This window comes from Mesoplodon bidens (genome assembly GCF_964165515.1).
Source record: "Mesoplodon bidens genome assembly, chromosome: 10".
Lineage (NCBI taxonomy): Eukaryota > Metazoa > Chordata > Mammalia > Artiodactyla > Ziphiidae > Mesoplodon > Mesoplodon bidens.
Genome location: NC_138172.1, coordinates 1,935,768 through 2,076,959, shown reverse-complemented (window position 1 = coordinate 2,076,959; position 141,192 = coordinate 1,935,768). Strand labels below are relative to the sequence as shown.

Genomic DNA, 141,192 nt, shown 5'->3' with positions numbered 1-141,192 from the left:
GGATGGGATGGGATGGATGGACGGATGGACGGACAGATGGATGAGGTGAGATGGACCGGGTAAGTCAAAATTGCATGTAGTAGTTTTCACTTTGGAATAATATTTGAATCTTATTGAAGTATCCTGAATTTGAAATATTTCATAATTCTTTTCCAGGTCTAGTTATACTATAAATTTCCAAAGTCCCATCCTAACTTACTTTGAAATTTTTGCTTTTCCAACAAGTTTGTTAAGCTGTTAAATGACGGCCTCTCAATTAACTTCTCCATCTCTGTCGTGGTTGCCCCTCCCAAAGAAATACCTGGTCTTGAAGTACCACATCTAGAAAATTCACAAAGAGAAAAATAAATGAAAGTGAGAAAAATCAGGGACCAGATCTAAGAATCTATTTATTGGACTGCATGTAAGCAGATTTTTAAAAATTCCTCTGACCCAGTGCTTCTCAAATTTCAACATGCATATGAATCACTGAATAAAATGCACATTGTGTTTCAGCAAGCCTGGGGTGGCCCTGAGATGCCCATTTCTAACAAGCTTGCAGTCATGCTGAGGCTGCCAGTCTGCAGACAAACTTGCATTATCATTATTGATGGAAAAATAATATATTTTATAAAAAGCAACTGAAACTCTAAAATATTCAGGAATTCTTTTACAGGAATTATCCACAAAAACTACAGGAACAAAAAAATCAACCCTACTAAAAGTCATAAAGGAGGGCTTCCCTGGTGGCTCAGTGGTTGAGAGTCCGCCTGCCGATGCAGGGGACATGGGTTCGTGCCCCAGCCCGGGAAGATCCCACATGCCGCGGAGCGGCTGGGCCTGTGAGCCATGGCCACTGAGCCTGCGCGTCCGGAGCCTGTGCTCCTCAACAGGAGAAGCCACAACAGTGAGAGGCCCGCGTACCACAAAAAAAAAAAAGTCATAAAGGAGGAGCTGAACTAGGTGAAAAGATACACCATGATCATGGATGGGAGAACTTCGAAATGTAAAAATGTCAATTCACTACCCTGAGAAAACCATAATTCAAAAAGAGTCATGTACCAGTCCCTCCGATCAGGAAACTTGCACAAGCCTCTTAGATAGCCTGATCCACCACAGGGCTGACAGCAGAAGCAAGAAGAACTACAATCCTGCAGACTGTGAAACAAAAACCACATTCACAGAAAGACAGACAAGATGAAAAGGCAGAGGGCTATGTACCACATGAAGGAACAAGATAAAACCCCCAAAAAACAACTAAATGAAGTGTGGAGATAGGCAACCTTTCAGAAAAAGAATTCAGAATCATGATACTGAAGATGATCCAGGACATCAGAAAAAGAATGGAGGCAAAGATCGAGAAGATGCGAGAAATGTTTAACAAAGACCTAGAAGCATTAAAGAACAAACAGAGATGAACATACAATAACTGAAATGAAAACTACACTTGAAGGACTCAATAGCAGAATAACTGAGGCAGAAGAACGGAGAAGTGACCTGGAAGACAGAATGGTGGAATTCACTGCTGCAAAACAGAATAAACAAAAAAGAATGAAAAGAAATGGAGACAGCCTAGGAAACCTCTGGGACAACATTAAACGCAACAACATTCGCATTATAAGGGTCCCAGAAGGAGGAGAGAGAGAGAAAGGACCAGAGAAAATATTTGAAGAGATTATAGTCAAAAACTTCCCTAACATGGGAAAGGAAATAGTCACCCAAGTACAGGAAGCACAGAGGGTCCCATACAGGATAAACCCAAGGAGAAACATGCTGAGACACAGAGTAATCAAACTGGCAAAAATTAAAGACAAAGAAAAATTACTGAAAGAAGAAAGGGAAAAACAACAAATAACATACAAGGGAACTCCCACAAGGTTAACAACTGATTTCTCAGCAGAAACTCTACAAGCCAGAAGGGAGTGGCATGATATACTTAAAGTGATGAAAGGGAAGAACCGACAACCAAGATTACTCTACCCGGCAAGGATCTCATTCAGATTCGAGGGAGAAATCAAAAGCTTTACAGACAAGCAAAAACTCAGAGAAGTCAGCACCACCAAACCAGCTCTACAACAAATGCTAAAGGAACTTCTCTAAGTAGGAAACACAAGAGAAGAAAAGTACCTACAAAAACAAACCCAAAACAATTAAGAAAATGGTCATAGGAACATACATATCGATAATTACCTTAAACCTGAATGGATTAAATGCTCCAACCAAAAGAAACAGGCTTGCTGACTGGATACAAAAACAAGAGCCATATATATGCTGTCTACAAGAGACTCACTTCAGACCTAGGGACACATACAGACTGAAAGTGAGGGGATGGAAAAAGATATTCCATGCAAATGGACATCAAAAGAAAGTATACTCATATCAGATAAAATAGACTTTAAAATAAAGAATGTTACAAGAGAAAAGGAAGGATACTACATAATGATCAAGGAATCAATCCAAGAAGAAGATATAACAGTTATAAACATATATGCACTCAACATAGGAGCACCTCAATACATAAGGCAACTGCTAACAGCTATAAAAGAGGAAATCGACACTTACACAATAATAGTGGGGGACTTTAACATCTCACTTACACCACTGGACAGACCATCCAAAATGAAAATAAATAAGGAAACAAGCTTTAAATGTCACAATAGACCAGACAGAATTAATTGATATTTATAGGACGTTCCATCCAGAAACAGCAGGTTACACTTTCTTCTCAAGTGCGCATGGAACATTCTCCAGGATAGATCACATCTTGGGTCACAAATCCAGCCTCAGGAAATTTAAGAAAACTGAAATCATATCAAGCATCTTTCCTGACCACAACGCTATGAGATTAGAAATGAGTTACAGGGAAAAGTACGTAAAAAACACAAACACGTGGAGGCTAAACAATACGTTACTAAGTAACCAAGAGATCACTGAGGAAATCAAAGATGAAATAAAAAAATACCTAGAGACAAGTGACAATGAAAACACGACGATCCAAAACCTATGGGATGCAGCAAAAGCAGTTCCAAGAGGGAAGTTTATATCTATACAACTCTACCTCAAGAAACAAGAAAAATCTCAAATAAACAATCTAACCTTATACCTAAAGAACCTAGAGAAAGAAGAACAAACAAAACCCAAAATTAGCAGAAGGAAAGAAATCATAAAGATCAGAGCAGAAATAAATGAAATAGACACAAAGAAAACAATTGCAAAGATCAATAAAACTAAAAGCTGGTTCTTTGAGAAGATAAACAAAATTGATAAACCATTAGCCAGACTCATCAAGAGGGAGAGGACTCAAATCATTACAATTAGAAATGAAAAAGAAGTTACAACAGACACCGCAGAAATACAAAGCATCCTAAGAGACTACTACAAGCAACTCTATGCCAATAAAATGGACAACCTGGAAGAAATGGACAAATTCTTAGAAAGGGATAACCTTCCAAGACTGAACCAGGAAGAAATAGGAAATATGAACAGACCAATCACAAGTAATGAAACTGAAACTGTGATTAAAAATCTTCCAACATGGGCTTCCCTGGTGGCACAGTGGTTGAGATTCTGCCTGCTAATGCAGGGGACACGGGTTCAAGCCTTGGTTTGGGAGGGTCCCACATGCTGTGGAGCAACTAGGCCCCTGAGCCACAACTACTGAGCCTGCTCATCTGCAGCCTGTGCTCCACAACAAGAGAGGCCGTGATAGTGAGAGGCCCGTGCTCCGCGATGAAGAGTGGCCCCCAGAGTGGCCCCCGCTTGCCACAACTAGAAAAAGCCCTCGCACAGAAACGAAGACCCAACACAGCAAAAATTAATTAATTAATTAATAAACTCCTACCCCCAACATCTTAAAAAAAAATCTTCCAACAACACATTAAAAGGATCATACACCATGATCAAGTGGGATTTATCCCAGGGATGCAAGGATTCTTTAATATATGCAAATCAATCAATGTGATACACCATATTAACAAATTGAAGAATAAAAACCAAATGATCATCTCAATAGATGCAGAAAAACTTTTGACAAAATTCAACACCCATTTATGATAAAAAAAACTCTCCAGAAAGTGGGCATAGAAGGAACCTACATCAACATAATAAAGGCCGTATATGACAAACCCACAGCAAACATCATTCTCAATGGTGAAAAACTGAAAGCATTTCCTCTAAGATCAGGAAAAAGACAAGGATGTCCACTCTCACCACTATTATTCAACATAGTTTTGGAAGTCCTAGCCACGGCAATCAGAGAAGAAAAAGAAATAAAAGGAATACAAATTGGAAAAGAAAAACTGTCACTGTTTGCAGATGACATGATACTATACATAGAGAATCCTAAAAATGCCACCAGAAGACTACTAGAGCTAATCAATGAATTTGGTAAAGTTGTAGGATACAAAATTAATGCACAGAAATCTCTTGCATTCCTATACACTAATGATGAAAAATCTGAAATAGAAATTATGGAAACAGTCCCATTTACCATTTCAACTAAAAGAATAAAATACCTAGGAATAAACCTACCTAGGGAGACAAAAGACCTGTATGCAGAAAAGTATAAGACACTGATGAAAGAAATTAAAGATGATACCAACAGATGGAGAGATATACCATGTTCTTGGATTGGAAGAATCACTATTGTGAAAATGACTATACTACCCAAAGCAATCTACAGATTCAATGCAATCCCTATCAAATTACCAATGGCATTTTTATGGAACTAGAACAAATCATCTTAAAATTTGTATGGAGACACAAAAGACCCCGAAGAGCCAAAGCAGTCTTGAGGGAAAAAAACGGAGCTGCAGGAATCAGACTCCCTGACTTCAGACTATATTACAAAGCAACAGTAATCAAGACAATATGGTACTGGCACAAAAACAGAAACATAGATCAATGGAACAAGATAGAAAGCCCAGAGAAAAACCCACGCCACCTATAGTCAACTAATCTATGACAAAGGAGGCAAGGATATGCAATGGAGAAAAGACAGTCTCTTCAATAAGTGGTGCTGGGAAAACTGGACAGCTACATGTAAAAGAATGAAATTAGAACACTCCCTAACACCAAACACAAAAATAAACTGACAATGGATTCGAGACCTAAATGTAAGACCAGACATTATAAAACTCTTAGAGGAAAACATAGGAAGAACACTCTTTGACATAAATCGCAGCAAGATCTTTTTTGATCCACCTCCTAGAGTAATGGAAATAAAAACAAAAATAAACAAATGGGACCTAATGAAACTTCAAAGCTTTTGCACAGCAAAGGAAACTACAAACAAAACGAAAAGACAACCCTCAGAATGGGAAAAAATATTTGCAAACAAATCAATGGACAAAGGATTAATCTCCAAAATATATAAACAGCTCATTCAGCTCAATATTAAAGAAACAAACAACCCAATCCAGAAATGGGCAGAAGACCTAAACAGACATTTCTCCAAAGGAGACATACAGATGGCCGAGAAGCACATGAAAAGCTGCTCAACATCACTAATTATTAGAGAAATGCAAATCAAAACTACAATGAGGTATCAACTCACACCAGTTAGAATGGGCATCATCAGAAAATGTACAAACAACAAATGCTGGAGAGGGTGTGGAGAAAAGGGAACCCTCTTGCACTGTTGGTGGGAATGTAAATTGATACAGCCACTATGGAGACCAGTATGGAGGTTTCTTAAAAAACTAAAAATAGAATTACCATATGATCCAGCAATCCCACTACTGGGCAGATACCCATAGAAAACCATAATTGAAAAAGACCCATGCACCCCAGTGTTCACTGCAGCACTGTTTACAACAGCCAGGTCATGGAAGCAACCTAAATGCCCATTGACAGATGAATGGATAAAGAAGATGTGGTACATATATACAATGGAATATTACTCAGCCATAAAAAGGAACGAAATTGAGTCATTTGTTGAGATGTGGATGGATCTAAAGACTGTCATACAGAATGAACTAAGTCTGAAAGCGAAAAACAAATATCGTATGTTAACGCACATATGTGGAACCTAGAAAAATGGTACAGATGAACCGGTTTGCAGGGCAGAAGTTGAGACACAGATGTAGAGAACAAACGTATGGACACTAAGGGCGGGAAACCGCGGTGGGGTGGGGATGGTGGTGTGCTGAATTGGGCGATTGGGATTGACATGTATACACTGATGTGTATAAAATTAATGACTAATAAGAACCTGCAGTATAAAAAAACAAACAAACAAAAAAAGCAACTAATACTAAACTTTCTTTGGGTTATTTGTATGGAAATATGTTAATATAAATGTTTCAGACATAACATGAAATTTCTAAAAATCTTATATGTTCTGGTATAATGTTATAAGTCATAATTCTAGTTATTACTTTAAAGTGTATATCTCAGAAATAACTAAATTTCCTTGTCAATTGCATTATTATGAACTTTCATCAAATCTTTAACCGTGGTCATTTTTAAGTCTTTTGTCATTTACAGACAGTTCTGGGTGTACTCTGATGCTTTTGCAAAAATGTTCCTATAAAGAGGTTTCATCTTCAAGGAATTCATGGAAAAGACTCTGACAAGTACAGGTTTCTGGTAACTGACTATACTGCTGAACTGAACGAATAAGCATTTTCAGAACTCTAATGGAAAACTGATGAATTCATCAAAGTGCTAACAAAAGATCAAGATAAAAAAATTAATTATATGGGACTGAGTGAACTGATGATGATTATAATTTTTGTGACTTTCTGTTTGATAAAAAAAATCCCCCCAAAAAAATAAAAAAGACACATGCACCCCAATGTTCACTGCAGCACTATGTACAATAGCCAGGTCATGGAAGCAACCTAAATGCCCACAGACAGACGAATGGATAAAGAAGATGTGGGACATACATACAATGGAATATTACTCAACCATAAAAAGGAACGAAATTGGGTCATTTTTTGAGACGTGGATGGATCTAGAGATTGTCATACAGAGTGAAGTAAGTCAGAAAGAGAAAAACAAATATCGTATATTAACGCGTATATGTGGAACCTAGAAAAATGGTACAGATGAACCGGTTTGCAGGGCAGAAATTGAGACACAGATGTAGAGAACAAACGTATGGACACCAATGGAGGAAAGCGGCGGGGGGTGGGGGGTGGTGTGATGAACTGGACGATTGGGATTGACATGTATACACTGATGTGTATAAAGCTGATGACTAATAAGAACCTGCTTAATAAAAAAATAAAATAGGGCTTCCCTGGTGGCGCAGTGGTTGAGAGTCCACCTGCCGATGCAGGGGACACGGGTTCGTGTCCCGATCCGGGAGGATCCCACATGCCGCGGAGCGGCTGGGCCCATGAGCCATGGCCGCTAAGCCTGTGCGTCCAGAGCCTGTGCTCCACAACGGGAGAGGCCACAACAGTAAGAGGCCCACGTACTGCAAAATAAATAAATTAATTAATTAAATAAAATAAAATGCAAAAATTTTAAAATATCTGTTGTTGATGATAATAATACTGTTGGATTATCATCACTGTCCACACAGACATAAAAAAAAACAAAAACACAAAAAGAGTCACGTACCACAATGTTCACCACAGCACTATTTACAATAGCCAGGACATGGAAGCAACCTAGGTGTCCATCGACAGATGAATGAATGAAGAGGATGTGGCACACATATACAATGGAATATTACTCAGCCATAAAAAGAAACGAAATTGAGTTATTTGTAATGAGGTGGATGGACCTGGAGTCTGTCATACAGAGTGAAGCGAGTCGGAAAGAGAAAAACAAATACCGTATGCTAACACATATATATGGAATCTAAAAAAAAATGTTTATGAAGAACCCAGGGGCAGGACGGGAATAAAGACACAGACCTACTAGAGAATGGACTTGAGGACACGGGGAGGGGGAAGGGTAAGCTGTGACAAAGCAAGAGAGTGGCATGGACATATATACACTACCAAACGTAAAATAGATAGCTAGTGGGAAGCAGCCACATTGCACAGGGAGATCAGCTCAGTGCTTTGTGACCACCTAGAGGGGTGGGATAGGGAGGGTGGGAGGCAGGGAGACGCAAGAGGGAAGAGATATGGGGATACATGTATATGTATAGCTGATTCACTTTGTTATAAAGCAGAAACTAACACACCATTGTAAAGCAATTATATTCCAATAAAGATGTTAAATATATATATATATATATATATATATATATTCTTGGGGGGAAAAAAGTCCATTCTCCCCAAATTAATCTGTAAACTCCTGCAAAAAAAATTTTAATCGACACTTTAAAACATGTTCTGAGTCACGTTGCTGTACAGAAGAAATTAACACAACATTGTAAATCAACTATAATTCAATAAAATTTTCGAAAAAAATGACATGTTCTCTGGTTCTTCCCATCCTATCCCGTCAAGCCACCAGCTGGGCCTGCATTCTCCCTGACTCCCCACGGCATCTGAGAAGCCTCCTTCGCTGGACCCTCATTAGGCTACAGGAGGCTCCAAGAGCAACCGCACTCTCAACAGGAAAGGCTGTGGACTCAGTCATCTGAAGGTGTGGGCTGGGATCCTGGCGTTACCAACACTCTCAAGATGACCAAGAATTCTACTTTTATAACTTTGTAAAAATCACGTAACCTCTCAGTCACTTTATGGAGAACATGGAGATGGTAATACCACCCCACAGAGTGATAATGCTGATGATTAAATGCGATACAGTAACGCACACAAAAGCATGGTGCCCGATGCACAACACACACTCAAAGGCACAGCATGCCTCTCTCTCCGTTCCGTTCATCTCAGCTGGACTGCGTGAGATCGAACATAACTGAAGTTACCAAAAATCGACATGACGCTGGGTGAGAATCTGTGGGGCAAGTACAAGAGGGGGTTCCACTCCCACACCGCAAAATAACACAGGGCCATCCTTACTGTACTGTGTCAAGATCTTCCATCCTGAGCAGCTCTTCATCGTCCTCGGTGGTCTTGGGAAGAGTTGCCTTTTCTGCTGGGTGTAAAGCCAGTAATATTAGCCAGCGTCGCGAAACTTCCTGTTCTATACGATTTCACTAAGGCACATGCAATGCCAGCCCCATGGGGAACAGTCCTCAAGCATTCAGTAAAAAGGTCTGTCAATAATACGTGAGTAATGAATGAATACACAGAATAACTATGGTTACTTTGGACAAATGGAGGCAAGAGAAGGCCTCTAGGTCCTTATCTAACCCCCCAGAGAACAAAAAAGAAGAAAAGTCTATCATCTGTTCAACTGTCCACTTCAGCACCGTAGAGAATACTGAACACCCCCCCCCAAGATTCCTAAGTTCCCACCAACAGGGAATAGTTAAGCACATTACAGTGCCGCCAGCAGAGGAAATATTACAAAGTCACCACAGATGAAGTTTACGGAAAGTTCTGAAGGAAACAGGACAGTGCATGTGATGGAGTAATCTCAGAACAGAAGATTATGTGTCCAGAATAACTTCATCCATGTAAAAAAAAAATCTTAGCACAAAAACAAAAGAGTTGCCATAATATGAAAACGAAACTATCACGTTCGTTCCTGGTCACAGCACGATAGACGGTTTTATAACATGTTACGGAAAAACCCGAGCGAACTTTTTGGCCAACCCAGCATATTCACTGAATATTCTAAAAAACAAACAAAAAAAGATGTACCTAACTTCTACGGCTAGGAAAGGGTTGTTTTTGTTTTTGTTTTTGTTTTGGTAAGTCACAAAAATGAAAGAGCAAGAATCCACGATGAAAGAGTCGCACAGGGAGAGCCGCGCCCGCTTCGGAGGGTGAAGAGGCGCAGTGCAGCCACGGCACACGCGGGGCGGACTCCAGTGCACATGCGCCACTCCAGCTACGCCAACCAACCACCTTCCCTGCCGGGGTCTCCACTCACCATGTCCAGACCTTAAGCATTTTCTTGCTTTTTCTGGCTTCCCTGGTGTGTGGTCCTGACGCAGCTTCTCTTTGACGTGAATGCCCTGTTCAGATGATCTTCTCTGACTTAAAACCAAATGTTTCACCTCCTCTAGAATGCAGGAGAAGAAAGCAACATGGACTCAATCAGAAATACACACTGATAGCCACGCTGTGACAATCACTCTCCTGGTGCTGGACGAATAAGGGAGGCAAGGCCGCTGCCCTCCTGGAGCTGCTGCCTGGGGAGCTGCTTCAAAACACCAGGAAATGCAAACCTCAACTGGCAATGGCTTCTCCCAAACTAGGTCACTAAGCACTCGGTATCTGTTGTTGCATTTGATGTTCACGCTGCACTCTAAGAAAGGCATCACCACCTTCCCATTTTATTGACGATTAAGTCACTCTCCTGTGGTCAGAGAGCTGATCCTTTACCAAAGTGAGGACAATCCCCAGCAAGGGTGACACCCCTCCGTGTCTTCCACGTCCATCAGTGTGGGGCTTTGCACGCACACAGCAGCAGCCAACAAAGAGAATGACAAATGCCGTATGATATCACTCGTATGTGGAATCTAAAATATGACACAAATGAACCTGTCTATGAAACAGAAACAGACTCACAGACACAGAGAACAGACTGGTGGTTGCCAAGGGGCAGACGGTTGGGGGAGGGAAGGATTGAGAGTTTAGGGTTAACAGATGTAAACTATTATATATAGAATGGATAGCAACAAGGCCCTACTGTAGAGCACAGGGAACTACAGTCAATATCCTATGATAAACCATAATGGAAAAGAATATTTTTAAAATGAAAAATGTATACACAAATAACTGAATCACTTTAGTGTACAGCAGTGAACATTATAAATCAACTATACTTCAATTAAAAAAATATTGATTAAAGAAAGCTCCTCCAGGGCTTCCCTGGTGGCGCAGTGGTTGAGAGTCCGCCTGCCGATGCAGGGGACACGGGTTCATGCCCTAGTCCAGGAGGATCCCACATGCCGCGAAGCGGCTGGGCCCATGAGCCACGGCCGCTGAGCCTGCGGGTCTGGAGCCTGTGCTCCGCAACGGGAGAGGCCACAACAGTGAGAAGCCCACATACCGCAAAAAAAAAAAAAAAAAAGCTCCTCCAAAATAATAAAAAAAAGAAGATAACTTCTTAAGTGGAAAAAGGCAGGACTTAAGACAGTATGTACACTGGATCCGTCTTTGTTAAAATTTTGTACCCAGTTGTAAAATGCACAGGAAAATGTTAGCAATGGCTGTCTCTGCTCAGACATCATATGATTTTAATTTTTTCTCCTTTTGGCTAATCTACGTCTAAATTGTTTTGCAAAGTGAATACACACTTATATTTTTAACGGAAAAAAATTAGTTAACTTAAGAGGCAGTGATGCCAGGCGTGGGACAGGGTTCAAGGAGGAGCAGTGACCCCAATGACGCTCACAGCAAAAGGCCCATGGGCCCTCACTGAAGGACCCGTGACACCCGTCCTCCTCCCTTTTCCGGCCAGCTGATTCCATTTACCCTTCCAAACTTGTCTCCATGGCCCCTTCTCCAGGAAGTCCTCCTGGTACACCCACCCTGGCACCTCTGCTCCAGGGTAAGCCCCCTGCCAGGCAGATGTTTACCAGAAGTTTGGGCTCGGCAGCTCTGGGGCAGGCCCTGGAATCTGCATTGAGGCTGCACTCCAAGTGCATCCAATGAAGGTGGTTTAGAGCCCACGCTCTGAGAACACGGGTCTTTCCTTTGGTCCAAGTGAGAAAAGAGAACTTGAATCCCATTTTCTCACCCAGGACTAGTAGTTTAGAGGCAAATCAGTGATTTTCAGCCAGGGGCAATTTTGCACCTGCGGACAATGTCTGAAGAAATTTCTAGTTGTCACAGCTGGGAGGCTAGTCCTGGCGTCTAGTGGGTAGAGGTCAGGGATGCTGCTAACAGTCCTCCAGTGCCCAGGACGGCCCCTGCAACAAGGAACAATCCGACCCAAGATGCCAACACTGCCGAGGGTAAGAAACCCGGGATAGCAATGAAAGATTAAAACTCGGAAGCCCCAAGCCCCCAGGGTCAGGAAGGCTCTTTGAGGAGGGCAGGCTGGAAACCGGAGAAGAAACTTTCCAGTCACGCAAAACTGGGTTCTGATTCTGGCGCTGCCTCTCGCTACAAGCAAGTCCAGGCCTACTTTGCTCATGGAAAGTGGGGAGGGTTGTACTTGTCTGGAAGCCGCGATCAGCAGCCGTAACAGCACCTCATTCCACCCATTCTCTGAAGCACGTCGACTTTACCTTCTAATATCTCTGAAAACTGGGATGTATCTTACAAGAATGCCACTCCATATTTTAAGTGGCAGCATTTTATTATAGTTTTAAAATTCCCTCTACAGGGGCTTCCCTGGTGGCACAGTGGTTGAGAATCTGCCTGCTAATGCAGGGGACACGGGTTCGAGCCCTGGTATGGGAGGATCCCACATGCCGCGGAGTAACTGGGCCCGTGAGCCACAACTACTGAGCCTGCGCGTCTGCAGCCTATGCTCCCCCACAAGAAAGGCCGCGATAGTGAGAGGCCCGTGCACCGCGATGAAGAGTGGCCCCCCCTTGCCACAACTAGAGAAAGCCCTCGCACAGAAACGAAGACCCAACACAGCAAAAATAAATTAATAAACTCCTACCCCCAACATCTTCTAAAAAAAAAATTCCCTCTACACAATGCAATCCCCCTTATTGCAGGGGGAGGGGGCGCACTCCCACCACCCTGCCCTCAGGCATCTGGCCAGATGAAGTAGGTGCCCAAGGTCACCATTAGCTCAGGATGGAGACAGGGTTCAATTCAGCTGCGTGACTTCAACCTAGGCCTCTGTCCTGAGTGGAGTTTGAAAGGAGACTTTCTGGCACTGATACAATCTTTACACGAGGAAGAGTCTGAAGGGCCTAATGGAAACAGGGCTGTGGGACTTCTGAGTTTTCTCTTTCGTTTCTTAATAGCTGCTAATTTTTTTGTTTAGGAAGCACACCAGACTCATCCTGGGACACAGGCCGGTGGTGAGTGCCCGCTTCAGCACTGCCCGGAGTGGTGGCTGACGGGCGGCACACAGACTTGGGGCGCCCTTCCCATCGCCGCACGTGTCCTGGAGGGAGGGGGTGTCACTGCACCGACAGAAACCAGTGTGGACCCCAGGGAAACCAGATGCACCAAACGAGGAGATGCTGGCTGGCTTTTCTGCTGTTACCGGTGAGAAGCCACATGCCTCCGGACACATTTCAAATCAAACATTAATGCCTGACTGGGGCTTTCTTGGTGGCGCAGCGGTTGAGAGTCTGCCTGCCGATGCAGGGGACACGTGTTCATGCCCTGGTCCAGGAAGATCCCACACGCCGTGGAGAGGCTGGGCCCGTGAGCCATGGCCACTGGGCCTGCACGTGCGGAGCCTGTGCTCCGCAACGGGAGAGGCCACAACAGTGAGAGGCCCGCGTACCACAAAAAAAAACATTAATGACTGACTTACCAAAAGATCCTGCATCTTCCAGAAACCCAGAAGGTTTTAATCGATAATGCTTGGCTTTTTTCGAAACCTTGTCCTTGGTGTCCCAGAGCCTCAAGGTGATTTTGTGAAAATTTATTTTCTTTAGTAACTCCTTTGTCATGTTGATGTTAAAACTTTGGGTCCACGACACCCAGACCTTGTCCCCTTCTTGCCATGGCCTGATGGTCTGTGTAAAAGGACAAGAGACTCTCAGTGTTGAAAGCTCAGAGGCCAAGATCTGACCGCTGCCACGATGTGGCAGGCCCTGCCTTCCGCTTGTCTGTCTGTGCATCCCACTCCCTCCTGGCTCCCAACTCACATAGGGAATCAGGAAATGGGTGCCACAGACAGGGGCCTGCACGCCTCTGGGTTGCTCGGAAAAATAAAGTAAAAGCAATTCCCTGCAAAGAGTGTCCCTCCCAGGGACTCCCCATCCTGACCCAGAGCCCTGCCCCAGGCGGGAGTGTGCGTGTGTGTGCAGGTGGCGGGTGTGCACACACACACATACTCACGTGTACACAGAGAAAGAAATAACAAGAGCTGCCAAAACTTTTGAAACACCAAAGAAATTATTAGGTAAAAATACCTTCATAGAAAATCATAGAGCTGCTATCAATATTATTAGGTCTGTGCAGATTCCCATTCAGTAGGCCTAGAGTGGCGACAAAGATCCTACATTTCTAGCAAGTTCCAGGGGAAGTGAGCATCCTTTGTGGCTCTTGCTATTTCTTGTGGGTATCAGACTATATGCAAGGCCACACACACACACACACACACACACACACACACACACACACACACACACACACTCTCTCTCTCTCTCTCTCTCTCTCTCTCTCTCTCTCTCTCTCACCTTTATTCCTGAATCCAGGAACACTTTGGCCAAGGCTGGAAACACCACCACATCGACCTTTTTAGGCTCCCCATCATCAGGCAGGAGGAAGTATTCTATGTGGTAGTAATGGCGAACCTTTGCAATAGGTTTGTCCATTTGAGGCTGTCTCCTGTATTTTTCAACCAAACTTGAACATTTTCCTTTGTGACCTAGAAGACACAGATGTAATGAGACTTGCTCTAACCTCACGTGGGAAAGCAGACCCGTCTCCACGATTCCCCGGAACCAAGAAGAGCCCAAGGCTGGAGGAGGTGCCGTGTGCAGACTCCCCACTGCCGCCCACTTGGAGTTAAGATGAATGTCCGGTCCTCCCAGCCACCAGAGGAGCAGCCCCAGGGCTGGAAGCCAGTGTGTGGAATTATAGCGCGTGACTCTGAGGTGAGCATCTCCTTAAATTTTTTTTACTGTAGGCACTTACCTGCCTGCCCCTAATCTCGACAGTAAGAGGAAGGTTTAAAAAAACCCAAAAAACCCCATCAATACAGGGTAGGATAAATTAGACACATACGATGGAATACTATATAGGTGTTTAAAACAAATGACAACAAAGTAAAACCAGGTCTGCTCATATCCTGTAAGATATCTAAGAGGTGCCATCAAATTTTTAAAGAGCAAGTTGTAGAACAGGATACATAGGAACTCATTTCTCTTAAGTAAACAACTTACATAAACATTCATAAATAAATTCATAACTATTTATGTATTGAATGAAAAAACATTGAAGCTAGAATTTTATATCCAGCCAAAGATAGATCCTTCGAAGGTACTGGCATCACAAAAATACTCTCAGGCAAGGTCTCATAAGTTGAGCTGCACAGCAATCTATTTTGTAAACGCCTTTGGAATAAGTGCCAAACTAAGAAAAACAAATCTAGGAGATGCTGCAAGAGATGTGAGGATTAAAGGTAATCAAATAAGCACCAGTTTTCTTTTGGGTGGTATTTGCAGATGTCTTTTCCCAGACTCTTTTGCTTGATATCAACCGACCAAAGATAAAAAGCACCATTATGGATAGAGGAGGTCACACACAATGACCAAAAATTCAATTCGCCTGGAAGATAGGTCAATTCTAAAACATGGTATACACCCAACCAAATAGCCTCCAAAATATCTGAAGCAACCATCAACAGAACTAAAAGGAAAAGTTGAAATTAATCATCATGGGGAGATATTTCAGGCAGAACAACAAAAAAAGACATATCAAAAAACGGAGTACTGGGCTTCCCTGGTGGCGCAGTGGTTGAGAGTCCGCCTGCCGATGCAGGGGACACGGGTTCGTGCCCCGGTCTGGGAAGATCCCACATGCCGCAGAGCGGCTAGGCCCATGAGCCATGGCCGCTGAGCCTGTGCGTCCGGAGCCTGCGCTCCGCAAGGGGAGAGGCCACAACAGTGAGAGGCCCGCATAACGCAAAAAAAAAAAAAAAAAAAAAAAAAAAAAAAAAAACGGAGTACTTCTTGATATATCTAGGAATACACCTACCTAAGGAGGCAAAAGACCTGTACTCCAAAAACTATAAGACACTGATGAAAGAAATCAAAGACGTCACAAACAGATGGAAAGATATACCACATGTTCTTGGATTGGAAGAGTCAATATTGTTAAAATGACCATAATATCTAAGGCAATCCACAGATTCAACACAATCCCTATCAAACTGTCAATGGCATTTTTCACAGAACTAGAACAAAAAATTTTTTAATTTGTATGGAAACACAAAAGACCCTGAAATCTTGAGAAAGAATGGAGCTGGAGGAATCATGCTCCCTGACTTCAGACTATACAACAAAGCTACAGTGATCAAAACAGTATGGTACTGGCACAAAAACAGACACAGAGATTAACGGAACAGGATAGAAAGCCCAGAAACAAACCCATGCATTTATGGTCAATTAATCTATGACAAAGGAGGCAAGAATATACATTGGAGATAAGACAGTCTCTTCAATAAGTGGTAAGTGGTGCTGGAAAAACTGGACAGCTACGTGTAAAAGAATGAACTTAGAACATTCTCTAACACAAAAACAAACTCAAAGTTGATTAAAGAGCTACACGTAAGACAGGATACTATAAAACTCCTAGAGGAAAACAGAGGCAGAACACTCTTTGACATAAATCGCAGCAATATTTTTTTGGATCCGTCTTCTAGAGTGATGGAAATAAAAACAAAAATAAACAAATGGGACCTAATTCAGCTTAAAAGCCTTTACACAGCAAATGAAACCATAAACAAAATGAAAAGAAAACCTAAGGTCTGGGAGCAAATATTTGCAAATGATGATACCAACAAGGGATTAATTTCCAAAATTTACAAACAACTCATGCAGCTCAATATCAAAAAAACAAACAACGCAATGAAAAAATGGGCAGAAGACATAAGTAGACATTTCTCCAAGAAGACATATAGTTGGCCAGCAAGCACAGGAAAAGATGCTCAATGTCACTCATTATTCGAGAAATGAAAAATTGAAACTACAATGAGGCATCACCTCACACCAGTCAGAATGGCCATCATTAAAAATCCACAAACAGGGGCTTCCCTGGTGGCGCAGTGGTTGAGAGTCCGCCTGCCGATGCAGGGGACGTGGGTTCGTGCCTCGGACCGGGAAGATCCCACATGCCGTGGAGCGGCTGGGCCTGTGAGCCATGGCCACTGAGCCTGCGTGTCCAGAGGCTGTGCTCCCGCAACGGGAGAGGCCACAACAGTAAGAGGCCCGTGTACCGCAAAAAAAAAAAAAAAAAAAAAAATCCACAAACAGGGGCTTCCCTGGTGGTGCAGTGGTTGAGAGTCCGCCTGCCGATGCAGGGGACATGGGTTCGTGCCCCAGTCCAGGAAGATCCCACATGTCATGGAGAGGCTGGGCCCGTGAGCCATGGCCACTTAGCCTGTGTGTCCGGAGCCTGTGCTCCACAACGGGAGAGGCCACAACAGTGAGAGGCCCACGTACCGCAAAAAAAAAAAAGAAAAAAAGAAAATCCACAAACAGGGCTTCCCTGGTGGCACAGTGGTTGAGAGTCCACCTGCCGATGCAGGGGACACAGGTTCGTGCCCCAGTCCGGGAAGATCCCACATGCCACGGAGCGGCTGGGCCCGTGAGCCATGGCCACTGAGCCTGCGTGTCCAGAGCCTGTGCTCCACAATGGGAGAGGCCACAATAGTGAGAGGTCCGCATACAGCAAAAAAAAAAAAAAAAAAAAAATCCACCAACAGTAAATGCTGGAGAAGGTGTGGAGAAAAGGGAACCCTCCTACACTGTTGGTGGGAATGTAAATTGGTGCAGCCACTGTGGAGAACAGTATGGAGGTTCATTAAAAAACTAAAAATAGAGTTACCATATGATCCTGCAATCCCATTCCTGGGCATAGATCTGGAGAAAACTCTAATTCAAAAAGATACATGCACCTCAGTGTTCATAGCAGCACTGTAGACAATAGCCAAGACATGGAAGCAACCTAAATGTCCATTGACAGAAGAATGGATAAAGAAGATGTGGTATATATATACAATGGAATATTACTCAGCCATGAAAAGAATGAAATAATGTCATTTGCAGAAACATGGATGGACCTAGAGATGATCACATTAAGTGAAATAACTCAGACAAAGACAAATATTATATGATATCACTTAGATGCAGAACCTAAAAAAATGAAACAAATGAACTTATTTACAAAACAGAATTAGACTCACAGACATAGAAAACAAACTTATGGTTACCAAAAGGGATAGTAGGGGAGGGGAGATAAATTAGGAGGTTGGAATTAACATATACACACCACTATATATAAAATTGATAAACAACAAAGACCTACTGTATAGCACAGGGAACTATACTCCATATCTTGTAATAACCTACAATGGAAAAAAATCTGAAAAAGAACATATATGACTGAATCACTTTGCTGTACACTTGAAACTAAGACAACATTGTAAATTAACTATATTTCATTTAAAAAGCTGATATTAAAAAAAAGATAGTCTACCTTAAAAAAAGTGGAGCACTTTTCTCTGCCCTTAATCTTGGGGTTCAACCATGTGCCTTGCTTTGGCCAATAAAATGTCTGCAGGTGGGAGGTGTCCAAAGACCTGAAGAGTGCTGGGGTGACTGGGCTTGCCCTCTTTTGTGCCCTGCCTTTCCAAGACAGGAATGCGTCTGGGTTGCCCACACATCCGAGAGGAGGATGAGAGAGACGGAAGCAAGGCAGAGCTACTGCAGGAAGCCCAGCCTAGATCAGCTGGCCCGCTCACCCAGGCATTTCTGTTTGAAGCCAATGAAACGGGGAGTTGTTTGCATTTGTTACACAGCGTTTTTTGGCAGTAGCTGATTACCTCTGCACTCAGAGGTTGTGATCCAATAATCTGAGAGTCTGTATTTAAACAAGGAATTCGATGATGCACAACCAGCTTATGGGGGAAAAAAATGCCTTCACCTCTCCGTCATTTCTTTATCTGCAAAAAGCAGAAATAACATCACCTGCTTCTTGGGGTTTTGAGAGGACTGAGTCTGTGAAGCCCATACAACTGTTCCTTGCCTGGACCACAGTGGGCCCTAAAGTGGCAGTTTCTTTCCTGACCTCTGCTCCTGTCACTGGCCACCCTACTTAGGGAGCCAGCAGAGGGAGCACAGGTGCCCTACACTTCTGGGAGAGGGTCCCTGGTCCACTCCCTCTCTGCTGTCACACTTACCCGCAGTCACTGGGAAGGCCAGAGAGATGATGAACTTGCAGGGGACGATGTGGGGCACGTCCGAGTCGAAGGTGCTGGAAGGCGCTTCTGAGGACTCGCCGCTGCACTGGTGGCCGGTGGCCGACTCCTGGGCCCAGGCCCTAACCTTCAGGTTCTCCTCCACTTCACACTCGCTCCCGGACTGGTCAAAGCTGCCCATGGAGGACACGGCCCCCATGCGTGCCTGGTCCTCATCCTCCCACCCACAGGCGCGCGGCCACATGCTGCAGGGCGGCCCACGCGGCCGGCACTCCCGGCTGCAAGGAAATAAAGGCACTGCCGTCACCACCATTGCTACCAGGAGGGAAGGCCTGCCTGCCCCCTCCTCCCCCCGTGCCTCGCCCTGTTCCGGGCTGACCAGCCAAGGCCTCAGACACTGCCTGGCACACAGCGGGCACTCAACAAAGATTAGATGAACCTCAGAGAATGATGCCGTCAGTAATCGTGATAATCAGCAAAGCCAGCGTCTCCAAATTGAGTCCCGTCCTCCCGGCCCCAGCTGTTCCTCCTTTCACGATCAGAGTTAATCATTCAGCACGTCTGGAATGCCGGCTCCAGGTGAGTGCAATTCCCCAAGAACCACAAGGGAGGGGGTGGGGGTGAGGGCCTCGGGTTAGCTGTGCCAAAGCACAATATGACCTTGGTTTGGGGACAGCACGCGCAAGAGCCTGGTGAGGCCAAGGAGGGCGAGGACCCCGAGGCAAGACCCGACCGAGCACTGAGTACTGGGCTCAGAGCACAAGCGCCCTCCATGGACGCCGCACGCCAGCAAACGCTAAGAAGGGGCTGCGCAGCTGGAGCGGGGGCCGGGGCGGATGGGGGGGTACCTGCGGCACCTATGAGCGGACGCGCTGGGAAGCCGCGTGGGCTCAGACGACGGCGTCGGTCAGCTCGCACAGCAGCGGCACAGCCTCCTCACCGAGGAGGCTCAGAGGACCTGGTCTGTCCATCCGGGTAGGGAAGTCCGCAGGAGCCGCCTCGCCGCTATATTTGGCTGTGGTTGCTAGGAGACGCGCGTGGCCACAGCCCCGGGGCGGGGCTCCTCTCCTGGGGGCGGGGCTTCCCACCTCAGCCGCGGGGCTTCCCGCCTCAGCCGCTGGTCCCAGGCCAGGTGCCCAGACAAGGTCCGGCAGAGAGGTGTATACAAATGCAGAACCAGCTGCCTTCATGCCTTCAGTTATTCGCTTATCCACTCAGTCTTTTTTTTTTTTTTTTTTTTAGATGTGGACCTTTTTTTTTCTTTTTTTTGCGGTACGCGGGCCTCTCACTGTTGTGGCCTCTCCCGTCGCGGAGCACAGGCTCCGGACGCGCAGGCTCAGCGGCCATGGCTCACGGGCCCAGCCGCTCCGCGGCATGTGGGACCCTCCCGGACCGGGGCACGAACCCATGTCCCCTGCATCAGCAGGCGGACTCTCAACCACTGCGCCACCAGGAAAGCCCATGGATGTGGACCATTTTTTAAGTCTTTATTGAGTGTTTTACAATACTGCTTTTTATGTTTTGGTTTTGTGGGTTTTTTGTGGGTTTTTTGGCCGTGAGGCATGTGCCATCTTAGCTCCCCGACCAGGGATCGAACCCGCACCCCCTGCATTGGAAGGCGAAGTCTTAACCACTGGACCGCCAGGGAAGCCCCCATTCAGTCTTTAAGGAATTCCTGCTCTGAACGTGAGCACCTATTATGCGCCTGAGCCTTACCTGCAGTACAGGGGAGAGGCATTGCCAGCTCCCCACTACAGCTCCACCAGCGGCCCCCTCCTGTTCTTTGATGAAGGCAAAGGAAGCACTGGGCTCTGCAAACTCAGATGACCCGACCCCACCCCACCCCCCATCCCTCTCTGGCATAGACTCTCTGCTTCTGTCACTGACGTCCTTCAAATATCATGAGAATTCTTTGTAGTCATCGTGAGCCCCAAAGTCAGCGATGAGGAAAACGAGGCTTAGAGAGGTGAAGCGATTTGCCTGAGGTCACACAGGTATATATATGGCAGCACTGGATCGAAAGCCAGACTATCTGACGGGCACCCTGCCCCCCACCCCTAGGGGTCTAAGAGACCCCTAGCTGCTGCTCCCGATGTAGAAAACCACAGACCACCAAAGGGGCTGCAGCGGAGGGACACATCGCAGAAGCGACTGCCCAGAGGGGTTGGGGCAGGCTTCACAGAAGAGGTGACAAAAGCCAAACTGTGGGGTCTGCCAAGCGAGGAAAGCAAGAGAAGGCATTCCAGGCAGAGGACACAGCATATGCAAAGGCCAAGCGGAGTGAAAACACGTGGCAAGTTCAGGGAAGGGATGATGAGGCTGGAGTGGCGCGCGGGGTCCCCGGTACCAAGCCCCTGGGCAGTAGTTTGTTCAAGCGAATGGGCGCGGAATCTCCACACACACTTCTCTGTTGCAGAAACTGAGGCTCTGACCTGAGACACAACCTACCCGTGGCCAAAGAGCAAAACTGTGGACGCAAGCCCCCTGCCTCCCAGTGCCCACCTCCCTAGGCCGTCCCCAGGGGCTGGGGACAGTAGTCCAGTATTCCAGAATACTGCCCACTGACGGGGGCCCTCGGACATTCCTCAGGTTCGATCAGTCTAAAAAACAACCTTAAGAACAGCTGTGAGGGGAAGTCTCCAAATGGCAGTGAGGTCCCCTGGGGAGAAGGACTCAAGTTTCACCACTGAGTGCCATGACACCCTGTCCAGCAGCCTGCAGACTACCGTCCATAAGCAAGGAAGTACTAAAAAGACACACCCAGGGTTGCAAGGGGAAAAGGTTACTAGGATACACCAGCTCCCAAAAGACCCCATTAACAAGAGCCGGTCAGTGACACCACCCTCCCTGGGACAAGACAGCAGGCCTTCTGCCCGTCAGGTGCCACCTGCTGCCTGAGGCTGGTTTTGCTCCAAAGGGTCCTCGATCACCTTGTTACCAAGTGCAACAGCCAATCTCCCCAGCATCTCCTATGGGGCAGCCCTGAACTCAGGCTTGAGAGGTCTTAGACCAAAGAGCCTTGGTCCTGGATGTGCATGAGAATCACCCAGGATCATGTCAAATCTTCAGTCCTGAGGCTTCACTCCAGACCTGTGGAATTGATTCTCCAGAGGTGGGGCTTAGGAACCGGTGATAGATTGTATTTTCCAAACACCTCAATAGATTCCCTCCCACCCTCTCTTCTTACAGTGTGATGTCAACACTCTGCACATCCCATGGTGGGTCTAGTCCCCTCCCCCTTGAACCCAGACAGAACTTTTGGACCACCTCAGCCAACAGAGTAGGGTGGAAGTGACACTAGGTGACATCTGAAGCCAGGTCATACAAATTCCATGTGCTTCTGCCTTGTTCTTTGGGGCGCTCACTCTAGGAACCCAGCACCATGTTGTGAGGAGGCCCAAGTAGCCTCATGGAAAGGCCACGTGTAAACTCTCTGGCCAACAGCTGGCAGGGTTCCCGGCCAACTGCCAGCCTCACTGCCCAAAATGTAAGAGCCAGACCTCAGGTGATTCCAGCCCCCAGCCTTTGAGTCACCTAGCTGGCACCATGTGTAGCAGAAACCAGCTGTCCCCATCAAGCCCTCTGCAAATTGCACATTTATCAGCAAAGTAAGTTACTGTTGTCCTAACCCACTAAATTTGGGGATTATTTGTTGTGCAATAATAAATAACTGGAACAGAATGCTTGTTTGTTAAAGTCACCTCCACCAAGATCCCATTGCACAGCCAAGATCTGGAACCACTTCCGTGAGGGAGGTAGTGTCCAGGTCAAGAGCTGGGGCATCATGGGATGGAATGAGGGCAAAGGTGTGCCACCTGAGACTCAGGCAGGAGGGGTGGGTCTACAACCTCCCCTCAGCAAAGACGGCTTCAGGGCTGGCAAAGTCAAAGGAAAGGAAAGGGATTATTTGTTTCAATTGTCTATTGCTGCATAACAAACCACCCCAAAAACTTAGTGGATAAGACAACAGCCACTAGCTATTTCTCACAGTTCTATGGGTCAGCTGGGCGGTTCTTCACCGGTGGACCCCGGGCTCACTCACTGGGTTATACTCATGTGGAGGGTCGACAGGGCTGGAAGGTCCAAGCTGGCCTGGCCCACATGTCTGGAGGTTGGTGCCATTGCCTAGGGCACCTCACTTCCTCTCCACGTGGCCGCTCATCCTCCACCAGGCGGCAGTGGCTTCCTCAGACGGGATTCTCAGGGCAGGGTTCCAAGAGGGCCAAGGTAGAAGCTGCAAGGCCTCTTGAGACCTAAGCTTAGAACTAGCATGGCGTCACTTCCGCCATAGTCCATTGACCAGAGCAAGTCACAAGGGCCAGCCCAGACTCAAGGGGGTGAGGAATAGGACAGGAGGAAGGGCAAAGTCACATTGCAAAGGGGCACCCCGTGGAGTGCAGCAATCTGAGGGCAATCTGTCCCTGCTTCCTTCTTCCTCCAGGGCAGTGGAGCCAAAGCTCCCACGGCACCCAGAGAGCTTTCTGAAGTTATCACAAGACTCTGGCAGCTGGAAGCATACACCCAGCTTCTTCTTGCCATCCCTCTCCTAAGCGAAGCACCCCCCCCACCTCGTAACAACTTTACTGAGGTGTATTTTATATCATATGGTGCACCCATTTCAAGTGTGTAATTCAATGATTTTTAGTAACTTCACCAAGTGGTGAAATCATCACCGTAAATAAGTTTTAGAACATTTTCATCTCCCTAATAAGATCCTTCGTGCACAAGTTTCACCCAAAAGTACTATAATTAATTAAAATTAATCTCTGTTCCCACCCCAAGCTCTAGACAACCATTAATCTACTTTCTGTCTCTAAAAACGTGCCTTTTTCTGAACATTTCCTATAAATGGAGCCATAAATCCATTTTGTCTATCCAGCCATCAGTTCATGGACATTAAGGTTGGACATTTAGACATTTATGAAGAATGCTGCTGAGGACATCCACATGAGGGTCTCTGTGTGGACAGATGCTTTCGTTTCTCTTGAGTAGAGGCATCTAGCAGTAGGAGAGCTGGGTCACGTAGTACACTACACGTATGGATCAGGCTTTATGCTTATCTTTTACTGCCAAACTGTTCTCCAACATGGCTGCACCATTTCACATTCCCACCAGCAACGTGTGAGGGTTCCTATTTCTCTACATCCTCGAAAGCATTTATTGTCCGTCAGTTATTATCGCCGTTCTCGTGAGGGTGAAATAGTCTCTCATTGAGGTTCTGCTATGTATTTCCCTAACGCCTAACGGTACTGGGATCTTTTCTTGTGCTTACTGGCCATCCATATATATTCTTTTGGGAAATGTCTGTCCCTGTCTTTCACCCATTTTTCGATTGGATTGTTTTCTTCTTATTGAGCTGTTGGAGTTCTTTGTCAATTCTGAATACAAGGCCCGTACTGGGCATGTGTTTTGTCAAGATTTTCTCCCAGTCGCCTGCTTGTCCCATCATTTCTTAATGCCGTCTTTACCACTGCGCTTTGAGGCGCAAAAGTTCTGAATTTTCATGAGATCCAATGTATTGACTTTTTTTCTTTTTTTGGACCATGTGTTTGGTGTTGTATCTAAGAAATCTTTGCCTAACCCAGGCCCATTTTTAACAGAGAGAAGTCAAACTTGGCGTCTGAACACTAAGCAAATCCACTAACCAAGACTCCTAAACACGGAAAAGCTTTGACACTAAAAATGATGGCTCTCGGAGAACCCCAGACACTCCAGGGGACGGTACAGAATGACACAGACTTTCTGAAAAACAGTCTGACAACATCAAGAGCTTATAAAATGTCCGCACTGCTTGGCCCTGCAGCAAAGCACCCAGGAAATAGAGCCAACCATTCACAGTGTTGTTTGAATGCAGAAAAACTGCAAACCACCTCTATGTGCACCTACTGGGATGACAAAGCACCTCCCGGGTCAGTCTTAAGAGGGAGTGCGGACCAGCCTTTGAGAACAACGTTACCCGGGAATGGTAACGAAGGTGGAGCCATTTAGGAAGATGGTTGATGTGCAAAGAAAGATCCCAACAGCAGCATTTCAACTCGTTTCTTTATGTCACATTGAAGGAGGTACAACGGACATCTTGTAAAAGTCACCCTTTTAAGTGCTTTGACAGGTGTATACAGTCATGAAACTACCACCCCAATGAAGATATAGAATGTTTTCACCACCCCCAAAAGTTCTTTCACGCTTAAATGCATGGAAAACATCTGAAAACAAACACATCAAAAGAACTCTGTGTTCTTCTCTTGTTGGCACAAGGGGGGATGGGTTTTTTGCTTTTTAGCATCTCGCTGGGCTGTTTCTAGACGCTGTGAACAATATACTTTTTGGAATGGCTCAAACAATACTGAGCTGACTTCAGAAAAATCACTTCTCCCGGCTCCCCCGACGCAGACACACACCCATCCCCCAGCTCACACAAAAGCGCAGGAGACCTCTGAGTTTACTCACTTCGAGCCTTAAACAAAAACCTTGTGGGTCCAACCGGGATGATTTCAGAGGCGCCTGGTAACACTGCCTGCAGACAGACAGGCCTGACAGCGCCCCATTATCAACCCGGACTCCCCTGCCCCCAAGGAGCTGCGGGGGGCAGAGGCCAGGCGATGGCTCCACGGCAAGATATTTAAAGTCTTTCTTTTCAATACTGACTGGCCCAGAAAGGGATTCAAAGGATTCCTTCCGCAAAAGCCGTCGCCAGCTGCAGCAATGGGGGTAGTCTCCCCTGGGCCACCAGCTCTCAGCATTAACATGAAATTGAATCAGGTTCATCTGCAGAGACGCAACTCAAAAGTCTAGAGCCACAAGAGGAGGGGGATATGGGGGTATACGTATATATAACGCTGCTTCACTTTGCTGTACAGCAGAAACTAACACAACATTGTAAAGCATTTATACTCCTATAAAGATGTGGGGAAAAAAAAAAGTCCAGAGTCAAGTTCCAGCATCCCGTTCTTTTTTTTTTTTTTTTCTTTTAATTTGGCTGCACTGGGTCTTAGTTGCGGCACGCGGGATCTTCGTTGGTGCATGTGGGATCTTCAGTTGCAGCACGTGGGATCTTTAGTTGCAGCATGCAGGCTCTAGTTCCCCGACCAGGGGTCGGACCTGGGACCCCTGCACTGGGAGTGCAGAGTCTTAGCCACTGGACCACCAGGGAAGTCCCCAGAGTCCTGTTCTAAGTGCAGACAGCAACGCCCCCGGTGGTGGGACTCCCGGCCTAGAAGTTTCTACGGTCCAGCTGGGAGTCCAATCAACCTAACATCTGGACTCTCGCTGACTCCAGCATCTCTGGGCCCAAGGATGCTTGAATCCCAGGGATGCCAGCTACATGTAGTTTTCCTTCTGATGCAGTGTGTCCACATCACAAAATGACATAATTAGTGCCTACTTAATGCCAGGCCCTGTGCTGGGCATGGGGGTACCAGGTCTCTGGCCTTGTGAAGCTCAGCCCTCGTGGCAGGCCTGCAAATAAGTGGCAATGTGGTACAATGCTGTTTCTTAAAATACAAGTTAAAAAGTACGTCTCACCTGTAGGCAAAGAAAGCGCATGGAGAGCCTCATGCCACACTGTGCCTGGCAGCAGCTGCGGGCAGGCAGCTCAGAAGGGGGCTGGAGCTCTTCTCTCAGTGTGCCCGACACCAAGCCCGGCGGACAGACAGGCAAGCGTCCCTCCCCTCACGGCTGATAATGCGTTACAGGGAGACAGACAGACGCACCAGGCAAGAGAGTCTGTTAGGGCCACAAAGGGCTTGCAATGTCACCGAAGGCCTCACTGAGGGGCTGATGCTGGAGCAAGGGACTTGGAGGTGAGGGGGCGGGCTGTAAACATCTGGGGAAGCAGATGCAAAGGCCCTGAGGTGAGTTAGACGAACGGCAAGGAGGTCAGTGAGGGAGGCATTGAGGGAGGCTACGGGGGACATGGGCGCCCACTGCACTGGGCCTTTAGTCCCTGAGAGAGGGAGATAACAGTGGGTGCTGAGCGAAGGAGGGCATCCTCTGGCTGTGGAGGACAGACGTAGGAATTCAAGGGCACTTCTTGTGAAGAGGCTGTTGCAATGATACAGGTGAGAGATGCTGGGGGTTTGGTCCAGGGTAGCAGTGGTGCAGGAAGAGGGGGTCAGATTGGGGGTGAGCTCTGAAGGTGCACGGCCTGACAGACCGGATGTGGGCGTGAAAGTGACAGAAGAACCCAAGATGGTAGGGATTTGCCGAGGGAGGCTGGAGGCCCCGTGAACTGAGATGGAGGTGGTGGAGCGGATGAGGGGAAGGAGTCCAGGACTGAGAACACCTGTATTCCTTTACCCATTAAGAAACACATGAATTACACTGCTGGTAGGAATGAAAATAGTGCAACCACTTTGGGAAATGGCCTGGCAGGCCCTCAAAAGTTAAACATAAAACTACCACACAACCCAGCAATCTCACCCCTAGGTATACACCCAAGAAAAGTGAAAATATACGAACACACAAAAACTTCTACATGAATGTTTACAGCAGCATTATTCATAACAGCCAAAAAGCGGAAACAATCCAAGCGTCCATCGACAGATGCACGGATAAACAAAAGGTGGTCCAACCATACAATGGAATATTACTCAACAGTAAAAAGGAATGAAACGCATGCCAGCTACAACCTGGATGAAGCTGGAAAACATGATCGTTAATGTTATCAAAAAGGAGCCAGTCACAAAAGGTTACATATTGTAGAATTCTGTTTTATACACAATGTCCAGAAACATTGTCAAATCCATAGAAACAGAAAATAGTGGTTTCCTAGGGCTGGGGGTTGGGAGTGGAGGGTAGGAAATTGGAGCAGTGGGTGGGCTACCTAGTACAAGGGTTTTTTTTTGGGGGGGGCGTGAGTGATGAGAATGTTCTAAAAATGAAATTGTGATGCTGGTTATATGCTCTATAAATATACCAGAAACCACTTATTAATATACCTTAAATGGGTGAACTTTGTGGTCTGTAAATGGCAAATAAAGTATGTCTTCCCCGCCCCCGAAAAGAAAAAGAGAAAAGAAACAAAAAAAAACATCTCCTTTGTCAAAAAGAGAGATGTTACACTGAAAGCCAAACTCCTCCGACCCCTGGAAATAACCACTGAATCCGTTTGTGAATCGCTCCATCTTTTTCTATGTGCTTACATACATATGTCCTCACAGAAAATATTTTATTGGGTTTATTGTTATTGTCGCTTTTTTCACTCATCCTTTTGTGGTGATTCATCCCAGCTGCTGTACCAATGGGCAAAATGTTGTCTCCAGTTTCTCACTATTACAAACAATGATGCAATGAACATCCTGTACACATGTGTTTTTTCTAAGGCAGAAGCCAAGAACTGGAGCTGATGTAAAACTTTTTGTCAAATTGTTACCACTTTAATAATTTTTTTAAAATGCACATCCAAAATGGTTGGGGAGAAGCATCTAACTCCTTCCTGGCAGAGGTGTGTGGTGGGCAAAGTCTTCAAGAATGAGTAGAAATTTGCCAAATGGACAAAGTGCTTATTCTGGGGTACTGCAGCAGAGGAGATAGAATTTTAGTGCTTTTTCAAATTCCAGGATTTAACATTTAAATTCCTAGAGCTGTCCACAGGCCAGATTCTGCCCATCGTATAGCCAAGGGCAGTTGAAGAAATCTGCCTCTTGCTCCTGCGAGGCTGGATGAGGGTTCCCAGTGCAAGTATCAGGTTAGGACATCTCTACACCTCTCTTGTCAAAAAAAAAAAAAAAAAAAAAAAAAAAAGGAAAATCAGCCTTACATTCACCTGAGAGGCTGATTTTTTTTTCATCTTCCAGAATGGTGTTCTAAGGCACCAGAGGAAATGTTGGCCAAACAGCTCACTGGTAGACTAACCCCAGCTCAGAGATGGAATTCCGGTCACAGGGCCAATCCACTCCCCAGGCACAAACGGGTGAGAAGACGGAAGGCCACGGCTTTCCTACACCACCCGCCTCCGGCTTCAACACACACAGAGCTTACAGAGCAAGGGTCCGGCTCAGATCAGTTTCTATCCAGCGGGATGGCCCTAACGCATCCCCTCACTTCTCGGAGCTGGGTTTTCCTCTGCTCTAGTTACCACGTGAGCCCCTTTGCACCAGCCCTGGTGGAGCGAGAAGCGGGTTTAGGAACCCAGTCGCTGAATTTAAGAGGAGGGGGGCTTCTCCGTACTTACGGGAGTAGAGTTCGGCCCCAGCTAGCTTGCGGCGCTACCCTGGAAAGGTTTTCTGGCGAGAAGGGGTGGAGTGATGCGTGGGCGCGGACCAGACCGGGGGGCCACCCTCCAGCCCCTCCCCAGCTTCCTATCCCGAGCCCACCCCTTGTCCCCGTCTCGGGGCACACTCTCTGCACAACGCAGCTGGGTGGAGAGGGGGGGAGTTGAAAGCAGACAGACCCGGGAATGGGAGGAAAAGAGGGGATGCCAGGGGCGCCCCGGGAGTGACAAGGGGAGAAGAGTGCAGGGGTCACCGAGAGAAGAGAGATCAGGAGGGAGAGCAGGCAGGGGTGGCCCCGCGGGGGTCTCGGGGCTCCTGGGTCCCCTAACCAAGCCCCCTCCAAGCCAACCCGGATAAACACAGACGCCCTGCCAGGCCAGCGCAGCTGCTGGACACGGCCCTCGGCACTGCTCCAAGCAGACCGCCACCGCTAAGCCCCTCCTTTCAAGAAACTCTGGGGCCGCCCCTGGAAGTGGCGGGGCGGAGGGACCCGAGGAGCGGCGCTTGGCGGCGATGGAGCCCAGCGGCCCGGGCACGGGGACCGGCGTGGAAGGCGCGGCGGGCGACCCGTACCAGCGACCAGCGCGGCGCACGCAGTGGCTGCTGAGCGCCCTGGCGCACCACTACGGGCTGGACCGAGGCGTGGAGAACGAGATCGTGGTGCTGGCCACGGGCCTGGACCAGTACCTGCAGGAGGTCTTCCACCACCTGGACTGCCGAGGCGCCGGCCGCCTGCCCCGCGCCGACTTCCGCGCGCTCTGCGCGGTGCTGGGGCTGCGCGCCGAGGAGGCTGCCGCCACCTGGGAGGCCGCCGGGGATACAGCCGCGGGAGACACGAACTCCGGGGATGTGATCACTGGGTTGGCCACCGATGGGGAGGCGGATGCGGAGGAGGAAGCGCGCCTGGCACTGCGCGCCGAGCCGCCTGAGCTCACCTTCCGCCAGTTCCACGCGCGCCTCTGCGGCTACTTCGGCACCCGCGCCGGGCCCCGTCTGCCCCGCGGCGCTCTCAGCGAGCACATCGAGACGCAGATCCGCCTGCGCCGTCCGCGCCGCCGCCGCCGAGCGCCCCGTACGCCCGGCCCCGACGGCGGCCCGGACAGCGAACGCCTGGCGCGCTTGGAGGAAGAAAACAGCAGCCTGCGCGAGCTGGTGGAGGACCTGCGGGCCGCGCTGCAGAGCAGTGACGCGCGCTGCCTAGCACTGCAGGTGCACCTGGCCCTGGGGCGGAGGGTGATGACGGAATGGGGCGGGAGGCGGGGGTGGGGGGGGGGGCATTTGACAGCGGGCTGGCTGCAGAGCCCCTGCTGGGCAGAGGAAGAGGACGGGGAGAAAGGGCAGCCCTCCCCACTTCAGCCTACTTGCATCCTGTCCCTAGCCACCCCATTCCACTCCAACACACTCTAGTCCCCTCCCCTACTCACATCACACATTCCAGCCCCCCAAAACTCCAGTCCCTCCGAGAAAACCATTCCGCCACCAGACACACACAGCCCATCTCATCCTGCCTCTCTGACCCAGCCGTGGACCCTCGCAGGAAACCTGGGCAGTCTCACACACATACGCCTCCGGAGCTCTCCACGGTGCCAGGATTCCAGGAGGCCTAGGAGATAAGGTGTGAGAAAGGCCTGTCCCCACCCTTAAGGAGCTAATGAGGTACACAGGCAGCTCGGCGCAGTCACTCAACAAACATTGGAGGGCCTCCCTCAGGGCCAGGCCTGGTGTCCCGATGCTAGATAGTGTCACTGTCGACCAGGCAGGTCTGGCCACTCAGCGCTGCGGGGGCCAGGCACTGAGAGAGGCATGGACCCAGCCCAGGCATCTGCAATTCAGTCAACAAGCACTTGAGCGCTGTGCCCAGCCGTGTGTCAAAGGCCATGTGGGGGTGGGGGTCAGACGAGGACCAGACGGCCCCTGACCCAAGGGACCACAGGCCAGGAGGGAGCTGACGTTCTAGTAGCCCTGCCCGCTCCCCGCACAGCCCGGGGTCACAGCCCTGAGGGGTAGAGACAGGCCAGGGAGTGCGCAGGAGTGCAAGGCGTGGATTTCAGGGGCCACGGCCAGCGGGCATCAGAGAAGCCAAGGCCGGGGCGGGAAAGTACTGCCATTATGTGGAATAAGATCGTCCAGGATCATTAGTTCTCCAAGTATTTGCTGAGCACCTACTGTGTGCCAGGCCTGTTTTAGGCGCCGGACGCCCAGCAGTGAACACGACAGAAGAAAACCGCACCCTCAATGAGGCGGCTGCCTAGCAGCAGACAGCGGGGAGGGGCGGGAACGCCCATAGAGGGCTCCCCAGTCTCGGGGGCGGAGGAGCACGGGGGAGCGGGGTGCCCCGAGGGCAGGAGGTGGGCAGAGAAGAGCGCAGGCGTTTGGGACTCACTGGAACTGTGCAAACAACAGAATGGGCTTTGTGCCTCAGTGGCCCGCATCCATTAAAACGGAGCGACATGAGCTCCCGCCTCGGTAGAGTTAGGGCGAGGGTTAAACGAGTTCAGATGGGCCCAGGGCTGCGAGCACGAGCGCGAGAAACGTGCCGGGTTGCTTTGCTCACGCGCCCTGGGCCGGGTGGGGTCTGGCGCGAGGCGCTCACCGCCTGCCCTGCTGCCCTGTTTCTGCAGGTCGGCCTCTGGAAGAGCCAGGCGGGCGCCCAGGAGGCGGCGCACGGCGGGCCCGAGATGGCGGCGGCGCGGGAGCTGCGGCAGGCGCGGGGCGCGCTGGCGGCAGCCGAGGCCCGCGCGGGGCGCCTGCGCCGGGGCCAGGCCGAGGTGCGGCGGCGCGCGGAGGAGGCCCGGCAGGCAGTGCTGCGCAGCCTGGCGCGCGTGCGCGAGCTCGAGGCGCTGGCGCGGCAGGTGCCCGGCCTGCAACGCTGGGTGCGGCGGCTGGAGGGCGAGCTGCGGCGCTGCAGGTGAGCCGGCGGCCCGGGTGCCCCAGATCAGCTCCTGTTGTCCTGAACCTCAGGTGTGTTTTCCTCCCCTCAACTCGTCCCCGCGTTGTTCACGTCTTCAGGTATCCACCCACCCATCCATCCGTGGGCCTGTTCACCCATAAAGCCCCTCCATTTGCCTATTCGCTGGGGGCAATAGGATATATTTGTTCTTATTTGTTCTTTGATCAGTGCAGTAACAACGATGACAACAGCTAACACTTACCGAGCACCTAAGGTGTGCCAGGCTGTGAGCTAAGCACTTAACCTCACTGAGTCCTCACAGCCACCGGACCTGTGAGGTAGGTACCGTTATGTCCCCATTCTCCAGGTGAGGAAACAGAGGCGCAGTGATCCCTTGTGCTAGCTCCATCAGGGTAGGAAGCTGGGCACGGGACCAAGGTTCAAATCCTGGCAGGGCCTCTGACAGATGTGTGACCTTGGGCAAGTCACGGTCCCCCGCGGAGTCCCTGTTTCCTCTTGGATGGAACAGAGCTTGGGGCCCCTGCCTGCCAGGGAGGCTGTGAAGAGGCAGTGAGGCCCTGCCTGACTCACTTAGGTGCTCGGTAAACAGAGCTCACTCCCTTTCAAATCACAAGGCACCCGGCCTGCCTGCCTTCCACATTTACTGAGCACCAGCTCTGCACAGGGACTATGCCAGCCACAGGGGGTGTCATTCTGAACAAGACATTCCGAAATCCTCACCCTGAGCAGCACTCGTGAGCGTGTGAGGTCCCCACGTGAGCAGATGTGTGGCAACAGCTGGCTGCCTGCTGTCAGGGAGAGTAGGGCCCTCGTCATGCCTGCTGCAGGCTCAGCCAGCGCCTGCAGACCTGACCCGGGAGTGGAGTGCTGAGGGTGGGACGTTACCTGGCGAGATGGGCCAGGGAGGGGGACGGGGGAGAGCGTGCTAGAAAACGGGAACAGTGTGGGCCAAGCGCAGAGGCAGGAGGGACCTTGGCCCAGTCCAGCAGCTAAAACAGCAGCTGGAGGGGTAAAGCTGGAGAGGCAGGCCGAGGCCAGGCCAACCCCAATGGTTGTGGCGAGGTCTTCAGCCTTTCCCTCGAGAGAGCATGAAACCATGGGAAAGTTCTAGCAAGGGGGCGACAGGAACAGACTTGCACTGCAAAAAAAATCACCCTGGCTACAGTTGTGACAAAGAGATGGAAGGAGAGGGGAACGGCAGAAGACACTGGGAGCCGGACAAGAGGCTGCAGTCTGACTTCAGCCCGAAAGGCAGGTGGGCAGGGCAGCCAGAAGGGGTGGCTTTGAACCTGGTTCCTCACTGGGGGGACCATGTCCTTGACTTTTGAGGTGCTCCCAGTGGGGAGACGAGGAGGCACCATGGTGGAGAGAGGAGGCTGGCTCTGGGCTAGCCTTCTGCAGCTCCAAATGTTTGGATAGTCACTTCCTGTTTGCATAGCTCATCGGCCAAAGAGCAGGGCCCTCTGGCTCGAGGCCCGTATCCCGCCTTGGAACTTTCTCCAAGAGGAGAAGTAAAGGGTCTCTTCTTTCTTTTGCTCTAAAGTAGCTGTCACAGCATGATTGTAAAAGTAACTCCAAACATTGGGACAGCTCTTAACAGGAGAAAAAGTGGATCCGTAGTCAACGCAGTATTTAATCCTCACAAGGACTGTTCAAGGGAGAGGTTTTATCCCCATCTTACAGGCTGTGGGAAGTGAGGCTCTGAGAAGTTAAGTGACGTACCCAAGGCCACACAGCCAGAAAGTGGAAAAGGAAGGTCTGTCTGCCCCCACAGCCTGTGTTCTTTCTGTCTTTCCACTTTACCTTTTTTGTTGCTGACTCATGGTTACAAGACAGCTGCTGCACCTCCAGGCCTCATGTCTGCTGTCCAGGCATAAGAAGGACCAGTGATATCGGGGGTGGGAAGGATTTTCGTCTAGTGAGCTTTGCCTTTGTATTCAGGGAGAGGCTCCCCCACTTTCTGCCGCCAGAACTTGTACCTCCATCAACTTGGCCAGAACTGTGTCACGTGGCTGCCCCTACCTGCAAGAAAGTCTGGTGATATTGATGCCCCAAACCAACCTGAGGCTCTCTTAGGAAGGAAAAAGGGAACAGATATTGCAGAGGCTCCAAAGGAGATGCCCAGTGAATGAGGAAACCAAGGACCAGAGAGTGACCTTCACACGGTGATTAGGTGATGGTTGTCACTTGCTTCCCTGTCCCTAAACCTCACCCAGCCCCAGAAGCAAACCTCCTCTCCCCGTTTTCTGTAGTCAGAGCTTGCAGGTTTGTGGGCTGACTTGCCCCCAAAGCTCTCCCTCTTTGGAGAAAGGAAAGGGGAGGGGATAGAACAGTTGAGAACACTAGTCACGTAGCCAAGCTTAATGGATCCAGAACTCAGCTGAGCTTCCCAACTCCAAATCAAACCTCCTTCCCCTTCTCTGCCACCTCCTCAAGGGCAGTCTCAGCAAGTCTCTTCCTCATTGCTCAGACTTCTAGTTAGTTCTTTCTCAAACCTGCACCTTCTCTTCCCTCCCACTCAGTCCTCTGCTGTGGGTTCTACCCAGTCCTTTCCCTGTTTCTCAGGTAAACCTCCTTCTGTCGCGTCTCTTTGGGGTTGCTGTAACCCCGAGCTTGCCCAGCTCTTCCCGTCGTGATGATGAGTTCCCAGTGTGCTCTGTGGTTGCGGCCCAGGAGCCTAGCTTTAGCAGAAGCCAGGATCCTGGAGGGTCCCCCTGGTCTCCAGGGTCATGCAGCTCGCCCTCTGCCCCAACCAGGGCCTGATTCTGGGCTGGTTTCTAAATGCGTTTCCTAGCTCAGAGTTTCTCACTACACAGGTGGGGAGAAGTTGAGCTCCACACCTTAGGGTAACATCCCAAGGTCAGTCAGCAGGGTTTTTCTCGCCTCTGTGGATGAGACGGCCCTGGATGGCCCTGGGCTTCATGCAGGGGCCTCACTGTCTTCACTCAGCACGAGGGTCTCCTGCCCCTTCCCCGCTTGGGCCTCAGAACCCAAGTCCTGACCCCTCAGGGGCAATTCAGCTCCATCTCCTGCTCCCACACAAGCTGCGCGTCTTACCTTTTCGTTTTTGACTGTGACTCTGGATTATCTTAAATGCTTATATTCTATCCAGCACTTCTGTGTGTTTGTACATAGAAAGAGAGCTTCCCATAGCACCTCAATCCGCCATCCTGACCAGGAACCTAAGAGAACAGACAGTAAATATTTAAGCCATTGGAAACACTCATGTATTCGTACCACGTTTTCTAAGCACCTTCTATGGACAAAGCCCTGTGCGGATACCTGGGTACACAGAACTGGTCCAGGCATGCCCACTGCCCTCTGAGGCTCTCCTGGGCCCGAGTGGAACAGGCCATGAACACCCATGTTGGGACACAAACATGCTTTGTGCAGAGGGGCCCCAAGAGAGCAACTGCTGCTTTCAGAACCATGGGAGTCCTGCATCAGATGCAAGTATTCCACGTGTCAACGTGGCCCGCAGCCTCCTGGAGCTGGGCAAAGAGCCTGGGCTCGCCCAGCCAGCCCAGTCTGCGGAGGATTACCCGGCCCACCACAACCCCATCAGCTTCTGCTTCCCACGGCTGGTCTCCGCGGTCCACCTCGTCCCAGATGGGGGACTCAGCTCCTCCAAATCGCACAAGACAGTCCCTCCCCCCACCACATCTGTGAGCATAGTAACCCTGACAGATGATCCAGAGGGGAAGACGCGGATTACGTTGCAATGATGCAAATATTTTCATATGGAATATTTGACATCACGATTTATACAGTGTCATTTAACCTCTGCCCCCATCCATCTAGAGTGTTTCCCTGTCACTTCTCCCAAACTACACCCAAACCCTCTCCACCTTTCTCTCCTCTGTTTTCTCTTTCTTCCTATCAGCCAGGTCTCTTGGATGAGTGCCAGAAAGCCTGACTCAAACTGACTTGCTTAAAAAAGCTGGCTCTCAGTACAGTTTAAGCATGTCCAGCTTCAGGCATGGCTGGATCCAGGTACTCAAACAATGTCACCAGGATATGGAAGCTCTGCTTCACTCTCAGGCAAGTTCTCTCCCCTGGTAGCCTCTGGGGCACTTACATCTCGAAAGGTCATCTCTTGTCGGAGCTATCCCACTGGAGTGCCAGGCTGAGCCTCAATGGACAAACCTGGAAACATGTTCATCCCAGAACCCATCAGGGGGCCAGGATGATTGGATGCTCTGATTGACCAAACTTTAGTCACTTACCCACCAAACATATACAAACCCACAGCCAACCCTGTCGAACTCTAAGACTGAGATCCTCCCAGAAGAATCACGGAAGCACGTATCCCAAACATGCTAAACAACACACAGCCCTGCCTTTGCTCCTCTTGGGAACTCACAGCCCAAATCCCCTTTCTTGTCTCGGGAACAGCCCCCCTGTGGCAACTGGAGAGTTTCTGAGTGGAGGCCCCGGAAGGAAGCCTGCTTAAACGCAGGACAGGCTTGTCTCAAAGTCAGCTCTCCCAGGCTGCTGAACGCTTTGGGGTAGTGGGGGGCACCCTGCACCGTCACCAACCTTGCCTGCCTCAGTGCTTCAGAACCTGCTGGAAGGATAGGCCAAAAGGACCCTTATTACTGGCCTCCTGGTCCAGCCCGTGAGCCCTCCTAGGGAAGCACGATGCCTTGACGTTGTTGGGCCCAGCACCAAGCCCAGGGCTCCCAGTAAGATGGTGAATGAACAAGTGAACAGACCAACAAGCGTATGGATGGATGCAGCCTCAAAACCGTCTTGGCAGAAAGGGCGTGGGCGTGCAGGAGTCCAGCACCAGGCGAGCCCCGAGTGCTCCAATGGCCTGATCCTGCTTCGGGGGGAACCATCCTCCACCCGGTGACTAGGTTCTCTTGAAGCCCCGGGTCTCAGCCAGTTCTCTGCTCTGCTGCCCCATGCTCTGCGCCATGGAGGAGAAGCTGGGCCTTTAAGACACCTGGGCAGCTGCCTGGGGCCAGCACTGCTGGGCAGGGCCTGGGCTCCAACGCCCAGAAGACAGAAAAGCTCGCTCAGCTGGAGCCGGAGGAGGGGCCGCCTCTGTGGCTTTGTGTCCTTGTCTGGGAAGGATGAAAAGGCTGGGCTGGATGGGGGGCGGGAGGCGTAGGGCAGCCCACTGGGCCGGCCACCATGCTGAGGACACAAAGATGAGGCCTGGGAAGGCCACCTCCTCTCTTCCGCCCCAGTGCAGCAGCCCGGCCTGATGGGGGGTGGGCGCAGAGTCAGTGGGTCAGGAGGGAAACAGACGGGCGGGGGGCGCCATCTGGAGCTGGGGGGCGGCTGGCTGCGGACTCCATTATCCTTACAAGTGAGCGTGTGGGTGGCCGCTAGTGGGAATTGAGGCCTTTGTCCAGGGGACAATACCCCGGGCTCACAAAGGGACACTGCTGGCCCAGCACCTGCTGCAGGCCCACCCGGGGCCATTGAGATGCAGAGGGGGGCTCGGTGGGTGGAGGGCCAAGCTCAGGAGGCCCAGCCCAACCTGGGCTTGAATCCCAGCTTTTCCAGATCTTTACGGTGGGACCTTGAGCTGGCCCCTCCCCCTGTGCCTCACTTACCTCATCTGTGAAGTGGGGTGGGGCCCTGTTGCCTTGGACGTGTGTGTTCAGTGATGTGGGGGCAGGGAGGTGCAGGCTGAGCGGGCAGCTCTGGACTCTGACCTGCCTCAGTCATTTTTTTAAAAAATAAATTTATTTATTTATTTATTGTTTCTGGCTGCGTTGGGTCTTCGTTGCTGCGTGCGGGCTTTCTCTAGTTGCGGCGAGCAGGGGCTACTCTTCGTTGTGGTGCGTGGGCTTCTCATTGCAGTGGTTTTTCTTGTTGCCAAGCACAGGCTGTAGGCATGCGGGCTTCAGTAGTTGTGGCACATGGGCTCAGTAGTTGTGGCTTGTGGGCTCTAGAGCACAGGCTCAGTAGTTGTGGCGCACGGGCTTAGCTGCTCCGCTGCATGTGGGATCTTCCCGGACCAGGGCTCGAACCCGTGTCCCCTGCGTTGGCAGGTGGATTCTTAACCACTGCGCCACCAGGGAAGCCCATGTCTCAGTCATTCTTGCTTCTGTGAGCCTCCTTTTCCTCATCTGTAAAATGAGGGTGACAAGAATAATAACGGTTATTATATTCACCTCATAGGGAATTTGAAGATAAAGTGCTAATATGTACAAAGCACCTAGAATAACGCTTAGCCTTGAGAAAACTCTCGACGAATGCTGGAGATTATTATTTTATTTATCCCTTATCACAGTACCCACCATAAATAGTAATGGTAGTGGTGGTTGGTGGTGTTGATATGAACAGAGCCCGGCCCCAGAGAACCCTGTGTGTGTGGAGACCGCCACAAGGAGTGGGCAGTGTAAGCTGAGTGTCAGGGTCCTTCCAGAATTGCAGAGTGCGGGCAAGCACAGGACCCTGACCGCAGCGTGAGTGACGCTGGCTAGGGCACCTCTTGGGGGAATGCCGTCATCTGAGCTGGGTGTTGAAGGAGTTTTCTGAGGTATCCCAGATTCAGGTTGCCGTGAGTGCAAAGGCTTGGAGGTGTGAAGGCCTTGGTGCCTCTTGGGAACAAGGAGACGTATTGTGGCTGGCGGGTTTGAGGTGGAAAGTGGCAGGAAAGGAAGCTGGAAGGGCAGGCGAGGATGGCGAAGGGCCCTGAGCACCAGGCTGAGGCACGAGGCCTTCACCCCAGAGAACGAGGGAGACAGAGAAGGGCTTGAAACAGAAGTGAAGTGATCACTTTGAGCTTCAGAGAGACCCTTCAGGCTGCCTGTGAAGGGCAAATGGGCAGGAGGGGAGGTGAGAGGCAAGGAGGCTGGTGAGGAGACCATATCTGGGTCCAGTGCCTGAGAAGGGATGGACCACCAGCCCCACACCTGGAGGCCTTACCTGGAGCTGGGCAGAGCCTCAACCTGCCATTCTCCGTTCTGGGTCAGAGCCTTCCTCCAGGACAGCACCTTAGGATTTGCAGGGTGAAACAGGCATGAGAGCCACAGGCAGCAGCCAGGTTGACGATGGGGACCTACCTCTGGGTGGAGGAGCCAGCAAGGGGTCACCCGGAGCCAGCCTTGGTGTCCTCACCTCGTGCTGGGTCGGGGAGAGCCAACACGAGTGGCTTTCACCCTAGTGTTAACAGAGCGCTCCGATGTGTCGCGGGCACGTCATGCGCTGCGGGCTGGATGGTGAGCCAGGACCTCAGGTGTCAGTGGGAGTGAGCACCGTGCCTCGAGAACCTTCCCTGGTCACGTTCACAGTCACGGACCCCCAGGAGCCCAGTTCAGCAAAGGATCCCACTGCGTACAGGCTGAGGAGGGGGGTGTCAGGTGACTGTGGCTCCTCCTGGGTCCTCAGGGTCCGGCCGGGACACAGGAAGCCTTCGATGGGGGATTACCGGACCTTTTATCCCCCTGCTACATCTCCCCGAGATTGCAGCCAGAGTTTGCTAAGAAGCCACAGTGCCTGGACCTAAGCTCAAGTCCCACCTACAATGTCTCGCTGCATCCCCGACACCTCTAGCTCCACTGGCCACAGGTTACCCACTACGGCCAGTATGGCACGTGGGTGGTCACACCACACCTGCGTAAAGATGACCTTCCAGGGGCAGCTGGGAAGACATCTCTAGCGGCGGGTTCATCAGTTAGGGATGCGCTTCAGCCGAAAGTTACAGGAACTCACCTAACAGTGCCTGGAACACACTGGGGTTTGGGTTTCACTGTCTGCTCCTGACCAGAAGCCCGGGGCGGGCTCTGTGATGAGTCTTTGCGATGTGCCTAAGACACGTGGCCTCCCCAACGCTATTAAAGGCAGAAAGCACGGGACATCTGTTCGTTTCTATTCAGAAAAGCAAGGCCTGCCCAGAAACCACAAGTGCACGTCCGTGTGAGCCCAACAGCCGGAGCGGGGCCCCAGAGGGCAGCGGAGCCGGGGACCACCTGTTGAGTTGTTCGATGGATACAGTCCCTCTCTGAGGTGATCTGGCCAAGGTCACCCAGGCCGTCAGGGCATAGCCCAGGCTGGACTCAGTCCTCAAGGGCCCAAGAGTCCGGGGCTCTCGTGCTGCTTCCCTCGGGGCTTGGGAACAGGCCTCGTCTCTGTGCTCTCGAGGTTAGTTGGGGATGCTCTGAGACCCTACGTTCGCGAGCCCTGCTTTCCCAGTTCCAAGCCAGGTGGGTGGCCTCAGGCACACAGGTGACAAGAGGACCACGATATCGGTTTCCCAGGTCAGGGGCAGCCGCACAGGACCCAGGGTGGCCTGAAGTGCCAGACCAGTCAGTCGCCTTTGGCCACTGCCTGCTTTGTCCATCTTCTTTGGTGCCTTGACACTTCTTGAGAGGCTCTGACTCTACCTGTTTTTGCCTCCGTTTGCTCATCTGGAAAATGAGGTTAATTTTAGTGCCTACATCATAGGCAAGACTTAAATGAGATAACGTGTAAAAAGCACTTCGACTTGTGCCCGGCACATAGTAAGGAGTCCACCCATTTCATTGTCATCAATTGGCGCTTACCTGCAGGGAGCAGACTTTAAATCGCGTGCCACCAGCACTGTCCATCTGTCCCGAATCTCTGCTTGTCCCTGGTTTCACGCACTCCAGCTCCACACGGGAGGGGACAGGCTGCAGTGACCCCAGATCCGTAACTTTCCAACTTCAGTGACCGGCATACTGCTTCCCAGCACCTACAGATAAAGTCTCAGGGAAGAACGCTGCCCAGCCCACCCTGGGTGACAGGCCACATCTAGGCCATCACTGCGGCCAGGGCGCTAGGATACGCCAGCCGGCTGGGACTAGGACGCACACTCAACCCTGTGGTCTGGGAGAGGTGGATGCTAGGTAGGGGGCGGGACAGTTCCTGAAAGCAAAGTGGATGCTGTTATCAGGAGACAAGAGAAGGATGCCATGAGACAAAACTAACCAACTCCACCTCGTGACCTTCCTCTTAAAAGTGAGAATCCAAGATGAGCGAAGGCTGCAGTGTGGCACCAAGCAAAGGGAAGATGAAAAAGTGGATGTCTGGGCCTCTGAGCCCAGGATTAGCACCAATCCTTCTACTGGGGTAACCCAATAGAATGAGCATTTCTTTCCCAGCAGTTCCAAGAAAATCCTTAGATTAACTCTTGATTATCCTGACATGGGTCACGCCCATCCCTGAACCAATCAGTGGTACCAGGGATGTTAGAAGATGCTGACTGGCTAAGTTGGCGGGGTGTCATGTGACTACTCTGGACCAATCACTGCCACTCTGGTTCACCGGACCTGGGTCTCACGGATGGGCTGAAGGGGAGGTGGCTTCTGCAAAGAACAGCAGTCCCTCTCGACTGGGAGCTCTTGTGGGCAGCAATGGTGCCCAATGCCCCTCCTTTCTGCCCCTGCGGCCACTGCTGAGCAGAGGGCCTGGCCCAGAAAAGCAGGTGTTTCCTCCTGACCAGGCAGGTGCACGGACCATGGGAAATGCCTGAGGCTCCCACCACCTACCCTGAATCCTCCTGAGAGGACAGAGGTGACTTAGAGAAGGCTGGAGCCACTGACATCAGAGACCCTGAAGCGGGGAGGGGACAGAGATTCTCCGTGGGGTCTCTTCACGATTTTCTGTCAGAATTAACCACTGACTGTTCCTTATCCAACCACATTTTGTCACATGCCCAGAGTGCTGTGCTGCCCTGGGTCCAAGGGAAACAGCCATGAACGAGGCAAAGTCCCTGCCCTCATGGGGCTGACGTCCTGGGGGGAGACCGCTGACCAATAGGTGACAGTACACGGGATGAATAAGGAGAGGGCACGGTGGACGTGGCTGCTTTGCTACAGTGTGTCAGTGGCAGTGTATTAGTCAGCTAGGGCTGCGTGACAAATACCATGGTCTGGGCGGCATCAACCACAGATGTGCACCGTCTTGCAGTTCTGGTGGCCGGAAGTCCAAGATCAAGGTGTGGGCAGCACTGGTTTCCCCTAAGGCCTCTCTCCTTGGCCTGGAGACGGCCGTCTCTTCCCTGCGTCCTCACACAGTCATTCCTCCGTGCATGTCTGTGTCCTAACCTCCTGTTGTTACAAGGAGACCAGTCACGTTGGACGAGGGCCACCCTAGGACCTCATTTTTACTTAATCACCTCTTTAAAGGCCCCGTCTCCAGATACAGTAATACAGTCATGTCTTGAGACACCTGGACTGAGGGCCTCCTTGCCACGACCGTGGCCCTGAGGGATGGGGCCCCCACTCTGGCCCCAGCTTCCTCCACTCTGCCCGCTGCGCACCCCTCCAGCCATGTTGACCTCTCTGCTCCTTGAACCCCAAACCCCTCCCTGGTCCACTGCAGGCACAGGGTTCCCCGACTGCTCCCAGCCAGCTCCTGACTAATTTGCATCCACCCAGCTGTCTTGGCTACATCCCACAACATCTTCAGAGGCCCCGGCCCAGCCAGCCTGCTCCCCTGTCATCTCGCACAGCCCCTGGCCTTTCCATCCTCCATTTACTTTTGTTGTGACTTCACCGGGGTCCATGTCGCCCAGGGGAAGGGAGGCTCCAGGAGGTCGGGCCGTTCTGGTAAGTACAGTGTCCCCAGCACACAATTCATCTGTGGGATGAACTGCAGAGCCAAATTAGCAGCTCGGACTGTGGGGGGCCTGCTGAGACACCCCCTTGCACCCACCCTCCAGTAGAGGCGGTGCCCCGCATTCAGGTAGGGACCAGAAACAAGGAACAGTCAAAAAGGCTTCCCAGGCCCCGAGGCCTGTCTGCACACTCCCCTCTTCACGACTTATTTTCGGCTCTTCCTCCAAGGCCCCCCCTCAAGCTCTTCTTCCTACTGTTGTTCTTTTGTTTTCACACACCCGTCTCTGTTTCCTGCGAGCCTTCACTCAGGAAACGCCACACAGCAAAGGCAGCCGGTGTGCGAGCCTCCAGGACCTCTGGCGGCCTGGCGACCCCACTCCTGGCCAGCCCTGGCCAGGCCCTGCATGTCCTGTCTGCCCTGCAGCTTCCCAAAGCTCGGGGGCTACTGGGTGTCAGAGGGGTGAATGCAGAGAGGGAAGCAAATGAGAGTAATGTTTTCTATCCATTTCAGAAAAAGCTGAATGCAGGGGTGTGATGGCCTCTGGCTGGGTCACCTTGCTGAGTTACTTGGTTCCAGCCCAAGTCGTTCAAGCACTAACCTACGGTTGCCTTGAGGCATTTTACATATGAATTAAAGTCTTTAACCAGTTGACTCTGAGTAAGGGAGATGATCCTGGTTAATCTGGGTGAGCCCCATTTAATCACCTGATAGCCCTTAAAGCAAGGCTGAGGGCTTCCCTGAAACCAAGAGGTTCTGCCTGTGGACACAATTTCTGCTGTGCCCAAGGGTCTAGCCCACCTGTGTGCTCCCCTGCCTCTGGATTTCAGACTCACTGAGCTGGCCCCCCAAGCACAGAGGCCACTTCCTGGTTACAAAGCTCTTGAGACAGCACTGTAGCTATAGACGTGGATGTAGATGGGCATCCCCTACTGGCCCCACTTCTCTGGTTGAACCCTGACTCAACCAGGGCTTGAGGCAGGAGGGAACAGAGGCCAGCGTTTCTGTGCACCTGTGGTTATGATGCACTGCACTAACGACTTCACATACACAACCTCATTTAACCCCCAAGCAGTGCTGTGAAGTGTTCATCAGTGACAGTGCTTTAGGTTCCAAGTAACAGAAAACTCAACTCACAATGGATTAAACCACAGGGACATTGATAATCCTGCATGAGAAGTCCAGGGGACAGCAGCTCAGTGATGTCTGCAAGGACCCAATTCTCCATCTTTCGACTCTTAGCCTGTCATCTTGGCCTATCAGCAAAGGGCCCTCATGGTCACAAGATAGCTGCCATGGCCCAGGCATCACTGCCACATCCAGAGATAGAAAAATAACTTCCTTTTTCAACTTCTCTGATCCCAGAGACCCTCCTTGAAGACCTCCCCTCATCTCTCATTGGCCAGGATCACATCACATGCCTGTTCCTAAACCAATCCTTGGCAAAAGGAAGGAACAATCATGGTCAGCTTAAACCAATCAGATCTCCTGTCTGGAAGCACTTGGCCACTCAGTGCCTGACGGAATAACTGAGATTGTGCCAACAAGACAGATGGGGTGTGATTGTTTGGGTTGTTGTATTTGGTTCCTAGCAACCATAACAAATTACCACAAATGTAGGCACTCAAAACAACATCCACTTATGATCTCACATTCCGCAGGCCAGAAGTCCAGGCAGGCTCGCCCGGGTTCTCTGCCTAGGCTCCCACAAGGCTGAAATTAAGGTGCTGTTGACCTTGGGCTGAGGGGAAGAATCTGTTTCCAAGCTCACCCAGGGGTTGACAGAATTCAGATCCTTGTGGCTGCAGGACTGAGATCCCCATCCCTTGCTGACTGTCAGCAGGCGTTGCTCTCTACATGCCATGTCCTGTGTCCCTGTTCACCCTCCAACCAGCAACGACCCAAGTCCTCACACTTCACATCTCCCTAACTTCCTCTTCTGCACCAGCCAAGAAAGTTCTCTGCTTTTAAAGGGACACGTGTGACGAGGTGACACAGCTTAAGGTCAGCTGTCCCATATAACATAACACCATCCCAGGAGTGATACCTCACCACATTCACAGGCTGCAGGAATTAGGGTGTGGGATCTTGGGGGTCATTCCTAGAAATTCTGCTCCTGCACCAGCTGGGTCTGCCCTCCCTTACTTTCTGCCCAAGCCTGGTCCTCCAAGCTGCCGATCGACTCTGTTAGCTCCTGGGTGTCCTGTCCACCAATTCCTTTCCTGTTGCAACCATGAACCACTGGCTTGGGTACAGCCCCGAACAACTCCCTTCTCCTTTCTCTCCAATGAAGTGTCTGTCCTGCTATGGCAGCACCATGGCCACTGTGCGGGTGGGCAGACTTTCTAGGAATGACCCCGGAGATCCCACACCCTAATCCCTGCAGCCTGTGAATGTGGTGAGGACAAGGTGTCTCCATGGGAGCAATATCTCCCCCAGAGACATGCTGGAAATCTGTGGGGAGGGACTGTTTGCTTCAGTGACTAGGAGGATGGTGCTGCCAGCACTTGGGGGTGGATTCCAGGGATAGAGGCCTCCAGGTAGGCCCCGTACAACCCACCAGGATTGCCTTGTACCGCACCTGACTTCCAAATACCCTGCTGTGTGTTCGTTCTGTGAAAAACTTGCTTTCACTGCAATTAGCTGAGCCTAGGTCCTAAGTCTGCTTTCCATACAAACAGTTTTTTTTGCACAGGTTTAATATACAAAGAATTTTGCAAGAATGCAATGCTGTGTGAGTTGAGGGAAGGTTATACTTTGGTTTGTTTGGAATTTTCCAAGGGTGGCTCATCATTGCATAACCACATGACAGATGATAGCAACATCTGTGAAGCTTTACCAGCTGGTGAGGAGTTCCTGTGTCCACTAGCATTCATTACTCTGCGTCCCAGGGAGTCTGCATATCTGTCTATCTGTCTGTCCATCTGTCCCTCCATCCATCTATCTGGATACCTTTTCCTAGTCCTTATTTCAAAATGTCAACTATAGGGAAAGAGCGTCAACAACATTCCACTGAACATGACCTTACCTCTCTCACATTCAAACTTGGCCATTATAAATAGTTTTAAGCACCTGAAATTTTCTTTATATCTGAGCATTTGCTTACTGAAATGTATGTTATAAAATTCCTTTCTCCTTTAAATCACAAGGCATCACATTAATTTTTTCAAAGTATGTGTAATGACAGGGTCTATTAGCTCATTTAGGGACAGCACAGGAATGTTCCAAAATATCCATTATCAAAAGAGGGTGTCAGTATGTTAGCGGCGGGGTCCTCTGCTGTGGGGGGGATAGAACGAGTGGCTGAGGGACAGGGCAAGAGCTTGGCTCCGCCAGTGCCCACAGCTTATGATGTGCTGCTGTCCAAGCGTTTGCCCCATGTCAGACACCCTCCTAGGGGCTGGGTCATCTCTCACCGTACCTGCAGAGCACCTGTGCTGCTATCCTTTAGTTACTATTTTGCCTTACGTCATCTCACTCTTTTTACTTAATTTAAAAGGAAGTTTTATCACTGTCATAAACATGAAACTAAAATGGTTCATTAACTGTCTTTAGTACACATTATACTAAATACTTAACTGTTTAAAACACACACACACACACACACACACACACACACCTGTTTATCCGAGTGCCAAACAGAGGCAGGAGCTCCCCATGTTTAAAAGTACCATTATTTCGGGGCCTCCCTGGTGGCGCAGTGGTTGAGAGTCCGCCTGCCGATGCAGGGGACACGGGTTCGTGCCCCGGTCTGGGAGGATCCCATATGCCGCGGAGCGGCTGGGCCCGTGAGCCATGGCCGCTGGGCCTGCGCATCCGGAGCCTGTGCTCCGCAACGGGAGAGGCCATGACAGTGAGAGGCCCGCATACCACAAAAAAAAAAAAAAAAAAAAAAGTACCATTATTTCTTTTCATCTGCATGGCACCCCAGGGCCCATCAGTGTTTTCTGCTCAATGAACAGAGGATTGAGATGGAGGCCGGGGGGCGGGGGCAGTTGCGGAGCGTCACACCGCGAAGCCACGGTCCTGCGGGGGGGAACCCAGATCAGGCAGCTCCCGAGAACCCCCTTTTGCATTGCAGAACCAAGGGAGGCTCTGTCCGTCGGTGGCCCGGGGCTGGGCGTGAGCTGCCAGGGCTGGAAGGAGTAGGGGGAACATCTGGCCCTTGTCAGATCGTGTTGGCCGCCGGGCTCCAGCAGGAAGAAGGCGTCAGAGGGAGGCTCGCTCGGGGCTCAGGGCGGCATGCAGAGGTGCGCAACTGGAGGGGACGCCCTGCTGACACGAGGACGTGGTCTGTCCGGGCATGAGGGGAGAGTGGGCAGCCGAGGGCCCGCCTCTCCCCAGGAAGGCCTGGAGCTGAGAGGGAGGTGCTCCGCTGTGCCTGTGGGGTGACAGGAGTCTCTGCAGGTCCCAGAAGTTCCCCCAGCCCCTCCATGCCCCCAGAGGAGAGTGGCCCGAGGTGGGCACGGGGTGGACGTGGGGTCACAGGCCAGCGAGGGCCTCTGCCGGTCTTTGCAGTCCTGGTTGTCTCAGGTCCTGGACTGACCTGGTGAATCTCTAACTCCCCTTAGCCAACCTCTCTTTTTAACAAAGAAAGAACAGCCTGAAAACAGGATCTAGCTAGAACTGGCTGTTTTGTTGTCTTTGTTTTTCTGGTTACCTTCTATTTATGGCAAGAGACAGTGGCTTTTTACTCTTGGTGATAATGTTTCCTATGAAAGGAAATCTGTATTAGTCAACAATAGGGCCAGTGACCCAAAATGCCTGCAGTTTGGGAAGGTCTTCCTCACCCTCTCACCTGGAGGGTCCACCCCTCTGACAGCCCCCATCCATGGGACTCAGCAGTGATGGGGCTGGGACTCGCCCCCGTCCGTGGCTCCAAAGCTAGCGCTCTCCTGTCTTTCTGGAACAATCCAAGAGCAGAGGGACGGGAGGAGCTGGAATCCCCCGCCCCCGCTAGTCACGTGAACTACTGCCAATGGTGTCATTCATCCGTTCCTGCATTCATCTTTCAACAAACCTTGATGGGCCACTCTGTCCTGTGCTGGCTGCCCTCCAGGAAATGCCGTCTGTTGGGGGAAACACAGCACAACAGCCGCTGGAGACCGTGGGAGCTCAGGGCATCCAGGTAGGGAGGCAAGCTCTGAAAGGAAGCGACGTTTGTGTCGGGGACCCGGCAGGTGCATGGCTGAAGGACCAGCAGGGGTTTCCAGGCAGAACTAGCTCGGGATGGGTACACCCTGCAGCTCGAAGGAGCTGCGTGCTCTCAGCAAGTTTCCCCAGCTCTGGACGTCAGTTTTCTCATCTGTGAAATGGCAGGAATGAGAATAAGTTTTTCTTAGGGCTGCTGGGAGGAATAGATGAGTTTTTTCATTAAAACACTCAGAGCGTACATACTATCTATAAAATAAATAGGTAAGCAACAAGGACCTACTGTAGAGCACAGGGAACTCTACTCAGTATCTTGTAATAACCTACGCAGGAAAAGAACCTGAAAAAGAATTATGTGTGTGTATGTATATACATACACATACACACAAGTATAACTGAATCACTTTGCGGTACACTTGAAACTAACATAACGTAAATTAACTATACTTCAATTTTTAAAAATTAAATCTGTATATATACGGGAAAAAAAACACTCAGAGCAGCGTCTGGCACACAGTAAGGTGCTGGCCGTGGTCATCACATGCAAGGACCTAGAGGGCAACGCGCCGGGGGGTCCGTGGGTTGGGCTCTGCCATGCCCAGGGGGCATCAGCAGCCATAAGCTGGAGGGCTGGGCCGGGTCAGACCGTGAAGGACCCTCGAGGTTGTGTTAAGGACACTGGCGTTCTTTCTCTTGGCCACAGAGAGCCACTGAAGCATTTTGCAGGGAAGATGGACGGGGTCAGAGCTGACCTCTGCTCCCTTTGGCAGCCAGAGTAGAGTGGGGACTGGAGGGCAGAAGTGGAGGTGGGCAGGGGGACTTCTCGCCACCTGTGGGACCCTCTTGAACAAAATACATCCTTTCCTCCTCCGGATCTTAGGTTCGTCACTTGCGGAAACTAGCTTGGGGAGCGGCTGGAATATGGGGGGATCTGGACTTCTCTGGTCAGCCGTGGGAAGACACAGAAGGCTTTAGAGCAGGGTCAGGGCTGTTTTCCAGATAATGGCCATGACAGCAAGTGCTGATGGCCTGGGGGTGGGTGGAAAGAGACACATACTTATCAGGTTACAGGGTCCTCTCTGTGACTTTGGGGCTGGAGCATTCAAAGAAGCTGGAGCTGCAAGTCAGGGGGGCCATAGCACTCAGTCCACCCAGGGTGGGGGGCACAGGTGACCTCCACCTGCCCCCAGGTCACTCCATCTCCTCCCCAGAGCCAACCCCAGGGATCTCGTTCTTATGGGAAACCCTCATTAAACCACTGGGCCCTGTGGTCCAGCCCCAGGGCCAAGAGCTGTCAGATTTCTAAGGCCGGACTATTCCAACAAAGCCTTTCACAAACTACTGCAGTGAGGGTTTGCAGTCAGTCAATCAAGAAATATTACACAGGGCTTCCATGCTGGCGCAGTGGTAGAGAGTCTGCCTGCCGGTGCAGGGGACACGGGTTTGTGCCCAGGTCTGGGAAGATCCCACAGGCCGTGGAGCAGCTGGGCCCATGAGCCGTGGCCGCTGAACCTGCGCGTCCGGAGCCTGTGCTCCGCAACGGGAGAGGCCACAACAGTGAGAGGCCCGCGTACCACAAGAAAAAAAAAAAGAAATAGTACACAGACGTGTCCTCTTAGCCTGAACCCCTCTCAAGTGGCCTTTTGCAGGTCAAAAGCAGGAAAAGTCAGCAATTCCATCTGGGTCAGCCTAACACAGCTTCCACCACCTGTAGTATGAAGCTCAGTGGGGCCTGTGAAGCAGGGAGTGGGCCGTGGGGAGGTCGGGCTGGGCAGGGCGTGGACCCGGGTCCGGATCACCGTCCTGCCCGCAACACCTCTGTGACATAATCTTTTCATCCTCTGAGGAACAGCAACCTCAGAGCCCAGGGATGAGAGTTGCCCAGAATAGCACACCAAGGCCCAGCCCAGAGCAGGGTGCCAGGTGAGGGCCAGCTCACCCGTTCTCCGGTCCGCTCTGCGAGCCCGCCACCCTGGCCCTGCTGCCCCGGTCTGTCCCCAAACACCTGCCACCTTACTTCCTCTGCCCAGGCCTCTTTCACGCTGCTCAAGCCCAGGTCCTGCCTCCTTCAGGCCGCCCGCCCCGCTCTGCAGACCCAGCGGCCTCCTTGTCTGGGGGAGGTCCAGCCCTGCGTCCAGCGGGCACGGCCCTGAAGAGTGAGGGCTGTCTGTGTCCTCCCTGCCTGATGGTCCCGTGTCTCCACCCAGAGGACCACTGAGAGCAGGGACTGCGCCCCTCTCCCCGCCCACCGCCGCCTGCACGGACCCAAGCATTGTAGGTGCCACAGAATAGCATGTATACTGCAGCCCTCTGCCCAGCACCATTGCTGCGGCCCCCCTGGACTAGGCCCTGCGTATGACCTCCAGGTGGCCAAACCCAATGGACACTCTTTGGGTGGCCAAGTGGGTGACGGCACTTTACACGGGGACGGGGGGAGCAGGAGAGGCAGCTGGAGGAAGGAGGCGGGGTGGAGATGCCTGTGGGACATCCAGGTGGAGATGCCAAGGCAGCAGCTGCGCTGGGGAGCTCACTGGGAAACCAGATCTGAGAAGCCAGAGCTAGAGGCAGATTTGGAAGCCACTGGTGCTTGAAGCCACAGCACCGGCTGAGACCTTACAGAGGGAGTGCACACGAAGAAGAGAGGAGGCCCTCGGGTGGTGCCGAGGGCCGCGGGGGTTAGGGGCCAGGAGGAAGTAGCAGAGCAGACAAGAAAGGGTGCAGCGGAGGTTGAGCGTCTCCCGGAGCCGAGAGAAGGAGGCGTCCAGTGAGGGAGCGGTGTGGGGCCGCCCTGCCTCTGGAGGCCCGGCCGTGGGGCGGTGCCGGCCGACAAGACGGGCGCAAAGCAGGCAGAGACGCGGGTGGAGGAGCCGTGCGGCGGGAGGGTGGCTGCGTCTGTGTCAAGGCGGAGATATTACAGCTCGTCTGTGTGACACGCGAACGACCCTGCAGACTGACCCAGCAGAGAGGGGGGCAGCGATACAGGCCGTTAGAGACCAGCTGCTGGACGAGCGTAACACCCCACTCTGTTTCTCCGCAGCCCCGCTGCACTTGGAAAACTCCAAAGTGTGTCCTCATCCGTCCCACCCTCCGAACTCCGTCCTCGCTGGCTTCCTCTTCCCCCTTTCGTTGCATGTGACCTGTGGTCACCTAACGAGGACAGCAGCTGGGCTGGGCCATTCCAAGCTTGCCTTGCAAGCTTCCCCTGCACCTGGCGGGGCCACTGAGACGCGGGCCTGGAGCCAGGGGCCAGGGTGTAAACCCAGCTCCTCCACTTCCGAGCTGTGCGGCTTGAGCCAGTTACTCTGGCAAAATGGAGGGCATGATGGTACCTACCTCGCGGGGTTGTTGTGAGGAAATGTTCAAAGCCCTAGAACAGTGCCTGGCACCTAGCGAGCATGCTGAGAGATTTACTGTTGTGTTGACGCAGGAAGTCGCTCTTGGACACGGCTTCTGAGACGCCAGTGGCTGAGGGGATGCAGGCAGGGGAGGCCCAGCTTCTGCTAGGAAACTCTGAATAAGGGCTGTCCCCCCATCTCATTTTGCTTGTTGAAGCCCTTAAATAATTTAGGGGAAATATTAATTCCTCACAGTGGGAAGACTTAGACATTGCCTAGTCTGACTCTATCCAAAATTCCACCCATTGAAGTCCCTTATCTGCTTACATACCTCCTCTGCTGGGAAGCTCACCACCGCCGAACGCAGCCCATTCCATTCTTGGTCAGCAGTCCTTGTGAGAAAGCTTTTCCTCAAAGGGAGCTAAACCTGCCTTCTTCTGACGCTCTCTCGTCTTTGCTCCCCCTCCCCTTCATCCTGGTCAAGCACTCCCCTCTGGGGCCACATAAAGGCTACTTGCCTCCTCCCCTGCGTCTTGGAGACAGGGACCCTATACCCCTGTGTCTTCTCTTCTTTTGGCTGTGGTCTGAGCCTCTGGAATTGAGAGGGACTGTCACCTGCCCAGTTAGACCTCAAATGATATGACCTAAGCTCTAATCACACGGTTTCTCTTTGAACCAAGAATCCCCATCCAGGGGGGTCTCACACTGATCACTGCCAAGCACCTTCCCATTCTCGGCTCGCACTGGAGGAGCCTGAAAGCAGGACTTTATCAGTCAGAGTTACTGGCTCATAAAACACAAAAGGTTAGGCTTAGCTCCAGCTTCAGGCAGAACCCGATCCAGCAACTCTAATAATGTTACCAAGGATCCCTTCCTATTGCCGTCATTGTTAGGCTCTATCCGTAGCCCCCAGCGTCTCCAAGTGGCCCCCTAAGAGTCACAGGTGGCTGTGTCACATCTCCCCACGGCACACCTACTCGGTTGGGGAGAGGCTGCCTCTGTTTCGGGGAAATTCCCTGAGCCTACAGCTCCTTGCATCTCATTGGCTACCTGTGCAGCCCTTAGCCAATCATGGTGGCTGGGGGTGGGATTACGCTGATTTGTGTGCTACGCCCTCCTCTGAGCAGGTGAGCAGCCTGTGGCTGGGGGTGGGGACAATCAGGGAGCTGTCACCCCTGGGGAGGGGGTGCTGGATGGCCCCGAGCAGCGGATGGCTCACCCTGGGCCTCATGTGCAACCTTGCAGACCACCCCCACTTGTTTGGCTCAGCAGATGGTCCTCTGGGTGGTGAGTTCACCTGACCAACCCTGGGCGCCCACACCTGCTCGGGTTCTCTGTAGCGCCTTCTCCCCGTGTCCCAGTTACTCCGGGACAGCTGCCGTGGTACCCCTGACCGGCACGCGGCCAGAGGAGCTCCTGGCCAAGCCAATGGCTTCCGGGTCCCTGCCCTCTCACACAGGCCCGACCTCAAGAACCCAATCAGAGCTGAGAGGACCTCAGAGGCATCGGCTCCAGTGACCCACCTGCAAAATGGAGCCCAAGTCCCACTGCCCGTTCCTACTGGCAGCGCTGGGGTTGGAATCAAGGACCCCTGCCCGGCCCTCCTGGATGCAGACGCTCCTCAGAAGATTTTGACTTTAGTCTCGTTGGCTAAAATTCAGTTACAAGCCTACGATTTAGCTGCAAGGGAGGCTGAGTGAATATCCACCATGGAAGGCTGACTCAGCCATACTGGCCACTGGGTAGGGCGTCAATGGGGTCAGCCACAGAGACCACACAGGGGCTTCTGCAGGCACGTCACAGACAGCTTAGCTGTGCAGAGCGAGGAGTGGGGAAGGACGGGCCCATACCCCACGCTCTCCCGCAGGAAACTGGCTGCGCCCCCTCCCTCCCAACACCTGTGTCTTCCCACACCCACAGGTCGGAGGACAGGCGCCTCCCAACCTCCCCACGAGCCAGCCCAGAGCCACAAGCCGAGGGTGGTGCACCTGCGGGTGGTAGGACCGGAGGCCCAGACCTCCCTCCAGAGGGAGCCTGGGGCTCCGGCAGCAGAGACCCCCGCACGAAGGTCCGTCTCGCGCACCCAGGCGTGCTGCCAGCTCACGGCTGACCAGGCTGCGCCCCAGCCCTGCTCCCAGGGTCCCTTCTGAGCTGATGCTACAATCTGGCTTCCAGACAGAACCCCATCCCCTACCTGCTGAGGCTGGGCATCCCCAGCCCCCAGCCCCCCCACACCCGGGCCTGAGAGCAGACACCCAGCGGGGGAGGGTGGGATCCAGGGAGGCAGGTTCTGGCTCAGCATGGGAGAATGTGTCTCCTGTCAATCCCGTGTAGGCGTGGGTCGGGCCAGGGAGCTGGGGTGGAGTGAGCTCCCCATCATAAGAGGTGTGTAAGTAGGGCTGGACGGTCACCCCTCAAGAAGAGCGCAGAGACGCCCACCATCTTAAGAACCTGGGTCTGGTGGCTGTGGAGCATCAGGAGGAAAGGAGAGAAAAGCTGTCTGAGCCAGTGCCCCAGGGTTCTCAGGGCTCTACCAGCTCAGCTGCAGGCAGGAGTGGAAGGGCTGCTGGGTGCCATCCCTCCCACCCGACATCAGAGCCCCTACTGCCCCTGCCTCGGGCATTGGGACGACTGTGACGATAATGACACACCACACACACACACACACACACACACACACACATCATCATCATCATCATCATCAGGAAACTCCCACAATGAAAAACAAATCGTCAATATTGGAAATACACATAATCAAAAAGTCATGGACCAGTCCCCTCAAACCTGTTCTCTTGGGTCTGAGACACTTTTTATTGAGACAAAACAGAACGGCCCTGAGCCCACCCAGCTGGGTGTCCAAAATCAGGACACCTGAGCCAGTGGTTCCCAAACCTGCCAGCCGGCCAGGATCACCCAGGAGCCTCATGAAATGCAGGTGCCCAGGGACTTCCCTGGTGGCACAGTGGTTAAGAATCCGCCTGCCAACGCAGGGGACACGGGTTTGAGCCCTAGTCCGGGAAGATCCCACATGCCGCAGAGCAACGAAGCCCGTGCACCACAACTACTGAAGCCTGTGCGCCTAGAGCCCGTGCTCCACAACAAGAGAAGCCACCGCAATGAGAAGCCCGTGCACAGCAATGAAGAGTAGCCCCTGCTCACCGCAACTAGAGAAAGCCTGCGTGCAGCAACAAAGACCCAACGTAGCCAAAAATTAAAAATAAATAAATAATTTGTTTAAAAAAAAAGAAAGAAATACAGGTGTCGGAGCCCACCCCCAAGCTGCTGCGTGTGATCCTCTGGGGGCGGGGAGGTGGAGGATTCCACGGCCGTGCCCGTCAGGACACTGTCCGGGAGTGTCAGGCCTTTCGGTCCGAACCGGCTCTAGTTAAAGGGAACTTGCTGCTTCACATAATTCACTTAAAAGCCCAAGAGGGTCAGCAGACGCCATCCCTCCCAGCCTCACCTGCCGTCCTGTGCATGGGCTCCCCTCACGCTGACAAGGGGGCCCTCAGCAGCTCAGACCCACGCCCTCCAGACCCCAGGCTGGAAGAACAGTGGTGTCACCCTTCTCTGGAAGTTTAAGTCAAGTTTTGGCCCGACTCTCCCTGGCTACACTGGATCCCTGGCCCTGCCTGCACCAGTCATGTGGCTGGGTGGTCTGTGCTCTGACCGGCCAGGCTGGACTCACATGTCCCCCAAGCCAGGGTGGAGTGGAGGTGCCCCTGGAGACGGGGCCTGACGCCGGGCAGCCGGACCCCAGTTGGGCATGACATAACCCAGGGTTTCTGACGCTCATTCCACCTGGAGCGCACCAAGAGGCATGGCCACGTCAGGGATCACATTGAGTCACACATGTGACACCCCTCCCTGCACATCCCTGGGCGTTGGAGGCATGCAGTCCCTGAGAGTTGAAGATCGGTTCACTGGGTGCCCGTGCCCTGCAGAGCCCCGGCCCAGCCCGAGAGAGGGTCTTGGCCCCCTTGGCTGAGATCACCGTGTCCTCAGTGGGAAGTAACACGCCCATTGAGGGCACAGATGGGCCCTGGCTTCTCAGCAGAGAGGAGAGGAAGGCTTGTCGCTCCCACTGTCCCCCTGTGAAACCCAGGGAGGGGGTCCCGGGCCAGGCACACGGGAGGGAGCCGCACGGCACAGGCCAAGGGGGTGGGAGAGCCACTGTCTGGCGGAGGGGGTGAGGGACCGGCAGGGGAGATGGCACCAGGGCCTCTCTCCCCTCCCCCCCGCCCCCCCCCCCGGAGAGCTGCCTGCTTCCCCCATCTCTGTCCCTTACCTGCAGCCCATGCTTCTCCAGCAGCGGACGAGCAGCTGTTCCGCTCGGTCGAGGGCCAGGCCGCCTCTGACGAGGAGGACGACCATGAGAAGTGGCAGGAGGACAAGGGGCCACCGGCTGAGGTCAAGGCCCTGCTGGCCGGCCTCTCCAGCTGCGGGAGTGGGTGCGTGTGCCGGTGAGGACGCCCGGGACCGGGCACCAGGGCGCCGGGCTCTCACAGTCGTCCCGGAAGTGCAGGGCGGCCCCTCCGTGCAGTGACAGACCTTGAACGTGGGAGGCTGACCCCCGATTCACGTCCAGGCTCGGTCACCTCCCTGCCCTCTGACGCTCTGTGCCCTCATCTGTTGGGGGAGGGGAGAAGACGGCCCCCGGCATGGGCGAGGGTGAAATGAGATGAGCCAAGGCACAGTTCCTGGTGGTTTAATTCCCACTGAGTCTCACCTCCTTGGCCACGGTCCCAGGACCTGCCCCGAAGCTCTAGGGGGACCCTCAACACATCAGTCCCTTTCCTAACCCGCTGCTCCCGACACCTGGGGCGCCTCGGCCAAGTCGCCCAACTTCTGAGCCTCAGTCTTCCTGTCTGTCAGATGGGACAGTAACACCTGTCTGGCAGAGGTTTTGTGAGGATTCTCCATCGAGGATGTAAAATGCCCCATGGGTGCCCGATCCCAGCAGGTACTCCACTGGGGGGCGGCCTTGACTTTTTAAATTATATTGTAAAGTTCAGTTGATCTTCCAGGGTCATTGTTATCACCAACCCTTTAAGTCAACAAACATATACTAAGCACCTACTCTGTGCCAAACAAATTTGGGGGCACCGGGAAAACAGCACTAACCAAGACAGGCCCTCTGCCCTGGAGCCTCTGTTCCAGTGAGTGGGGACAGGCGTGAGGGAGAGGCGGGGCAGGGGCAGGACATGCTGGGAGGGCCTCTGGAAGGTGCTGTTTGAGAGGAGCCCTGAATGAGGGAAAAGCATTCCAGGCAGAGGGAACAGCAAGTGCAAAGGCCCAGAGGCATGTAGGAGGGGCCATAAGGAGCCTGCGGTGGCTGGAGTAGAATGAGTGAAGGTGGGTGGGAGGGAGGTCGGGAGGTCACGGGGCAGAGTGGGCGAGGCCTCTGGCTTTTGCTGTGGTGAGATGAGGAGCCGCGGGGGTGGGTGAGCAGGGGGTGCCATAGCCCCGCTTAGCTTTCAGGGGAGACAGACTTGGTAATAACACCCCCCTCCCAGGCTGGAGCAGACTCTGAAAAGCAGCTCCCTCAGCGCTGGCACTCTCTTTCGCTGCAGGTGTGACGACCAGACAGCCAAGAAGCTCAGGACCTACTTCACCCACTTTGGCAGTGCCGACCATGCCCGTGCCCTGGGGGAGCTGGAGCAGCTGGGGACGCAGGGCTGCAGTGGGAAGACCCTGGGGACACCAGGGGAGGAGGTCAGCTGAGTCCCACAGGCTGAGAGCTGGACCAATGCTAGAGTCTCTCACAGGCGGAAGAACTGAGGGATCTCAGCCGAGTGCTGTGCCCCATTCACAGATGCACAGACCAAGACTCAGAGAGAAGATGATTTAGATCTAATGAAGAATATTTTGGTTGCAAGTTAAGGGATACATCTCAGATTAGCTCGAGTGAAGAACAGGAATTTTTAGAATATGGAGCTGGGAGAACAGTTTCAAAAGAACAGCTAAGATGAGCTTCAGGCACTTCAGCTTCCTAACATGGATCCAGGGAGGCAGATTGCCTCCACCTATCTGCTCTGTATTTTTCTGGGTGCTGACCTCACTTTCCCCTACTTCAGAGGGGCTTGCTCCATGTGGCGGGGGGAGGGAAGGTAGGACCACAGGCAGCTCTAGGCTCCCATCAGCCCACTGAAGAAACGCCAGGGGAACAATAACAGCCCAGTACATTAAATCTCAGGGAAGAACTCCAGTGGTCCAGGCTCAGTCACGTGCCCATGCCAGGGCCAATCCCTGTGGTAGGCGGGCAGGGTCCCATGACTGGCAGCTCCATCAAAGTCAGATGAAATGGAAGAGGGACACTTCCCTCAAGGGAAGTTAGTGAGTTTGTTGTGGAGGAGAAGGGTGGTGCCGGGCAACACCAAGAGAGGTGTCTCCATCTCAACAAGACCACTAAGCATTTTTTTTCTCATCTGTCTACACCATGGCAACTTCCCTGTTCCATAGTAATCAAACATGGAATGCTATGGCAAGTTATTATTACACTAAGCCCTCTAGCACAATGCACTTTCGCAAACTGATTTTGGTAAAAAGAGTTTTATATTTATATACCCGAGATTCTAAATCCATAGTTTTGTTTTCTTTTGTTTTTTCAACGTATCTGTGATCTGATACAGTTCCAAAGGGCACAGCGACCACTCCTTTCTAATTAAATCTCAGACAGGCGGCTGGGGAGCTCAGTTACTGAGACCCACAGACGATGTTCCCAGGCCTCCTCTCTCCTGCCCGAAGCTAAGCGTCCAATGCCTTCAGCTGCTTCTCTTTCCCTCCATCGGTGCTAAGAGAGGGGGCTGCCTCACCCCTGCCATCCCTGCTTTGGAAGGCAGGTGGCCATGCAACATTTTGCGACCTCCCAGCATCCACCCTCTGGTATTCTGATGGGATCAACAGCGTCAGTGCCCCCTGGCCAGGGGTGGGCCAGTGACTGTGGCTGGGCCAGTCGGGCCCCTCTCCTGGGGCTCTCTGTCCCGAGTGAGGGGGGAATGGCTGGAGAGTGTTCTCAGCTGCAGCACCCGGACAAGAGGCTCGAGATGTGTCCGCTGCCTCATCCTGAGGCTCTCCAGCTTCCAGTCCATTCTGGGAACAAGGCACTAGCCTGCCAGTGAATCCTCTTTCTGTTCAAACTAGCCAGATCGGTGTGTTGCTTGCAGCCAAAAAAACTTTAAAAAGTAAAAGCAGATGGACAGAGAAGAGAAGGGAGGAGGGAGTCCTTCCACCAGAAAAGGAGGGCTGTGTATCCTTACATCAGCCTGACTCACTGTGTGGCCTTAGGCCCGGCACTCAGCTTCTCTGGGCCTCGGTGCCATCCCTGGGGAGACGGTGGGGCTTCTATGTGCCTGACCACCTGGCAGGCTTGGGGGGCCAGAAGAGATGACCTCTGTGAAAGGGTCAAGGCAGGCCATGGGCCCTGCCTGGGGATGCTGCTGTGAGTATGGAGCAGAGGGCAGCAGGGCGGGCACTGAGCCCGTTGGTCCCCCACAGGCAGAGCTGCAGCAGAAGGTGGACGAGAATGAGCACCTGAGGCTGGAGCTGCAGATGGTGGAGACAGAGAGGGTGCGGCTGTCCCTGCTGGAGGAGAAGCTGGAGGACGTGCTGCAGCTCCTGCAGAGGCTCCGGGACCTGGTAGGCTCACGGGAGCTGGCACAGCCAGGGAAGGGGAGGAGCTTGGGGTGTGGGGCTGGGGAGCCCGGCCTGTGTCGGGCACTGGCTCTGAGCTTTCCCCACGTGGGCAGGTGTCATCTCTACTTCCAGATGTAGAAAGAGCTCAGGGAAGCTAATCCAAAAAAAGGGGAGGCTCTCTAATTCATTTTATGAAGCGAATATAACTTTGATCTCAAAACCAGAGGACAATAAATATAATAAGAAAGGAAAATGATAAGCTAATGTCATATTTAAATATGGATGCAAAAATATTAAATAGCCTATTAGTAAACCAAATCTGGCAGTGTTTAAAGAAATGCAGTATGACTAAACTGGATTTATCCCAGGAATTCAAAGATGATTCAATATCAAACATCTATTAACACAGTACACCACACTGCAGATTACAAGGAGAAAAACCACGTGTTCATCTCAATAGAGGAACAGTCAGTAACAGCTCCTCTTATTATAAAACCTCTTGGCAAGTTAAGAACAGGAGGAATCGTCCTTAATCAGATTAGGAGTCTCAGCCAACTACCTCTCACAAGCCTCACACTTATTAGTGAAATGTTAGAAGGAATCCTTCTAAAAATCAGAATCAAGACAAGCATGCCTGTCATCACTGCTTCTGCCACGTACAGGTTCTAGCCAATGCAGTAAGACAAGAAGAAGAAAGGATGTGGGCTTCCCTGGGGGCGCAGGGCTTAAGAATCCGCCTGCCAATGCAGGGGCCACGGGTTCGAGGCCTGGTCTGGGAAGATCCCACATGCCGCGGAGCAACTAAGCCCGTGAGCCACAACCACTGAGCCTGCAAGCCACAACTACTAAGCCCACATGCTGCAATTACTGAAGCCCATGAACCTAGAGCCTGCGCACCACAACAAAGAGCAGCCCCCGCTCACCACAGCTAGAGAAAGCCCACACAAAGCAATGAAGACCTGACGCAGCCATAAATAAATAAATACATAAATAAATACATAAAAAGAAAGGATGTAAGGACTAGAAAGGAAGAAACAAAGTGATTAGTAATTATGTATCACAATACTGAAGAGAATCTAAAGGCAAATTATTGTGATTCTTTGGCAAGGTGCCCAATTTTTAAAAAAATCATGAGACAGAAATCAATATTTCTAAATAGCATCAGCAAACCATTTAAAATTTTTTCTTAAGAGACACTAACTTAGCCAGGATTGATTGCACAGCCACTATGAGCTGGAAGGAGGATGTGAACACAGGTCTTCAGGGTTTGAAGTGGGCTCTGCCTGTGCTTCAGGCTGCCCAGGATGTAGGGCTACCGAGGCCCAGCCTGATGTGACACAGCCTGGGAGAGTGGCAAGTGGCAGCCCCGCACCTGTGGGCCGTGAGGGTAGTGGTTCCCAGCACAGCTCTGGGCCATGGATCCTGCAGGCAAATGCTGGTTCTTCCATCTCCCAGCTGGGTGGCTTTGGGCAGATTTCTCATTTTCTCAGCATTGCTTTTTTTTTTTTTTAATTTTTTAAAAATTTATTTATTTATTTTGGGCTGTGTTGGGTCTTTGTTGCTGCACGCGGGCTTTCTCTAGTTGCAGTGAGCAGGGGCTAATCTTTGTTGTGGTGCACGGGCTTCTCATTGCGGTGGCTTCTTTAGTTGTGGAGCATGGGCTCTAGGCACACAGGCTCAGTAGTTGTGGCTCGCGGGCTCTACAGCGCAGGCTCAGTAGTTGTGCCACACGGGCTTAGTTGCTCTGCGGCATGTGGGATCTTCGCGGACCAGAGCTCGAACACGTGTCCCCTGCATTGGCAGGCAGATTCTTAACCACTGCGCCACCAGGAAAGTCCCCAGAATTGCTTTTTTCACTGCTTAAAATGAGAATAAAACAAGCTCTTTCAAGGATTAAAGGAGCTGATGCATCAAGAGGCTCTCTGTTCACAGTCGTTTCCCAAGTGCCTACTTGGGCACAAGGACAGTAATCTGTAAGCACGTGATCTCTGAAGAAATAGGTCCTGCATGCTGCTCCATCACCCACCTAGAGTCTGGGCAGTGTGGCCACCCTAGGGGTGGGGGCCAGGGAGGGACCATGGGCAGCGGGACTCTATCTGCCACAGGGAGCCACACAGAAGCTCGAAAGGGCCACCAAGTGCCACCCGCCCTCCACTTCTTTTTAAGAACATATCGAAAAGAGCCCTGGGGAAGATTTTGCTGAGCACACTGGACGCTTGCAGGGACCCTGCACATGGTAGGTGAGCCCCCGACCCCATCTTCCAGAGCCTGGCTGCAGCTGGAGGGCATCCTGACCTGGCACCTCTGTCCTAAGTGTCTGGGCTAAAAAATGCCACCTCATTCCTGCCCTGCCCACCTGCAAAGGGTACATTCAGGAACAGGCTTCTGGAAGCTGAAGGTGCTATTTGACAAGAGCAGGGAGCACCCCAGGGAAAAGGCCAAACAGAAGCCAGTGTGGCCAGACCCCAAGGGAGCCAGGCAGTTCCCTGTGGGCAGTTTAGACTCACCCACAGTCCTGGGCTTACTGTGGAGGAAGGGCTGTTATCATACCCATTCCACAGATGGGAAGATGGAGGCACAGAGAGGCCAAGGGCCAGCCATGCCAAGACCTCAGGTCTCTCCCTTAAGCACTAGGCCACGTGGCCCCGTTGTTTAGACAAAGTTCAGGGCAGCAGGATTTCATCAGTGCCAGCTTGTGCCCAATGAAATCAGGAGGAGCAAGGCCGGCTCCTGCCTGACAGGGCCTCACAGGCTGGCGGGGAGACAGACGGGTGATGAGCATTTGCTCGCTGGCCTCACTGGGCACCGCTAGGCAGGGCTCAGGTATGTCCAGTGCCCTGAATGGCCCCTGGTACCAAGGAGGAGGTCAGAAACTATGCATTAGAAGGTCCCTTCCCCAGGGTCCTCGGTGGGAGGGGAGCAAGGGGGGGACAGCTGAACAGGGCCGGGGAGGGCCCAGGGAGGAGGCGGAGCAGCTGTGGGCCAGAATGAGCCGACTGACCCGCCCTGCTGCCCACTCTTTCTTTTCAGAGGGGACGTCTGGCCCCTCAGCCATGCTGGATGCCCTGCACCGAGCTCTGGCTGGCTGTGAGCTCCTGCGTAGAGAGCCCTTGGCAGCAGCCTCTGCAGCTCCAGCACTCAGCAACTCCCTCCTCATCTCCTGCTGAGGTTGCTAGCCCAGTCTGTGGGCCCCCTGGGCAGCCTGGCCACCATCAGACCAGCCTCGAGGAACAGCCTGGCCACCAGCACATCCTCAGAACCCTGGAGGTGCAGGCTCCTTCTGAGACTGGCCCAGGTTCAGAGCCCGGCGGCCATCTCTTCCTTGGGTTCCTCCCAGATTCCCTTGCAGCCCCTGCATTCCTGCTGCCAGGGTCCACACTGCCCTACGGTTGCTGGATCAGCCTGTACCTGCTGCAGTCTCCCGTGCCCTTGGAGTGGAGCTGCACACTCTTCTGCCCGGTCCAGTCCAGAATCCCTTCCCTGGGCTCCCAGGGTCTCCTCCCCTTCCTCCCCACAGCATGCCTGCCGCAGGGACTCTGTGTCCCCCGGTCCACCGGGGAAACTACTCATGCCTCAGGAATTGTGGAAGACCAGGCAGGGCTGCGGGAACTCCAAGGGAGGCAGCGTGATCACTGCAGGCTTCCTGGTGGAGCTGGCCTTGAACTAGCTCTAGAAGAGGGATAGGATTTAGATAGGCAGAGAGGACGGAAGGGCATTTCATGTGAGGTGAAAGCGAGAGCAGAAGTGTGGGGCCAGAAAGGGCCCCCATTAGTACAGAGCCCAGAGCCCCTCTTTCCTGAGCACACAGTAGGTACCAGGCCTTGTGGGGTCACAGGAAGGAGGAGGACAGGCTGCCTGGTCTCCTCTACCTTAAGCTCCCGTAGGGGAGAGAGATACGATGGCAAGCAGTGCAACGCGGGTGAAATCCGGGCTACCCTGAGGTAGAAGAGAGGGTTCTGCATTAAAACTGCAAACCCCAAAGCTATGTCAGAGTGTGAAGGCATATGTGAATATACGAAAATTAGAATTTTTGTGTATACAAAAAAACTCCACAAATAAAGTCAATTATCAAAGGCAATGGTTTGATAATATTTTTATTAAAAAAAAAAAAAAGAAGAGAGAGTTCTCAGAGCTCAGCTGAGAGGGATCAGTTCGATCCAAGGAGGATGAAGCACTACAGAGACGGCAGGACGAGGGCAGATGCCGGCAGGGACGGGGCAGGTCAGGGGGGCCTTGAGGACAGACGAGGGCTTAGGACTCCATCCCCCAGCCAATGGGGGCCTTGGAGGGTTCTGACCTGCCTCCCAGAGCGTGGAGCAGAGAGGAGGAGACAGGAGGCTGGAGGAGAGTCACCGGGACACAGAAGGGGAACCCTGGGGGAAGGCGATCAGGGGAGCCCGGGACAAGCAGGCACTCCTGGGCAGGAGCCACAGGGGGCGCTGGAGGACAATGCCCAGCCTCGTGTCTTGTACGAACCTCATCTCACTGGGGGCAAGTTTATAACGTGGACTAGGATGTAGAGGTGCCCAGAGAGGCTGGATGCGCTACCCAGCATCACACAGCAAATTAGCATCCAACACTGGACTGAGGCCTGTTTTCTAATCTCATATCTCACACAATTCCTACCACTTCCAGCTGTCTCTGGCTAGGAAACCCCAGGCTTGGAGTCTGGATTAGTTATGGTACACGCTAAACCACCCTGATAAAAGAGATCCCGATATACTCTGGGTCAGACAGGATAGAACTCTCTCCCCTGTAACAGTCCAGAGGTGAGTGGTCCTGGTTGACAGAGCAGCTCCGCTCCACGTCGTCACCCAGGGATCAAGGTTCCTTCCACTTTGTTGCTCTGCCTTGCCCTAGGGTGTCACCCTCCTTTGCATGGTGGAAGCCAATTCACCAGCATTGCACCTGCCCTCCACAGGAAGGAGGAGAGAGGAAGGGCAGGCTCAGGCACCCTGGCTCACATCTCCTCTACGCTCATCCCATATGTCTCATGAACACTGACGCAAAAATCGCCAACAAAATATTAGCAAGTCGAATCCAACACTGTATAAAAAGAATTATACACCACGAACAAGTGGGATTTATCCCAGGTATGCAAGGCTGTTTCAACATCCAACAATCAACTAATGTAATCCATCACATCAACAGGATGAAGAAAAATCACATGATCGTATCAACAGGTGCGGAAAAGGCATTTGAAAAAAAATCCAACATCCATTAATGACTTTAAAGAAACAACTGTCAGCAAACTAGGAAAAGAGGGGAACTTCCTCAATTTGATAAAGAACATCTACAGAAAACCTACAGTGAACATCACACTTAATGGTGAGAAACTAGACACTCCCACTAAGACCAGGAACAAGGCAAGATGTCCCTCTCAGCATTCATCTTCAACATCTTACTAGAAGTCCTAACTAATGCAAAGGACAAGAAAAGGAAATAAAAGGTGCTATGGAGTGAATATCTGTATCCCAACATATGTTGAAACCCTCATCTCCAAAGTGATAGTATTGGAAGATGAGACCTTTGGGAGATGATTAGGTCACAAGGGTGCAGCCCTCAGGATGATTAGTGCCCTTATGAGAACGGACATGGAACAGGCTTCCTCCCTCTGTGTCTCCATCATGTGAGGCTACAACGAGAAAAGGGGCCATCTGTAAACCAGGAGGAGGGCCCAACCAAGAACCTGACCATGCTAGCACCCTGATCTCGGACTCCCAGCCTCCAGAACTGTGAGAAATAAATATACTTGTTTTAAGCCCCCCAGTGTATAGTATCTTGTGACTAAGGCAAAAGGCAATACAGATTAGGAAGGAAGAAACAAAACTGCCTTCATTTGCAGGTGACATGATCATCTACATAGAAATCCAAAAAAATCAATGAAAAAGGGAATTAAAAAGCAACTATAGTAAGATTGCAGGATACGAGGTTAATATACAAAAGTCAACTGTTTTTCTAATGCCAGCAACAAACAAGTGAAATTTGAAATCAAAACACAATGCCATTTACATTGGTACCATCAAAAATGAAATACTTAGATATGAATCTAACAAATGTGTACAAGATCTATATGAGGAAAATTAGAAAACTCCAATAAAATAAATTAAAGAAATAAATGGAGGGTTTCCCTGGTGGCACAGTGGTTAAGAATCCACCTGCCAATGCAGGGGACACAGGTTTGATCCCTGGTCTGGAAGGATCCCACATGCCGCGGAGCAACTAAGCCTGTGCACCACAACTACTGAGCCTGTGCTCTAGACACTGTGAGCCACAACTACTGAGCCCACATGCCACAACTACAGAAGCCCACATGCCTGGAGCCCATGCACCGCAACAAAGAGTAGCCCCCACGCAGCAACAAAGACCCAACTCAGCCAAAAATAAACAAAAAATAAGTAAAATAAAATAATAAAATAAATAAATTATTTTTTTAATGAAATAAATGGAGGTATATTCCATGTTCATGGACAGGGAGACTCAATATTATCAAGATGTCAGTTCTTCAAGCTGATCTCTCCATTCAATGCATTTCTGATCAAAATTCCAGCAAGTTATTTTGTGGGTATTGACCATCTGATTCTAAAGTTTATATGGAGAGGCCAAAGACCCAGAGTTGCCAACTCAATATTGAAAGAGAAGAACGAAGTTGAAGGACTGGCAGTATCAGACTTCAAGACTTACTACAAAACTACAGTCATCAAGACAGTGTGGAATTGTACTACCTCACACTGGTCAGAATGGCCATCATTAAAAAGTCTATAAATGGGGGGCTTCTCTGGTGGCACAGTGGTTGAGGGTCTGCCTGCTAATGCAGGGGACACAGATTCAAGCCCTGGTCTGGGAAGATCCCACATGCCACAGAGCAACTGGGCCCGTGAGCCACAACTACGGAGCCTGCGCGTCTGGAGCCTGTGCTCCGCAACAAGAGAGGCTGCGATAGTGAGAGGCCTGTGCACCGCAATGAAGGGTAGCCTCCGCTCACCACAACTAGAGAAAGCCCTCGCACAGAAACGAAGACCCAACGCAGCCAAAAATAGAAATAAATTTTTAAAGAAGTACAAATAACAAATGCTGGAGAGGGTGTGGAGAAAAGGGAACCCTCCTACACTGTTGGCGGGAATGTAAGTTGGTGCAGCCACTATGGAAAACAGTATGGAGGTTCCTCAGAAAACTAAAAACAGAACTACCATATGATCCAGTAATCCCACTCCTGGGCATATATCCAGAGAAAACCATAATTCGAAAAGACACATGCACCCCAATGTTCACTGCAGCACTATTTGCAATATCCAAGACATGGAAACAACCTAAGTGTCCGTCGATAGAGGAATGGATAAAGAAGATGTGGTACATATATACCATGGAGTATTACTCAGCCATAAAAAAGACCGAAATAATGCCACTTGCAGCAACACGGATGGACCTAGAGATTGTCATACTGAGTCAAGTAAGCCAGACAGAGAAAGACAAATGTCATGTGATATTCCTTATATGTGGAATCTAAAAAAAATGGTACAAATGAACTTATCTACATAACAGAAATAGAGTTACAGATGTAGAAAACAAAATTACGCTTACCAGAGGGCAAGGCGGGGTAGGGATAAAATGGGAGATTGGGACTGACATATACACACTGCTATATATAAAATAGGTATCTAATAAGAACTTACTGTATAGCACAGAGAACTCTACTCAATACTCTGTAATGGCCTATATGGGAAAAGACTCTAAAAAAGAGTGGATATATATGTATGTATAACAGATTCACTTTGCTGTACACCTGAAACTAACACAACATTGTAAATCCACTATACTCCAATAACTTTTAAAAAATTAAACACAGACCTTACACCCTTCATAGAAATTAACTCAAAGTGGATCATAGATCTAAATGTAAAATGCAAAACTTTAAAACCCCTAGAATACAACACAGGAGAAAATCTAGATGACCGTAAGTATGGCTATGATTTTTTTTTTTTTTTTGCGGTACGCGGGCCTTTCACTGTTGTGGTCTCTCCCGTTGTGGAGCACAGGCTCCGGATGCGCAGGCTCAGTGGCCATGGCTCACGGGCCCAGCTGCCATGGCTCACGGGCCCAGCTGCCATGGCTCACGGGCCCGGCCGCTCCGCGGCATGTGGGACCTTCCCGAACCGGGGCACGAACCTGTGTCCCCTGCATTGGCAGGCGGACTCTCAACCACTGCGCCACCAGGGAAGCCCCTGGCTATGATTTTTTAAATACAACAAAGGCATGATCCATCAAAAATGGTTGATAAGCTGGACTTCATTAAAATTAAAAATTTCTGCTCTGAGAAAGACACTGTCAAGAGAATGAGCCACAAGACAAGCCAGAGACTGGGAGAAAATATTCGCAAAAGACCATGTGATAAAGGACTATTATCCAAAATATACAAAGAACTCTTAAAGTCAATAATAAGAAAACAACCTGATGTTTTTTTAAATGGGCAAAGACCCTGAACTGACAAACCACCAAAGAAGATACAGAGATGGCAAATATGCAAATGAAGAGATGTTCGACATATGTCATCAGGGAAATGCAAATTAAAACAATGAGCTACCACTGCACGCCTGTTAGGATGGCCAAAATCCAAAACATTGACAGTGCCCAGTGCTGACAAGGATGTGGAGCAACAGGAACTCTCATGCCCTCATTGCTGATGGAATGCCAGTTTGCTGGTAGAAAAGCCACAAGCCATAGAACCACTTTGGAAGACAGTTTGGCAATTTCTTAAAAACTAAACATATTCTTACCATATGATCCAGCAACTGTGCTCCTTAGCATTTACCCAAATCAGCTGAAAAGCTATGCCCACACAGAAACCTGCACACAGATGTTTACAGCAGCTTTATTCATAGTCACCAAATCTTGGAAGCAACCAAGATGTCCTTCAGTAGGTGATGGATAAATAAACTGTGGTCCCTTCAGACAATGGAATATTATTCAGTGCTGGAAAGAAATGAACTATCAAGCCGTGAAAAGACACAGAGGAACCTTAAGTGCATATTATTATGTGAAAGAAGCCCATGTGAAAAGGCTACAAACTGTACGATTCCAACTATATAACATTCTGGAAATGGAAAAACTATGGAGACAGTGAAAAGATCAGTGGTTGCCAAGGGCTGGGTGAGGAGGGACGGATAAACAGGTGAGGCACAGAGGAATTTAGGGCAGTGAAAGTACGCTGTATGATACCATAATGCCAGATATACATTGGTCAAAGCCCATAGAAGGTACAACCCCAAGCATGAGCCCTCATGTAAACTATGGATTCTGGGTGATGCCATAGGTTCATCAGGTGTAACAAATGCACCACCTTAGTGGGGGAGTCTGTGGGGATAAAGGGGAACTTGGTACTTTCCACTTAGTTTTGCTGTGAACCTAAAACTGATCTAAAAAGTACTGTCTATTAAAAAAAGGAGAAAGGGAGAATGGGCACAGGAGGTCCCTCAGCCACCTTTGGGTGGAGTCAGCCCTGGCATCAGGTGCCTCCTGGACCCTCAGCCTTGCCGGCCTGCAGCCTGGTGGCCTTCCCTTTTACCCAGCGGGGAGAGGCTGGGACCCCCTCAATCCCAGACCTTGAACTTGGACGTGACCTAAGCACCTGTCTGATGTTTGGCCCAAGGTCAGGCTGCTGCTCCCAGCACAGCGAAGCCTGGCCCAAGGCCTCCGGGCAACGGATCCTGAGAAGACCATGGACTTGCCTGGAGAGAGGCCTGGGTCTGTGACCGACAGAAGCCAGGCGTGGGGTTTCCTCCCACCTCCACCCTGACTGACGAGGATGCTGATTTGGGGCCATGCCCACGGCCACGCAGCCCAGCCACCGAGCCAGGATTCAGGCCCCGGGCTGGCCGATCCAAGCCCACACTCATGGCCACTTAACTACCCTGTCACCATGATAAACAGGCAGGGCCTTCACTGGGCACCAAGGCCTGAGGTCACTGACAGGAAAGGGAGTCAAAGGGTACACTTTCACAGAAAGGTGGGGCCCACCTTTGCTGAGCTGAAGACTGGGGTGATGCCTCCAGGGGAGAAATGTGGAGCCCGGGGAGCTGACATCATGGGAAACAGGGCTTCCTTCCGTCAGAAGCAGAAAAGTGCACAATTCCTGAGAAACTCTCACCAAAAACAGGGCCTGAAAATCAGTCACGACTTGGACCTGGAAGTTTCCCGTCACTTGAGGCTCCCGGGAGCTCCATTAACCAATTATCCCTTCACAGGGCCTCTCAATAAAGCTGTAGAGTTTTCCTGACAGAGGCCTTGCAACGACTGATATTCGAATTTGAAAATTTCCTGTTAAAATTTCTACAAAGTCTCCTTTGAGATATAAAGCCAAATTCTCTTCCCTTTGAGTGTGAGCTAGACTTAGTGACTCACTTCTTTTTTTTTTTAATTTATTTTATTTATTTTTGGCTGCATTGGGTCTTCGTTGCTGCGCATGGGCTTTCTCTAGTTGTGGTGAGTGGGGGCTACTCTTTGTTGCGTTGCACGGGCTTCTCATTGTGGTGGCTTCTCTAGTTGCGGAGCACGGGCTCCAGGCGCGCGGGCTTCAGTAGTTGTGACGCACAAGCTTAGTTGCTCTGCGGCACGTGGGATTTTCCCGGACCAGGGCTCGAACCCGTGGCCCCTGCATTGGCAGGCGGATTCTTTACCACTGCGCCCCCAGGGAAGTCCCGTGACTCACTTCTAACAGAGAACAGCGGAATTGCTGGGCTGCTCTCAGACACCAGGGCGTGAAAAGCCTGGGCGGCCTCCTCGCTCCCCATGTCAAGAGGATACCCAGGCGCCCTGTGGAAAAGGCCATGTGACAGGACATCAGCGTCCTCTGTCAATAGCCAGCAAGGAACCAAGGCCTCCAGCCAACGGCCCAGCTCCCATCTCAGAAGCGTGTCCTCCAGCCCAGGTCAGGTCTTTAGATGAGTGTAGCTGTAGCTGAGGTCCTGACTGCGGTATCCAGAACCAGATCTGCCCAGCTAAGCCACTCGCTAGGGCTTGACCCACAGGTACCGAGATCATAAATGAATGCATGTTACTGTTTTAAGCTGCTAGTTTGGGGAATGATGTGGTATGCAGCAGGAAGAGATAACAAATATATTTCCTAGTGAAAAACCACGCTTCCTCAGCACATAGGGTGATTTGGGAGCGTTCTGGCAGGTGTTCAGGTATATTAGTAGCCTCAGGAGTCCTGACAGTAATAACCAGCAGGTTAGAAGGAGGACCAACCCTGCTCCCCGCACCCCAGACACAGAGCCGGCTGAAGGAGCACTCAAGGGCACGGAGATCCTGGGGGAAGACGCAGGCCTGATGGATCCCCCTGCCACCAGCTGCAGACTGACGCAACACACCCTGGCCACGGGCATCCTGGGGGCCTGGGGGGCCAGGGGGGCAGGCAGCCAGGAGGCGGGGAGGTGACAGGAAGCGGAGACTGTGCAGCCGAGGCTCCAAGTGCCCGGTGCATGCGCCACTGTCCCGCTGGACTTCACTGACAGGACAACGCAAAGGTACAATGATTATGAATTTCAGGACAGTGGCCACAGAGCACCAAACCCCAAGCCCAGGGCCTTTCCGAGTGGGCCCTGGGCAGCTGCACGGGTGGCAGGGCCTGCAGCTGGCCCTGGGTGGGCAGAGGAGGGTAGGGGCAGGGGCAGGGGCGGGGCACGAACCCTGCAGTGTTTTTGGAAGAGGAGAATGGGATATTTGTGAACAGCCTCCCCGTCCACCACTCTCCTTTTGCCTTTTTCTAGAAAGGCTTCTTTGGGGTTGTTCAAATGGTCTGCAACTCATTAAACGTGTTTTCTAGGAAATTCTAACTAATGTCCTCTCTCACCTTCTGGCAACAAAATCGTTCTGTTGGCCTGGAATTGCCTCCCCCACTCCCCGACCCCGGCCATGAAAACATCTTGTAGTTTCACACTCTCACCACCAGGCGGCGACGGCTCGGAGTGAAGGTGAGAGGGTCCAAGCGCTCAAAGCAGGTTGGGGCGTGGTGGGGGAGGTTTTGACTCGCTTCAGTCCCCTCCTTGGGGATGTGCCATGTCCCTCCACCACCTGTGCTCCTACCGACTCTACGTAAATGACCTTAAGAAGGAAAGTGTGTGTTCTCCGTTAGCGGAGACAGCAAGCAGCCTTACCTGCGCTGCAGAGGCGGAAGCGCGACGTAAGTTCACAGAAGATGCGGTGACGTTGTTCGCTTCCGACCAGGTGTGTCTGCTGAGCCTGAGGAGACCAGCGCGGGGAGGCCCGTGTCAGGGCTGCAGGCCGCGTCCCGACACGGAAGCCCTCCGACTCCGGGGGCAGAGCAGGGTCTTCAGGCCACCCCTGCGCCTGAGGAGGCCGGCTCCAAGCAGCCCTCGGTCAACGCCGGCCGCGCTCAAGCCTCACCCTTCATTCTCCCCACTTTACAGACGAGCAAACTGAGGCAGAGGGAGGCTGAGACTCTCCCAGACCACAGAGCTGGCGCGAAGCACACCGGGCTCGGGAGCCAGGCGTAGCCCAGCCCCACACAGCCCTGTTGCTAGAGACGCGTGTCTGCAAAGACGCAGCGAGTGACAGTCGCCGACGTGCGCTGAGACGCCAGGTTTGCAGCAGAGAGAGGGCTTATTCACGAGACGCCAAGAGAGAAGACGGAAGAGCAAACCTCAAATCCCCCTCCCGGAAGGCGAGGCGCTGGGTTATCTATGGGATAAAGCTGAGGCTGCGGAGGACGGAACGGTGATTGGACAGAAGAAAAAGGTGCGGTGCGATCCTTCCGCTCCAGGCTTCTTCATGGGACGCATGCTCAGAAAAAGGCCTCGTTAACATCTTCGGAGGGTGGAGTTTGGGGCCTCTGATGTCAAAGGTCAGGGAGCGGACACTCGCGCAGGCCCTGTTGGAGGGTCGGTGGTCCTAACCAGTCTTAACCGGCTCGAGCTCAAACTCGGCAAAACAAGTCAGGGGAACATCTTTCTTAGGCTCCAGGCGGCCTGGAGGAGGTGCAAGGCTTCCAGCGAGCCCGTGGGGGCAGGTTACAGGTGTGATGTGTCTAGGTGATGATCGCCCTCACACTCACAAGCGGGGTTTCTGCTTCTGCGAGAAGGAAGAATTGCTTCGGGGGGGTAGTGAAGGGTCCTGGGCCCGCGGGATAAAGGTCTTCCTCAGCGTCCTCCCTTATAACACAGTAAATGGACTAAGGCTCCGCCTCCAGGTCAGGGCAGGGGAAAGGGGGCTCTGCCCCTTGTGTTTCTCGTTATTTCTTAGGCGTGTACCGCCTGAAACCGCCTAAGAGCCCTGCCCAGCTTTCAGTCGCACCTGCTCTGTGAACAGCGCCCAGGACGCTTCCCGTGTGGCCACCATGGTCCCCTGGAGCTGTTGGGCTCGTGGGCAGACACACAGCAAACAGCAGCACCACTTACTCTACTGGGGGAGCGGTCCAGGAGAGCTTCCTGGAGGAGGTCATGCCCTAGGTGGATCTGCAAGGATGGAGAGTGCCAGGTGGAGTTTAGGGGAGGGCTCCAGAAAGAGAACGGCCTGTGGTGGGGAGAGGGGACGAGGATGACTTGCTATGAAGCTTCCGGTTACAAGGCAATGACAGGGGAGGCTGGAGAGGAGGCCAGGGAGGACCCTGCTGAGGAGATGATTTTAACCTGAGGACACTGAAGATGAGGTCAAACCTCTGTCACCAGAGGCGGAGCCCGGCACTCAGGAAACAGCCGTCCTAGAGAGAAGCGGATTGGCTGGAACCAGAGGAGACATGGTCCACAAGGCTGACAGATGCTTGTTACACCTGCTCTGTGCCAGGCACTGGTGTGTCCTAAACAGCAGTTACCCTTCTGAAGTTCCCATCCAGTGGGAGGAGACATTTCCTAACTGCACACAAAATGTAAACAGAAGATAATTTTAGGTCCTGCAAAATGCTGTGGAAGAGGCAGAGAAAGCAGAGGCATTTGGAGGAAGATGTGGACTTAGGGAGTGGGCTTTCCAGAAGCGCCGTGTTCTAGGCATCTGTAATCTGATGCTAAGGGTTCAGTGAAGAAGGAAAGGCGATGGGAGTGGGCTCGCGGCAGTAGCCATGACCTTGAACCGGTGAAGGGGGCAGAATTCAGAGCTCAAGAGCAGAGTCAGCCTTTGTGTTGATCTTCTCTTGCTGCTGTAACAAAGCCCTGCCAACGAAGAGGTGACCGCAGCAATGTCCCCTAGTGCTGCGTCCCTCGCTTCCTCTTCTGCATCAGCCGCAGAAGGCTGCCTGCATCTAAGGGCTCCCACGTTCAGCTCAGGCCTCCTGGAAGACCTCCCTCTTTCGGGGTCAGCCGTCCCATGAAACACAGCCCTGAGGTTGCACCGGATTCTCTGGGTCCAGGGATCAGGCTGTGGGATGGTGGGGGCCGTTCCTGGGGATTCCTACAGGAGCAGGAGCCCCTTGCGCTGGAGCAGGTGGGAAGGCAGGACGTGGAGGCCTGTGTGCACGCACACACACGAACACGCACATAGGATTTTTCCAGAATAAAGGAGGCCTGAGCACGTTTAAAGACAGAAGGAGCCAGAGAGAGGGGCCTCCACGGGTAGGGAGGGAGGGAGGGACCTAGCAAGGAGCCCGAGAGGCCGGAGCAGGAACGCCTCAGCCTCCCCCCGGGGGAACCGTGTGGTCAGCCAGGCCGGCCAGCTCAGGCAGCCCTGGAAGCGGGGGTCCCCTCCGGAAGCCCAGAGGCTGCCCCCCGCCCCGTCCCCACAAACGCCTGTTGCGGCGAGATAAGGGGAGCAGGCGAGCCCTGCATGCCCAGGATCCCCACATAGAAGATGCGCCTAGAGCAGAGCCACGTGAATGCTGGTGACCTGCGGCTGGACCCACAGGCGCGAAAGCAGGGTCCCCAAGGCCGTGGACCCTGCGTGGCCCTGTTTGGGTAAGAAAACAATACTCACAGGACAGAAATAAAAGGTAGTCTTGCTGGATATCGGGGTTGAGGACAATTTTTATCGTCTTCTTCCCGCTCAGCTGCAGAGTTCAGGTTTTCCACAATGAAAATGATTTCTTATTTGTGTCACTTTTCGTGGTTTTAAGTTGTACGTGTTGAAAATAAGAAGGAAACCTCAGAGGCCCCAGAGGAGGAGAGAGCGTGGGCCCAACCAGATGAGGTCGGGTCAGGAACAGCCTGGGAGTCGCAGGGCCAACACCTGCTGCCTGTCCTGAACGTGAGGAACATTCCTGGGGGTCTGGGGTGCCGGGGGTAAAGCGCCCTCAGCCCCCTGACTTTGATTTCTCCTGCCCAGCGCCGTGACCTCCAGTGCGACGACCCTGTTTTAAGAACAAGGAATCAGCTGGAGAGGGTACAGGCTCCCTCCCTCCTGCTGGGGTGGTACCTGGCCCTGCTCACGGTCCAGTGTCCCCTCGGCTGGCAGCACAGCAGCTCTGGGCCTCAGTTTCGCACTCCAGCCCAAACCCTCTGAGTTTTAGAGGGTTTACAACCATCCAGACTGGGGGCCCGAGACTGACGTCCTTGGCTGACTCTGGCCACAGCCATGGGGGATGGCCAGGGGTCCCTCTCCTCAGCAGCCCCCCACTCTGGGCTCCTCTCCTGGGCCCCTCTGGTTGCTAGAACCCCTTCTCCCTGTTTCCAAAGCATTGCTATACCCCAGGGGTTCCCACACCTCAGTCCCCCCACCCCGCCACGGGTGCAACTTTTGCCATCTCTGCAAATCCCTTATTGACTAAGTTAATATTTCATATTGCTGACATTTTTATCACTTATAATAAAAAGCATAATGTTTTAATTTTCCGATATAATTCTTTGTAATATTTCACTGTTTAGCTTCATTTTAATGCATATTTTATAACGTTAAAATATAATTAAAGATACATTTATCTTTTATAGAGAACTTTATATCACTAACATAGATGGGAAGCTGATGTCACTCCCCAGAGTAGACTGTCGCTATAGAAATAAATACAATGCACATACGACTATGGTCTTGACTTCTAGCCTGAGACTGATGCAGCTCTTTGTTAAAAAGAAGGATCAGAAAGTGTTGAAAGGCGCTGAAGATGCTACTGCACCCTCCTCCTGGATGCCTTGCACACCTTCTGGGACCGGGACCCCCCCTTGGTTCTCCCGCACGCCCTGGACTGAGGATCATGGGGCACTGGCGGTGCAGTGAGATGCACTGTACCCTTCCGTAAACTGGGCTTGAACTGCCGTTCTGTGCGCAAGTCCCTGGGACCCCGAGGGCCCCCACCTCTGGAGATAAGCCCTCTGGGGGCTGCACACAGGGATAAGCCAGGCTGCTTTCACCATTTCCTTCCTCCTGCTCGGGCAGGGGCTGCCATCGGCTGCCCCACAGAGAGTGATCACTGTGGCCTCAGCCAGGACAGCTCAGGCCGGGAAAGGGGCACCCCGCCAGCAGGCCTGAAAGGTAAGCGGCCCTCATCACCCCAGCACCACCTCCCGCTGTGTGGGCCCCTGGCAGGGGAGGCGGTGGGACCAGGCCGGGCAGGGAGAGAGGAGGCCAGCAGGCAAGTCCAGCTTCTGTCCCTCCTGGGGGGTGGGGGGCACGGGCAGGCGTTCGCCCTGAGACACCAGGTCCTTGGCTGAGTCAAGATTCATTGGTTTATTCAACAAACGTTCACTGGAAGCTTGTCTTCGCGAGGGGAAACGGCCTGCACCGAGTCCTGGAGGGGCAGTGAACCAGGCAGAAAGCAGAGGCCTGCGTGCCAATGTGGTCTCTGACGTGAAGCGCTGGGCAGCTCTGCACAAGTCACTCTCCCTCTCTGGGCCTCAATTTCCCAACTCCAAGCACGAGCCTCGATCAACAGCTTTCCAGGCTCAGCCCCTTCTGGGTCCCCTTCCCTATTCCCCCGTCAGCCTCCTCAGCCAGCTGCCTTCCACACGAGAGACCACTTGTGAGAGTTCACTCCGCTGGGGCCAAGCTACTTGGAATCCGCCGGCTGAGGTGTGGTCTGTGGCGTGCACACCATCTGCCAGACCAAGGCTTGAGGGTGGGTGTTGGGAGCAGCCTGGGAGGCCCTCCCCGGCCTCAGGGCGGGGGCGGGGCCAGGCCTGGGATCCTTTAGCAGGCATCTGCTTCCCCCACCGGGGAGTAGAGGCTGGGTCTCTGCCAGAGGACGGGAGGGTCCTTCCTCTTCCCAAAGAAGGACTAAGCCCGCTCCGTGCTCCCCCCGCAGCGGCCTTCACGGTCCTGCCTGCTGACCATCCGGGGAGGGTCAGCCGGCCTGGACCCCGCACGCTTCACTTCCTTGATCCCAGCACCCATTTCACAAAGGAGACAGCCCGGCCGGAGAGGGAGGTGAGTGGTCCCTTGTCCGGTCGGGTGCCACCAGCCCTTGGGTCGGGTGCAGGCCGCCAGGACCTCACGGCCACTGTCCCCGCAGCCCGTCCTGCCCGATGTCCATCTGGGCTGCCCTTCTCTTGCTCTGGGCCATCGCCGAGGCCTCCGAGGGCTGCCCCGCCGCGTGCGCCTGCCGCGCCCTGGACACCATGGGGTTGCTGGTGGACTGCGGGGGCCGGGGACTCGCGGAGCTGCCCGCCCTCCCGGCCCACACGCGCCACCTCTTGCTGGCCAACAACAGCCTGCGCTCAGTGCCCCCAGGAGCCTTCGACCACCTGCCGCAGCTGCAGAGCCTCGACGTGGCGCACAACCCCTGGCACTGCGACTGCGGCGTCACGTACCTGCGCCTCTGGCTGGAGGACCGCGCGCCCGCGGAGCTGCTACGCGTGCGCTGTGCCGGCCCCGGCCCCGGCCCCGCCTCCGGCCGCGCGCTCGGGCAGCTCAGCGGCTCGGAGCTGGGCAGCTGCGGCTGGAGCCTGCGGGCGTCCTGGGCCGACCCCGGGCCCTGGTGGGACGCGGCGCTGGCCGTGGTGGCCGCGCTGGGCCTGGCTCTCCTGGCGGGCCTGCTGTGCACCGTCTCCGTGCCCCGAGCCTGAGCCGGGGCCCCCCAGGTCATCCCGGCCCCGGCCCTGGGTATTCCAACCACCGGTAGCTCAAAATAAACCAGCGGCTTAGCCGTTATCCAGGCTCAGAGATGTTTCCCTCTCAGCACCCGAGTCCGTCTCATCCTGGAAACCTGCGACCATGTTTGTTTTGACAGATATTGACTGGGGCTTCCCTATCCACCAAGTTCCTCGCAAAATGGTTTATCCACGTCCACACCTCCTCCAGCCACCCCCAATGCCACCATCTCTGGACACCCCGGGCACTTCCCCAGGTCCCGGGAGTCACGTTCTCACACCCTCCTGGCTGCTGGTGCCTCCTTCCCACATGGGCCGCCGGACAGCCCAGGCCACCCTCACATTAATGCTCTAAGTTCCACAAAAAACCTTGTCCTAACAGCGCAGCAGCAAACAGACCCCAGGTGGGAGGAGAGGAGACATACCCGTGACAGACCTTGGAAGGCACATCACTGTTCCCAAAATGGGCTTTGGCCACCCTGACCTGGCCATGAGGCCACCTGGCCTCACCCCACCCCGTCCTTTGTCATCTTCTTCTCTCTCTCACTCTCTCTCCTTTTCCTCCTCTCTACGCCTCTTCTTCAGAAACCAAACCACCAATTCCCCCCTTTCTCATGGAAGCAACTGCCCTCCTGATGCTGGCATCAGACACCTGCAAACTCTGGGCTTCCACCTCTACCCTAAGCAATGGTCACCAAAGTCTTCAAACAAAATGCTTCTCTCCCTCAGTGGGTTTCTGGTGCCAGCAGTTACAATATTAAACTTTTTCCCACCATATGAGATAATAATTACAGATCCATTACTGGCCAACCCAAATCCAATATAATTATACCAAAGATCCACCCCGCAAGGAGGTCCACATAGTGGGGATGTGGGTCAGAGGGTGCCACGAGGAAGGCCAAGTGGGCACCAGGCGCCACTGGAGGGCAGTGACCCACAGAGGTGAGGCTGGACCAGGAGCCCCAAACTCGGGGCTGGTGGACAATAGGGAGTGGTGGGGACTGCGGTAAACAGGGGAGCCCACGCTCCATCCAGAGGCCCAGTGGAATGTTGCCACGTGGAAAGGTGGCCAGGTGCCCGTTCTTCCAGAGAGGTTGGAAGAAGTTTATGTTAAACTGAATTATTCAAGCATTGGCGACTAAATTTAAATTTTTAAAAAATATACATCAACGGGACAAATAAAACACATTAATCAGCATGAATAGTCCGGAGGCTGAGAGTTTGGTTTCTGCGTTAGGAATCAGCTAGCATCCGCTCGCTGGGCGCTTACTATGTGGGAGGCTCTGCATAAAGCACCCCCCACGGGCCTTTCTCCTGTACCCTGTGAGCCCTGTGAAGAGGTGCTGTCCTCCTGCACCACATGGAGGTGGACTCAGGCCCAGACCTGTAGTCACTTCACAGGCACAGGCCAGACACGTGCCCCATCAGACCTGAGAAGCGCTCCCTTGGAAGCTTCCTGGCCCTGGGCCCCCAGAACTGAGCCCCTTCAGCCTCAAGTCCCCAAGCGGGTGCCCCCAAATTCTACCCTGCTCCTTCCTGGGGGGCCATCCTCCCGTGACCCCCGTGGCCCCCGCACCCACGGCTGCGGATCAGGGCTGAAGCGGCAGGGCCTGCGGCGCCGGCCTGTGGGGAGCACACAGAGGATGCCCGGGAGTCGGTCCAAACCCGCCATCCCGGCCGAGTCTTTCCCTCCCAGTGGGGAGAACCCACAGCAGAGGCCACAGCTCCGGGCAGAGTGGGGGGGCTCCCCACCCTCGGGAGGGGTCCTGGGCGTGTCCAGCGGGCCTCCCGAAGGAGACTGGGGGCAGCGGAGCAGTGCCAGCCTGAGCGAAGGGGTGACCGTCAGCGTGTGACCTGCCTTAGGATGTTCCCGAGCCAGGGTGGAGGGGGTCAGGCGGAGGCCGGGCAGGGTGGTGAGTGGCCGTGGGGAAGGTGACCTGGGGCTTCAGAGCTGTGAGGGGGAGGGGAGGGGAGGGCACAGGACTGGGCCGGGGGCTTCCTTTCCCTGGAGGCAGGGCTGGAGGGGCCCCTCGGCCGAGCCCCTGGGCGAGTGTGTGCCAGGAGCAGAGAGGGTCAGGGCTGGAGCGCTGGGAGCCCCGGGGGCCAGGCAGGGTCAGACTCAGCCCTGGGACCCACACCCAGCCCAGGGCTGGCCCCCGGCAGGGGCTCAGGAGCAACTCAGTGGGGACTTGGAGCAGGTCCCTCTGGACACCGGCCTCAGGTTCCCTGTCTTAAAGGCCAGGACTGGACCTGGTGCCCTCCGAGTTTCCCCCGGGTCTGGGCAGTCCCATGGGGTGGGCAGAGTTGGGGGTGGGGGGGCTTGGGACAGCCAGCCCCTGGGGAGCGTTTGGAGGGCCCAGCTCAGATGGCCCAGTTACAGGGTTTTCGTCCGAGGGTCACTCGGGTGGGGATCCTCGCTTTCAGTGAGAGCAGGCGGTTCAAACGACAGGTGTTTCTCGTCCCTGGAAAGATGGTTGGCAGGTGCGTGGGGCTCGGCCCACCTGGACAGTCCCTCTCCTTCCCACCCACCCACCGCACCCCCGGCTCCCCAAGCCTCACAGTGGCTTCATGGGATGGGATGCAGGCAGTGCAGGAATCAGTGTCCCGAAGAAACCAGGCTCTCGTGGAGGAATGCCTCGTCCAAGGTCACAAACCAGCCTGGGCAGACCTGGGGTTTGAGTGGAGGCTGGTGTGACCCCCAGCCTGTCAGCCTGTCTTGGGGGAGGCTGGGCAGGTGGGCACAGCACACCTGGTGCCCTGAGCGGCTGTGCCCTCCCGTCAGCAGGGGCCCCCTCTGTGAGGGACCAGGGACGGACTCTGCTGATCTCGGGGGGCTATGGATTCATGGGGTCCCTGGGGTCAAGGCTCTGATCCAGGTGCTCAGCAGCTCTCTGAGCGCCCACTGTGTGCATGGATCCGGGCACGGTGCTGGAGAACAGTGATGAGCAAGACCCATCCCGCCCTCCGGGACCTCGCAGACCCTGACTTGGAATAACAGCTGTACTTCCTCGTAGCTGCAGGACTCAGGCAAGGAACTCCCTACCCCGAGCATGTCAGCTCATCTGAATAAATCAGGGGTGGAGGGATGGTAACATGTGTGCCTCGCAGGGTTGCTGGGCTGGTGCCCCTGGCGCTCACCAAGTAGCACTTCCCAACCTGCCTCCCCAACACGAAACCAGATGAGGGATCCTGGGGCCCAGAGAGGTGCAGTGACTCGCCCAAGGTATCCCTGGCAGGGATGGGACCCAACCCCAGCTCCTCCCTGCCCCTGAGGCACTGTCTGCTCCTCTGTCCAGGGGTCCCGATGGTCTTAACAGAGCTCTGGGCAACAGACGGGCAGGGGTCAGTGTGTGGGCCTGGAGGCCAGTCGGGGGAGCCAGCCAGGCAGGTGGGACATCTGTGGATCCGTGGGCACTGGAGCCAGCTCCGAGCTCCAAGCCAAGAGAACCAGTCTGGGCGCTGCCGGCTCGTTACAGAAACGTTTAATGGTTTAGGAATGCGTACACTCTGGCTCTGCTAAGTCTCCATAAAGGCAACTTTTCCATGTTTTAAAAAATAGATTCGCTATAAAGATTTATATATTCATAAATAGGCAATGTGAAAAATCCCCAAATTCAATGGCATCCTTGGGCTGAGGCCCTCCCCACCCCAGCCCAGGTGCAGGCTCAGAGGTCTCTGAGGGCCCAGCCTCGGCAGCCCTCCGGGGAGAAGTAACTGCATTCAATGTGAATTAGGAACTTCCTCCAGCTTCACGCCTGCTGGGGCCTGTGTCCTTGAGCTCCACCCGCAACACCCACCCCGCCCTCTGGACCGGGCCCACCTCTGTGGCTGAGGAGTCAGGATCTCCGTCCCTTGCCTGTCCCCCTCCCGGGAGTATAAAACACAAGCTTTCCTCTGGTTCTCCTTCAGCCCAGGCCACAGACAGCCCTCCTCCGCCCGATGGCTGGGACACTTCCTGGCCCTCCTGCCCGGCTTCCTCTCCCGGCCCCTGGCCCCTGACCTCACCTGCCCCTGTTCTTGGGCAACTTATAAACAAAGGAAGAGGCCCTGGGAGAGGGAAGAGGCGGGGCCGTGCTGTCTTACACACTTCCCCGTTGTCCCTTGGCCAAGTCCATCCGTCCGGGCCCATCTGACAGAGGACTTAGGCCCAGAGAGGTAGTGAGGCCCCTACCTGCCAGGGCACCCCAGAGCAGGCAGCCAGCAGCACGCCCAGGGAGGTCCTGAGCACTAGCATTTGGCTCTGAGACAGAGGACGGGAAGCCTCTGTAGGAAATGGCTTCAGCCCAGGACGGGAACCTCGCAGGCCAAGGGTGGGTAGGGAAGGAACGAATTCTTGCCAGGGGGTACGATGAGCAAGGGACCAGCTGGGGCCTGTCCTCAGAGGCATCCCGCTGGTCATCTGTGAGATTCTAAATGGCACGTATTCAAGGGCAGGGTCGGTAAGCGGGGGAGGGCAGGAAGGAGTCTGCCTGGACAGAAGCTGCTCCTGTGGGCAAGATGGTGCAGGGGAGAAGGAACGGAGCTGTTTGAGGCCTTGGACATCCACGTGAGGATGGACTGCATCCCGAGAGCCCAGGGGCGACTGGAAGGTGTCAGGATGGGGGAGGGACGTTTCATAGCTGCCCCCCTCACAGCAGCAGGATGGTGCTTGGGTTGGTGGAAGCCCAGGCCAAGGAGGTCAGGGAGGCATCCAGGGGAGGGGATGGGGCCCATCTGGGCAGAGGGGCCAGGGGCACGGTTATAGGGTGGGGGAGAAAGTGGGGAGCCCGAAATGACCCCTGAGTTCTAGGCTACAGCCCTGGAGCGAGGCTGCTCTGTGCGGAGGACGGGTGGCAGGAGACCCACTGGGCCCTGGGACTGTGAAAGGAGAGAGTGAAGTGCTGCTTCCTTGGTTCTGGGTGAGGAAGGGCCACCGTGAGGCCACCTCCCCCCAGGGTTCCGGGCACAGGAGTAGGGGGATGGCTCACAGCCCAAGGTGGCAGGTGAGCCCCTGTCACCTGCTTCCTGTACCTGTGCACCCTGGACGCTCCTGGTTGCGGGCTGCCGGATGCTCCCGGCAGCCTGGCAGGGCTCCTTCTGGAGGAGGTGAGCTGGGGGCCTCCCTCCTTCCCTAAGCCCTGTGAGGCAGCCCTGAGCCCAGGGTCAGTACCTGTGCTCGCTGGAACTGGGGCGCAGTCCCGGCCGCTGCTCCTTGCATGCACCCCACCCCCCAGAGCAGCAGGTCTGTGCAAGGTGGTCTTCATGAGACTTCTCTCCCAGCTGGGCCTGGACTGAACGCCCAGCTCTGCCCAAACATCAGCCCCCTGCAGAGAGGTCATGGGGCTGGAGGACCTCTGCCCTTGGCCTGAAGGGGGCCCCTCTCTGGGGAACCCCTCAGTACAGGCACTTTCTACTGTGCAGGTGGAGGGGCTGGGCCCCATCCCATCAGCAGGGACGGGGGAGGGAAGCCAGGCAGCCTTCTTGCTCCCAGTTCCCACCCCACTCGGCCGACAGCGGGCTGACCCCTGCTCAGCAGCTCCTGGCCCGTCCAGGCCAGCGTCCTTCCCCTCCAGGACCAGGCTCAGTCTCCGCGGCTGGAAGGGCCAGCAGCCCTGCCCAACCCGCCTCCTGGGGCTGCCTGGCAAGGTCTGACTTCCTGCTCTGCGTCCAGGCCTGCCTGGGAGGGTTCAACTCAGACCAGGTGCTGGGATGGAAGGCAGGGAGCCCGATTGCAGCTGTGCGGCACCTCTGGGCTCCCAGGGGCCCTGGGCTGTGTCTCCCTGATGTGGCCTCGCCCATGGCTCTGAGAGCAGCTGATTTCCTGGGGCCCCACACTGGGGCGGGGGGCCTGCAGGGCTGAACTGGGCTGATGGGAGGGACTGGGATTGGCTTAGGAAGACCACCTGCTCCCCCAGTCCAGTCCCTGTGCTCCTCTGAGCTGCACCCAGAGAACGGTGCTGCTTCCAAGGGCCCCAGTGATCCTGGTCCCCCGCTGTCTAACCTCAGTGCCCAGCGTATGCAGAGGCCATTAGAGTGGGTGGGCCCAGACCCAGGCCTGCCGGGGCCTCTCCTTTTCTGTGTGGGAAACTCTCTAAGCTGGACTGGGAGCGGCGGGGGAGCTGGCACTCTGAACGTGGCACGAAGGATCTCTGCAAGTGGGGTGGGACACGGTGGGCTCAGGGGCGCGAGCGTTTACTTTTCCCTTAAATGTCCACACTCCTATCTCATTCCCACTACCCCCCAGCTTCTGAGAGCCAGAGCTAAAGGATTCACTGCTTTTGCAACCTGAGTGGCAAAACTTTGGGCCCCAAGCCAGCAGATGAGCGCTGTGGGCCGTGACCCACCGTCGTCCCGGTGAAAACAAGAAGCTCCATGGAAATGGGAGAGGGAGGCCCCGCTGAGGCAGGAGCCGGCCCCGGGCGCCCGGGAGCTGAGAGCTGGCCGTGAAGGAAGGAGGGGGGTAGGGACCCCCCGGGACGGAGCTCAGGACTGAGTCTGCTGGGCCATTGCTCCTGCACAGGAGGCCCTGGAATGCCCTGGGTGGACCCGGAGCTCCGGCCACATCCCTGGAAAGCAACACCCTGCTGCGGCCTCGGGTGTGAAACGGTCCCAACCAGGCAAGCACGTAGACCGGGAGGCCCACTCCCAGCCCCTGGGCCGAGGTCCACACCGCTGGGCTCGGGCCAGTCCTGGGACGTGCCGCGTGCGGCGGGGACAGCAGCTGGCTGGCAGGAAGGGCCCCACACCCTACCCTGTGCCAACAGGGCCTCCCCGGGAGGAATCCTGCTTCTTCCTTCCTGGAGAGCAGTGCTCCCATCAAGCATCCAGGCCACAGGCGGGGTAATTCCAGGCCTTTATCTGGCTGGCACCCTGGAGGCCAGCTCTGGAGGGCTGGGTGAGGAGGCCCCAGGGCGGGAGGAGGTGAGGCGGCCCCGCCTGCCTGCCCTGCACCCCGGTCAGCACCCGCAGCCCCAGCTCTCTCCGACGTCCTTGCTGTCCAGCTGGATGTGGTCAGTGCCCTTCTCGCTGAGCAGAGGGCCCCCGTGCCGCATGACCAGCTCCGTGGCCACCCTCACGAAGGCCTCCTCCACATTGCTCGAGTCCTTGGCCGACGTCTCGATGGCGCACAGGATGTCGTGGTGCTCCGCCAGGCTCTGCGCCTCGGCCAGCGGCACCTCCCTCAGCTCCCTGAGGTCCGACTTGTTCCCTGCGGGGAGGTGGGGCAATGGTGAGGCCCAGGGCCCAGGTGGGCGCGGCTACAGCTAAAGGCAGCGAGCCAGAGAGTCTATCTTTAATGCTCTTATCCCATCCTTTTGTCCCTCATCTCATCTCTTCCTATCTTTGCCAGGGGCTTGTGCATTTTATTGCTTTTTCCTAAAAAATAGAAGCAGGAAGGTCTGGTGAAAAGAACAGGGTGCTTAGAGCTGGAAGAAGACCTGGGTAGAGACGCCAGCTTCCTGTCACCCGCTGGGTGACGCTCGGGTAACACACTCCATCTCTGAGTCTCAGCCTCCCCATCTACGACACCACCTTCTGCAGAGCAGGGATTAAATGACACAGTGGACACAAGCTAGCACCTAGCGAGCACTCCACCAATGCTGAAGTTAAAGAAATCTGGCCTTGCTATTTTTTTTTGGCTAAAACTTTGTCATTTTTCTGATTATTTATGCTCTCCTATTTTCCTTTGGAATTTTTAAATTCTCTGTAAGATTGTGGGTTTTGATTATTTTGCTTTTCTGATAATGAGAGCACAGACTACAGCTGCCCCTGAGAACACACCTTTGCTTCTCCCATGAGGTATGAGGTGTTTCATTATGTTTTAAATAATCTGGTCAATTGCTCCTTGGTCCAATTTCTACAAGAATTTTTTTTAAGTCTCTAAGTGATTGACTTTTACAATGTGATTATAGGGACAAAAAAAAATAGATAAGCATCTCTGAAGATCTAGGGACTTCGCTGGTGGTCTAGTGGTTATGGCTTGTTGCTTTCACTGCCAGGGCCCAGGTTCAATCCCTCGTCGGGGATCTAAGATCCCCGCAAGCCATGTGGAATGGCCAAAAAAAAAGAAAAAAATTTTCTAAAATTTCTTTGGTAAACTTAAACAATGCAGCAACCAATTTCAATGTTTGGAACTTATTTGGATCCTGATTTCAACAAACTGGAAAGAAAAGCACGTGTGATATTTATGAGCAATTATAAATCTGACCACAGATCAGCTAACTTGATTGTATTAGGAGATGTCAGTAGGTTTTAAATGTGAAAAGCATACTGTTATTATATATTTTTAAGTGTTTGTATCTTTTATAGATTTATGCTGGAACATTTGCAAATGAAATCATTTGGTGTTGGGATTTGCCTCAAAATAATGAGGTCGGGGGAGGGGCCGAGGGCTGAAATGAACGTGCACAGGACTTGCCGGCTCTGCTGAATCTGGGGTTTGCTAATGCTATTCCTTTTATGTCCTTGTGTAGCGTGCTCTATGATAGAATGTTTTATTTTAAAAGTCCTGGATTGGGAATTCCCTGGCGGTCCAGTGGTTAGGATTCCACGCTTCCACTGCAGGGGGCCCCGGTTCGATCCCTGGTCAGGGAACTAAGATCCTGCAAGCCGAGCGGCGTGGCCAAAAAAAAAAAAAAAAAAACTAAAAAAATTAAAATAAAAGTCCTGGATGAAGGGGGAGCATCAGGCCACGTAGGGAGAACTCCCTTCCTGCCCGGGGAGATCAATCCACCTAGAGCACCCACACCCCAGTCCAGGCCCATCTGCACTTGCTCACCTTAGAGGAATCAGCCTGACTGTTGAGACGAGCACGCCAGGGACCACACACATGGTCCAAAGCTTCTTGAATCCAGGCCCGAGAAGTTTATGCCGGAGGAAAAGGTAAAATGGAGGTCACGGCACCCCCTGCAGCACCGGTTCTCAAAGTGGGATCACTGTGTCACCTGGGAACTTGTTAGAAATGCACATGCATGGGTCCCCCCAGTGCTCCCGAATCAGATGCTCTGCAGGTGGTGCCGGCGTCTGCCCTCCACCAAGACTTCAGAGTGGCTGGGGGGAGTGTGGACACCTGAGAAGCACCCCCTGCAGGGTGGCCGACAGGGCAGGCCACTGAATCACGATCGGCCACGTTTACACGCTCACAGGCTATGTGGACACGATAAATGACTTCACTTTTCTGACCCTCGGCCCCGTCCCTGACACATGGGGAGCAGGCAGGGTTATGAGAACACACATGATGAAGACCGAACTAGCCTGGACCAAGGTGCGGCCACGTGGCGACCGCTTCCTGGCCTGCAGTCGTCTCATTTCCACTTTGACTGTAACTTTACAAGTGATTAGCAGGATCCGAAGTTTCTTTTTTTTCTGGCTGCGCCTCGTGGCATGTGGGATCTTAGTCCCCTGACCAGAGATCGAACCCGTGCCCCCTGCAGTGGAAGCTCAGAGTCTTAACCACCGGACCAACAGGGAAGTCCCCAAATGTTCTAGATCATGGTCCTGGCTCCGCTCCTACCTGGCCAAGCTCAGCCCTCTCTGTGCTCTGTTTGCCCTTTGTTTAGAAAGGAGAGAGAGACTGAGACAGACAGACAGACGGGTGGAGCGCAGGGGCCCCCGCTCACCGATGAGCAGCTGCACGATGTTGGAGCCCGCGTACTTCCTCACGTCCTCGATCCAGTGGGGCACCGACAGGAAGGAGCTCCTCTTGGTGATGTCATAGGCCAGGATGGCCCCATTGGCGCTGCGGTAGTAGCTCTGGGTGATGGTGCGGAAGCGCTCCTGGCCAGCCGTGTCCCAGATCTGCAGCTAAAGGAACAGGGGTCCCGTGAACCCGGGGGTGCAGCCGAGCGCAGGGGACGGGGAGGCCGAGCCCCCAGACCCACCCTCACCCCCAAAGAGCTGCTTCCGGGGGCAGGCCACCAGCCACACCTCGGCAGGCACCACGCAGGACGGGCCAGAAGGTGGACGGAGCGGAGAGGCCTTCTGAGCCCTTGGAAGGCAACTCAGCGGCCTGAGCAGGACGGGGGCAGCAAAGTGGAGGCGGGCAGCCCCGTTTCCACCTCCAGGGTCCCAGGACAAGGGGCTGGGTTCTGTACGGTGGCGGGAAGCACACTGGACCCCGAATCCTCTCTGCCCTGGACACCAGGCTCACTGCTGGCACTGTGTCCAGTGCCTGCCCCTCTGGGCCGTGAGTGCCCGCCGCCCCCACCGTCGGGAGGCCCCCAGCACTCAGGCTCTCTGTTCTGCCTCAGCGGCGCCGGGGAAGATGCTCACGCTGGGCAGCGACGGCCCGGGGAGGCTCCTCTCAGGCGGCCTCTGCCATCAGCTGGCGCAGCCTGCTAACCCTAACCCCGGTCCCAACCCTCCTCCCGCCCAGGTCCTCACTTCACTAGCACCCATCAGGGCCGCTGCCGGGCCTGCCTGGATGGGCGCCCGGGGGAGCGGGAGCATCCCTGGCTTCCAGCGGCAGCAGCAGGATGGCGGCAGAGACGCCAGGTAGGGCGGCGGAGGCTGGGCCAGGGGCCGACCTGGACGGTCACTGTGCCCGGGCCAGGAGGCTGCGCCACAGAGGGCACCAGAATGGGCAGGTCCAGGGCTCTCAGTGGCTCAGGGCCTGCCTTCTCTGCTGCACAGACCACAGGTCCTCAGGGCCCTGAAGATGACATCCTGAGCCGCAGGCCATCCACCCTCCTCCACTGGCACAAGCACTCTGGGTGCCTCTTTATCCCGTTCTCAAGGGGCGTCCGGGGTGGAGACAGACCCAGAGACCGCAGACAGTTCCTGCAGGCAGGGCTTCTGGCCCTGGCACTGTGGAGGTGACCACCTCTTCCTGGGCCTCACAAGAGGGGTCCACCAGTTGACGTGTTCTGAGCCACGACTCGCCAAACCAAACCCCCGGCCTGAGATGTCCCATTTGCTCCGCAGGGTGAGAGGCTCCAGGAAGCAGGCCCCGGGGCACAGCTCACACAGGGGTGACGTGAAAGGCGGGACCTCGGCACCATGCCAGCCTGGGATTCAGACGACCTAGGACTCCCCTGAACACCCCAGAGGGGAGCGTCAAACACAGAGGCCAAGCAGACACGGGAAAAGGCAACTTGGCGGAAATAGAAACTAGGCAGTTTCTCAAAACAATCTCCAAAATAATCATCAGTGTTTTCAGAGATAAGAAAAGGTCCATGAAATGATAGAAGAACACTCTTATTTTAAGTAGAGGGAACATTCAGAAAGGAAAAATGAGCTCTTGGAAATTAAAAATATAACATAAATGAAAAATGCAACATAAGGATTGGAAGATAAACTTGAAGAATTTCCAAGTAGGGGGAAAAAAAGCAAAGAGATGGAAAAGAGAGAAAAGGAATTGAGGAACCAGCCTAGAAGGTCCACCATCAGGATAGTAAGAGTTTTGGAAAAAAAGAATAGTAAAATCAAAGAAATGCTTCAAGAAAATTCCCCAGAACTGAGTGAAAAGGCCCATTAAGTACACAATGGAGGAAAACAGACCCACACAAGACACTTGGCCGTGGGAACTCCAGAAGAGTGAGGAAGAAGAAAGGACCCTAAAAAGTTGCAGGGGAAGAAAAAGAGAGAAAGGAAGAACGGGTTTGAAGCCTTCACAGAAAAGATCCATATCGCATTAGACATTCAATGAAACGATGCCTAAAATTACAAGGGAGGGCTTCCCTGGTGGTACAGTGGTTGAGAGTCCGCCTGCCGATGCAGGGGACACGGGTTCGTGCCCCGGTCCAGGAGGATCCCACATGCCGCGGAGCGGCTGGGCCCGTGAGCCATGGCCGCTGAGCCTGTGCGTCCGCAGCCTGTGCTCCGCAACCGGAGAGGCCACAACAGTGAGAGGCCCGCGTACCGCAAAAAAAAAAAAAAAAAAAAATTACAAGGGAAAATAATTTCCAGCCTAGAATTCTCCACCTAATCACTATGAGTCAAATGCGATGGTTTAACAAAGGCATTTGCAGACATAGGGGCCTCGAAAAATTTACCTTCCTGCCACCCATTCTAAGGAAGCTGCTGAAATCAACCAACATGAAGAAAATGGGGGATCCAGAAAGAGAACTCAACTCAAAAGAGAGGCGAAGGGAAACCCTGGGGTGGTAGGGAGACCCCAAGACAGCAGCCAAGCCGCAAGCCAGGATGCGGGCCAGTCGGGAGCCTCCAGTTCTGGCAGAATATTTAGTGGCCGTCGAGACCTCCCTCCTTAAACAACCGGGAGACTGAGAAAAACATGGGAGGCTACTGTTTTCAGGATGTAAACAACACAGCACGAGACCCTAATCCTTGAAAGAAGCAAAACTCATGGAAGGCGCCTCATGATTGCCAGCAGTCTACAGGGGACGGTTTCCTTACCACAGGACAGGGGGCTAGATTCCAAGCAGGGAATGGAGCCTGGAGCAGCTGGTGTGACCGGGACGAGGAACGATGTGGGGGAGTCCCTGGTGGGTCCTGGCACAGGTGGGGCTCCCAGGTTCTAACCAGAAAGCGGCTCCTCCGGGGGTGAGGACACACCAGAGGTGGAGGCTGAGCAGTGCTGGGGGATATTCCAACCCAGCCACGGGGAAGAGGCCTCCTTAGCACCTTGCGAAGGACCCAGATATTGAGCTGAGATATCAGGAAAGCTGTGCCCCACGAGTGAGGACCACGGCAAGAGGCAGGCCTCCCGACACCTGCCCAAGAAACCCTAAACCAAGCTCTCAGGTTTGGAGGCCGCATTCTGTCAAGGTGAAAGGCTAGAGAAACACTGTCAGACTTGCATCTCTGCCCTAACAGAACATGAAGACAAGCCACACAGGTTCGAGGTGATCAGCCAGTCACTGAATTGACTACTAGAACATGAATCAGTGCCCTTCAAACATGTTCCAGAGTCACTACCCAGTATCAACCAGTATTTCCAGTATACAATTTAAAAATTGCTAAACATGCAAAAAAAAAAAAAAAGACAATTTAACCCCAAGAGAGAAAAGCAGTCAATAGAAAATGATGCCAAAATGGCCCAAATATTGGATTTAGTAGACAAAGACTTTAAAGCAGTTATTTTAAATATGATCAGAGAATTAAAGGAAAATATGTTTGAAGAACTGAAGCAAAATATCACTCTAAGTGGGCAAATAGGGGATTTCAGTTAGAGAAGTGGAAATTATTTCTAAAAACATATTTTAAAAGGGTCAAAATTCTAGAACTTAAAAGTACAGTAAGTGAAGTGGAAAATTCATTTGATGAGCTTAACAGCAGAATGGAGACAGAAAAAAAGAATCAGTGAACTTGAAGAAAAATCAATACCAAGTATTTAATCTTTGATTAAATAAGATCTTAAATCTTAAGATAAGCCTCAATAAATCTCAAAAGATTGTATTCTTATAGAATATTCCTCTAGCCACAGAAAATCTAAAACAGAAATTAAGAATGCTCTGGGAGAGACTTCTTCAAGAAGATGGAAGAGGGCTTCCCTGGTGGCGCAGTGGTTGGGAATCCGCCTCCCGATGCAGGGGACACGGGTTCGTGCCCCGGTCCAGGAAGATCCCACATGCCATGGACGGCTGGGCCCGTGAGCCATGGCCGCTGAGCCTGCACGTCCGGAGCCTCTGCTCCGCAATGGGAGAGGCCACAGCAGTGAGAGGCCCGCGTACCGCAAAAAAAAAAAAAAAAGAAGAAGATGGAACTGAGAGGCAGCAAGATGTTGTGGGGACAATTACACAGTACGTGGGGTAGATGGAGAGGGTGAGTGTGCCATTTAGGGGAGGATTTGGAGCTGAGTTAATGGTAAATACATAGACCCCATGCAGAAACAAGATAATCACTACCGCCAGGAAAAACTAGGGAGCACGGGGAATGAAAGACAGTGCTACATGGCTCAGCCGTGAACAGCTCTTACTAACCAACATGTGTTCATTCAGCCATTTCAACAGCGCTTACTGGACACCTGCTCTATGTTCTAGGTACCAGAGAAAGCAGAGGAAACAGATTCAAATTCCTGGGCTCAAGCTTACAGTCTAGTGCAGGAGACAGATGCTAAGTAAAATAATAATAAGTAATATGGATATATATTTGTTTATATGGAAATACAGAATATAAATAAAATATTTATCATAAAATAAGTAATACAGTAATCAGTATGCTAGATAGTGATAAGATGGAAAAAACAAGCAGAGGAAGAAGTGATCAAGTACGGTGAGGAATGACGTTTTAGATAGGAAGGCCCCATTGAGATAACAGTTGGGTAAAGATCTGAAGAAAGTTAGCTAGCTGTGCCGATGCCTGCGAGACAAGCATTCCAGGGAGAGAGAGAGCAAGTGCAAAGGCCCTGAGGCAGAGACATGACTGGTGCACGAAGATCAGTGTGTTGGGAGCAGAGTGAAAAGGGAGAGAGAAATGAGGGATGACCGAGGAATTGGGCCAGATCATGCAGTGGTGCCCTGGAGACCACAGCAAGAACTTTGTCCTTCACTGTGAGTGAACGGGAAGCCAGGGAGTTTCGAGCCAATCAAATTTACTTTTAAACAGGATCACTCTGACTACCGTATGGACAACAGATCAAAAGAGAGCAAGGACAGGGAATTCCCTGGTGATCCAGTAGTTAGGATTCCATGGGTTCACTGCTGAGGGCGCGGGTTCAATCCCTGGTCGGGGAGCTAGGATCCCGCAAGCCGTGCAGCCAAAACAAAAAAGAGGAGGGACAGAAACGGGGAGCCCAGTTAGACGGTTGTGGCCATAATCCAGGGAAAAGACCACAGTCGTAGCAGTGAAGTTAGGGAGAAGTGATCAAATTGGGGCTCTGTTTTGCGAATAGAACTGCAAGGAACTTAATGCTGATCTAATCAACATTACCACACACCTCTACTGGGAGGGTGCAAAGTGTGTGTGTGTGTGTGTGTGTGTGCACGTGCATGCGTGCATGTGTGTGATGGGGGCTAGGGTAGTGCTGAGAGAGTTAAACCCTCATCTTCCAAAGCAGGAAGTCAATAGATGATGCGTGTACCTGGGGAGGAGGGGTAGCAACACAAGCAAGAGAAGGAGAAACAGAAGAGGCGGAAGTGGTTGCCCCTAGAGGCTGGGGGCAGAGGGGAGTGTCCAGAGACCGTCCGGTAACAAGCCTTGTTGAACCATCATACACAAGTGTAACCGATAACAATGAAAAATAAAAACCCAACACAATAGCTACAGATTACGGTATCTGGGTCAACCAACTCGTGAAATCTGGGCAGTAATGGAGGAAATATTTTTGGAAAGTAGGTCCTTCTCATGACCGGTAATACTCTAATCCTACTTCCCCACATCAGAGCCAGGGGAAGAGAAAGAGCAGGGTCAGTGCTCAGGCCAGGCAGCCTGAGATCCTGGACCAATCCCGTCACTTCCCACCTTGGTGTCTGCAGGCTAAAACCTAATTCAGTTTTCATCTGTCAAAAAAGGTGCCGTAAGGGTCAATGATAGACTCAGAGTGTGCTCGGAGCCAAGTGCAGAGAAGGGGCTGGATAAAGGCGTCCACTTAACAGTGTTACTGAGCTGGTATCACTCGGGGCTGGCGTTTTTAATACACGCCAAGGAGCTTCAATGCAAAGGCGAACACGCAAAGGGCTCAAAGAAAGGCACACCGGGCTGTGTGCACGACCACACATTTGTTCATTCAGTACGAACCGAGCGTCAGCCATGTCCTAGCCCCTGTTGGAAGGACTGGCCACGTTGCAGGGGGTGAAACAGGAACAGAGCTCCCTTTCTAGTAAAAAGGAGGCTGACGAGAAGGCCAGTGGGATACTTGCAGAGAAGGGGGGATGAGCACCCTGAAGAGAGCAAAGGTAACGGGAGGGCCTCCCCGGATGGCACCTCTGAGGGTGGTCACAGAAGGTGGCCCCTGGGCTGAGGCTCCTGCCAGTCGTGGGAACAGTGTTCAGGCGCAGGGGACAAAGGCGCAGAGGCAGGACAGAGCCTGCCACGTTGGAAACACAGCAAGGGCAGTGTGGCCAGATGGCAGCAAAGCAGCACCCCGGAAGGCGAGGCCGTCGGCGGTGCCGGAGCCAGAGCCTGAGGGTGGGTGTTACTTCACCGTGGTGGGAGACGGCGACAGATCGTCCAAAGCAGGGGATGTGTATCAGACGCCTCTCATTCCGCTTTGCATGTCTTAGCAGCACCCTGTGCTCCAGCCGTTGCTGCAGCAACCACCCTCGCACAGGAACAGCCTTCGAGCCTCCCTGATCCTAGCCCGGGAGGCCCGCTGGAAACCACCAAACACTCGGGACTTGTGACCCAGATGAGAGGGACCCGCCAGCCTATGGACTGACATTCAGCCAGTGCAGGGCAGGGGATGCCGGGCCTGATCAAGCCCCACTTGCCCACAGAGGGACCCACATGAGAATGCAGCCTACACAGCCTTTCCTCCCTTCTCTGTTCTAGAAACAGATGAGCTCCGCGCACGCTCTTGCCTACGGCTGTCCTCAGGGAACCCAGGCAAAGCCGGGACGTGCCCCGACTTATGTCTGTAAAGCTGCCGGCTGCTGGGTGGAGGACGGTCCTACAGAGGCGGCCCTATGGCTTGGCCCGAATGCCCCCTGTGTTCCAAGAGCTGGGTGAAGCCAGGCTGGGAGCGGCCCCGCTTTCCGAGCAGCCCAGCACAGCTCCGCCACCAGGCAGGGCCCTGGGGAGGCTGGTGAGAAAGTTAATGAGGCTGATCAGCCACCTGAGCTACCAGAGACCCAGGCGAGCAGAGCAGCATCGTCCCGAGCCATCTCCGGGGCAGCACAGGCCCGGGCTCTGCCTTAGAAACCAGAGCAGGGACTCCCCTGGTGGCGCAGTGTTTAGGAGTCCTCCTGCCATTGCGGGGGACACGGGTTCGATCCCTGGTCCAGGAAGATCCCACATGCCGTGGAGCAACTAGGCCCATGCGCCACAACTACTCAGCCAAAAACTTAAAAAAACAAAACAAAACAAATAGAAACCAGCGCAGAAGCGCCGCGTGGATGCTGTGGGGACCTGTGCAGGGGTAGTGTGGGGACCCGCGGGGGTGCCGGCCTCGCTCGGGGTCTCACGGGGCTGTGGGCAGAGACCGTGAGCCCCACATCACAGAGGAGAAAGCCGGCTCTGGAGATGCAGTGATTGGCCGAGGAAGGCATCTCGGCATCGTGCTGGGTCCGAGCCCATCTGCCTGCCTGCCTGCTCCCCGGCACAGACCTCGGCAGGGGCCCGGCACCCGGGAAATCACGGGTGTGGGAAACCACGGGTGTGGAGGCCCCTCTGCTCTGCGGTTCCCGCTCCTTCACACGCATCACCGCCAAGCCGGCGCCAGGCTCCCTGCGGACGGCCTCCACCCGCCCAGCACCCGGCCCACGCCCCGCACAGCAGCCACTGTGGAGCCGCCAGAACCCAGCTGAGATCCTGCAGCCCCTCCGATCTCCGGCCTCCACCCTCAAGTGCATCCCTCGAGCCCTCCGCATCGCCTGCAGGCCCCACAGGCCCCGACTTCCTGCAGTCACCCACCCCGCGTGTCCAGCTCCCGGGAGGCCACATCAAGGCCCCTGCCTGAAACGCTCTCATCCCAGAGCCTCGCCAGCCCAGCCCCGCACCCCAGGGCTCCGCCTCAGCCTCTCCACCGCCTGGCTGGACACAGGCGTGCACGCACACTTCTTAAATGTTTACCGTCCCTCCCTCACGTGGGACGCTTGAGGGCAGGGGCTGTGTCTGGCTGGCTTTCTGCATAAGCCCACCAGCCAGCACAACACCTGGCAGGTAGAAGGTGCTCGATGAATACACGGTCCATCGGCTGGATGCGCACCTGCCTGCCAAATTGAAGCCACCACCCCCGCCCACCTCCTTCCCCACCTGGAAGTCCTCCACCTGCACTCACTGGACAGACAGACGGGGGCCTTGTTCACGGATCACACCCGAGCCCCCTCCCCGACGCCCGCCTGCCACCCACCTCCCACCGGGCATATCGCCAGTTTCTCCGACCTTCCCAGCCAGGCTCACTCATCTGACAGTTGACTTTGGGGGAAGTTCTCTGGCCTGCTGATACCCAGAGTGAAGTCTGGAAGCATCTTCGTCGTACAGAGGGTAGGACTGAGGCCCGGTCAGGATGGAAAAGGGCTCCCAGAGCATGGATGCTCGGGAGAGGGGAGCTGCCCCCTCCAGCTCCGCAGGGGTCAGTCAGGTGAGTTTCAAACAGGTGGGGCGGGGATTTCAAGGGGAAGTATGGTATCAAGGTGAGGAATGAGGCTATTTTCCCTCCTAAGCTCCACACCTAACAACTCCCAGTTCACACTGTCCCTCTGGGTCCCCACACCCAGGAAGGGTGTTATCATTTTGTCATTATCTCCTTTTCTAGGATAGACTGCATTCCTCTTGACCTTTTGGTGAACTCCTACCTAACCGTCAGGGCCCCAGTTCAAGGTCACCTGGTCAGTGGAGCTTCCCCGACACACAGGCCTGGGCCCACACCAAGCGGACTCAGCTTTCTTTTCCTCGTGGTCCACAGCCCTTTACTCTTGCCTCTATGACAGCACACACCACAGAGGATGTCAACTGTCCCTAACTTGGGTGCCTCTGGGGGCCAGGCAGGGAACATAAAATGCAGCAAGCTGACAGAAAAGGATATCCTGCCTAAAGCAAATTCAATAAAAAACAAAGCAGCAAATCACCACTGCGCAGGCCAAACGAAACGGTTCATGGTGGGAACTGGCCCAGAGCTGTATGTGCGGGGCTCCTGGTTTGTAACTCTGCCTCTCGCCATCAAGAACGGGCTCTGGGGATTTCCCTGGTGGCGCAGTGGTTAAGAACCCACCTGCCAATGCACGGGACACAGGTTCAATCCCTGGTCCAGGAAGATCCCACATGCCACGGAGCAACTAAGCCTGTGAGCCACAACTACTGAGCCCGTGCTCTAGAGCCCGTGTGCCACAACTACTGAAGCCCGCACGCCACAACTACTGAAGCCCATGCGCCACAACTACTGAAGCCTGCGCGCCACAACTACTGAAGCCCACGCGCCTAGAGCCCGTGCTCCGCAAAAAGAGAAGCCACCGCAGTGAGACCTCCACGCACTGCAACAAAGACTAGGCCCCGCTCACCGCAACCAGAGAAAGCCCCGCGGGCAGAAACGAAGACCCAACACAGCCAAAAGTTAAAAAACAAAAAAACAAAAAATAGGCTCTGGTGGGGACAGACCCGATCTCATTCCTTTGCAACCTGGCGCAGAGCAGGCGCCTGGCCAGGAAGGAAGCCCTCTGAGAGCAGGTCCTGCGCTCAGGCCAGTGGGAGTGAGATGAGGCTGGCGGGGCAAGGGCTGCTCTCCAGGGAGGGTTCCCATGTGCCCCGGTGGGAAGTCAATTCTGCTTAGTAGGTTAAATAAACCTAATAAATAAAATCAACTGCACCGTTGGCGATTCAGGTCCCAGAACCTTTGTCCAGCACCATCCCTCCCGATGGAAACAGAAGAGGATTTTATCCGAACAGCCTTTCTCCCACAGGATGAGGCCGGCAGTGGGAAGTTCCTGGCTTCTTCACAGCAGAAAGGGACCTTGGAAAAATTAGTTCTCAAGACAAAACTCCAAAAACTGCTTGGAGAGACCCAAATACGAGCCCCGATGCTGCTGTTCATCGTGTCTCGGAATGTGGGGAGTCTGAACCAGGAGGTGGTCTGCAAGCTACTCCCCGGCCAGCCGCGGTCACTTCTGCCTCAGTCTTCAGGGAAGAGCTCAGCCCTGGGCTTGAAAACAAGCCTTGGCCGAGAGGCAGGTGCACTGCCGGAAGCGACGGTAAGACCCTGCAAAACCTCCAATGTGTTAGCGGGTGAGACAGGCAGGAGGGGATGGAGGCTAAGCGAGGAGAACTGGGGCCGCAACACCGGACGGGGGGCCGCGTGGACCTGACACAGACGCGCCCCCCAGCGGCTGACAAGGGCTGTGGACGGGTTCCGGGGCCCACGTTCCTCCCGCCCCCGAAACACGACTGCTCAGGGTCCCAGCGTCAGAGGCAACCTTCTGTGTCCCTGGTCACCATGCAGCTCTCCCTGTAGAGCCACCACCACTGGAAGAAGGCAGGCGGGACCCCTGGTTCCCTGCCCTGCTCTGCCAGCCGGGGGACCAAGGGTGATCAGGTGGCTTCCTGGCATCTGCGTTTCACCTCCAGCATCTTGGGAACAGGGGTGGGAACCCGGGTGATGAAGGTGACAGACGCGCTGTGAGCCCCTCCAGGCTGACTGTGCCGGAGCTCCCTGTCTCGGTACATTCCATGCTCAGGCAGCCCTGCAGGTGCACCTCAGCGCCTTTTACAAGACGGGTCCCAGGGCACAGGAGAGGAGAGCTCAGTCTGACTCCGAAACCCGTGCCCTTCACTGTGGGCACGGCGCCTCCACAGACCATGTCCTGTGCTCTTTTCATGAAACCCCCTCCTCCTGCAGGAATCAGTCAGCCTGTCCTTAAGTCCTGGCGGGAAGAAAGGCCCAGCCTCCGCCCATGGGGGATGTGGGCAGCCTGAGCTCCCGGTGCAGCGAGGAGCTCTGGGGAGCTGGTGGCCCTGTGCTGGTGACCAAGGTGGGACTCACAGGTGGCCTCTTACCTGCTTGTAGCCCCTTCAGGCACAATGGGGTACATGGGGATGAAACCCAGGCAGGACGCCAGGCAGCGGTCTGTGCCCCCCAGGGAGGTCAAGAGCAGTGGCCGCAGCACCTGGACCAGGACTTGCGGCTGGGCCGCCACCCAGCACCAGACAAAGCCAACCCATTCACTCCTTGGCCCAGAGCATACCTTCCAGCATGACCGGAAGGCAGCTCCCACGGCCCACGGGGCCCCACTTCCCCTGACTGGATGAACACCAGGCCCTCTCCTGCTTCCGGGGCTGCACATGAACACGGCCCTGGAGCACAGCCCGTCTTTCCTCACTGGGAACTGTCCTCCTTCAACGCCCAGCTCCAAGGCCGGGAAGAGGACTGCGCATCGTCTGTGTCCTGGGCACCACGCAAGCAGCCCCGTGACAGCATGGCACCCGAGCAGGAACAGTCCGAATTTCTGATATCTCGTCCTGCTGTGGCCACAGTAAACACACGTATGCTTGTAAGGCCGCAAGATTCGGTTGCTGGTTTGGCAGTTCAGTCCCTGCAGCAGCAGTATGGACGGCACTCATGCTACTTAGGTGCTTGCACGTCTGTCCCCCAAGCCAGACAGACATGAGCTCCGAGGCACAGGGACGCATCTCATGTGTCTTCCTTTTGTAGGTACTCAGAACAGCACCCGGGAGAGAGGAGGTACTCACAGAACAAACCCTGAACCCACTGACGAGCAGTTTCTGTCCTGGGTGTCACATGGAAGCTTCCAGCCAACAACCACAGTTAAGCTCGACAGAGCACCTTCTAAGTTTCAGGTGTTTTTCCCTTTTCATCTCACTTAACTTGTCTGTTGCTCCAGACAGAAGAGGCCAGCTCAAGGCCCTGGCTCTTAAATTATAACCCAAGAAACAAAGGAAAATGGAGCAAAAAGGAATCTTTAACAATAAATGTGAGTGGAGATCAAACTTGGCCTCACCTCCAGCGGCGGACCTTCATGACGTCCCACCTGCCGTGGGGCAGTGTGGGTGCAGACATTACCCGTGGGTCATTCTCGCCAAAACTCTTCCACCCGAGTATCTCTGAACCTCTAAACTCAACCTCCAGTTTACAGAAAATACAAAGGAGAGAGGAACAAGGGAAAAGACACCAGGAGGGAAATGAGAGACAAATCCAGAAAGCGACTCTTAAAAAACATCAGTCATCAAAACAGAAGTGAGGCATCGTTCTGGACTAAACCCACACTGGACTCCAGCTCAAGGGGGAAAACTCTATACAAGACATTTTGGAGGAAGTTGGGGAAACTTAAAAATGGACTAAGTAGATGCTTATAGAAACAATGATTTGCTTAGGTATGATAACACACTGTGCTTACTTTTAAAAGCTGTATGTCAATGTATCCAGGGGTGAAGTATCATGCTACCTGCAACTTACTTTCAAATAAAAAAATTTATATTACACATACAAAAAGATACGACAAATTCAGCAAAACATGAGCAACTGTTAAATCTATGTAGAGCATATATGGGGCTCACTATGTTATTCTTCCAACTTTTCTATATTTTTTAACTTTTTCATAGTGAAAAATTGGGAAAAATAGAAGTATTAATAATATCCTGAGAATGAAAATATTACTGATAGGAGAAAGTACCAACTGGAGATCTTGGAAATGAAAAACGTAATTGTCAGAATACAGAAACTAAAAGATGAAATGAACATCGGGGGCTTCCCTGGTGGCGCAGTGGTTGAGAGTCCACCTGCTGATGCAGGGGACACGGGTTCGTGCCCCGGTCCGGGGAGATCCCACATGCCGCGGAGCAGCTGGGCCCGTGAGCCATGGCCGCTGGACCTGCGCATCCGGAGCCTGTGCTCCGCAACGGGAGAGGCCACAGCAGTGAGAGGCCCGCGTACCAAAAAAAAAAAAAAAAAGAACATCGGAATAGGGGCAGCTGAAAAGTAAATCAGGGATCTGGAAGGTGGGGCACGGGCTGCCAGAACACAGCACAGCAGAACACTCTGTCACTACAGAGGCCAGACCCTAAGCCCGGCTCCCGCCCTGGGCAGCCTCCAGAGGAGAACAGGGAGAATGACAAGAAGGAATGAATCGAAGCAATACAAGCAAATCCCATAGAGCTTCAGGAACATGGGACTTTTCATATTGATTATACCTACTGAGCTCAGAGAGGACGCATGGGAATATCCCATCACCTGGAGAGAGTGCTTTACTCACCTGCCAGGACACACGGGGAAGGCACAGTGTCAGGTGCAGACGCACGGAACGACACGGTGACCGTGACTTGGCGGGTGGGTGGAGTGCTAGGAAGAAAAACCAAGCAGGGCGAGGAAGGGATGAAAAGTAGCTCAGACCTCAAAAACATGACCCAAGGACCCCGCGACAGTGTGTGGTTCCATGTACACGTGTGTCCAGAAGCGGCAGCTCCACAGAAATGGGCTGGGGGAGAGTGGAACAGGCATGACTGCTGAGAGCTACCAGGTTCCTGTCTGGGTGATGAAAATATCCTAAAGTTGACCCTGGTGAGTATTCAAAACAACAGGAAAAAACACTGAATTGCACACTTTAAATGGGGGAATTCACAGTATATGAATTTTATCTCAATAAAGATTTTTTTTAAAAGGAACTTGATGGAGTACTACTTTGGACAGGATGGTCAGGTAAGGCTGACTTACGTAAAGCAAAACAATAATGTGTTGATGTACATACACACGTACACACACACAGAGCAAACTGCCCCAGGCATCCTAGCACACGGGGCCTTCCATCTCCCCGGCTCTTGCATGGACCACACTCTGCAAGCTGAGGTTCCAGACCCACCTCCGGCGCAGACATGCCCCTCCGCCTCTCCCCCCACACACACCCCCGGCCCTCTCCCTCACTCGCTCCTTCATTCAGCCAATACTGGTCAAGGGCTTATTCTGGGGAAAATAACCTGATGCAAACTGCAGAGCTGGAATTTACATTGAGGTATTTACCTTGTGATTTCAATATTAAGGTTAATTTTTCCCATGCATTTCATCTGTAATGCAAACATGGCAGATACTGACAATTCATAGCTGGCAAACTGAAGTTTATCCTGTGATCCATTTTTTCATCATGAAATCATCCACTGTTCGTGTCCCCACTACAGATTTAAAACCTGAGAGTAAAAAACAAGTCAAACCAAAAAATCAAAGTGTTTCACTGAAAAATATAAACAGAATATTTTTAATTTAAAAAAAAATCTGATTTTTACACTTCTCAGACATAAAAAAAGGCAGAGGTGGGGACTACCTGGCTTGAAACTACAAGGAACTTTCCTCAAGGAAAATGGAATCCCTCAGTGATCGTGGTCCAGCCTCCTCATATGGCGCCCAAGGAAACTGACATGCGGAAGGGAAATGACCCGCCGACTGTCCGCTGTGAGGTGGAGGCCACCTCTGCAGGCCTCTGGGATCAGGATGAACTTTGTTGCCCACACATGGCGACTGCGCTCAGGCAAGGCCCGGCCTGCCGCGAGCGTGGACTCTGCTTTCACAGTCAGACCTCATCTGGGACCAAAGGCCTCCTGACAGCGTGGCAGGCTCTGCTCCGGTGTCCTCTGACCCTTCTGAGTCATCAAACCCACCCTGTGATCCAACATCCGGAAATACTTGTGCAATTTCCCAAGGAGACCACTTTGAGAGGGATAGGTCCTAGCGAGACATCTAAGCTCCAGGTTGTTGCCTTTTAAACAACCTGTGTGGAAAGTCACGTACCTGGTCTAGGGCTACTCTGACCTCTTCCTGGGGTAGGAGAGGGAGGCCTGCAAGGCCAAGCAGGGCAGGTAAGAAGGGAGGGGATGCGTATGTAACCCACGGAGAAGGGCGCTGCTAGTCACTAACGGTCCTGACTCACTACATCCCCAGACCAGGTTGCAGGCGCCTCTACCTACCAGCACTGGCTGTACGTTCAATAAAATAGCATTACGGGGCTTCCCTGGTGGCGCAGTGGTTAAGAATCCGCCTGCCAATGCAGGAGACACGGGTTTGAGCCCTGGTCCAGGAAGAGCCCACATGCTGTGGAGCAACTAAGCCAGTGCGCCACAACTACTGAGCCTGTACTCCAGAGCCCACAAGCCACAACTACTGAAGCCCGTGCGCCTAGAGCCCGTGCTCCACAACAAGAGAAGCCACCGCAGTGAGAAGCCCATGCACCGCAACCAAGAGTAGCCCCCGCTCGCCGCAAGTAGAGAAAGCCCGCACACAGCAATGGAGACCCAACACAGCCAGAAATAAATAAATAAATTTATATAAAAAAAAACAACCCAGCATTACGTAGGCCATTCTAGAAGGCAGGCGCTTTCTTTTGTTCACACTGGCCATAAGCACCACTTCTGCTAATTAATCTGAATTAATAAGGATTTGTTTAACAAGCAGATGGCATTAGTATGTTGATGTGACACCGGTAATCAAAATGTAAGAAAATGTAAAATGCAAGTGATAAACGACGGCCCAGATTTCACATTGGTCCCAAACCTTTCCGTGTGTGTGTTCATGCACGTGTGTCTGTGTGTGCGTGCGCGCACATGAGCTCACACATGTGCGTGTGGCAGCTGGTAGTGGTAGAGGGCGTGCACAGCAATGAGGAAAAGGCACCACACGAGGAGCTGGCAGGCAAGGTTCTGGTTCAGACCTGCCGCACATGGCCTTCATCTCCCTGTCTGTGAAATGGGGTCTCACCGGGTGGCTGCAAGGACCAGGCAGAACAGAGCACGAGAACAGTGGTAAAAACTCGGGAGATGATTATAAAGCAGAAACTAATTTAAAAAATAATAATAATAAAATATATAATATAAAAAAAAACAAAACAAAACTCGGGAGATGGGGGACTCAGGGAGGGAGGGCTGCCCCCTTACTACTAAGCTTTACGATCCCTCACGCCCAAAGCCTCTCTGCAAGGGCCACACAGGGCTGACGGAAGGAAGGAAAACGCAAACAGGCCGAAACACCAAAGGGATGGAAGCAAAAAAAGGAGGCAGGTGGAGGCCCTGAGCTGTGAGAAGGCCCGGTCTGGGCGATGCCGCCCCCGGTGACCGCAGTGGGCTTGCCTTTTCATACACAGCGGGCCCTCCATGGCACGGACATGGGGATTCTGCCTTCACTTCATCGCTGGGGAAGCAGATCAGTGCACAAGGGCAGCTGGGCAGCCAGGCTGAGAAGCTGAGCCTCCGGAGCCCCAGGCCACCAACTCTCTCAGGGGACCCACGCTCGTGTCAGCTCCCACCTGCTGCTGCTCTGCTGTGCGTCAGGTCCCTAAGCTCGGGGTTGACAGGTGAACAGATCAGGAGCGGTGATGCCACGTGCCCCAGGCGGCAAAGCCAAGATTGTGACCTGGGGCCCGAGGATCTACCACTGGCCCCCTTTCCACCGTCTTCCCACAGCATGTGCTGCCTCGGAACTTGCAGAAACCTCAGGAGGCAGGTTCGTTTTGCCATGAGGATGATTGTCACTGGCATCAAGAACAGATTTCTTGGGCTTCCCTGGTGGCGCAGTGGTTGAGAGTCCACCTGCCAATGCAGGGGACACAGGTTCGTGCCCCGGTCCGGGAAGAGCCCACATGCCGCGGAGCGGCTGGGCCCGTGAGCCATGGCCGCTGGGCCTGTGCATCCGGAGCCTGTACTCCGCAACGGGAGAGGCCACAACAGTGAGAGGCCCGGTACCACAAAAAAAGAAAAAAAAAAAGGAACAGATTTCTTCAGACAACCAGCGTGACCCAGAACTTATCTCTTATCTAGAGATCCTTTTGCTATCTCTGATCAAAATCGGAAGAGTCAAACCAATTTTATCCAAATAGGAAAAGCACATGAGCAAGGCCACACCCCCAGCTGGAAAGGCTAAGGATGCAAACTTTAAAAGGAAGCACTTTCGCACCAGGAGAGCGATGGAGCGCAAGGTCCCGGAACGTGGGGCCCGGGGCCCAGGGCAGAGACTGAGCTCTGTGTGGGAGGACCCTGGCTGCCTTCCCAGCATGGGGACAGTGACCCCGACAGAAGGCCGAATAAAGGGGCGCAGCTGTCCAGGGCCGACCCGTGTGCGCGTCCCCTGTGAGGTGCACAGACCAGTTTACATAACAGGCCTTTGTGTCGTCCCAGATAAGGGTGCATGAGCAGCACTCGGACGTGCTCAGGATTTAGAACCGGCTGAGATTTCCTGGGGGATGGTGAGGTGGGGAGGGGCAGGTTAAGAAATAATCCTAATAATAATCCCTGGGGAGGAAAATGCTAACAACAGCAACCATCAAATAATCCCTTATGTTTGTAACTCCTTGGTTTTATTCACAATAGCACTTTCAAGATAGACAAGAGGTGGGTAGCATTGTCTGCCTTTTCTTACACGGTGTCAGAAATGGAAAGGACGGCTGTTGTTTTTTTTTTACGGTACGCCCTTTTATGTCTTTGAAATTTTGAAATTCTGAACCATGTGGATGAATTATCCAAAAACATACAAGGGGAATTTTTAACTATTTTGAGCGTGTCCATAGCCATCCAACAACCCTGAGAAGTAGGCAGAGCAAAGATCGTTTGTTCCATTTCACAAAGGAGGAAGCCCGGGGCTCCAAGAGGGGACAAGGAACCGGCCAGGGCTAGGATGAGGCTGCACAGACCTCTGGACACCTAGTCCAGGGGTCTCCTGCAGAGACATCACCGCCGAGAGGCCAGCAGCTCCCAGAGTTGCCCCCAGCTTCAGCCTGCACAGCTAGAGCCCAGTGAACTCACACACGGCCGCCCGGGGACCGGCGCCACGGCCAGAGCCTTGCCACCAGCAGGGCTGCTACGGGAGCTGCCCAGGGCTGCCTGATGCTCTGTTAGCAGACAGCACCCTGAAACTCCTTGGGGTTTCCACCCTCCTTCCTGAAAATCTAGAAAATGCCCAAGTCCATACGCTTCTCTCCAAGTGCAGTGACCACAGTTGTCTTTTCACTAGTCACTAATGTACAGAATCTCAGGGTCATCGGTACGAACTGAGTGGGACTCAGAAGGGTAGTCAAGTGTAAAAATAGGCGCTGCAACTCGGAGCCAGGGAGACCCTGGGTTCAAAGCCTGGTTTTGCCACTGACCTGTGTGGGGCCTTGGGAGTGTCGGTCACTTCCTTTATTGTGGCCTCAGCTTCCTCCCTATAAATAAAAATCAATGAACACAAAGGTAGTGAGCACCGTGTGTCTGACACTATTGTAGGTGCGGGGATTCACAGGTACGCAAGGCGGTGTCCACTTTCAAGGAGCGGACACTGTACGGGAGAGACCCACACACAAGGGAATGTCAAGTCCTGGTAAATGCTATGAACCTACCCTGTAATGGGACGGAGGGCCTAGGAGGCCAGGGAAGGCCTCTCTGAAGAGGTGGCCTGTGCAGTGACAGCCGAATGATGAAGCAGCTGTTACACGGGGATCTGGGAGTGGAATGTGGCAGGCAGGACAGCAGAGGCAAAGGGCCTGAGGCAGGCATGTTGGAAGGACAGAAAGGGCCGGCGAGGCTGGGGACTGCGTGTGGGGCAGAGGCAGGGAGATGAAGTGGCCGAGGCAGACAGGGGCCCAGCTCTCCAGGTCAGGTGTTGGGATGTCATTCTGGTCGCAAGAGGAAGTGACTATAGAAATAAAAGGATTTAATTCAATCTGTGATGTTCCCGACTTTTTATTTTTTTAGCAGCAGAACTCTTCAGTCAAAGACAAGCGGAACGTCAATATATAACTGGATAAAAGTAAGCTAGTTAAGGCCCTTCTGACCCTGCGGTCTCTCAGCCTCCCTCCTTCAGTCTGCAGCTCCCCAAGTACAGAGCAGCTGGAAAAGCGCTAGGTGATCTCTCTCTGAGCTTCCTCAAGAGCCAACAAGAGCCAGCAAGCACAGGAGAGACGGCTTTGAGATCCTGCTGGATGCTTGCTGGACCCCAGACAGGCCTGGGAAGGTTTTAAACTAAATCCCTGATGTGGACATGCTTTCTGCAGAAACAACAACGATAAACTCTGGCTCCTCAAAGGTTCCAGTTAAAAACCACAGCGTTGAAACTATAGGGACAGAAAAGAGATCACTGGTTGCCAGGGCCTGGGGTGAAGGGAGGATGCTGACACAAAGGGACACAGGAGAACTTTCCGGGTTGATGGAAGGAATCTATACTCTGCATGTGGTGGTGGTGACAGGACTGCATAGGTTTGTCAAGATTCACAGAACTCGACACCTGAAATGAGGCCCATTTACTGTGTGTAAGCTGCACTTCAATAAACTTGATTTTTTTAAAACAATCACTTTGCTGGAAGACACCCCAGAGATAGTTTATGGGTGAGGAAAAATGACCTGCCCCCGCTGAGTCCCGAGAGCCCAGCACCCGGGGCCAGGGAGGCTGTCCTCTCACCCCACCCACCCAACTGCAATTCACAGCCTCTTCAGTGCCTGAGCCTCAGGATTCTCTGGCTGCAAGATCAGGAAGTAAATGCTTGCACAGGCTTTCCCACTCCACGCAATCAGAAGCGGCAGAGTCCGCTGTAGGGAAGGACCCCAACGCCCTGGAGTCCGAAAAGCTGCAGGAAAACTTACACGTCGGTCGCTTCCCAGCTGTGTGCCTGGGGAGGCCTGCCCCGTGCGAGGCGGGGTTAATCACAAGAACACCTCTGTAAGACAGCTGGCACACACCAGAGTCTTGAGAGCGGTGGCCGCTGTTAACTCTTAGGGGGGTTACCACGCCTACACTGCTCTCCTGGTCCCAGAACCACCCGGCTGCCTCCCAAGTAGAACAATCTGAAGGTGACCAACAGGAAAAGAAATCTCGAAGTGCCTGCCCTGCATTGCATAACCTGTGCTCGGTACACAGTGCACCCAGGGCTCCGCACAGGTTATCTCGCCAGGTAAACAGGAACACCCAGCCCCTCCTTGACCACCGTCAGCACCGGGAGAGGGGAGAGGGGAGGGCAGGGGGAGGGGAGGGGACGGGGGAGGGGAGGGGGAAGGGAAGGGGAGGGGAGGGGAAAGGGAGGGGACGGGGAAGGGGAGGGGAGGGGAAAGGGAGGGGAGGGGGAAGGGGAGGGGAGGGGAAAGGGAGGGGAGGGGAAAGGGAGGGGAGGGGGGAGGGAGGGGAGGGGGAAGGGGAGGGGAGGGGGAAGGGAGGGGAGGGGAGCCGGAGCAGGCCGCCCGCTTGTTTACGCCTATCCTTCAACTCGCCACTTCCCCGTGGCTGCTGGCAGCGTCTCAGGGCACAGACTCATCCGCGGACCCCATCCCACAGCCTTCCCTCGCAACCTGCTCCAGAGGGTGGTCCCGAATAATGACTCAAAGCTGCCTGCCACACCTTGTTCTTTTTTCCTATCCTAAGGAGACTCAAAACACACAGAAACCCAAAAGACTGTTACAAAAAGAAAAGAAAAAAAAAGAAGCAACCCTTCTGGCAGGGAGCTTCTGCTTCCCCTGTCACGTCAACTCCAGAGGCACCGTGTGCATGGAAAGGCTTTTGGCTGACTTTTTCTCCATGCTGGGTCGGGAGGAAGAAATTATCCCAATTTTGCAGAAACAAAGAGCTAAGCATCCTGCCGAAAGCCAGCCGGTAGCAGGCCCACAGCAGCCCAGGGAGGCCGGGCGCCACAGTATCGAGGCTCACGGGACTCAATCACCCGGCTCCACCTGAAAACGCGGAGATACCAGCAGATGCCTTGGCCCTGGGCTGCCCCGCCCAGGGCTCTTAGGAGCCATCCCGGAACCGGTGGGAACTCAAAACCACCAGAGAGGGGAAAGGATTTCCGTCCGGCGCAGTTCAGGCAAGTTCCCGAGTAAGAACAATGGTGTCTCGCTGCGTTCGGGAGGGCTGACACCCAGGTTAAGAAACTGATTCACTAATCACAAATGTTAGTTCTCAGACCACTGCCAGGACTCTGTGGCAGCCACATCCTGCCGGTCTAGTGCGGAGCCACTGCCAAAGCTCGGTCCTCTCCCCCACCTTCCGGGGCCCGTGAAGTTTTCAGTTCCTATCGGGCTGCAGCTGGGGGAGGGGACCCGGGCCGCCCCGGCCGAGTAAAGTTCCACCACCAGGTCCACAAAGAGACTGCAGGGAGGCGTGGCCAGGCCGGAAATTCTGACAAAAAGTTTTGGCCCTCCGGTCCTAGAAGAAACTACTTCCTGGTCCCTCCTAGTCGTGGGGGTGTCCCTTTCTGCCTGGGGTCCCCTCCCGAGGGCCGAGCTGGGGCCTTCGACCGCGGTGGAGCAGGGGTAGGCCGGCCAGGCGGCCCCCGTGCCCGCACCCGAGGCGCTCAGCCGCCGGGCACCGGAGACGCTATTCTAGAGCAAAGTCCCCCAGGGTGTACCTCGGAGGGCAGGGCCTCTCCTCCGCACTCCCCCCAGCACGCGCACCCCAGCGCCCCGAGGCCCGCGCTCTGCGCCCAGAGGCCGGCCCCAACGCCCAGGCCCAGGCCTGCTCGGACAGGGGGCCAGAGGGGACCCCAGCCCCCGCGGACCAGTCGGGTGCTCGCCGCGGCCCCCGACCCCGACCCCTCCGGGGAGACCCTCCAGGGCCCTGGCCGACCACTAGCGCCATGGGGCCCGGCTGCACGGCGACCCCGGGCCGGGCCTCCCACCTTGACCCGCTGGCCCTGGATCTCCAGCGTCTTCATGGTGAAGTCCACGCCGATGGTGCTGCCCTGGCGCTCGGAGAAGACGCCTGTCTTGAAGCGCTGCACCACGCACGTCTTGCCCACGCTCGCGTCGCCCACCAGCACCAGCTTGAACAGGAAATCGTACTGCTCGTCCGGGTCCCCCGGGCCCGGCCCCGCCATGGCCGCGGGAGCCCAAGGGCCGGCGCTCCGGACGCTGGGGCGGCCTGGGCTCGCGCAAGCCGCGGGCCGCCTGGCGACGTGGAAGCGCCGCAACACCTGGGGAAGGGGCGCCACCGCCCGCCGGCCGCCCCGCCCCGGCCCGCCCGGCCGGCCAGACACCGCGGCCGCGGCTCCGCCCCGTACTCGCCTGGCCCGGCCCTCCGCGCCGCGCCAGGCCAGTCCGGCCCTCAGGGCCGCGCTGGGCACCGCCCCGGGCCCGCCCCCGGCCGTACTCTTCCAGCGCTGTTCTCGGGCCCGCCCCCAGGCCTACTGGGCCCTCGGCACTGCCTCTGGCCCGCCTCCAATGAGAGTCCGCCCTCAGACTTGACCCAATCAGAATCCACCTTCAGACCCGCCCCGGCCAGACTCCGCCCCCAGCGCTGCTCCCGACCCCGTCCCCATCCCGACTGCGCCCTCAGGGCTGCCCTCAGCCCGTTAACACTCCTCGGCTCCGCCCTTAAGCCCGCCCACAGAGACCGTACCCGCCACGCCCCCCACCGCCAATTTATCCTCTGCCACCGCCTCCTCCCCCCTCCCCCCCGACCCCGCACCTCCCGCTCACCCAGGACTAGCCAGCTGCCTGGGCTCTTCTACCAACCTGGGTTCTCCTACCTGGTCTCTCCCAGACCCACAGAAAGGAGTGGGCTCGAGGGAAGGGTGGCCTGTTAACCCAGCTCTTGGGCCCAGAATGGCCTCCTTTAGAATGGATCTCTGGGGAAGGGAGACCACTGGGCCACCTCGGTGCAGACACCAAAGGGGCTGCAGAATCCCTCTAACAGAGGATGGGGGAGGCGGTAGCATTTTTCCTGTACTGAAGAAGGGAAAGGCCTGGCGCACACTGCAAGGAGGAAAAGAGAAGGCTTCCATGAGGCCCAAAACTAAGCTGGCTACAGAACTGGGGAGGAGGCCAGAATCCTCGTGGGGCTGTGTGCTCAAGGTGGCCGCCCCAGGATTCTGGGAGAGTGGAATTAGGGAACCCCGTTTGGTGGGAGGCTAGGTTTGGGGGATTCCAAAGCCCAAAAGGCAGCCTAGCAGTGGTGGAAGCAGCTGCCCATCCTGTCTCAGGATGGGCTGGCTCAGTTGGAGATTTGGGTCCAGTTGGGGGAACTGACCCACCTGATAAGACTGACCTGAGCTGAGGAACAAGGACGGTTCACGGGGAGTTCTGTGTTAGGGCAGACCCGCTCCCCAGGTGGCCTGGTGAACCAGGGCTCCTCAGAGAAACGAGACCCAAATGTCTCTCAGGAGCTTAAAATAGACCAAATAGGACCGATTCCCCAAAGTCTCCCCAGTCACCCAGATGGAAGGGAATTGGGAACACCCCTGCCCTCTTCAGACAGTACCCTTACAAAGGGGCCGCAGAACTTCAATTCCGTGTAATTTTAAAATTCGATTAATGCCTGCTATGGGTCAGGTACTGTTCTAAGGCCTTGAAATCCATCAGTGAACAGCGCAGAGAAAAATCCATATCCTCTCCAGTAGAAAAGGGAAGATGGCCTTCCTGTAGCTTAAGGAGACCACAGAAAGCAAGTTCACCAGGACTAGGAACCCCAAGGACCCTGACCAGCTTTACTGGCCAAGTGGGGAAGAGACTGGACCAGGAGGCAAACGCAGACCCACGGGGATGGGGGAAGAGTTACTGATCTCCACTCCCATGAGAATCACCCAACAGCACCAGACAGGAGCTCCCCAAGTGCCAGGGAAAGCAGGTGTGGGAGCCCAGCTTTGTTACATCACGTTGGAGCCAAGGACATAGCCTCCATCCAAGGCAGAAGTAGGCTGAAGGACATGGGATGGAAGGCTTCCCCCTGCTGGGCTGGCTCTGGGAAGCGGGGGCACGTCAAAGCCCAGGACCCCAGAAAACAACGTCTGTCCCAGTGGCTACCCACAGCACCAGGTGGAGAGGAGGAGGGGAAAGGTGGTTCCAGGAGGGGCCAAAGTCCCACCATCCACAGGGACGGGGAGAGGGAGGAGGCTTGGGCAGCTGTGAGGGTGCTGGGCAAGTGGCTGGCCAGCTGAACTGGCCTCTCCACTGGCCTTGCCTGGAACTGGTTTGCGGTGGGGAGTGTTGGCCTGGGTGTGGACTTTTCCAGAAAACACAACCACCATTTGCATTTGTGGGGTGATGGCATCGTTCTAAAACTGGACTGTCGTGAGGGCTGCATGACCTAGGAGATTTATTAAAATCATTAAGTTGTACACTCGCAGTAGGTTTTTATGGTATGTCAAGTATATCTCAGGAATGCTGTTAAAAAATATCTGCATTTCCTCTCTTTGGTGGTAAATTCTTGGATAGCACAGTGGCATTTTATCTGAAAATGAATTATGCGCCTTTGAAATGGAGACATTAAAAAATGTTTATGATGTCTCACTTAATGCCCCCCAGTTTTTTCCCCCCCTTTGGTTGCACCACATGGTGTGCGGGATCCTAGTTCCCCGACCGACCAGGGATCTAATCTGCACCCCCTGCATTGGAAGAGCGGAGTCTTAACCACTGGACTGCCAGGGAAGTCCAAGGCCCCACATTTTAAATAACGCACCTCCCAAAATCTTTTAAATGTGTCAAGAATTTAACATTCTTAAAGCTAACGGTGGGTGAGCTGAACGAATTTCCAGTTTGTGCTATTGCCACACGGTGGCACCATCCTAGCTCACAGACGGAAGCACCTGAGGTGACCCCAGCGTTGCGTGGATCAGAACTCCTCCAAGTGGTGAGAGAGAGACTTTCTGCCCCTCCCTTCCTTCTTTTTTCATCTTTTCCTTTCCTTCTACAGTCACCATTATTAAAATATATAGCCTCTAACGATATCATCCGAGTTTTCTCTCTTTGGAAGAGCCCAGGCTAGGGATGAAAACGTGCCCCTGGTCAGAAACAAAGGTGGAAAACACCACGAAGACCAGACACCAGCCATGACGCCCTGGGTTCTTAATACAGAAGAGTGCTTGCTGCAAAATGTTAAAAAGCTGAAAGCAGCAAGAATGCAAAAATATGCCACAGCAGCTGTAGACTTAGGTGCTCTGGGCTGGTGCTGGCTGAGGGCTGGGAGGACTCCTCGGGGCAGCCGCCTGGTGGCCAGAGAAACGTCAGACGTCTGCTCTCCCCTCCAGTGCCCCCAAACCTCCTAACGGAGGCCAAAGGAGCCCTGCTTCATTCCAAGGTACCAGTCGCACACAGGAGGCTCTGACTGGAAACACAGGGTCACCGGGCTCAGCACCTCTGCCCCAACCTCCGCCAGCCCCGCGGTGCCCTCCCACGCCAGGCGCTGTGCCCGCCCTGGAGGGGTGCCCTGGCTTCCTCCCCTCACAGCTTCCCGCTGGCCCCCAGCTCCCCTGCCCACACCAAGTGGGCCTGCTAGACAGACACCAGGGACAAGCCCCGGCCCCTCGGGAAGCCCCTCTCACCTCTCCCACTGCCTCTGGTCCCCTGCCCTGAGGCTCCTCCCCTAGTTCCCAGACCCTCACACTTGCTAGTTTTCACACAGTCCTACCCGGCCCCACCAGAGGGACCTGGGGCACAGCTCATCTCCCTGGGGAGAAACGCAGGCTCGGTGACACAGAAAAGCGCCAGGGGCAGCCCTACAGGAGACCCTTCCTCTACAGTCTGCCTTCTCCTGCGGGGGAGAGTGCGAGAGGGTGAGGCAGGAGGGGAGCAGATGTGAAAATCCGCCACCCCCACCGTGGACCTGTCTGCTCTTCAGTGGACCTGATGCCCCCCGGCTGGATTCTGCTGTCACCGCTTCCATTAGTATGAGCAGGGGCTTTGGGAGGAAGCAGTGAGATGCTCATGGTAGCAGAGGATGGGGTGGGCATGGGGTGGGCATGGGGCGGCCTGGGAGGAAACGAAATGGGCCCCCCCACCCTGAAAGGTTTGAATCTCGTCCAGGTTTACAAATTGCCCGAGCCAGAGCACGTGGGCTCGGGGCAGAGTGCACAGGGCTGGGGTGCAGGGGAGAAAGGCGCTGCGGGGCCCGGGTGGGGCTGGCGTAGGAGTCTTAAGGCGTGACAGGAGATGGGTGTTTCAGACTCACTAGCCGGGCCCGGTGGGGCAGAGGGGAGAGGGAAAGGGAGCGAAGTCCAGGGACATGTGTATCTATGTTTGGGAAACTGTGGGCAGAGCCAAAGCTGGTATAAACCATGAAACAGACTTTGTCAAAAGCTGGGCCATGGAGACCACACCCCCACCAGTGGCCACACTCCCCTGCTGTTCCAGGCCTGGGGGGAGCCCTGCAGAGACCTCCTCTCCAGCCCCGGGCAGACAAATAACCGGGGCCTACAGTACAGGAAGAAGCCTGGGGTTTGGCCCATCTCTGCCAGGAACACCTGTGCATCATCAGCAGAGCCCCAGTTTCCTCAGACGCCAGACACTGATTCCTGTGCTGCCCGCATCCCATCTGGGGAAGCCACCGCGAGACCCTGGGGGGCCGTCGGGAGGAGACTCGGGGGACTGTCCAGGTGGGCCGAGCCCCACGCACCTGCCAACCATCTTTCCAGGGACAAGAAACATCTGTCGTTTGAACCGCCTGCTCTCACTGAAAGCGAGGATCCCCACCCGAGTGGCCCTTGGACGTCAACCCTGTAACTGGGCCATCTGAGCTGGGCCCTCCAAACGCTCCCCAGGGGCTGGCTGTCCCAAGGCCCCCACCTGCCTCTGCCCACCCCATGGGACTGCCCAGACCCGGGGGGAACTCAGAGGGCACCAGGTCCAGTCCTGGCCTTTAAGACAGGGAACCTGAGGCCGGTCCTGCTCCAAGTGCCCACTGAGTTTGCTCCTGAGCCCCTGCCGGGGGCCAGCCCCGGGCTGGGTGTGGGTCCCAGGGCTGAGTCTGACCCTGCCCGGCCCCCGGGGCTCCCAGCGCTCCAGCCCTGACCCTCCCTGCTCCCGGCACACACTCGCCCAGGGGCTCGGCCGAGGGGCCCCTCCAGCCCTGCCTCCAGGGAAGGGAAGCCCCGGGCCCAGTCCTGTGCCCTCCCCTCCCCTCCCCCTCACAGCTCTGAAGCCCCAGGTCACCTTCCCCACGGCCACTCCCCACCCTGCCCAGCCTCTGCCTGACCCCCTCCACCCTGGCTCGGGAACATCCTAAGGCAGGTCACACGCTGACAGTCACCCCCTCACTCAGGCTGGCACTGCTCCGCTGCCCTCAGTCTCCTTCGGGAGGCCCGCCGGGACCGCGGCAGCTACGCGGTTCTGCTGACACGCCCAGGACCCCTCCTGAGGGTGGGGAGCCCCCCCCACTCTGCCTGGAGCTGTGGCCTCTGCTGTGGGTTCTCCCCACTGGGAGGGAAAGACTCGGCCGGGATGGCGGGTTTGGACCGACTCCCGGGCATCCTCTGTGTGCTCCCCACAGGCCGGCGCCGCGGGCCCTGCCGCTTCAGCCCTGATCCGCAGCCGTGGGTGTGGGGGCCACAGGAGGACGGCCCCGCCACCTCCTCAGCTCCCAGACGGGCCGCCGCTGGTCGCAGCCCTCGCACACCAGGGCTGCGTGTTTAGGGACCCCGTCCCCTGCGGTGACTGTGAACCTCACTCAGGTCCCAGTGCAGACACGGCCTCAAGACAGGCAGCCCAGACCCAGAGGGTGCCTTTCACACAAAAATCTTTAATAAAAATAGCTCTCTGCAGAACCAGTCCTAGACAGCAGTGGCAAACTCAAACTCCTGCCACCTGGGCACGAAGGAGCAAGGCCAGCTGAGGGGTCTGAACTGAGGGCAGGGCTGCCCCGAAGGCGGAGCTCCGCGGGCTGCGACGTGTGGGATGTGGGCTCGGGGCCCACACACCTTCTCATTCTTCCAGAGGAGTTACAAACACGGCTGCGTTTTTTAGGAGTGTCACTAACTGGTCGCCCTCCCCACCAAATGACAGGAGGAGGCTACGTGAGACACTCAAAGGCTGACAGGGAGCAGCGTGTCCTACACACTCAAGACAGAAGTAAGTGGGGTCACACGTCAGCAAAACACCGGGACGAGGTGACACCGGGGCATCCGGCAGGCGAACGGCCCTCGGTCAGCACACAGGCGAGAGCAGGGGAGGGAGGAGGAGAAGCGGCAGGCAGCCCGGGCTGCCCACCTCCCACGGCGTGGGCGGCGGCCCCGGCTCGGCCTTAGTAGCCCAGGAGCCGCCTGGCCTCCTCGCTCTGGGCCTGCAGCGTCTCGCTGGTGTACTTCTGCAGGAGCTCCATCTTCTTCCTCCGCACGAGCGCCTCCTCGATCTGCGGGCGGGAGAGAGGAGGGCTCAGGCCACAGGCCCCGCAAGGCCAACACGCCGCCTGGGCCCGGCCGGGAGCCCAGCACCCCGCGTCTGAGGGCCCCGATCTCCGCCGGGGGGGCAGGGGAGCGACGGAGGGAACGCTACCTCGTCTGGACGCCTCGCCCTAACCTGAGCCCAGGGACCAACACTCTGTGGAGGGAGTGAGAGCCACCCAAAGGGACAGGAAGGACCAAGAAAACCACGCAGCGCCCCGTGGGGCCCCTCGGAGGCCAGGCGGCCCGCAGCCTGTCCTACCTCTTGCTGCGACGGCACCGGGACGTGAGCGATGAACTTCTGCTGCCCGTCCTCCCCTCCTTTCTCCTGGCCGCCCTCCTCATCAGACTGCAAAAGAGTACAACCAGAGGCCGCGCAGAGGAGACCGTTAGTAAGTGCTGGCACCGCCATAACCTGCACCAGCCTGCAGCCACTTAAAAGGAAAAACAGCGACGAGGAAGCTCTGTTCCCAGACAAAGAGACACCCAAGACACAGCGTTAAGTACAAGCAGCAACAGAACGCTGTGTATTGCGTGACCTCTTGTACGAGGAAGAAAAGAGAAGCCAGTGATGTCAGTGAGAGCCAGCGGACAGAGGACAGGGCTGTGAAAGACAAGCCGTGTTCAATCTCTGTATGCTTTTTGTGTTTTGGGTCTTGTGAATACATTATCTATTTTTTAAATTAAACTTGAAAAAAGCATATATAGAAGAAAGCATCACTCAGAGGCTGCCTGTGAGTCAGCAGAGATCACTCATAACCTAAGGAATGACGCAGCCCTGGAGGCGTGAGGAGAGAGGAGGCCTGTGTGGACGCAGGTCCGCTGCCCGCAGGTCTCTGGGCCGGACCCTGACCCCACCCCCCGCCCCAGGTCACCAGCTGCCAGGAAAGCCGCGCCGCTGGCAGGAGACACTGGTCCCAGGGCTCTGGGAAAGTCGGGCTGCATCCACCGAGGCGAGACCACGGGTGGAAGCTCCACTCCTCAGGGCAGACTCCAACAAGGAAGGCTGCCGTAGCCCCAGAGAATCCACACACGTGATGAAAGACACAGCACTGCCCACACGCGTCACACCACGTCAGGTCCCTCGGTGGACACTGCACTGTCACTGTGCAAGCCACTGGGGACACTGGGTGAAGGACCACACGGGACCCTCGGCAGCAGCTGTGCAACTTCCCGTAAATCTTAAGCATTTCAGGATAAACAATGTTTACCTCCTCTGATGGCTTTCCATCACTCTCACGGTAAAGGAAGATGCTTCCCCAGGGGAGCCGGGGCCCTTGCTCGGCCCCCCTCCCCTCCCCCAGCCTCCACTCTGCCCTCCGGCCACCGGCCCGTCCTCTGTCCCCCGCGCTCCCATGGGGTCGTCCGCTCACACTGTTCCCTGCTGCCTCTTCACTTGTGTCCAGATCTCAGCTGAACGGTCACGTCCCCAGCAAAGCCTTCACTGGCCCTGCCTTCACCATGTCGCTACCCAGAGCTCCTATCACAGCTGCCATTTCCCACGGTGTCTGCTGACCGGACTGTCCCTCCGGGCTTCAAGCTACAAGCGAAGCATGTTTGCTGTCCTGCCCCTTGAGTGGGCCTCACAGTAGCCACTCATTAAACAAACATCCCTTGAAAGAGCAAATGGATTATTTGCATCTAGAGAAAATCTTCCTAGGGCACGCTGCCACCCTGTTTCAAATGCCTGCCTGAGGGCACAAACCTCAGGTCTGCTAGATCCTGTGTGACGCTGACTAAGTCACTAAGCCTCTCTGAGCCTGCTTCCTTGCCACTGACATCATGGCAAGCCATGTGACGTCACACAGGGCCTGACCATAGTCCAGGCATGGGTGCTTCCCCTCTCCTTGCTCAGTCGAGCAAATCAGTTCCATCCTGGACCTGCCCAGGGAGCAAGGCCTGCAGGGGTGCTGGAAGCGAGGGGGCTCTGCCTGAGGGATCACAGTTCCATCGCCAACCGGGACCCCCTGAGGAAGTCTCTTCTGTGCTCTGGGCTGGTTTCCAGCTGTAGCAGGCGGGGGTTAAGACTACAAAAGTTACTGACGCTGTCATCTGAGCAGAAACAATGAGGTCATGGGCTAAAATACACTGGCTTCAAATGTGTTTATAAATCCGATTCCAGCATGTTCGAGAGGGCCTATCTCTGTGATGCAAGGAAGTCATCCCTGGTGTAAAGCAGTTTAGCAAGTGCCCTCACAGCCGTTCCTCTCTGGAACCCTCCCTGTGAACCCGGAAGGTGACCTTCATCCCCACCGTCTAGGAGAGAAGGCCGAAGCCTCAGATGGCGGCAGGGGCAAGAGCCGGGCCTTGACCCTGACCCCTCGTCTGTGCTTCCTGCTACCGCTCCCCCATCCTCCGCGGCACAGAGAAGGCGGTGAGTGCAGGGGGTCCCTCGCCGCCCCCCCAGTACCTCCTCGTCGGCGACGGCGTAGATGTCGGCCTCGGCCTCCTCCTCCTCCTCCTCGTCCTCCTCCCCTCTTGCCAGCCGGGCCTCTCTCTCTGCTTTCCACTTGTCCACTAACTCGGCTCTGACTGCAGACAAGGGAGAGCGGGCGTTACTCACTCTGGCCTCTGAGAAAGCGTCAAGCCCCACGCAGGGCGAGGCCAAGGCCTCCCTGCTGGAAAGGGTCACCTGCATCCTGCCCCGGTGGGCAGGAATCAGACAGGAATCAGACGGGCGGGCAGCTTTTAGGGGACACACCCAGATCCTCCCCAGTTCAGCACCCTGAGGTTCTCAAAAAATTAAAACTAGAACTACCATGTGATCCAGCAATTCCATTCCCGGGTATATATCTGAAAACAACAAAAACACTAATACGAAAAGATACAGGCACCCCGATGTTCACAGCAGTATTATTTACAGTTGCCAAGATATGGAAGTAAACTAAGTGCCCATCAACAGATGGATGGGTAAATAAGGTGTGGTGTATACACACACACACACACAGACAGACACAGACACACACACACACACATATGCATATACACAATGGGATCCTACTCAGCCATAAAAAAGAATGAAATAATGCCATTTGCAGCAACATGGATGGACCTACAGATTATCATACTAAGTGAAGTAAGTCAGATGGAGAAAGACAAATACTGTATATCATCACTTATATGTGGAATCTAAAAAATACAGCAAAGTAGTGAATATAACAAAGAAGAAGGAGACTCACAGATATAGAGAACAAACTAGTGGTTACCAGTGGAGAGACGGAAGGGGGGAGAGGCAATTTAGCGGTAGGGGATTAAGAGGTACAAACTATTAAAATAAAATAAGCTGGGGCTTCCCTGGTGGCGCAGTGGTTGAGAATCTGCATGCCAATGCAGGGGACACGGGTTCGAGCCCTGGTCTGGGAAGATCCCACATGCCGCGGAGCAACTAGGCTCGTGAGCCACAACTACAGAGCCTGCGCATCTGGAGCTTGTGCTCCGCAACAAGAGAGGCCACGATAGTGAGAGGCCCGCGCACCGCGATGAAGAGTGGCCCCGGCTCGCCGCAACTAGAGAAAGCCCACGCACAGAAACGAAGACCCAACACAGCCATAAATAAATAAACAAACAAACAAATAAATAAAATTTTAAGTTGGATGAAAAAAGATAAAATAAGCTATACAAGGATGTATTATACAACATGGGGGACATAGCCAATATTTTATAATAACTGCTAATGGAATATACCTTTAAAAATTGTGAATCTCTATACTGCACACCTGTAACTTACGTAATATTGTACATCAACTACTTCAGTTTTTTAAAAAGCCCTAAAAAAACAATGTTCCTTATAAAAATAAAAATAAAAAAACCCCATTTTCAAGGGAGAGAAAAGAAACCAGATGCCAGCAGCAATGAAATGAAATGCCCGCAGACCTACGTTTCTTTTCATATTCCTGTTCCAAAGGCACAATAACACCATCGTCTTCATCTAGATAACCGTAGTATTCAAAATCGATCGCCTTCATGAGCTCAGCACGTGTCTTTCTTGGAGGAGGAAGAGCTAAAAGAAAGAATTCACCAGCTTAGCTGAATTCCCCATCATAATCTCACTCAAGCCTTCTCCTCATACAATGTTACGCAGGCATATAGTAGGTGTGTTCATGAAAATATCATAAAATAGGCACTTCTCTACACTAGTAATGGGATTATATATGTGGTACCACCCCTTTTTCTGTATGTGTGGTATGCGGGCCTCTCACTGTTGTGGCCTCTCCCATTGCGGAGCTCTGGACGCGCAGGCTCAGCGGCCATGGCTCACGGGCCCAGCCGTTCCGCAGCATGTGGGATCCTCCCAGACCAGGGCACGAACCCGCGTCCCCTGCATCCGCAGGCAGACTCTCAACCATTGCGCCACCAGGGAAGCCCGGTACCACCCTTTTGAAAATCAGTGTTGAGGGCTTCCCTGGTGGCGCAGTGGTTAAGAATCCACCTGCCAATGCAGGGGACACAGGTTCAAGCCCTGGTCCCGGAAGATCCCACATACCGCGGATAGCAACTAAGCCCTTGTGCCACAGCTACTGAGCCACAACTACTGAGCGCACGAGCCACAACTACCAAAAGCCCGCACGCCTAGAGCCTGTGCTCCACAACAAGAGAAGCTACCACGATGAGAAGCCTGTGCACTGCAACGAAGAGTAGCCCCTGCTCGTTGCAACTAGAGAATGTCTGCGTGCAGCAACACAGACCCAATGCAGCCAAAAATAAATAAATAAAATAAATTTAAAATAAATAAATAAAATAAATTAAATCAGTGTTGAAATCTTTGACCCAATTAGTCCATTGAAGGAATCTATCCTAATTTAAAAAACAGAAACAAAACCTGGCAAAGCTTTATGGACAGAGGTGTGCATCACAGCATTATTTATACAACAGTGAAAACTTGGACACCCAAGGACTATGATCTGCAATTCAAGCATGGCGGAGGGGAGGGGATCCTGCAGCTCCAGTAATGCTGCTTCACAGGGTGCTTTAACAACACAGGAAATGCCATAATATTTAATGAAAAAACTAAGAATACAGATAAAACAAAAGAAACTACAAACAAAAAAGATAAATGAGAAATTCCTGAGGAAAATACTTTCACATTAAGACTTACTATTCAGAATATTTAGTAATACTTGAAAATCAAAAGGGAAATGACAACCCAACAGATTAGTCAAAGAATAAAACCTGATAATTGACGAAGAAAAAACTCTTATGTATGAAAATTTCATTTAGTAACTGAATTCGACTGTCAATTTCATTAGTAATGGGGGGAAACAAAAAAATAAAAATAATACATTGTTTCAAGCACCAGATCAGCAAAAATGTTATAATCATAAACATCTAGAAATAACTAAGTACCAAAGGAGGGATGGTCACACCAAGCACGGTTAATCCCTGAGACTCTAATCCGTCACATCGCTTGGCATTCTAAGGAGAACCATGAGAGGACATGGAAGGACTGAACACACAACCCTGTCCACCCCTCCACCACGTGGGCTTGCTGCATCCAGGACAGGGCTGAAACCCAGCAGGCTCAGAGCACTGCACGCATTCCGGCCACAGGATGGAGCTGTGATCCAACCAAAGCCAACCAGACTCAATTCTGGGAATTCTGCTTGAACTGTTAGGGGGAAAAAAATCTGTTGCTGAGAGAGAACAAAATTTAAGTCGATGACGGACAACGAGCCACCACAAGAGGAGAGTGAGACAGACAAAAAAGCTCACAGGGGCCTCCCTGGTGGCGCAGTGGTTGAGAGTCCGCCTGCCGATGCAGGGGATACGGGTTCGTGCCCCGGTCTGGGAGGATCCCATATGCCGCGGAGCGGCTGGGCCCGTGAGCCATGGCCGCTGGGCCTGCGCGTCCGGAGCCTGTGCTCCGCAACGGGAGAGGCCACAGCGGTGAGAGGCCCGCGTACCGCAAAAAAAAAAAAAAAAAAAAAAAAAAAGCAAACCAAATCAAATGCTGTTGTTAAAATGAACAAAGCTTTCAAGTTACCCACTCTGAATGCACCTGCTGAGATGAAAAATAACTCCTCTTTACAAAACATCTCAAATTCTACCACCAAGCCATTCCACCAGAGAATTCCTGGCCATGATCACTCACCATCTTTAAATTCCTTGAGGATAGGAACCAGGCCTATCTCCCTGAGTCAACAGGCAATGTCTGATACATGGTAGATACTCAAAACATCTGATGAACGGATGAAACGCTGCTCATCATTACACTCCTCTAAATGCAAACAATACTTAAGGCTACCACACTTAATACCCACTTAAGTATATCAGGCTGAGTAACAAAGTTTAAAAAAAAAAAAAGAGGGGCTTCCCTGGTGGCGCAGTGGTTGAGGGTCCGCCTGCCGATGCAGGGGACACGGGTTCGTGCCCCGGTCTGGGAGGATCCCACGTGCCGCCGAGCGGCTGGGCCCGTGAGCCATGGCCGCTGGGGCTGCGCGTCCGGAGCCTGTGCTCCGCAACGGGAGAGGCCACAACAGTGAGAGGCCCGCATACCGCAAAAAGAAAAAAAAAAAAAAAAAAAAAAAGCTCACAGGATGGAAGCCAAAACTGCAAAACGGAGCAATGGGACCTGGAACCGGCCATTCCCGAAGGCAAACTTGTCAGTTATGTGAGCCAATAAATTTATAGACTTTCCTGCCTAAAGTAATTGGGGTTGAGTCATCTGTCACTTATGCTGATGTAATTTAGTTGATGAAATAAGCATGGAAGTGCATGGAAAAGGCTGGAAGGGAACATTCCAAACCGATAATAACAGTGACGGGTCATCTCTAGCAGGGCACTGGGATGGGGGTCAAGGGGACTGTGCTACTATTTTTATTTTTATTTTTTTGCCGTGCGACATTCGGGATATTAGTTTCCCGACCAGGGTTTAAACCCGTGCCCCCTGTAGTGGAGGCATGGAGTCTTAACCACTGGACCACCAGGGAAGTCCCTGTGCTACTATTTCCATTATATGCACTAAGACTAAGTTGTGCACTTTCTTGGTAAAAAAAAAAAAAAAAAAAAAAAAAACACTCTATGACTGGAATAAATAAATAAATTTAGAAACAATGTAAAAGCAAAAAAAAAAAAGTAACATACACAGCACACCCTCATTTTAGGAGCCTTAAAAAACTGGAAGGGGATACACCCCAACATGTCAACAACCATCATCTATAAGTTGTGAAAATGTGGGTGTTTTTTCTGATTTTCTGTATTTTACAACTTGTCTATAATAAAATTATACTGCATTCATAATAAACAGCATGATATTTAAACTCTGAATTCTTTTAAGTGATGTCAATCACGCACGCAAAACCAGTGTGTGCATAATGAATTTAAGAATGAGGGCTTCCCTGGTGGCGCAGTGGTTGAGAATCTGCCTGCCAATGCAGGGGACATGGGTTCGAGCCCTGGTCTGGGAAGATCCCACGTGCCGCGGAGCAGCTGGGCCCGTGAGCCACAATTACTGAGCATGCGCGTCTGGAGCCTGTGCTCCGCAACAAGAGAGGCCGCGATAGTGAGAGGCCCGCGCACCGCGATGAAGAGTGGCTCCCGCTTGCCACAACTAGAGAAAGCCCTCGCAGAGAAATGAAGACCCAACACAGCCATAAATAAATAAAACAAACAAACAAACAAACAAAAAAGAATGAGCAGAACTGTATTTTTAAACAAATAGGAAAACCGACTGGAAGGAAACAGCAGAACGCCAGCAGCGGGAGGAATCCCGGTCTCATCCTTCTCTACTTTCCACACTGCTTTCTATAAAATGCTTGGACTGCTTTTTGAAAAGTCAAAATTAAGATACACAGAAATTCCAGACCAGCTGTTTCCAACAGCATTTTGGAGGCTCCCAGGGCTGTGGAGGGGCGGGCAGGAGCAGAGAGGGTACTCGGCTTGGATTCACCCTCCTCCACTTGTGCATCTCGGGGTTCGGCCCAAGGTGTCATGTGTCCTTCAGTTAAGAGTTTTTTCAACTAAACACGTAACTGAAAACGAAGCTGACTGAACTGCAAACAGGGAGACTCCTCACTCACACTCAGACAGGTGTGGGCAGAGCCTACAATGTGACACCTGTCAGTTCTGGGTTCCCATTCTCGCCCCAACTGTGTGCCCACCTGAGAACGATAATCCTCTGAGGACACGGGGCTGCTGTGCGGCTAAGAAATGGCACAGGAAGAGTGCCCTGCAGACGGCATGTCTACTGTTACAAGCAGGACCAAGAAGTCCAGGCTAACGCCCCGGTGAACACCAGTTACTTACGTTCTCTCTCAAACAGTTCTCTGACGCCAGGCAAGTCTTTCGCTGCTCCGAAGTACTTGTAACCTCGATTTCCTGGGACTTCTTTCCCTTCATGATCCAGCATTTTAGGGCCAACTTTCTTATTGGGAAGGAAAAAGAGAAAATGGATCTGATCCTTAAGCCCAGTATTTCCATGTTTGCAAACAGATTTAAGGTAATAATGCTAAAGGTAGAAAATATTAATGTACAACAGAAATATATTCAGGTACTTTTTTTAATCCCTTAAAAATCAACCTAAATACCTAACAGTAAGAGGATGATTTAAGTAAATTATAGCATATTCAGGATGGAATATATCCTATAGCTTAAAAATGATGGTTCATATGGAACTCTTTTACTGACTTAGAAAAACACAATATAATGTTAAGTGAAAAAAGGTTTAAGAAATTGCGAAAAACCTAAATGACAAGCAGGAGAAGACAAATGAAATATCCAGAAGATGGAATTCTCTCCACTAAAAATGATGATGTTGACAACTGCATACAGTATGCGACCCTGGACAAGGCTCCGTACTATAAGGGGAAAGGCCATAAAGGATGAAAATCAATAAAACAGCCAGATGATTGGATCAAATTTAAATGTCTTAAACTCTACCATGGTTATATAAGGGAACATTCTTATTCTTAGGAAATACACACAAAAGTATTTCTTAGTCGGCAAGCGGACTCTCAACCACTGCGCCACCAGGGAAACCCTCAGAAATGCTTTTTGAAACGATTATATAAATGATTATTTACTGACATGAACATATGCGTCTGATAAACTGTTAAGTGAACAAAGCATATAGTTAGAATAATGAACCATTATCTGTAAAAGTAAGTATATATATGTATAGAAGAAATTCTAGAAAGATAAGTAGAAAACGTTAATAGCAGTCATTTCTGTGTGGTAGGAAAATATATAATGTAATCTGTATCACACATAGAATATATAAAATTTTTTTATATTTTAGAATTTTTATATTTTTTGTTATGTATTCTTTTTTTTGACATAAAAGTAGGTACTCTTTATACAATCAAAGTTACCATTTTGAAAAGAAGTATACAACCTAGAACCAAAACTGTACATACATGAGTATGACCTCAGTTACAGGACTCATGGAAAAACAATGGACGGAAATATTCCACAAGTTGCTCCTAGTTAAAAGCAGCATGACTGCATGGTGCCCTGCTCTATACTTTTCGGAACTTAGTAACAACATATTACTTTTTCTCTTATTATTGTACGAAAATACAAGTAACAAAAAATTTGCCGTCTTAACCATTTTTAAGTGTCCAGGTCAGTGGTATTAGTATATTCATAGCGTCATGCAACCATCACCACCATCTTGTAAAACAAACTCTGAACGTGTCACTTTTTTTTTTCAGCTGCGCTGAGTGGCTTGCAGGATCTTAGTTCCCCGACGAGGGACAGAACCTGGGCCACGGCAGTTAAAGTGCTGAGTCCTAACCACTGGACCACCAGGGAATGCCCTAAATGTTACTTTTGTACATAGAAAATGAAAATAAAATTCTTTAGCATTAAAAAGATGCTAGGGCTTCCCTGATGGCGCAGTGGTTAAGAATCCGCCTGCCAATGCAGGGGACACGGGTTCGAGCCCCGGGCCGGGAAGATCCCACATGCCACGGAGCAACTAAGCCCATGCGCCACAACTACTGAGCCTGTGTTCTAGAGCCTGCGAGACACAACTGAAGCCCACGTGCCTAGAGCCCATGCTCCGCAACAAGAGGAGCCACGGCAAGAAGCAGCCCACGCACCGCAATGAAGAGTAGCCCCCGCTCGCCGCAACTAGAGAAAGCCCATGCACAGCAACGAAGACCCACCGCAGCCAACAAATAAAAGAAATAAATTTTTTAAAAAAAGACTCTAGAAGGAAATACATAAAAACATTACTGGTGACTCTGGGTGGTGGAACTTAAGAATATTGTACATATTAATTTTGTAACCCTTCCAGGAAGGGTAATAAACCTCTGCACTAAAGCAGTCTGACAGGGAGCAAAATCACTGTCACAAAACTACTGAAGATGCAGTGAGAACGTTCCTAGCACAGGTACCCCAGGAGTGGAAGTGCCTTTCCTTCTGCAACAAGAATAAATGCCTTATTTTTAGGCCAGGTACTAACATGAGAACTGTGGTTTTGCATTAAATACATAGAAAAACTGCACATATTTCTTACATAACGTACTACAGTCCACTGACTAGATACTATTGGTTCAAATGACCTGGGTAAATGGGGCAGGGCCTGGGGCAGCATTTTTCAAAGTTGACCCACTGGCGGGTCGTGAAATCCATTACATGGGTCATAATCATCCATTTTTTAAAAATCAAGATAGAATAGAAAATATCTAAGTGCAGCAACATATACCAAGTATTTTTTCAGTACTGTGTTGTGATATAGTGAGTGAGAGAGAGAGAGAGAGAGAGAGAGAGAGAGTGTGTGTGTGTGTGTGTGTGTGTGTGTTTATTTTAGAGTGGTCATGGGCCTAAAAGCTTGAAAGTCACTGTTCTACAATACTGCATTTGAAGAATCCAGAGAAAGGAAACACAGCCATGTCCCCAGGGTCCCCTTGAGTACAGAAGCCGACAATGGAATGGTTGTCCCAATTCTCAAGGAGTTCAGAGAAGACTGTGAGGGGCCAAGGTCATTTCAAACAAGAGGCCCAGGGAGCCCGAGTGGCTCACTCTGGAACACCTGGCCAGTACACGTACTGAGGCCTGCGCTGTGGACCTTTAAGCACCACTGGCCCGTGCTTTCACGTTTCCTGTCCACGCGCAACAGGCACTTCCAAGCCTCCTTTCATCTCTCCAGTGCCTACTCTGTGGCAGGGCTGCGGGGAAAGCAGGAGCCACCCTGCAGGCAGACAGCACCCAAGCTCGGCCCCCAGGGCCACGGCTTGCTTACCCCATAGTCAGGACCACCCAGCTCCTTGATCCGGGCCTCCCAGTGTCCCTTCTCTCTTAGCAGCTTGTTAATTTCATCATTCAGGTCTCGAATTCGGAATTCACCCAGACCAGCTAGAAAACAAAAATGTCCTATCGTTTCTTGAAAATACCACTCGATGTCGTAGCCTTAAGAGTGAATGTCAACACCTAAAAAGGTGCATAACACAAAGATACTATTTCAATTTATAAGAAAACCCACCCACACCGAAATCATGGAAGGGCAACAATCATGCAGAGTTTCAGCAGCGCTGGGGAGAAAAAACGTCCTCCTCATTAGCAACCACAGAAATACACACTGAAGCAATCCTGCAGCTCCATTTATACCACCACTGAAACAGCAAACTCTTAGAGGTGGGGACGCAGCGTCCAATCAGTGTCGGCCAAGATGCAGCGAGGCAGTGTCAGCATCAGGGCTGGCGGCAGCCTGTGTGAGTCTAGTTCTTTCAGGAAAGGACTTGTTCCCACCTTGCTAAGGGGGAACATCTCTGACAAAGACTAGGGCCTGAGAACTGAGCCTAAGGGACAGATTTATAGTCTTTATTTTTTACTTATTTATTTTTTGGCCGCACTGCGCAGCACACCGTATCTTACTTCCCCGACCAGGGATCGAACCCGTGCCCCCTGCAGTGGAAGCACGGGTTCTTAACCACTGGGCGGCCAGGGAAGTCCCTAAGGGATGGATTTAAAGGGATGACGACAGGGAGTTTGCTGAGGTGTTGTCGTTGGTGGCTGGGAGCCGGGAGCAGTTGGGGCTATTCCAAGGGAGAAGCCCTCCCTTTCTCCACTGAATTGCTTTTGTACCTTTGTCAAGTCAACTGACCACATACGTGTGCCCCTATTTCTGGACTTCTTACTCTGTTCAATTGGTCTGTGTGTCTATTTTTCACCAATATCCAATTGTCTTGAATACCTTTAGCTTTACATTAAATCATGAAATTAGGTGTCATGAATACTCCAACTTTTTTCTTTTTCAAAACTGTTTTGGCTATTCTAGTTCCTTTGCCTTTCCATTTAAATTTTAGAAACAGTTCGTCAACATAAACCAAAAACCACTGCTGGGATTTTGACTGTGATAGATTTTGAAAAGAAAAAGAATTGACACCTTTCCTATATTGAGTCTTCCCATCCACAAACACTGTCTATGTCTCCATTTGATTGGTTCTTTGACTCTTTCATCACTGTTTTATAGTTTTCAGCATACAGATCATACATATATTTTGTTAGATTTATACCTAAATATTTCGTTTTGATGCTTCTGTAAATAACACTTTAATAAAAGTTCTAGTTCCAAATGTTCAATGCTAGTACATAGAAATAGAATTGATTTTTGTGTATTGACTTTCTATTCGGTGATCTTGCTAAACTCATTTATTCATTTAACAAATCTTTCTGTAGATTCCTTGGGATTTTCTACATAGAAAATTATGTCATCTCAGAATAGAGCATTTTTCTTCCCTTCCAATCTTTGGGCCTTTTATTTCCTTTTCTTGCTTTACTGTACTGGAAAGGAATTCCAGTACAATACTGAATAGAAGCAGTGAGAAGGGATATCTCCACCTTGTTCCTGATCTTAGGAGGAAAGCATTCAACCTATAGCTGGCCATAGGTTTTCTGGTAGAAGTGCCTTATCAGGAAAAAAAAAAAAAAAGTTCCCTTCAATTCCCAGTTAGCTGAGGTTTGTTTGTTTGTTTTGGTTTTGGTTTTTAATTTTATTTATTTATTTATTTTTGCCTGCATTGGGTCTTTGTTGCTGCACGCAGGCTTTCGGTGCAGCGCTTGTTGCGGCACGTGTTGCGGCACGTGTGCTCTTCTTTGTGGTGTGCGGAGTTCTCTCTTGTTGCAGCGTGCGGCCCTTCTCTCTCTAGTTGTGGCATGCAGGCTCCAGGGAGCATGGGCTCTGTAGTTTGTGGCACACGGGCTTAGTTGCCCTGCAGCATGCGGGATTTTAGTTCCCCGACCAGGTATTGAACCTGTGTCCCCTGCACTGGAAGGCAGACTCTATACCGCTGGACCACCAGGGAAGTCCCATGTGTCTTCGTTTTTTCTTGATCAGTCTGACTGACTGGAAGTTTATCGATTTTACTGATCTTTTTATTTTTTAAATTTTATTTTATTTATTTTTGGCTGCGCTGGGTCTCCATCGCTGCTGCGTGTGGCACGTGGGCCCCTGCATTGGCTGGCGGATTCTTAACCACTGTGCCACCAGGTAAGTTCTGATCTTTTTAAAGAACCCGCTTTTGTTCTATTTTCTCTATTCATCTTCTGTTTTCAATTTCATTGATTTCTTCTCTTTATTATTTCCTTCCTTCTGCTTACTTTGGAATTAATTTGCTCTTCCTTTTTAGTTTCTTAGGGTAGAAGCTTAGATCACTGACTTGAGACCTTTCTTATTTTCTTTTATTTTAATGCTATAAATTTTTTTGTCCCCTGAATTCTGACATTATGTTTTCATTCTCATTCAATTCAAAATATTTTCTAATCTCCTTGAGGTTTCCTCTTAGATATATGGGTTGTTTAGATGTTTAATTTCTAAATAGTTAGGAATTTTCCAGATATCTTTTTGTTATCGATTTCTACATTAACTGTGTTATAATCAGTGAACATACTTTTCAAAATTTTAATTATTTTAAGTTTGCTAACATTCATATTATAACCTAAAATATGCTTTATTTTGGTGAATATTCCATTTGTTCTTAAGAAAAGAAAATGTACTCTTTTCTGTGAGGTGGAGTGTTCCATAAAGGTCAACTAGGTCAAACTGATGGACAGTATTGTTCAATTCTTCTATGTTCTTACTCATTTTGTACCTACTTGTTCTATTGACTATTGAGAGAGGAGGCTGACGTCCCCAAGGCTAATTGTGGATTTGAGAATCGAGCACTTTAAACAGACAAGCTAGCTTACCATTCTGAATCTGAGCCACTTTTTTTGAGATCTCTCCAATGATCTGTGAAAAAAATAAAAGGCAATATATTTTTATGACTTTTGAGTAAGTCTGAAAGCAAAAGAAATATATAATTCAAAATGAGTAATTAAAAATTCTTAGAATTCTGGTTGAAGAGTCATGTAGGTACAAAAGCCATCAGAGACCCGTTCTCCTGTAAGATCAGGTTCACCCAGCACGTACCTGTCGTCTCCACTTCTCGGCTTTGGGTAGCTCAGTACACTCCGAGGCGAGGAAGGGTCTTCGCTCCTAAGGAAAAGCAAAACACATGCTGCCGCTGTACTGTATGAAATTACAAACTTCGTGCAACATTCGTGACTGACTCAGGCATGAAGCCTGGAATGTCTAACAGGCTAAAGACACCTGCAGCTTCAGGTCCAGGTGCTCTTCTTCAAGCCTTATGGCTCACGCTGCAGCCTCTCCTTAGAAAAGAACTACACGGGCAGAAACATTCACTGCGTTGTACCTGGTACAGGCAGCCACTGGAAACAACATAGAAGTCCAGTACACTTGACCCTTGAGCAACATGGGGGTTAACCCAAGTATAACTTACAGTCGGGCTTCAGTATCCGTGTCTCCTCCGCACCCACAGATTCAACCGAGCACAAACCGTGTAGTTCTGTAGTATTTACCGTTGAAAAAATCCGTGTATAAGTGAACCAATGCAGTTCAAACCCGTGTTCTTCAGGGTCAGTCGTTACAGAGAGATGGCGAAGTACACGGGTTATACCCATTTCATGGCATATGTATGCTACCTTAGGAAATGACAGCTGTCAGTGTTTAGAACAAACATAAACATACATGCGTGTCTGTGCGTATACAGGTGTGTGTGCGGGGGTGTGTATAATTTTAAAAAACAAAACAAAAATATCCAAAACAGTACGTATCACCCCTAACCTGGCTGAGTCTCCATGAGCTAAGGTCGTTACTGGTTTCAGGTTAGAGCTGCTCCTCACAGCACACCCCACTTTGTACTATTCAGTATTAGACAGGGCTGGGATAACGTGGAAACCCAATCGTCATATTACAAGAAGCACAAGTAGTCAGAGCATCACACTGCCCCAGCTACCTGGGATTCAAGTGTACAGACTCATAAGACACAGGAAAGCATGGACGAGAAAGAGGAAGATCTGGAGTCTGAAGTCTGTTCAGGAGGCAGTTTTACTGCACTTCTTCTCAATAATTTAAAAATTCATGAGGAAGATTTAAACCAACCTTTACTTTTCCCTCTTCCAGCTGAGCTTGGCGAAATCTTGCTAAGGCCGTCCTGCCGGGAACAGAGAAGACTCCGTTAGATCCTGCTCAGAGATCTCTTACCATCCAAGTTCCTGGATGGGTAAATCTGCTCATGACCATACTGAATGTCATCCATCACTCATAAACATATATACATACTGCAGTCAAGAAACCACAGAGAAGTTATGGGTTTCCATGTTCCAAAAAGTAGGGCTTATAAGGATTTGTGTTCCTTTCACCCATATGGCGTGTAAGGACTGGACTGTGGGAAACTCTACTCATCAGGCCACTGTGGTGAGCCACACATCCAGATGTTAAAAAGACTAATATTATGGGGCTGTCACTCTAACAGCCCCTGCACCACCCCAGGTGAGCGAATGTTCATCCAGAATAAGTTCTGGGAGCTGTCAGAAAACACTACGGGGGAAACAAATGTATGGGCAAATACTATATGAATACTATTTCAACACAGGTAGAGAAAGAAAGCTATATCAAAAGACCAAACAGGGGCTTCCCTGGTGGCGCAGTGGTTGAGAGTCCGCCTGCCGATGCAGGGGACACGGGTTCGTGCCCCTATCCCGGAAAATCCCACATGCCGCGGAGCGGCTGGGCCCGCGAGCCATGGCCGCGGAGCCTGTGTGTCCGGAGCCTGTGCTCCGCAACGGGAGAGGCCACAGCAGTGAGAGGCCCGCGTACAGCAAAAAAAAAAAAAAAAAAAAAAAAAAAAAAAAAAAAGACCAAACAGAAATTTACAGACGAAATCGAGTTGATACGTACATGGCCTTTTCCGCATTTCGGGCCTAAAAGGAGAGAGAAGGGAAGAAAAATGTCGATGTTTAAAGAGCTTTTTCTTTTACTTTCTAGAGAAACGTTTCATTTACTTTGTAGAGAAAAGTTTCACAGTGACACAGGCACAAGCAGAATGCCTGAACTAGTACATGAACACGGTAAGAATCGCAACATCAATCACAAGACGCCCACATCCGGGGCCTTACTTACGCCGCGCTCACTACCTGAGGTCTTCACTCCTCCACTCCCCCACACCCCTTGCATCCGGCCACTCATCCTTCAGAATCTACCTGTGTTATCACCGTCCCAGACAAGTCTTCTGTGGCCCCTTCATCCCAGCCAGGCCAGGCTGCCCGCCTTTGTCTGGGTTTATACCTACCACACAATTTCCACCCAGCACCACAACTGTCTGTTCCCTGCCAGTGAAATTTGAGGAAGGAAAGACTGGCTTTTACAAAGTGAGTTTTATCTAAATACTGTTGCACTAATGTCAAGTCAATTATCCCTGAAACACAGTGTCAGGCACGGAACACATTTTCTGGGTTGTAGTGTAAGTAGAAAGAGTATTGCTGAGTCAAGGACTTGAGTTTCACTCCCGGCTCTCCAACTTACCATCCCTGAGAAGTTGTCTCTCTAAGCCTCAGTTCCCCCACCTTTACAGCAGGGATCACACCTTTTATCTCATAAAGATGTCATGATGATTTAATGAGATAACTACATGAAGTCATCAGATGCTCAGCAAAAGCGAGCTCAATTTAAATCTTTTTGACTCTCCCTTTCAATGGACACAGAAACAAACTTGTCAAGTTTGTTTGGTAGATAAATGAACACAATATCTACTAAGGAATAAAACAGAGGTTGTCCCAGGAGAAGCCATCATCTTGAGGGCTGAGGCTGTGTCCTACCTATTTCATTAAAGCCTACAGATTCTAAGTATTTAATTTAATGTTTCTCAATGCTTACTCCATGCTTGAAACACCACGCTGGGTACTAGGAATTTGGTCACGGTTCTTCCTTTTGAGGGAACTCATAGGAATTTCCCCCAAAAAACCATGAATCTTGTGATTAGGGCATGTACCAGGGGTGATGGAAACCCACAAATATGAATGCGTGTTGGTGACAGTTTGCCAGAAACATCCAGGCCCAGGGATCCTTCTGTCCTGCTAGGGAACGGAGACCGGCAATTCCCTATGTTTGTCAGAGTTCAGAAACAAGAGGCAGAATCAAGAGGCTGAGCCGGCTAGTATGAAGCAGTAATACGGGGCATATCCTCCGAGGGCTGGAGAATAGAAAGGGCTGCTTTTTGTCCACCGGTTTCTCTCGTCTTCCGGATCTTGGGCTCATCAGTCTACAGTGGCATCCATTACACCTTCTACCATTTATTACGGCGTCGTGCGCTTCGCTTAATGAGACCATCATGGTAACCAACATGTAAGAGTATCTTCCTCGTGCCGGCACTCTGCGTGCTCCGTCGTGAGCGCTTCTAGAACAAATGAAGCAGCCGACCACCCGCGCCCGACCACATTGATCACACCCTCCTGCGGTCACACGACGCCGGCCACTCGTCCATCCCTGGACCCCGACAACGCGCCAGACACCGCGTCAGGCTTTAAGGAGGCAGAGGTGGGAAGACCCTGCCCTCGGGAAGCTCCCCGCTGGGGAGCTGGAGAGCAGACACAAGGCAAATAGCGCAGGAACCGCTGCTGGGCCCCCCACGGGACGCGGCGCCGGCCCTGCGCGTCCCAGAGCCTCGGCTTCCCGGTGGGGAACTACAGCGCGCCGTCCGGACTAAGCACGGCCGCGGACGGCGCGGCGGCGCCGAGGCTCAGCTTCCTCCAGCCTCTGGGCTCACGCGGCGCGAAGACCCCCGCGTCCCGCCGCGGATCCGGTAGCCCGCAAGGGTCCTCTGGGCGCCCCGGACCCGGCCCGCCGCTCGCCTCCCTCACTCCCCGCCCCGCTCACCATGGTGCAAGGGAGGGCGCCGCCCTCAGGCCGCGCGGGCCCAGTCCGGGGAGCTTCGCCGCCCCAGGCGCGGCCGACCCGGACGGGAACTGAAGGTTCTAGGTGACCGCACCACCGGCTTCTGAGTCGGAAGGATAACTGGGAAGGACCAGAAGTGAGGGACCGGAAGCGAAATGGAGAATTGACCCGGGGAGGGGAAGAAAACGCAGGCGAGCTCCCGTAGGCTGCCCTCCCTCGGCGTCTGGACCTCGCACCGACACGCCCGTACGGAAAAGAGGGGCGCTGGCAGAACCGCGCTTGCGCAGTGGAACCGACGTGCCTCTAACTGGGCGCGGGGCGCTGGTTTTGCTCTCGCGATAACAACGGCGAGACGTCCCGCGGTAACTGTTGGTCCTGCACACGCGGTCCTGCAGTTGTGTGTGAGGCTACCCGAGGTGTGTGTGCAACTGTAGGTGCGCATCCCTCTTGCCCTGTCTGGTTCTGTGAGAGCAGACACGCCCTGTGGAAGTTACTCGTCCTCATCCCTCGGAGTGGACGGGGCCGCTGGACTGGGCCCTCCCCCCCGCCTGCGTGCTCTCCAGGAGCAGGAGCTGGCCCCGCCTCGCCAACCCCCACTCGCCTCCCAGGCGTTTACTTGCGGCCTGTGCTTTTTCTGAGATTTTCTCTTCCTGGAATCGAGGGGTCTGTCGGAGCTGGACCTGGGCTTGAGGTCACCCTTTTAAAATAAGAAATGTAAGGTCCAGGGGAGAAAAGGCCACTTATGTAAGGAGAGTGGTGAGAGAGGGACAGTAAGTCGGTGTCTGCTGGGCACGTTGTGGGGATCAGAAGGGCCACAGAGCAGGACCAGGGAGGCAGGGGAGAGGCCACCGGTAGGGATGGTCCTGGTGGCTCCTCCTTCAGGGTGTCAGTGATGGAGCGAGCCGTGGTGTGACATTAAGGCGGGGGCCGGTGGCTACTTCAGCCATTTTCAGCGGCTCCCCCTTTGCAAGCATGGTGCTTCGCCGTGGCGACTTGCTCCGCCACGGGGCCTAACCGATGCCGGGAACTCCGGCTGCAGGCGGGAAGCACAGGCCAGTGGGAGAAGCAGCGCACGTGTGTGGTTCAGGATCAGTCAGGACAGACATGTACTTGGGATAGACACCAGGAGCTCGTGCCTGAACCATGACAAGTTTTCTCCTTAAAAGTTTAGGCCGTTCTGCTAGACTCCATCGTCCCACCTCCATGACGGCTAGGTGTGGGGTTGCCAGTAAATAATGGCCAATGGGAATTGAATGAAAGGAATGTGTGCCACTTAGGCGGTGCCCTGAACAGTATGGACGTGCCTTGCCCTTTCCCCCTCTCTGCTGACTGGTGACTATGGGAGCAGCCACCGTGAAGGAAGAAATGAAGTATTTTGAGAATTGGGGGGGTTCCCTTCCAGGCTGACAGCCACTTTCAGACTCCAAAGGCAGATAATCCTTAGTATTTGGTGACATCACAGAGTTGCTGAAAGAGTCTTTGCCTGGAGCCCACTACTCGATCTTCAGTTGTGTGAACCAATGAATTCCCTTTAGTGTTGCAGCCAATAGTCAGCCTTTCTGGTACTTGAAACTCAGAGCATCCTGATCCACTTATCTTGCCACAGTCGGCTACGTGTCCTTCCTCTCTAGGCTCACACCGATCCTGTCTTTGTCCGTGTCAGCTGTATCTGCTGCCTGCAGAACCCTTCTCCTCCATCCAGCCACCTACTCCCCTGTTCATGCCTGCTTATCATTTAAGGCAGTTCAGACAGCCTGGATTCATAAGCCGATTCCAATGCTTCTTAGCTCTGTGGCCTCAGATGACATACTCAACCTCTCTGTTTAATTTTTACTCTGCTGTGAAATTGGCCTAGGAGTATTTACCTTCCTGTTCTCATTTTACCTCATCCACGAAATTGGGACATTTGCCTTAAGGAGCTGTTTTTGGTTTTGTTTTTGTTTTTTTTTTTGCGGTACGCGGGCCTCTCACTGTTGTGGCCTCTCCCGTCGCGGAGCACAGGCTCCGGACGCGCAGGCTCAGCGGCCATGGCTCACGGGCCCAGCCGCTCCGCGGCACGTGGGATCCTCCCGGACCGGGGCACGAACCCGCGTCCCCTGCGTCGGCAGGCGGACTCTCAGCCACTGCGCCACCAGGGAAGCCCCGGAGCTGTGGTTTTAAAGGAGACACTACACACAAAAAGTGCTCAAAACACATCTCTGTAACGTTCTGAACTATTTTTCAAAACCAAACACCCCAAGCGCTGCAGTCAGATCTAGTGCGTGCGCTCACCGAACTCCCATGTACCGTCAGCTGGCCAGGCTCAGGGGCGTGCAGGGCTGTGTAAAAGCTCTCTTAGGGGCTTCCCTGGTGGCGCAGTGGCTGAGAGTCCGCCTGCCGATGCAGGGGGCGCGGGTTCGTGCCCCGGTCCGGGAGGATCCCACGTGCCGCGGAGCGGCTGGGCCCGTGAGCCATGGCCGCTGAGCCTGCGCGTCCGGAGCCTGTGCTCCGCCACGGGAGAGGCCACAACGGTGAGAGGCCCGTGTACCACAAAAAAAAAAAAAGCTCTCTTAGCCTTTAAATCACTGGGTTTAAGATCGACAGGCCTGCCTTACTGTAATCCTCTCTTGTTTTCTATGTCCATCTCCACACCCACCTCAGGCACAGGTCTGACATGGAAGACTTTATGGCTGAATAAAGGGCACGTACAACAAGGCTATGCTTGCTGCCTTCTGTTCGGGCCAACAGCCCCAGCTGATGCTGCTTCCTAGTGACCCTGTGTGCTGTAACAGCATGTTTGTAGTAAGCGTCTCTGTACTCATATCCTAGTATCAACCATCTATATGTCTATATATTTTATCTATATATCCGCAGTAAAACTGTAAAACATGCTAAAATTAGGAGATTCACTATCAAGGGACGTGTGATCTGGAGGAAAAGCCAAGGGTGTGGGTTGCCTGCAGAACCCTTCTCAAAGGACAGATACCTTTTGGAAGAAATTAGGTGTGTGACTCATGGGTCCCCTCAACCATTTCAGCAGAAGCCAGGAAGAGAGATGGGATTATCCAGAAATGATCCGTGGAGAAACCTCTTGTGTTAGAGTGAATTCCCATGACATACACAGGAGACTCCCTAGGCTAAACATTTTACACCAGCAGAACCGCTGCCACCTTGGACTTCGAGGGACAGAGAGGGGACAAAAACGAAAGGCTGTTAAACTCCCGAAATTGTAGGGGCAGCAAAACAGACTGATGAAAGTAGGCAACCGTAAACAGGTGCCACCCTTCATGGGAAAGAATGGATGTCTCTGGGGGAGGCAGCTCAAGCAGAGGAAATGCTCAGGCCTTAAAACCTAATACTGTTTGCCCTGCTGGATTCTGTAACTGGTTGAGACCAGTGATGCCTTTTCCTTCCACTGTCTCCCACTGTCAAAGGTGGTGTCCTTTGTCCGATTGCTGGTGCCCTATTGATTTTGGGGAGCAGATAACTTTAAAACAAGTTATAAAACCGCAGACAGGAGTTTTGCCCTGGGATGGATCATACCCAGATCTCGCCCATACCTGACTTAAGACAATGAGGTTGGGGACTGTGGAGCTGATGACGTTTAGATGAGACTTGAAGACTGTGGTGGGCTGACACGCTCAGTGACCTTAGGATGAGGTGGATGCATTGTGCATGTGAGACGGCTGTGAATCTTGAGGGAACACAGTGCAGCCTGAGGCAGAAGCACACCCTCCCCCTTTATGTACATGTCCTGATCCCCAAACCCTGTGAAACGCTACCTTATATTGCAAAGGACTCTGTAGATGGGAAAGTAATACAGTGGTTGATTCCTTGTGATCAGAATAGATGTTGGAGCATTCTGTTCTTAGGGGAAAATAAGGATGTGACAATATGAGAAAATAATAATAAAAAGTAATTCATAAAAGGCCATGAGTTTGTGATTTTGCTAAGAAAAGTCAAACGTTTACCAAAAAAGTTATGGATACTTCTGATTATACAGGTGTGTACCTACTTTGCCTGTGAAGAAGTGAACAGAAACATATCAGTCAAACAATCCAGAAAATTTATAAACTATACAAAGAACGAAAAGCATGCTCAACACCTGTGGCCTACTATAAAAACATATTTTAAGAACCCTTCGTTTCTTGAAAAAAGGGTTCCAACATCCAAAATGTCTGAAAGATAGCAATTATAAGAAACTCATCGTGTATTAATGTATTAAGAGGAACTGTTCTGAAAGAGGATTCAACCTCACTTCTAGAATCTCAGGTTTTAATCGACTTTGGGCTTCTGTGCCCCAACCTAGAGTTAACCAGCCAAAAATACCAGAAACTCCCATGCTCATGATGAGATGGCATTCTCTTGGGTCTCATAGGAGTATTAACATCCAAGAAAAGAATAAAAATGGAGTATGGTAAAATCCTTAGGAAGGGGTATGACTGGAGCATCCCAAAGTTGTAAGAAAAATTTTAGTTATTAACAAAACTTTAATCCATTATATTTATAGTGTTTGTTTCAAATTGTCAAAGCCAAACCGCGTTTCTAACCAAAGTCTAAATTGTGAACTAATTGGGAATCAAGATCTAAATGCCCAAGAAAGACTGATTTTCAAAATGTGGCTCAGGTTTAGCCAAGAATGCATTAAACACACTTTAGAACAGTAGACGGCTCCCCCCGTGCACCCCAGCCCTGGAGAGTGTCTCCGCAGCAGAGCAGAGCCAGGGAGCTGCTGTTGTCCCTGGTGGGACAGGGCTCTTCTCCAGTTCCCTGCAGCACCACCTCCTCCACTTCCCAGCACACCAGCTTCACCCACATCAGCTATTGCCTTCCAGCCTCCGGAGTCGGCGGCTGCACACTAAGTGTCCCAGAGCTGGCTCAGCCAGTCCCATTTCAGACTTGCTCAATGCTGACAGGTATTCCTCTCAAGTGGCATGCAATCTGGTGGCACAGCAGGAAGAGTTTGAAAACAAAGCATAAGTACCACTGATATTCTACCAAGTGCTAGGCCCTTTGCCAACAACGTCTCACGTCATCCATCACAGTGATTCTTCAGTATAGGGTTTTTTTTTCCACTTTACAGATGAGCTTACAGCTACTGGCTCAGTTTCAAATACGAGCGAACAACTGACCTAGAGCCGAGATTTCAATGTGGTCCGACACCACAGCCCATGCTGCCTGCACGATGCTACATAGCTTCAAACATGAGCAAGGCCCTGCTGCTAAAACCAGAAGGGTTTTGGAGGCCTGGGTACAGAGGCACCAATAACCCTTGTGGGAGGTGAGAGATTACTTAGCCCGGTTTTTAGAAGTCACACATAACTCCTGGGGTCTGTGACTGAAAACTCTGACCTGTCTTATCTGCTCAGGTTCACATTGTAGAACATTTCACCCAAAATATTAGTGGATAAGCAAATGGTCTCAGCTAGGAGACGAGTGTCACCTCATCTGTGGTAAACAGACCGTATCATTTGCAGTTTCACTTTCCCAAATTAAAAATACCACCTGGAGGCAATGAAAGCAATGCCCATCCCTCTACATCAGCCAGGAATCTTCTCCTGACCTTGAAACATTCATCCGGGTCTAATCAGCTCTTGGGTCGAAGGCTCCCCAAAGCTCCAGTGACCAAATAAGGCAGCCTCATAAATGGCAGGAACATCACCTAAGCACCAAGTACTGAGAAAATGTGCCTCATGCATGAATCTCGGTGGCCTGACCAGGAAATATAAATGTAGGTCAAATGACACGAGTTCCCCATTCTCCTTTTGGGGAACTGCTTACCACTCCTCCCCACATGCATCCACCTTAAGTGGAGGCCCTGACTGCAATAACCTCGCTCCAATGACTATCATGACAGGGGGCACAAGAGGGCAAGCTAACTGCAACTAGTAACATCTAAACTGAACCTGATGGAAGTGGATGGTTACTGTGGGAAGGAAAAGGCACGAGGGAGGCCGACTACAAGCGCAGGTAGCCGTGCTTATGAACGAAGTCCATCTCAGTGAACGGGGGAACTCCTACTGAGAAGTCACTGAATTCATTACCTCTGCCACCAAATTATCTTTGCCCAAGCTTGGTAACGTAGTAATATCCTCTGGGGAGGACAAGAGTAGTCAGGTTCCAGGCCATGGTTCACACTTCACGTTGCAAAGTATCTTCCATGGAAAATGCAATGATGAAAACGGGGAGCCCGGACGGGCGGAAGTGCATGCACACGACTCAGTGCAGCTGCCTTGTGGCCGCCTCAGGCCCACTTAGGAATTTTTTCAAGCGCAAGAGTAGAAATGGAAGTGTGAAAAATACGTTTATGATTTTGAAGACATTACTATGACCATCCTTGCCATCACACACGTATCAGCTAGCTCAGGAGACAGGTTTGACACCACAACTTGCTACCAAAACCTTTACTAAGAGATTACAAGTAGTTAAACTCCTTGCCAAGGTTTGTAGTGGAGGTGGAAATGGATAGATGGGAAGCAGTTATGTTTAATGAATGCTCTTTCAGTCCTATGGCAAGCAGAAAGGATAATTAGATGTACATAAACCACTGTAATTTACACCATAAGCTCTGGACTGAGCTGTTCTCAAATTCCAACCATGCTACTGAGGCTATGACCTTGCTTCCTTATCCCGGTAGCTGTCAATCCAGTGACACCGTAGAATCACCGGGAAGCTTATAAAATACTGCTCAGGACCCACTCTGAGAAATTCAAGCCAAATGCCAACATCTCGTAATTCTAGTAAAGAAGTTCCTTAACACCTACTCCATAAAACTGCTGTTAGGACTGACGCTTTTAAACGGCTTTAGCAGTTACATGCTCTGCATGGCATGCACTTAAAGGTCAGAGATGTAGCCCTTAATACTTCAGGTCACATACAGCAAATGGAATGCCTAATGCTTATTATTACATATCAGAGTCCAATACAAAAACAATGTAGTCATATTCTTTGGGAGAACTTACACTTTCTTCCAGTTTTAAAATTATGGAGTTAAGGGACTTCCCTGGTGGTTCAGTGATTAAGAATTCTCCTGCTAATGAAGGAGACACGGGTTCGAGCCCTAGTCTGCAAAGATCCCACATGCTGAGGAGTAACTAAGCCTGTGAGCTACAACTACTGAGCCTGTGCTCTAGAGCCCGCGAGCCACAACTACTGAAGCCCGCGCGCCTAGAGGCCGTGCTCTGCAACAAGAGAAGCCACTGCAATGAGAAGCCCGCACACTGCAACGAAGAGTAGCCCTCGCTCACCACAGCTGGAGAAAGCTCACGTGCAGCAAAGACCCAATGCAACCATAAATAAGTAAATAGAAAGATAAATAAAAATTTAAAAAAATATATGAAGTTTAACTTAAGACTGTCGCAACCAGTACTAATTCATATTAAGGCAAACACATCCCAAAACAGGGAATAAGACAGATGATAAAAGACAAATATGTGCTAAAAACTTCTTTGACCAAAATTCTCAAGATTTTGCTTCCAACGCTTAGAGTAGACAAGGTTACAAATGTACTTGTAAAAGACAGCATAATCTGAATGTTTTCTGGAAGAGGAAACCACCCCAAAGCCCTGTGCTACTAATCAAAGGTAAACGTGCAGTTTTTTGTTCTGCACTGGACTCCTGAAAACACAAAACACTGTGCACAGGGGCCTCGGATGTCACCAAGTCACTAAGTTCATTCCATCACTGTGGCCTTTCATTGCAATACAGCATACGGGTTCTTCGGGGAGGACTGGAATTCCTGACTTATCTATGGCACGGAAAGGGAAGAATCTTCTCAGTTGCTTTTAAAGTGTTAAAGCAAGAATGCACCAGTCAAATTAGCATTTCTAAAACTTGTTTTGCTAGATAAGAAGTAAGATGCAGGCTCTGTGGTTCTCACAGCTAAAAACTATTAACAGTGTGGCTTTCTTTGCTATGTGTATCTAAATTAGATGGAATAGAGAATTAAATGAGCTACCCACCTGCAGCTAGGTGGACTTGATCTCCCAGGAGACAATGTCTCACTGCCATTAGAAGCCAGGAACCTGACCTCCTGACCCTGGAACTGCTACATGCTAAGGACACACTATTCCATGAATAATTTAACATATAAAATAGTCAAAATAAATGAAGCTCAACAGCTACAATCTTCCCAGACAAAATCCTTCAAGGCACTCTTTTCCCTACAACTTCAACAGAAATTTGACTATTTCTATTAAGAAAATCAACTTTTCCTTAATGGGTAATATTCAGTATTTACCGGGAACCTCAAAACCATGAAGGGCACTGTATCACTCAGTACAACCTGGTTTTGCTGAACCAGGGAGCAACATTCTCCATTTCTCCCAACTGCGTAACAAGTTTATGAGCTCAAATCAATATCTGCACGGGGGACACTAAATGCTAAAATCATCAAGTGAATAGATAATGGAGACCAAGATATTCCTAACTATTCAAGGGAAATGCACGTCACTACAAAGAAAAAAAAAAGAGGCTGCCTTAAATGATCAAGTTCTGTATCAAGAGTAAAACTGATGTAATACAACATTACACACTTTGAAGACATTCTCGCCAGCACAAGTTCAAGCTGACCCTAATCATCAAGCCTGTAGACCAGGAAATAAAGGAGATATAAACCAGTGAAATGACACCAAAGAAAATCAATTAGTAAATATACGACACTCAAGAAAATCGTGCCAGTCTCAAAAAAAACAAAAAAAAACAAAAAA

General features: G+C 52.4%; 5 protein-coding genes across 7 annotated transcripts in view; 2 read left to right on the top strand and 3 right to left on the bottom strand.

The window, feature by feature from the left end:
- Positions 1–20,064, bottom strand: part of CFAP92 (cilia and flagella associated protein 92 (putative)) — a 172,239-nt gene extending 152,175 nt beyond the window's left edge. The window contains 7 exon segments of the mRNA XM_081246471.1: positions 200–321; positions 8,910–8,985; positions 9,889–10,020; positions 13,414–13,618; positions 14,285–14,475; positions 19,012–19,307; positions 19,878–20,064. Coding sequence (XP_081102597.1) covers positions 200–321; positions 8,910–8,985; positions 9,889–10,020; positions 13,414–13,618; positions 14,285–14,475; positions 19,012–19,228 — 943 coding nt within the window. The 5' untranslated portion in view covers positions 19,229–19,307; positions 19,878–20,064.
- A 9,338-nt stretch (positions 20,065–29,402) lies between these two features.
- On the top strand, positions 29,403–62,879 carry EFCC1 (EF-hand and coiled-coil domain containing 1). Its single transcript, XM_081246470.1, has 9 exons — positions 29,403–30,449; positions 31,862–32,148; positions 52,538–52,635; positions 53,097–53,244; positions 55,433–55,639; positions 56,750–56,891; positions 58,674–58,814; positions 60,978–61,047; positions 61,842–62,879. Exons 1-9 carry the CDS (start codon positions 29,754–29,756, stop codon positions 61,976–61,978), a joined length of 1,926 nt encoding a protein of 641 aa, XP_081102596.1. The 5' UTR covers positions 29,403–29,753; the 3' UTR covers positions 61,979–62,879.
- An 11,921-nt stretch (positions 62,880–74,800) lies between these two features.
- GP9 (glycoprotein IX platelet) lies at positions 74,801–77,000 on the top strand. Of its 3 annotated transcripts, XM_081246637.1 has the most exons (3): positions 74,801–75,798; positions 75,985–76,106; positions 76,192–77,000. In XM_081246637.1, exon 3 carries the CDS (start codon positions 76,205–76,207, stop codon positions 76,742–76,744), a length of 540 nt encoding a protein of 179 aa, XP_081102763.1. In that variant the 5' UTR covers positions 74,801–75,798; positions 75,985–76,106; positions 76,192–76,204; the 3' UTR covers positions 76,745–77,000. The 3 variants fall into 3 exon arrangements, with proteins under 3 accessions (XP_081102763.1, XP_081102764.1, XP_081102762.1); XM_081246638.1 differs by having other exon boundaries at positions 74,801–75,215; positions 75,985–77,000; XM_081246636.1 differs by having other exon boundaries at positions 75,985–77,000.
- A 3,235-nt stretch (positions 77,001–80,235) lies between these two features.
- RAB43 (RAB43, member RAS oncogene family) lies at positions 80,236–108,203 on the bottom strand. Its single transcript, XM_081247422.1, has 3 exons — positions 107,863–108,203; positions 86,365–86,548; positions 80,236–83,954 (listed from the first exon to the last, which is right to left on the bottom strand). Exons 1-3 carry the CDS (start codon positions 108,058–108,060, stop codon positions 83,704–83,706), a joined length of 633 nt encoding a protein of 210 aa, XP_081103548.1. The 5' UTR covers positions 108,061–108,203; the 3' UTR covers positions 80,236–83,703.
- Positions 108,204–113,673: 5,470 nt separating this feature from the next.
- LOC308624341 (pre-mRNA-splicing factor ISY1 homolog) lies at positions 113,674–132,808 on the bottom strand. The gene is made up of 11 exons (XM_081247423.1): positions 132,488–132,808; positions 130,514–130,536; positions 129,716–129,767; positions 128,684–128,749; positions 128,461–128,503; positions 125,516–125,628; positions 122,575–122,692; positions 118,211–118,333; positions 116,744–116,865; positions 114,596–114,682; positions 113,674–114,302 (listed from the first exon to the last, which is right to left on the bottom strand). The coding sequence occupies exons 1-11, from the start codon at positions 132,488–132,490 to the stop codon at positions 114,195–114,197; spliced, it is 858 nt and encodes a 285-aa protein (XP_081103549.1). The 5' UTR covers positions 132,491–132,808; the 3' UTR covers positions 113,674–114,194.
- Positions 132,809–141,192: the final 8,384 nt, after the last annotated feature.

What these genes read in the sequence shown, in the direction of transcription:
- EFCC1 (XM_081246470.1), top strand. Translation starts at nt 29,754, where the DNA reads ATGGAGCCCAGCGGCCCGGGCACGGGGACCGGCGTGGAAGGCGCGGCG. An exon ending in CGCGCTGCCTAGCACTGCAG is followed by an intron (nt 30,450 to 31,861) that starts GTGCACCTGGCC and finishes CTGTTTCTGCAG; the next exon opens with GTCGGCCTCTGGAAGAGCCA. An exon ending in GGCGAGCTGCGGCGCTGCAG is followed by an intron (nt 32,149 to 52,537) that starts GTGAGCCGGCGG and finishes CCCGTGTCCCAG; the next exon opens with TTACTCCGGGACAGCTGCCG.
- RAB43 (XM_081247422.1), bottom strand. Translation starts at nt 108,060, where the DNA reads ATGGCGGGGCCGGGCCCGGGGGACCCGGACGAGCAGTACGATTTCCTG. An exon ending in TCCAGGGCCAGCGGGTCAAG is followed by an intron (nt 86,549 to 107,862) that starts GTGGGAGGCCCG and finishes CTGTTCCTTTAG; the next exon opens with CTGCAGATCTGGGACACGGC. An exon ending in CATCGTGCAGCTGCTCATCG is followed by an intron (nt 83,955 to 86,364) that starts GTGAGCGGGGGC and finishes ACCTCCCCGCAG; the next exon opens with GGAACAAGTCGGACCTCAGG.
- GP9 (XM_081246638.1), top strand. Translation starts at nt 76,205, where the DNA reads ATGTCCATCTGGGCTGCCCTTCTCTTGCTCTGGGCCATCGCCGAGGCC.
- LOC308624341 (XM_081247423.1), bottom strand. An exon ending in TGGGTGGTCCTGACTATGGG is followed by an intron (nt 122,693 to 125,515) that starts GTAAGCAAGCCG and finishes CTTCCCAATAAG; the next exon opens with AAAGTTGGCCCTAAAATGCT. An exon ending in ACGCCGTCGCCGACGAGGAG is followed by an intron (nt 114,683 to 116,743) that starts GTACTGGGGGGG and finishes ACTCTTTTGCAG; the next exon opens with TCTGATGAGGAGGGCGGCCA.